At 38.8% G+C, this 144,179-nt stretch overlaps 4 protein-coding genes across 4 annotated transcripts in view; 2 read left to right on the forward strand and 2 right to left on the reverse strand.

Annotated features, from left to right (window-relative positions):
• LOC124414212 (hemolymph lipopolysaccharide-binding protein-like) overlaps positions 1-10,050 on the forward strand; it is an 11,778-nt gene extending 1,728 nt beyond the window's left edge. Inside the window, exons 3-5 of the mRNA XM_046895188.1 lie at positions 6,121-6,169; positions 9,504-9,552; positions 9,624-10,050. Coding sequence (XP_046751144.1) covers positions 6,121-6,169; positions 9,504-9,552; positions 9,624-10,035 — 510 coding nt within the window. The 3' untranslated portion in view covers positions 10,036-10,050. The remainder of the gene's footprint in view (positions 1-6,120; positions 6,170-9,503; positions 9,553-9,623) is intronic.
• Positions 10,051-37,181: 27,131 nt separating this feature from the next.
• LOC124414144 lies at positions 37,182-105,270 on the forward strand. Its single transcript, XM_046895089.1, has 3 exons — positions 37,182-37,268; positions 96,971-97,169; positions 104,893-105,270. The coding sequence occupies exons 2-3, from the start codon at positions 97,077-97,079 to the stop codon at positions 105,259-105,261; spliced, it is 462 nt and encodes a 153-aa protein (XP_046751045.1). The 5' UTR covers positions 37,182-37,268; positions 96,971-97,076; the 3' UTR covers positions 105,262-105,270.
• LOC124414145 (C-type lectin domain family 4 member K-like) lies at positions 87,699-96,105 on the reverse strand. Its single transcript, XM_046895090.1, has 4 exons — positions 96,102-96,105; positions 88,307-88,401; positions 88,003-88,233; positions 87,699-87,911 (listed from the first exon to the last, which is right to left on the reverse strand). The coding sequence occupies exons 2-4, from the start codon at positions 88,392-88,394 to the stop codon at positions 87,769-87,771; spliced, it is 462 nt and encodes a 153-aa protein (XP_046751046.1). The 5' UTR covers positions 88,395-88,401; positions 96,102-96,105; the 3' UTR covers positions 87,699-87,768.
• Positions 90,046-90,979, reverse strand: LOC124414213 (secretory phospholipase A2 receptor-like). The gene is made up of 3 exons (XM_046895189.1): positions 90,880-90,979; positions 90,356-90,586; positions 90,046-90,266 (listed from the first exon to the last, which is right to left on the reverse strand). The coding sequence occupies exons 1-3, from the start codon at positions 90,977-90,979 to the stop codon at positions 90,046-90,048; spliced, it is 552 nt and encodes a 183-aa protein (XP_046751145.1).
• Positions 105,271-144,179: the final 38,909 nt, after the last annotated feature.

A 144,179-nucleotide genomic window follows, 5' to 3' on the forward strand; every position in this document is an offset into this window, starting at 1 on the left:
AACAAATAAAGAATTCCGAGTAATTTCAATTCCCGCGGACCGAGGGGAAAGTTATCGAGCGTGCACTTATCGTACCTAGACCACGTTGCGTGTCAGAGGTTGTTCGCCGTCGGCACGCGTGCCAGGGGTTGTTATTTTCGTGGAAACCCCTCGGGGGATTCCAAGGAATAACGAAACCTGTGTCAGCGGTGGGATACGACGTTGCTTAACGCCTGTTTTATCTTGGCTCTTCCTTACCCACCGAGCAGCAACTTTCGACGCACACGCCTTTCTGACCCCACACGTGCCTTCGTCAGGCTTTTGCCGTTTAATTAATTAGCGCCAGGTATGGATGGAGGGTATTTCGATACCGGGAAGACAGGGTGTAGCTCGATATCTCGCCCCTAAAACTCATCTCTGCTTCGTCTAAGGATGTTAAATCAGCTCCTCTTCGTACAGGCGTTACTTATGCATGTCGGTATGCTGGCGTGCAAAATTTAAACACAAGGGGAAACTACCCTTCGGTGGGTAGAAGTGAGACTATCTTCAAGTCTCGGGTCATTTTAGAAACCAGGGAAAAAATTAGTCGAACGACTGGATGATCAGAGCGAGGTTCAACCCACCCTCTCCTATATACCGTCGTTTTTTTGTTTAAATAAATTTACCAAAAACCTACCGAATCCTCACAATTTGGCCGATATTTTGGAAACATTGAGTTCACGTAGTGTATCGTAAAAGTAAAATATTTTCATACAAAAAAAAAAGAGTAATAATAATAATAATAACGAGTCAAATATTTCCAAATTTTTACGTTTCGTAAGGATTTGATTTTCTACACTTGAAGTTTCGACGGAAAAAAGCAAATAAAAAATTTAGAATTTGGGGTTTTCGAAACTTTTTAAATTCGGAATTTCAACGCCACCCCGGAGCGTGTAAGTTGGATGTACAAAAACCACCCCCAGCTCTCAGGTCTGATACGTGACGTGCGGAAAGTCGTCATTGACGTGCTTTTTCCGGGAACAGTAAAACGGCTGCTGCACCGGCGGTGATTTCTGGCCATTCGTGTCTTCGGAAACTTGGGGGTGGAGGACAAGCACTCGGTCACGGGTCGTCGCCGAGGCGGTGGCCGAGGGCTATTTCACCCTTGTACAGACGTTCGTTCTTTTGCCTCCTCGTCGCCGATCGAGATTAGCCACGTAAATATACTTCGCTTCCTCTTCGGGGTCCGACTTCGACTGTCCCTCTCGACCTTCCGGCCGCCTTTCAAACCCTTAAAGCACAGGCTGGTGGATAATTTATTTGCCGTTCGTCCGCTTGCGGCTGACGATGTGAAAAAATCTGAAAATCCACGAGTCGGGCAGTTTTTGAAAGAAAAAAATAAATAAAAAAAACGAAAAACAATTTCAATAATGACGAAAGAAAAAGAAACAGAAATATTGACACTGAAAAAAATCTGGAACTTATAGAAATTGGCAGCTGAATGAAATAGTTTTTAAAGAAAAAAATCTGAAGTGGAAATGTTTTCTGAAAATGAAAAAAACTCATACAAATATCAAAAATAGTTTTTGGAAATTTTTTTTTACGCCTTAAGAGGGGAAACCAGTTTAGGAGGCCGAAATTTTTTGTGTTTTTTGTGAATTTTTTTAACAGGTAAGGAATAATCAGAATTTGTTTAAACTTGGAGGATATTTTATTCATGTTTCGAAGTACAATTTGTAATTTTTTCATGTCATTTCCCCCGGAAATAGTGGAGCTAAAAGCTACTGTCCATGGACGATCGCAATCCGAGTTTTTTTACTGGTCGGCATTTCTGAAGTCACAATTTTTATCTGTAATCATTACAATTTTTTGTTTGTTGTTAACTACATATTTCTTAAGAATATGAATCTAATTGTGATCAAAAATGTTGAAAATTGCATGTTTTTTAGGTGTCTGAACACAATGTCATGTTTTTTCACCTTTCTTGTAAAAAAAAAATTCACGAAAAATAGAAAAATTTGGCCTCTTTGGAATTTTATTTTCGGAAAACTTTTTGTACCGGAAATTGGAACTAAATCCTGCAGTTTTTGAATCCGTTCCTAGGAAACTAACAATTTTTGTGTGCACTTGCGGTACGCGGCGTTGATTGCGATGACCGAAACATCCAAGCCACGTAGATTGATTCGATCTGCAAACCGGATGTCCGGTCGACTCGGGCCTCGAGGTCAGATTTTTAATTAAGCTGATCAAACCGCGCAGTTCGAAGTTTGATCAGCGGTGCACACATCCGATTTCCGCAGCTGCGGATCGGCTTGAAAGTTACTCGCCAAAGTTCCTCGACTTCCGGAAGTCTCGATCGCCTTCATTCCGGAATAGCGAGTTGCTTGATCATGACCGGAAGAGAAAGAAAACGGAAAAGGTAAAGTAAAAAGTAAAAAATGAAAGAGAAAGTAAGAAAGGTCGAGTTATTCAATTACGCAAGGCTTTCAGCCAGGAAGCTGCAGGTTTCTTTTTCAGCTTCACACCGTCGTTTTTATTTCAATACTTTATATTTATTTCTATAAATTTTCTCTCTTTTCAATTAATTCCCTTCTTTTTATCCACGCGCAAAGAACAGCCTGCGAAATTCAAATCTTTTAATATATATAATCTCGAGTTTCAGGGGGGCGCGTATTTTCAACTCCGAATTTTTCAAACGGACTGCATTTTTGGCGATAGCTTGCTAACGACGGAGGCATTGAAAAGAGAAAAAGTAAAACGCGAATGGCGATGGCGCTCGGTCATTCGCAGCCTCGTTATGCTGTGTTTTTATACACCCGCTCGCGACGATATTTATTCGTATAAAAATAAATGGCTGACGTTCTTTCGCTCCTAAGGGTGAGTGTATATATATCTCGTTTTTAGAGGGGTCAGAGTCTTAAATTTGCCAAAATTTCCTTCTCTCCTTTACCTCGTTTCGTTCCTCGTCAAAAAACGATAAAATCACCTTATCGCCGTGAAAACGTTTTAAAGTTTATCGATAGTTTTCATTTTCTCCCCTATATACTCGTCACTCGGCTGCATTTTGTTATCGAGTTTCGTTTAATTGGGGAGTTGAAATGACGTTGGACAAATGCCAGTGCATATTATTATTATTATTATTGTTGTTATTATTATTATTTTCATCATCGTCATCGTCATCCTTATTATTCACCCGTCCGAGTGACGAGCGGCTGTCAAAAATCAAATGCTGCTTCGTTTGCACAGCGGTCGTCCAACGGGAGAGCGAAATATATTTGGGAAATTGAAGAGCGAATTGACGGAGGGGGGGGGGGGGGGGAGGGGAATAAAGTATCTAAACGAAAATTGACTCGACGTTGGAAAAATTTATCCACGGAAACGACGCCGATTATATTTGTCCGTTGAAAAACGTATGGGAATGAGAGAAAAAGAAATTTGATCATTTTTCTACTTTTACGAAAAGTATATTCGGTCCGAATTTACGTAACGAGTGTAAGTTGAAATTGAATGGAAAGATTTTTTACGTAGGTACACTTTAATTCATTCGTGATGTTTTAAAGAACGTTTAAATAGACTGTAGAAATTAAAAAAGCGTGGGAAAATTGAAGAACGAAAATAAAGATCTGCAGGATTGATGATTCGGAGTGAAAAATGAGGTATAAAAAATGTTTGTTTTTTTTTTCTAACATTCTCTCGTACATTCACGCGTGAAAATCTAATTCTATCGCAGAAAAATTTAGCGCAGGAGGGAAAAAGTTGTGTTTTTAGATATGCAGAGGCGTGTATGGATTTTTTTTTTGTATGAAAAATTGCACCCGCGTGCTAAACATCAGGTTCGTGCTTTTATGACGGACAGTAATTTCAATGGAGGGTTAACGATGCAGTTGCATCACGGAACGTTCTGCGGGATACGGGCTGAAACCACGTTCGCTTCACGATTTTCATCAGGCCAGAGCCAGGCTGTGACGAACTTGTGACGCGGTCGTGCGATTTATTGATTTTCGCAAATTAATTTTGCGGAATACTGCATCACGCTGCTGCTGCTGCTGATGCACACTTGACGAGAGACAGAGAGAGAGAGAGAGAGAGAAAAATATAGAGTGTGAGTGAGTTGAACGGTTTTCACCAGTCGGCACTGATTTCAACTACAAGTTGAACCCTCGTTACGCACCTATTTTCTACAATTTTCCCGATGGTTGTTGATTATTCAAAATTTTCTCACCCATTGTCAGAAAGTGCAATTAAACGAATTACATTTTAACGAAGGAATATCCATAATTTAATCGTTATTTCATTTTATTTCAAAACTGATGGCTAGAAGTTGAAACACTTTTTTTTTACCCAAAACTAATATTTGTAGAAAACAAATTGAAAACTATATCCATGCAGAGAAATGCCATTTATCAGTACATGATAAAAACTGTGAGGAATATGATGAATAGATGAAAATAAAACAAAAAAATTGCCTGTTTCGGTAAGAATTTTGTCGATAAAAAAATATCGACAGAAAAATTTATAAAATAATATTCAAAAGAGCCGTGAAATACGGAATTTTGTACAAACAGGAAATTTTCTGAGTTTGAATTTGTTGCGGATGAAAGGCATGAAGTTTCAGGATCGATGTACTATTTTTAGTCATCAAAGAATGCTATGGAAGTTTTTTAAACGATGTTTTTAGCCTGGTTTTTACCGACTTTTGACTATTGGCTAAATTCTATGAGGATTTAGGATTATTTTTTAGAATTTGTGGGAAAACATTTCTCACTTGACCCGTTCAGTCTACGTAAATGTAAAAATAATAATGGCAGAGAAGAGAGGACAGAAGGCTTGCTTTGAAAGATGCAGGAAAGAAAAGAAAAAAAAAAAAAAAAGAAAAGAGAACGTAAAGAAGCGAAAGAGCGAAAGCCCTGAACCGAGGTTTTCCGAGATTATGAAAATGAAACTTTCATGAATTACGCCAGTCAAAAAAACTGAGCGCGCTCTTCGCTCGTATATCAACGAACGAATACCGGAGGGTCCAGGATTTGAGAAGGGCATCTGAATTATGGCTGCATTAAACTACAAACATATATAGACACTAGGGTGTTTCGAAAAAAGACCCATTTTTTTAAAATTTTTTTATGGTGTTCAAAAATTGATAGTATACTTAAAACCAAAAATTTTGGCGCCAATATGAGTTCTTAATATCAATAGTAAGGTTTACCTCTATCCATTTCTTTATTTTCTATTTAAATAACACGGGTAATTTTTTATTTTTTTATTCTTGAATTTTTATTTCTTTGGAACGGTTCATCGTAACAATAATCTGAAAAAGGGATTTATAGGAAATTTCACGTTCTACAAAAAACGTCTGAAGATCAAAGTTCCTCAGGTGAACCGTTTCAAAGATATCAGCGATCAAAAATAACACTAATAAAAAATTTCAAATATTTTTCAATAAAACTACAAAAAAATATCATATGCCATATTTATATTATTTTTTATGTAAAATCACTTTAATTCTGTTAACCTGAGACTTTAAACTAATATAATAATAATATAAATATGGTTTTTTTTTTTTTTTTAATAAGGTTTACAGACGAATTTTGTTTCTCTGTTTTTTCAACCAGTAACCGAGACCCAGATACAAAAAGAGTTCGCTGCTCAGCGTTAAATTGAAACTCGTTATCGCGTGACTGATCCACATGGACTCTTGTCAGCGTCGAATTTGAACCGTCAGTAGTCGCAGAATCACGATGCGCTTCGTTTCGATCGCGATTCTCTGCTTTTCGTCGGGACTCCAACGGCATCGGACAAACGCGGATAGCGACGGTGAGTAGATTCGGTCAACGATTCGTCACGTTTCCACACGAATCATATTTTCATCGATTTTCATAGCGACGATTTCACACTCGATCGTGGGACTGGAATTAATTTTTCAACCAAGTTGACGGTATTTCCGTATCGCATTCACTTCGTCGGAGACTCTCGTCGTCTCGTTATTGATATCAGTCAATTTTACGGAACGACTTTTTCGTATATGAAATTGAATCGCTCGTCAAGTTGATTCCCATTCGCTGCAGTAATTCGACACGACACTACAACGGATCCGCAATTCACGTGCAATATTGTCGGTGACGGAATTCGATCCGTATAAGAAATTCACCGTCGTTTCATGTGCAGCATTCTTTCCGTTACGTCGCAAGTCGACGGCTAAGAGGACCGACCACACGTAAGCCCATCGTTTTGACTTCAAATTGAAAGTCTCAATTTTGGTCCTATTTCTCCGTACGTTTGCTCTCAAATATTACTCCAGGAATTCTCAGTGCAATCCTTTAATTTTATACAATTTGGCGAAATTCGTTTATTTTGAAATATAAAAAATCGTTCAAAGGAGCCAAATTTGAAATTTTTTAACGATTCTCTTTCTTCTAACGAAACTAAACTAGCAGAATTAATCTATTCCGTGAAATGTTAGATTGCAAAAGCGAAGTACGAACGGGCAGCGCGCGAGTGGAAGAATTTGAATTTCAAAAATGTCAATAAAAAAGGCATTCTTCTCTCGAGGCTCCCTTATATGTTAACCGTTTAGCCGAGCAAACTGCCGTCGTTGGTTTGTCCTTGTAAATACAGAGAGCCGAGGCGGGACGCTAAGCCCGGCCGGCTGCCGTTAGGGGTGGATTCCACCCTCGCTTCTCTTCTTTCCTCCCCTGATCATGCGACCGTCTCTTGGATGTAACGCGTGGCATATTTATATTTTCTGAAAGTTTCATATTAAATTTACGACAGTCCTTTGCTGCTGCATTTTATGATTTCACCCGCCCTCAAAATACATTATACGAAAAATCGCCCTCCTTATGTCTTTTTCATAACGCGTCGACTCGGATGGGAGACTATAGGAACTATAAGTATTAAATAAATATTGCTCAATTTCAACAAAATATATACGACTAAGTTTATATACCTACGTAAAAAAATATATATATATATATATATATTAGGGTGGCGCAAAAAAACCGACTGTTTTTTTTTTTCTGAGTCTCGTGTGACAAAATGTTAGTTTTTGATGTTTTAAGAGCCCACTTCAAAGGATAGCTCGAAAAAAAATTTTTAAGAGGTCGCTCCACATTTTTTAAAACGTCAGAAAACGTCGAAAATCTTTTTTTTTTTCTCGTCACGGTATAATGTTGTAGACAAAAAAAAAAAATAAGTTTCCGAAAGTTTCGGTTCAAATTTTGAATTTTGAAAGGTCGCTGATAATTTTTTTTCAATTTTTTGGTGCATTTCTTTAGATCTTTTCGAGCGACCTTTTAATATTCATATTAAAATTTCATAAATTTTTTTTCATAAATTTAGTAAGAAAGAATCGATAACAATACACCACGACATGAATTAAAAATCAAACATATTACTGAAAATACAATTTTTTTAATTTAATTTGTTGACGATATTTGACATTTTGTAAAAATTTGGAGCGACCTCTTGAAATTTTTTTTTCGAGCTGTCCTTTGGAGTGGGCTCTTAAAACATCAAAAACTAACGTTTTGTCACACGAGACTCAAAAAAAAAAAAATAGTCGCTTTTTTTGCGCCACCCTAATATTTATATATACATGTTAGGGTGGGCAAAAAAAAAAAAAAAAAAAAAAAAAATGACCATATTATTTTCGTTAGTCACCGTGAATATATCGTTCAAGATGACGAGAAATATTCTGTTAAAGTTTGAGCTCCTAATAATAATATTAAGAGGTTCCCGTTTGCGGTTTTTTTTTTCTTAATTTTGGAATTTTATTACTCAACAACGGATTGGTGTATCGTGAAGAAATATACATTTTTTTGTAGGAAATTGAACGATCTGCAAAAAAAGGTCTTTTGAGATTTTTTCGTAAATCTACTGCTTCAAAAGTTGATAAAAGTATAAATTTTGTACAACAATTTACGTTGAAAACTTATTTCTTGTATCAGTAATGGGAAATTTCAGAAAAATTTTGATATTTCGGTAAAAAAGATAACATCAACTTTGAGAAATATTATACTTTTTTTCATTTCTCAACCATTATTTCATAGTGAAAATGAAAAAAAAACGTCAAATTTGGGATAACTAATTTTCAACCTTAAATAACTTTTGAACCAGTAGATTTACGAAAAAATCGCAAGAGACTTTTTTTGTAGATCGTTCAATTTCCTACCAACCGAAGTATCGCTTTTTACGATACGACATTCCGTTGTTGAGTAATAAGAGTAAAAAAAAAAAAATAAAAAAATTTCGCGTGTTATTTAAACGGGAGAAGAAAAATAATTTTTTTGGCCCGCCCTAAAATATATATATATATATATCTTGAATTTCGAAACTTTGAGCCTTCAGGCTTCCGAACATATGAAATTTTTTTGTTGCTTCAAAGTATGATTTCTTTACTTCAAGTTTCGCCGGCAAATAATTCGAAATTAGGCGCTTTTGGAACTTTTCAAAATTGGAATTTCAACCCCGTCCCTTTTTTGCCGATTTGAATAAGATTCGTTTTTGTGACGTTATCACTTTTGACTTTTTATTATCACGCTCCGGGCATCGAAAAAATATGTAACTTGTCACACCTCTCTGTAAGCTTCTGGAGAGAACGGGAAGTCTCTTGCAGGTATTATTATTACGCTTTGAACAATGATATTCGATATAAACATTAATTTTCATCATTTGATTGGGATACGATGATTTCACCCAATGAATTCTCAATCTCTTATCATAAACATCCAAATTAATTTTCACAATTCAAGATACAAAACATTTCCTTTTCGAAATCAAACACTGTCACGCAAAATTCAGAGGGACGGTCGAGTTTATTCTATATTTTAAATATTTATTTCCCGTTGTATTGATCTTTTTTTTTTACTCACACTCTTGCGCTATTCGTTCCGATCAGGTTATCTCCTTTTTTTTTTTTTTTTTTTTTTTTTAATTTCGGTTACAGACGAATTTTGTTTCTCTGTTTTTTTCAACCAGTAACCGAGACCCAGATACAAAAAGAGTTCGCTGCTCAGCGTTAAATTGAAACTCGTTATCGCGTGACTGATCCACATGGACTCTTGTCAGCGTCGAATTTGAACCGTCAGTAGTCGCAGAATCACGATGCGCTTCGTTTCGATCGCGATTCTCTGCTTTTCGTCGGGACTCCAGCAGCATCGGACAAACGCGGATAGCGACGGTGAGTAGATTCGGTCAACGATTCGTCACGTTTCCACACGAATCATATTTTCATCGATTTTCATAGCGACGATTTCACACTCGATCGTGGGACTGGAATTAATTTTTCAACCAAGTTGACGATATTTCCGTATCGCATTCACTTCGTCGGAGACTCTCGTCGTCTCGTTATTGATATCAGTCAATTTTACGGAACGACTTTTTCGTATATGAAATTGAATCGCTCGTCAAGTTGATTCCCATTCGCTGCAGTAATTCGACACGACACTACAACGGATCCGCAATTCGACAGTTCATTAATACTCACGTGTAATATCGTCGGTGATGGAATTCAATCCGCACAAAAAATTCACCGTCGTTACATTCCGCAGCACCCTGCCTGTTGCGTGGCAAGACGGTACCAAGGAGAGACGATTACACGTAAGTCCAACGTTTCGACTTGAAATTGAACGATCCTCCGCATGCTTAGCTCTCAACTAAATTCGACGCAGGTACTTTGCCGATCTTGGTGCAGGTTACAAGTTTCATATCGAGAAAAAGTCTTGGTTCGATGCACGCATCGCGTGCGAAAAAGAAGGCGGCCATCTTGCCGTTATCAACAGTTTCTCCGAGGCCGAAGCCGTGACTCTGGTCTTCTGGGAACTGGATAAGACCAGAGGATTTCCGCACGTTGCCTTCATCGGTTTTCACGATCTTTTCCGGGAGGGCGAGTACCTCACCATCCACGGACAGTCCTTGGAACAAGCTGGCTATCAACTCTGGCAGGAATCGCAGCCCAACGACTTTGATAACACACAAAATTGTGGCGGCATACATAACTCGGGTTTAATAAATGATATTAACTGCGAGGCTGAGTACGAATTCATATGCGAAATTAAGGATCCTGAACACAACATCAGCTGATCAATCAATTTCAAATAATTCGAAAACAATTGCATAATTTTTTCACATTTCTACCTCAACTCTAAGACAGTCCGCTTTGTGATCGAAGTTTCTTATGGAAATAACTTGGAAAAAACTTGTTTCCTTGGTATAATATTTTCTTGCAAGAGTAATAATATTTGAAAAAATCTGTAACCGCGAGGTTTTAGTGGGCCATTAGTACTACTATCTGTAAAAAAATTTACATCACGATACCAGCAAAATCTAGACAAATTGCACTTCCTCTGAATGCAAAAAAGTCAGATTTCGAGGGTTTGCAATTCGTCGAGATTGCGTGAGATGATTATGTTAATTTTTTTGCCAGACGGTAGCACTAATACCGACTAAAACCTGACGGTTACAATTTTTTTTAAACATTATCACTTCTACAATAAAATTTATACTGAGAAAAAAAGTTTTTCCCACGTTATTTCCATAAGAAACTTCGACCACGAAGCGGACTATCTTAGAATTAAGGTAAAAATCTGAAAAAATAAGGTAATTGTTTTCTGATTATTTAAAGTTGATTTGAGGGGTGGGGCGACAAAAATTCGTATTTACAATATTCGTAACGTATAAACAAATTCATTTGCATCAAGTTGAGTATTAGGATAAAATAAATTATGAAAAGATGTCCGGTCGAAAATCCCCCGTGACAAAATATCCCTGAACAGAATTCCCCCTGATAAATAAATAATAATAAAAATATTCGGGCAGGGGAATAATTAATAAAATAGATAAATAGATATTTGTTTAACGTAATTGGATTAATAAACGTATTGGAGGGGGGGATTTTGAGAAAGTATATTACGAATGTTAACCTTATGGAGGAGACAACGTTGCGTGCAAAAATAATGAGTAATAATTTCAACAAAAAAGATTAAAAATAAATAAAAAACGAAATCGTTGGCTGTTATTTTTGTTCCTTGTCTCGTTGTAATCGACGCGCGGCTTCGCCATGCAGAAATGAGTTCCGGATGCGGTTAATCATCTCACCGCACTAATTGTCAGCCTGCAGTCGTGCGCATTGTCGATGCTCGGTATTCAGAACTCGAGTCGGCTAATTGCTACAGTCGTTTTTGAAATCTGCGGGGAAACTCGCGATCACGTGAAAAGCCTGTTTCCCTCATTTTCATTTTCCGTATGAATACCGGTTTCATATTTCTGTTCGTACGACCGGAGGTGGAAAATTCCTCTGCCTTTTTCTTTTTTCTTTCTTTCTTTCTTTCTTTCTTTTTTCTCTCTCTCTCTCTCTCTCTCTCTTTGCACATCCCGCGATATCCGCGAGTCCGTTAAACCTAGTATTGTTCGTAGGAATTATTTTTCAGCGTTGAAAAACCAAGTATTCAATCGTTATTAACTAATCTACGGTGTAATTAGCGATCGGTATGAATTGACGGACAGGCTTTTTATTGGCAACTGATGGGATTCAGAGGATATTTTCAATTATGCCACTGACATTTTCTCTCCCTTTCACCGAATTTGAATATTGATGGACTGTTTTTTTTTTTTTTATATGCATACACACACATATTTATATGTATATTAGGGTGGCGCAAAAAACCGACTGTTTTTGTTTTTTTGAGTCTCGTGTGACAAAATGTTAGTTTTTGATGTTTTAAGAGCCCACTTCAAAGGACAGTTCAAAAAAACAATTTTTAAGAGGCTGCTCCACATTTTTTAAAACGTCAGAAATCGTCAAAAATCGATTTTTTTTTTCTCGTTACGGTATTATTTTATAGACAAAAAAAAAAAACAAGTTTCTGAAAGTTTCAGTTCAAAATTTGAATTTTGAAAGGTCGCTCATAATTTTTTTCAATTTTTTGGTGCATTTCTTTAGATCTTTTCGAGCGACCTTTTAATATTCATATTAAAATTTCATAAATTTTTTTTCTTCAATTTAGTAAGAAAGAATCGATAACAATACACCACGACATGAATTAAAAATCAAACAAAATACTGAAAATATAATTTTTTCAATTTAATTTTTTGACAATTTCTGACATTTGAAAAAATTTGGAGTGACCTCTTAAAATTTTTTTTTTAAGCTGTCCTTTGGAGTGGGCTCTTAAAACATCAAAAACTAACATTTTGTCACACGAGACTCAAAAAAAAAAAAAATAGTTGGTTTTTTTGCGCCACCCTAATATACATATATATATATATATATATATATATTTATATGAATATTTTGCTGAAATTTCAAATCATTTTCCAAAAATTCTCAACCGTTTTGAACGATTTTCGACAACACCTGGAATTTTACTTCTAAAACTTTGTTTGTGACAGGTTGTTGTTGTTGTTATTTGTTGTTGTTTTTTTTTAAACTAAATTGTTCTTTTTTAACTGGTCTAAAACCGCGCTTTCGGCGATGTGGAACACTTTTTTTTTTCTTTATCACACACAGTTCTTTTAAAATATTCCCCAACACAACGTGTTATAGTCACCTGCAGGCGAAACTTGGCGTTAAATTTCATCGTCGTTGACAAGTTGCGCAGACCTTTCAACGGTACGAAGAAGAAAAAAATAAATAAATAAATAAATAAACAAATTGTCGACACTCATTCGAGTAGCGTTAGTTAATATAAATATATGACAAGCTCTTCTGTCTAAGGGGTTTATTAATCAGAGAGAAAGAAAGAAAGAGAGAGAGAGAGAGAGAGAGAAGCTTGGAAGATAGATGAGAAAAAGACGAGCTTTACTGAACGAATAAAGATGGGAATAAAAGTAAAAATAAACGTACATCAAAAAAATACATTAACGCAAAAAAAAAAAAAACAAAAAAAAATATGCACACAGAAAGAAAAGCAAAGAAAAAAAAAAGAAGGGGCCAGAAATCAAGATGATGAAGAAAGTGGAAGTACTCAAGACAAAAGAGACCAGGGTCCCTGCTTCCGGCTATGACTTTATTATGACAATGAGTTGACTCGAGGGGAGATAAGTGCAAGGATACATCATCCCTTAATGGTAGTTACAGGAATATCTGCCTATTATATACGCGACGGGTGGTTCGTTACTGCTTGACCTGACCAGCCTTTTGAATTTTCATTATTTCACCCCCTCGGCTGCGTTTTTGTCCTCTTATTCGAGTATTTTTCCTCGAATTTTTCCTCGCGTATGACTTCGCGATGGAAAGAAGGTTCTTTGTAATAAATTCTCTTGGAGAAAAAACTTTGGAAATTGTCCGAAATTTTTCCTCCATGTTTGAGAGTCCATTTTTTAATCGAATTTTTAAATTTTCGAAAAACTTTGCGTCTTTTCTTTTGGATATCTACGTTCTTTTTCTTATCCTCTTTCCAGCGCAATATTCTCGTATCATGTTCCGAATCCTCGGCAGCTAAAAAAACATCCAGAATACGTATCTAAGCTGAGAAAATTACCTCGAACGAACCGATACCTTCTACGTTACACGACCTGGATCCCTTGCACGCCTCGTCAATATTTACCCCCGAGGAAATGGACGTGGATGTGTACATATATTTACAGGATACAGTCTTCGACACATCTTCATCGATTCGATTTTTTTTTTCTTTCTCTTCTATCTACTTCCATTTCTTCGCCTTTTCATTTTCATGTACACACGTAATACGTTCACTCCTTTTTTTCTTGATTGTTAGTGAGATTCGATTCAACAGAAATTAGTTATACAGAATCGTTTCTATATGAATATTTTTTTTTACAGGAAGGATACTTGAAATTCGCATCAGAAATTATTTTTTACGATTTATTCTACGTGAGAATTTTTCTTTCAAGTTTTTTCAATTTCAAGTATCCTTCCTGTAAAAAAAATATTCATACAGAAACGATTCTGTATAACTAATTTCTGTAAAATCGACCCTCTCCATTTTTCTTCACCTTTTCTCTCTTTCTCGATCACGTGGTAGAAGAAACTCCAAAATCAAAACAATTTTATCCCAATTTTTACCAATTTTCTGCTTTCAAGCTGCACTCACAGTATCACAGGCTCGCCTAGAAAGGTTTTGTATCGTTGCCGTTGCCTCGGTCTCCCATTTTCCCGCATATAAAAGCACAAAGTCCCGCAGTTTGTCGGGATAAACACGTACTCGTTAATTACCCACCCCAATTCCACTTCCCCAACCGTCACGTCGGTCGCTATTAGCACGAGACCGGTTAATTTTTTACATAAGCCCGCGTTATTTAATCGCCTCATTTATCCTTTCGCTTATTTTAGTTTATTTAGTTTAATTCTTGTTCAGTTTTGTAGTTTTTATTTTTTTTATTACATCAATTTCGAAGCGCTATATATATATATATATCAGAGTTTTTTTTATTTTCGTTTTCTTATTGTTCATAAATTTGCGAAACGATTCAGCTTGTATTTTTTTCTTTCGGATGTTTAATCTTTTATTCATCAACTAAACAGCTTTGAAAATATTCGTTTTTTCGCTCGAGACTAAGAAAAACTAAAAGCCTTATTTATTTTTTTTCTCCGGTCTAAGAAACCAACGAACTCGTCAATTGCGTTCTCGTTCTTTCTTTTACATCGTATCGCGGAAAATATCATAGTGGATTTTTTTCTCCCACTCCTTTGTGCGTTGAGGAAAAAAAGAAAAAAAAAAAAAAAAAAAAAAGAGAAGCGAAAGGGAAAGCGAAGAAAAAAAATGAGATGGACGAACCGTATCCACTTTTTTGAAATCCCTTTGAAATCGCATCGAGTATAATGAAGAGACGAACTGTATGAGAGGAAGAGAGAGAAAAAGAGAGAGGAAGTACCCTTTAAGGGGATGTAGAAAAACGTGTGAGGAAGGGAGAAAGCGATATGCGAAGGGACGTGTGAAGAAAAGTAGGAGAAGAATAATAAGGCTGTACATCACTTTACAGGATCTGTCGCAGCAGCAACTTAAACTCAGACTCAGACTCAGGGTTTGGTACGTGACATAACCGCAAACACTGCAAGTAGTATGGCGATGTCACGCACAGAGGCGAGGGAAAGGGAAAAGGGAGAAGAATGGAAAGGGAACGAGGGGTGAAGACCAGCGACGAGTGAATGAGTTTTTGAGGAAACCTTTTCTTTCGATCAATCAAAGATGTTTGAAAGATTCTTAAAATTTTCTCTGCTCGTTTATACCGTCATTTTTATCTATTACTTTTCCCCTTTTTTTTGAGAATTTTCTTTCAACGAATATTGTTGTTTTTTTTCTTTTTTAATCTTTTTTAAAATTTATTTCGACATTGGAGGAGCCTTCGTATGAAAAGTTCTATCGATTTGCTTCACTCAAGAGCGAGAGATAATCGTGATAATTTTTTCTTACAATTCAAAGTTAGAATTTTCAAAGAATTTTTAGGTCAGTCTTGAAACGAATCGTGAATTGAATCCACGCAAAATTCAGAGCTCAAACTATTAACTTTCAAATAGAATACGAAGACAAAAAATGGTCGACTCGTTATGCCAGATTTTCCGCTCTTTCTACTTTTCCTTTTCTCTGTTGTTATATTCTATTCGTTATTCGTTAACATCGTCGTATTTACGTTACCGTTATTACGATTACCGTTATTGTCATTACAGAACGTACGTTGTTCCACGACGCAATATGCATGAAGGCAATATTACGTCGAGTTGACGATATTACGCCGTCGCGCGTCGCCTAGATCCCTTTTGCCTATCTTGTGCCATCCCACGATGCAGCAATAGATGGTGGAATTGAAGGAAAAACTACGCACACAAGTGCAAATTGTGTACCTTTGCGAAGGCAAGAATCTTATTAAGGCTCAATTTATTATTTACGGAAATATAATACGAAAACGGGAGTAGCTGGGACAACGGCGCAAGGCTCAAGTTGGCAATATTCGTCTTCTATTCGCTTATTGTTTCATTTTTTTACCCTTTTTTCAACCGTTACGTCTCGTTTTCTACTTCGGATTGCAGTCAGCCGTGTTTCTATGTTTACGGAAAAACTCGTTTTGCTATTTTCTCTCTCGTCGCTATGCGTGATAGTGCAAAAAATTTATCGTCACTATAGATTTTTATATTAAAGACACCAAAATCCTATAACGCGGAAAGTCTTTAGTAGAATTATAATCGACAATTTTCAAATTATTCGAAAAATGCGTTTTCTGCTCTTTTCACATATTATCGAACATCAATTTCTTCATATTTCACACGCGTGATTTTGGATTGATACGTATTTTTAACATTCGACTTTATGGACCAATTTTCAATAGAATTTCACAGCCGAACGAATATAATTTTCCAATTAACACAGAGTTTAATAGTTCGAAGTTATTGTTATTGGATGATTGAAAAATCGTTAAAAAATGTTGTTTTCTTTTCAATTCAAAACGTGGTGTAACATGAAAATTATTACTTGCATCAATTCATGTTTTCCTCTTAAAAATAATAATCACATTTAGGTATATTAGGTCCTCAAACGGACATCAAAATTTCAGTATTCTAAATAACAGGTAGAAAAGAAAAAAAAAACGGAAGATTCTTAATATTTCTCTTTCTCCTAAACGAGTTGACTCTTTAAACTGTCTGAATACAGAATCTTATTGAATATGTGATAAGATCTGGTTTCCTCTCCGTAAAAAAGTAGAAGGCTTTCCAAATCACTCCCGTATTTCCAGCAATAGCTGCAGGTTGCCAATGCATGATGGGGGTGTAATTCATACGCGGCAAGGCACGACGATGATCCGAAGCCCGGACGAAGCCGACGTCGCGTCGCGTCGTCTGGCTGACGATGAGCATTAGGGCGACAATGGAACGCTAACCACCGGTGCTGCACCAACAACGAGGACAATGAGCCAGAGAGCGAGAATATTCCTCCATTCCCCTTCCTCTTCCCCTATTTTCCATCCCCTTCCACCATCCACCATCAGCATTCAGTCACTCGTGCAACAGAAGCAGCGAACGCCCGGGATGGCTGGTGGTTGGGTGTTTATCTGGCCTACAGCGAAAGCGCGTCTTCTTCATGGGCCATCATACTTATGCTTGAACGAAGCCTAGAAGGAACGGGCGAACGTTCCACTTTCCATTGTTCCCGCGTTCGACTCGACGAGCTTTCTTCTTCTTGAAATAAAGAAACGAGACTTTACCGAGTCCACTGATTTCCCAACACTAGAAAGTGTCAGAAAGTTAAGGAAAATTAAGATTGCGTTGCTGCAGCAATCGGTCAACAAAGCGCCAATCACATTGGACCCGATTGAATCCTGATTGCTAAGCACGGAGCAGATCGTGACTTTTATATTACTTCTCAGCGCCTTTTCTGGTGACTTGTTGAACCATTATTTGCTGATTATTGGCGGACAATTTTTCAGCTGAAAACCCATTTGAGGTACTTGTCCTTACCGCAAGCTTCCATATAGCGTCGACTTGATGCACGTCTTTTCCTTTTCTTCTTCTCTCCATTTTTGGTTCTCATATCGTTGTGTCTCCTTTTGAACCCATAGATTTATCGAGACGTGAAATCGTTTGATATTTGAAAACGATTGGAAAGTCTTTTATTGTCAAGCTCAGGGATGATCTTGTCGAGCAAGGTAGGTACAATGTTGACTGGTAGAGTCTGAAAGAAGAAAAAACGTCACAGGTTTCCAGAGCTGTAAGTCGGTTCGGAATGGAATACCCTGTATCTCGGCATTGGATATATCTTATACATCTCCGAGCCTATATATTCGTCATGGGTTAATTAATTTCCTACGTATCACTGCTGAGATTTCCCAGTGCATGGGTACAGACGAATACCATTCAGCCAGAGGATAGACATCCGGAACGGATTAACCTACCGCGGTGAACATTACGGAGTAATAATTCATCTTCAAAGTTATCATCCCTTTGACGTGACGATTGATGTCCAGTAAACCGAAAAGTCTCGGATAAAAAAGAACAGAAATAACGATGAAGAGAAATCATGGTTTCGAAGATGCAAAGCTTAAAGATCTGGAAGAACTGAAAAGGGACTGGAAAACCATCAACACTAGCTGAAATAGACCCGATCGTGAGCAACTTTGGAGGGACCGAAAGTCACACTGTTTTAGAAGTTGAAAGTACCTTGGAAACAGTTATCGGTAGTGTAATGGATCGCTCGAGGTAGCTAAAAAGCGATGTTTGACAGAGGTTTCTCACCCACCTGACCCAAGCAGCCCAAGTAGCTCGTGACAGCTCGTTCCTTGGGTTATTAAAACGGGTCCCGAGCGGAGAATTAGAGAGGCTGTAACTCAGACAGTCGCTAGGTAGGGAGGGAGGAAGGAGGAAGGAGCCGAGGAGTCGTCGAGGCGATGTCAGAGAGTTGATTTAATTGCTAGGGAGACGATAGCTGCTGCTTCTGCTGGTTCAAGAATATGAACGCGTACAACGCGGAGAAGCAATTGGACAATTGCCTCGACTCGATTCGATCTCTGGGTTCAATTCGGCTCGGCGCTATTCGTGATGCTAAATTATAACGACGACGGGAATCCAGATGCTCGGCTTCTCTGGCGCCGGGAAGATAGCCTGATTGATGCTCGTGTCGTCGAGACGCGTCGCCTAATGGATCGATTCGTTTCTTCAATTTCTAACCGCGCTCTTCGAGCCATTCGGCTTTTGGTAATAACGAACACCCTTACAATACAGTCTTCTTTCGGCATTCGATTCAATCTCAGCATCCGTGATCAGCAGCTTGGATGCTCTACTAGAAATAAATATGGTTTTAGATCTTAGAAGCTGTGATCTCGATTGATAGACGATTGAGTTTATTTCACATTGATAAGATCCTTATTGCAGGATATTCTGGAATCAACTGAGAATCGAGGTCCAATCAGACAACGAAAAGTTCTTGGTACATGTGACAACCATCTCAAAAGATTCTTCCAGGTCGTCACACTGTGAGAATATTTGGAAAGCTGTGAAGTGTGAAGACTGTGAAGGTCCTTGATTCGATAAGTGCTGTCGATATGTCGTACTTGAAGATTACTCGACTTGTCGCGAAGACTTTATTGGTCAAGTTCACACAAGGACCCGGTGACAAGTGATTCGAGTATTACCGCACTGCTGGACCATGAGCCACGATTCGGATGAATCGTTTCTTGGTTGGAGCGGAATTCTTCTTCCGAATCTTTGGATCCGATATTTTCTTTCTACCTTTTCATCCCTGATCAAAGAAAGGGAAATTCATGCCTGTAATTCCGGACGTAGGTTGAAAAATTCTTCTTATCTCTCAGCAGGGTCAATTGTTTGGATAACATACATTGGCTTGCTCGACGGTATATGCTACGATCATTTTTCGACTGGCTTACTTTCCTTCCGTCTTTTGTCATCCGGTTGTTTTGCTTTTATCTCTTATTATTCCAACTTCCTTTTTTCCACCCCATCCCGCACTGCTTTTCTTCCTTCCCCGTTCGATCGTATTAGGCGGATAAATAAATGCGGGTCGTTTATCGGAACCTCTTCTGATACAATATTGCGGCATTTATCTGCACACAAACTCCGCCCTGCCGGATTGGTCTTGTTTATTTTTGGAACCCGGAGCCAAAGAAACGGTAGAAATTCATCCTTCATTAGTATCGCAAAGCGTTCCACTTCTTCTCTTTCTTCTTCTTCTTCTTCTTCTTCTTCTTCTTAGATCACCCTGTGACACGAACCCTGATTCCAGCCTCGTTATCCTTTGTTATTTCTGGCCGCTATTTGAATATGAAGTTCCACAAACGGGGGATGTTTTGATCGAATACCGTACCTGTGGCACTCGATCCTCCCTCGTAACTTCGACGACGATTATACCGGATTATGACCCTTCGATCTGAGCCGAGCACCCTGCGATATAGGTACACCGGCAATAAACGCGCCGGTTAACAATCGATTATTTCACCTCTCGAACGATTCGAATGATGATCCTCTCTTTCGACGACGTGACCCACGTAACTCACGGGTCACAGTACCTTAACTAGATAATAAAACGAACCGCGGTTAATGGACAAACAATCGTTATCATTCACCTCGCAGCTCTGCAAGTCTTCCGCGATTCATCGTGAAATATAAAAGTCTGAAGTCGTCTCGAATCGCTGCTTAATTCGATCTCACCAAAGCTTGATCACGTTGAAAGTCAGATCTTCGTTAATTTGGAAATCACTTGAAATCATTTAAAGCCATTTATTTTGGTAGCTTAAAGTCATCCGAAGAACGTTTTATTCCACATCTAAACTTTGGAAAAATAGTGTTCGTGTTTAGTGAACAGTATTCTTTGAAATTTGGAAAGTAATCAGGATGATGAAAAGCGTGTGGAAAGAAAATTCTCGAACGAACTTAATACCGTCGTAACTTGGCTTCTGAAGTCTGATATCAACAGCTAACTGTACAAAGAAAATCTCTCTCTTCTTCTTCTTCTTCATATTTATTTTTGCAACTAAGAAGAATATTGAAAATAAAAAAGCAGAGCGAGGTACAAGAAGAGAGAGACACCGGCTTATGGAAAGGGGGTGGAAAAAGGATGGATATTGCTTGTGGTTATCCCGCGCTCTGACGAAGGGGTGGCATCAGAAGCTACGTTCCCCCTCTTCCAGGGCCGGAATAACCTCGTGGTTGTAGCTATTAATTTGGCGTAGTTCAAGGATCCGCGTATACTCGACCAAACTCAGGGCTCATGTTGGATTAGATCCATTCCTCGCAGCGTGGAAGCAGCGGCGGCAGCAACTCTTCGGCTGACCACGCGCACTTGAGTGTCCAACAAAGTAGGTATAGTGCCAAGCAACGCTCAAGGGGAACTTTTCTCGTTATTATTTTCCGCTTTCTGCGGCGACGGTTCCAGATTTCCTCTGCGCCGTTTCTCTTCTTCTCGTCCTTATTTTTATTCTTATTTTACCAGGCAGCCAGACCGTGACACAGACTCCTTGATCAGTTCTTCATCCTCCTTCAGCTTGAACGATGTAGAAATTTTTTTTTTTTTTAAGAAAATAGAAACACTTGGAGCAATTGGAGTTCGGGGAGTTTATTGTTGATGGTTTGAAAAACGTTTTAGAATTTTTTTACTGAAATTAATAACAAAATGGAGTATTTCAGTGACTTTCGTTAATCAGTGACACGTTGTTGTACATGGAAAAACATTGGATATCTACTTATTTTCTCGCGTGCTGATTCAGTCGTTTAAGGGAAAAACCACCGCCACTTAGGCTTACCCGAAAAAACAAGGGATGCTACCCTTGAGGGTAGAACATTGCGCAATATTGTCGAATGGTTTTATAAAAAATTTTACGTCCTCAACGACTGGTCGTAAAAGTTTGATTTATAGCCAGTCAACATCAGGGCTGGTTTTTACCCCTTAAAATTCCGAATTGGCAGGAGAGAAAAAAAGCGCACTCAATGTTTGTTGATGGAGTAAAAAATGTCGCGGAATCAATTAAATCGGCGATATACATCTCGGGTGATTTCCTAGTCCTTGGTGATCTCCTCCCTTAAATCGGCGATAACCTTGTGAATAAATCGAGTTTGCTGATAATAATTTTTGTATGAAAATAAGGATCGCAGGAACGAGAAAAAATTCTTTTCTCTGTTTAGCCCGACTTTCTTCGTCGTTAATATTCTCTCCTTTCCACTCGAGGGCCGAATATCCTTTCATTGATTTAATTGATACCCTTGTTCGGAGTAATGTTCTTCTCGGCGCGGCGGGAGGCTCGTCGAGACATATTAAAAACTGGATGGCAGATAGAGAGGGTGGAAAATCGGGGGATGGAACCCGCTGTGAGACACGGGGAATAATATCACTCGAGATGGGATGAAAGGGGCGGCGTCGCGTCGCCTTGCTATGCGGAATGAAGGGAAATATAAGAAGCTTCTTCATTTTCATTAATAAAACATCTTGCAGCTGGATCAGAGGGATGAGAGGAAGATGGAGGAGGAGGAGGAGGAGGATGCCAAGTGGAGAGAGAAAACCGCCCCCGTCCCCTCCCTCTCTCTACCCCTCAAACTCAGCTTCTTCCCGGCCACGGTTTGTGACTATTTCTGAATAACAACGACATGCAAAGCAGCTGATGTAGTATAAACCGCGTGCCTTTTCTTTACTCTCCCTCCTTCGCTTTCCTTTCCTTCACTTGCGAATTCCTCGTGCCCTCTTTTACTCCCCCCCCCCCCGCCTCTTACTTTCACCCGACCCTTCATGAATTTCCTCCTTCTTTTTTTTTTTTTCTTACCTTTCTTTTCTTGCCGCTTTTCATCTTGTTGTTCTCTTACTTTCTAACGTTTTTCTCTATCCATCTTTTTCCGATTCTCCTTCGTTTTTTTTTTTTTTCTTTCTTTTTTTTTCTACTCGCTGCCCTACCTTTGCTAAGCTTCTTGTATAAGAGAAATTCTATGTGAATCCAACCAACGTCCGAACCTCACTATTGTTGATTATATAAAAACAAAATTTTGTGTAACTGTCTGAATTTTAAAACAGTAACCTGATTTTTTTCAAATTTCTTATTCACTCTGGTTAACTATTTGCAAATATTGAGAGTGATTGCGAAGAGAATCGTTTTAAGATTTTTGAAAAATTCTCAAAAACTGCAGTTTTTTTTCCAAACATTTCAAGGCTGGGCTCATGTTGGGCCGATTTTGTTTTCTTTTGTTTTCCCGCACTTTTAATTTTTGCACTCTTCATTTCTCGTTTAAAGAAAATTGAACTCGAACTCTCGATTAACATGTTATAAACAAATCGTAAAAAAAAAAAAAAAATTCCAATCAATAATCTTCAATTATAAAATGCAATAAATTGGTTGTTCAACGTGTAATCGCTAAAATTTAACAAGTTTCATAAACTAACTACAAATTAACATCGAAATCTACATTCAATAGTAGATAAATCGTTTTGCTAGGTGATATAAAAACGATCTAAAATCATTAGTGTTTAATAATTTCAATCTTTCCAAATATCAAAACCTCTTATCAAATCCTCGGTATGCAAACCATCATCAAAGATTTTTGCGAAATTTTTCATCTCCTCCCTAACTTTAGATTTTTACGGTCCGGTCGATTCATCCTTATAAAAACCATCGAGCTGCGAGACTAGGAGAGGCTGAAGGTATCCTAAGGGGGTGGAAGGGAAGGAGGGAGGCATTTTATCGGTGGCGGTATATCATGGGAGAGTAGTATCGAGTCGAGTGGCGCAGGAGGGAAGGGGGGCGGGGCAATGAATCTGTCGATTAATAAATTGTCAGTCGATAAAGTTGAAGCTGCAGGCCAGCGTGGCGTTACGGGGTGTTTCAGGTATCAGGCATCCACCTATATATATATCGTCTTTGTATATATATATATATATAATATATATATGCGGCCTTCGGTACAGATACGGATTTTAGAGGGTACTTGGAGGAGGTGGAGAGGTGTAACCATCCCCTTCACCCACCCCCACGTACCACCCTTCTCTCGTGGATGCAGCTCTCGATCTTGGATCGCACCGACCGGACGATCCGACCGATCCGACCGATCCTCATAAATGTCCCACCCAAGTGTCGATTCTTCGACGACGATGGATACCCGGGTTACCTACGGTTGGAAGAGGCCGAGGGTCTCTCTTTATTTCCACGTTTACAACCGAGGCGGATTATCTCCAGGCGATACTATTCTTGCTTCGGAATTCTTTTGTTTTATAATTCAAAGGGGTTACAGGGGTTGCGAAATTTCAAAAACTCCATGGGTGGAATTTTTTGTTTTGTAGTTTTTTTTTTTTTTTTTCTCTTTCTTGATCCCATTTTCACAAAGTTTCTACTTAATTGGAGTAAAAATAAAAGTCTGGGAGACAGAGGTTTTGGAAATTACTCTAATTTTTTTTTTTCTGAAAATTTTATTTTTTCAGGCTGTGGTCACGATTTTTTTAAAAGTAATGCATCGATTTTATTCAAATTTTTCACACTTTTTAGACCAGATAGCATTTACTGGTGATTGAATAAAGGATTTTTTTTTTTTTTATTTCGATCACAACTTATTTTACAAAATCTTAATTCAATCTTTTTTGAGAATCAGTTTTGAACACTTGTCTAACGTGACTGATTCAAAAGTTTTTGTTTTTTTACGAGAATCCACCTTATTCTATCTGTCTCGCAGCGAAATAAACGACTGCTGACCAGGGTCAACTTTTCGAAAATGGCAGGATCATTTTTAAAAAAATTTCAAATCAATTTAAACTTGTCTCGAGTCTCTCACGTGACGTGAAGCTGAAAACAGTCTAAGAATCAAAGTCAGTCGTCAAGAATTCCGGAAATGGAAATTTCATTTTCGGACATTTGTAGACAACGGGGAGAAAAAGGAAAAAAGGGAAAGAAAAAAAAAGGACGTTTGCGGGATCCCCATAAATCTGCATCGGCATCCCGAATCGGAATGGCGCAACCCTTTCATCGAATGGATTGAATTGATATCGAATAGCTGGAAGCTGTAAGGGGCGGGGGGGGGGGGGGGGGGGGGTGAAAGTCGCGGGCTTCTGCTCCCTCGGGACTCGTCAGCCTCTCTCCCGGTTCTAAGTGTGCGCGGAATTACGAAGGCTTAGCTTAGAAGGGGGCTTTATAAACGATTCCACGCGAAACTAACGCCCCGCGATGAAAGCGATATATACACCCTGTAACCAGCCCCCGAAGTGACTACATCCCGGGAAGTAATCTTCTTATGGAAACAAAGGATTTACGGGATCGTTATCTCGCTGCCCGGGTGGAGTGATCGTCCTGCCCGCGCTGTCCGAGGGATCGCGAGCTTCCTTTTTATCGAACCGAGGAGAAAACGACGTCGAATTTGGGAAACGATCCAAGGCCGACGTCCATCTTTCACTTCTTCCGAAATTCTTTATCCACAAAAGTGGTGAGAACGGTGAATAAAATTTTTTCCAACATCTTAATGACGAATACGCCCTCATCTTGGATACTTTTTTCCACGATATAGCCCATATTTTTTTTTATAACTCCTCGATTTTTTCTCACACTTTTCGAGAAAGTCACCGACGAATTATTTTCATCTTCAGGACCACATTTTTTTTTTTTGAAAACATGAGGAGATTGAGGAACATGTGTAGGTTCTGTGAAAAAATGATCGTCAAAGCGTTTTCAAAATAAAACCTCGAAAAATTCAAACTTTGAAAATTTTGTACGTGCAAAATATCTCGTAGCAATAAATAGTTGAAAAGACTCTGGTGACAATTTTTTTTTTTTTTCACAGGATCTAGTCATGCTTCTGAAATTGCTCGTTTTGCGGTAAAAACGTAGTCCTTTTTGAAAAATGAATTATTTTTTAACTTTTTTTTTTTTGCAAAAAACAAAAATGGCTTTCCATATATTGATGAAATTATCTTTTTGAACCCATTGAAATGTTGATAACAAACGATAACGTTTTAACGCTTTCTTCTGGGTTTAATATTCAGTTTCGAAACTGCGATGAAAATTGACAGTTTTTTTTAAATAAATATAATTTAAGGAAATGCGTGAATTTTTTTTTATTTTTTTTTTACTTCTACTTCACTTTCACCCTTTCTGTTTCCATATTCACCTTCACATACGTCGCGATGCTAATTTCAAAAGGGACTCCATCGTTAAGCTAAATATTGAGAAACAAAAACTTAAAAACCAAAACGTCGTATTTTTTTTTCGTCAATATCTGGCTTGAAAATAAGTCTACGGAACGATTGTCAACAAAAAGAAAAAGAAAAAAGACACGAAAAGAAAAGTTACACGCCCTTTCGGCATCAGCACCGCGCCATCTTCAACTCTTTTATATTCCCATTTTATTTTCGTCTGCGTGACATAAACCTCGGAGATGAACACCGTGCGAAACGTCCAGCATCGGATCGCACAGCGTCGCAAGCTGTCAAGGAAAGTACGAATCGGTTAGTTTTTCACCCTCCCCCTCCCCCTCCCGCGTGTGTGTTCATTTTTTCCCTCGTATAGGGTGGTGTCAGATGTGGGTACTCGAAATGTGAAATAGAGTGCGTCCTCTTTCGTTTTCGTCTACTTCTCCGTGGCTCTTCGTGATTATACTCCCATTCGCAGGTGAAAAAAAAATTCTGAAAAAGTTGAAAACGACGTGGGCGCGGCTTTCACTCGAGGGACAAACTACCACCGACTGCAGGTGTAGCAGGTATTGATCAAGTGAGTGATTTTTCAGACGGCCTGTCAGTCTGGGTCTGCTTCGTGACATGACGCGACGCCCGAGAATCTCCTCATCGATATATATATATATATATATATATATTTACAGGGGAAAAGAAACGCGAACGGTACAAAAAGTGGGAAATAATCTAGGGAATCTAAGGCGAGAAGAAGAAGAAGAAGTAAAAAAAAAATTAAAGAAAATATATCAAGTTGATGGAAGTCGGTGGTGGTGGTGGATTTTTTTTTTGTTTTTTGTTCTTTAGTTTTTCTTTTCTTTTTCTATTTTTTTTTTTTTTCATTCACGTTTCATTCGATTTTACCGCAAAAACTTCATCTCTCGTTCGATTTCGTATTTTTGTCACCGATGTATCAATTCTCTTCCCCTAGACAGTGATCAATTATTCAATATATATATATATATATATATATATATACGTATATGTAGGTATATGTACTATTTTTCACTTCTATAGTTAACTTTACATCCCGTATTAATTTTTTTTTTCCCCATATTATTCAAATGGAATTCTTATAATTTATACGGTAAGATTGAAGTGATTTTTCAACTAAACCACGTTGAACTAGATTGAATTCGAAATTGCGGTGTGGGGAAAAAAAAAAATTCCTTACAAAGGAAGGGAAAATCTGTTGAGAGAAGAAACTCTGAGAAGAAAGAAAAAGAGAGAAAAAATACTAAACTAAACTATAACCAAGAAAATTGATCAATTGATAAAAATCGAAATTATACACAATTTAGTAAGATTGAACGATATTTTGTATGAAATTTCGTCCTTATTGTTAACTTTTCAAATATTACAGGACTAAATCGTAGGTAAGTAGGTTATGTACCTACTAGATACACGTCAGGACCAATGCTTTAGGGTTTGATAATCGACACCGATAATCGAAAACCGAGTTCAAAAACGGCTCCCGAAAGTTCTTTTGTTCTTACCGATGAAAAAAAAAAAACGATATATCGTCAGAATTATTATCGGAAGCGGGAAAATCGGAAGCGGATCGGTCGTTTATGTTACACAGGTTCCTACTATACCGACACAGGTACACGAGGCACGCTTTGTTTCGGACAGTTTGTACTGCTCACACACGTTGGACCCCCCACCCCCGCCACCCCCGCCACCACGAAATCGTGAAAGTAATGCGAAGGGCGAAGGAGAGAAGGTAGATAGCTGGCGTCTTCTCGCGGTTAACCCCCCCCCCCTCCCCCCCCCCCCCTTCCGACCCTCTTCCCTGAGAGTCAAAAGCCAGGGGTTGAGACGTCGTAAGCAGTCGGTTGCTGTTTGCCCCGATTCAGTCGGCTCTCCGACTTCCGCGTTGCTTCACCGCTCGGTAAACAGTCACAGCGTGTAATGCCGCTGTTGCCGTTGCTGTTGCTGGTGTAGCTGGTGTAGCCACAGCGACAGCCACAGCCACGGCCACGGCCACAGCCGCAGTCGACGACAGTCACCGACTCGAACTGGCGCCGCACTTCTACACGAGATCTCTCGCCTCTCTGCACTACCGGCTCTGTAACTTATATACGCTTTAACTCCCAGCATTGCACTCGTCACTCTATATATAACAAAACTGTTGTAACTATGGCTGTGCAAACTTTCTCTGCAAATTTGCAAACGCATATATACGACCGATGGCAGTTTTGTTAAGGATGAGGTTTATTTTGGCTCGTTTTTTTTTTTTACTTTTTTTTTTTTTTTTTGTTGGCCTGTAATTTTTTAGTCAAGCTCTTCGCGTCAAGTCTTTTCGTTCTGGATGTAGGAGAAATGTTCAGGATCGATTTTTCGCTGATCGTAGGAAAAATTTTTTTTTTCGGGCTACACGTGGTCGGTTTTTTTATTTTAGGACTTGCTACGTTCGAAGAAAAATAAATGATGAAAAAAACAGAAACACGAATTTATTTTCATGTAATTGAAAAATTACGATTTCTTTCAATTTGTACGGTGGTGAAAATTCGAAAATGAACAGAATCTTCCGGATTATAGTACCAAACATTTTTTTCTACAAACGATAAAAGTATTTAATATTCTTTTGCAAATTTATCGATATAGTTACCCGCTTGGTGAATTGGATTTGACATACAAAAACTAACCTAAAACCAACCCTTAAGGTATGAGAATTTCAATTTCCAAAACCAAGACTTCATCCATCCTTGTTATATTGAAATCCAAAATAACATAGCTTCGTCAGCACCGACACCGATTCGGAATTTAATGGTGGCCGGTAAAAACCTCCCCTATAAAATTCTCCTAGACAAAAACCTCCCTAAAAAAAAAAAAAAAAACCTCCCGGATAAAATTTCCCAGAACATACCATCCCTGACGAAAACGCGTAACGATACTGCGCAGCCCTAAGGTGGGAGGTGGAGGTCCTATATTGTGGAGGGGAGATTTTTTCAAAAGGGGATTTTGAAAAAGGATATTGCCTATGGTAACCAATTTAACATAGCTACGCCGTCGTCCAGTCTAACCGCGCGGGAGATTTTCTGCAAGGGTTGATTTGTCCAAGGCTGATATTCCCACGCGACACCGCGGCTGCATTGAATGATTGATAAACAGGGTAGAAAGAAGATTTCAAAGGGTGAGGTAAGTCGGAGCTACGGTATCTGGACTTACCGTCGCGTTGTCCGCACGTCGCGTCGATCGGGTTAGCCGAAGGAACCAGAGAGCCACGGGGTTGCGTTAAAAATTCACACCCACCACCAGGCTGCAGGTGGCGAGGTGCTTTCCGTTCCCGGCTAGTCGCTAGTCGGACGTATCGTCAACCCTTGGTAACACTTGTCGGCGCCTACTTACTGCCGTTAAAAATAGAGCCGAGGGTTGCACCTCTCGGTCGCTCGATTTTACACAGCCAGCTTGTCCGTCTTGATGGAAGGCGCGAGAAAGAGAGAAAGAGAGAAAGAGAGAAAGTGACAGGGATGGAAAGGGGTGGGGTGGGGGCTAATCTCGCCTAAGTGACATCGGTTCACTCGGGCTTTCTTACCCAACGGCTACCCCTGTGTGTATAACATGACGTTACTCTATTATACACGTCGATACTATAGAATTTTACGAACACTTTCATTATTCATCCCTTCACCCTCCCCCCTCCGTCCGTCGTCTGTCCTTCCGTCATTATTGTACACCTCGTACACTGCGCGCGATATACTCTAACCACCGTGATGCGGTGGATGTCGCCACACCCGTACAAGTGTACAGGGTACTCTTTTTTTTTTTTTTCATTGTTCTTTCTTTATTTGTTTATGTTTTGATATTTTTAACCCTGCACGTGGGGTGGTTTTTTGTTGAGAACATTTTTTTTTTTTTTCATTCTTATCCCCGAGGGGTTGGTTAGCGAGAAGAAATTATATGCGGCGGCTCGTTTTGTTTGTATTATTTTAGGGGTAATTATTTTTTTTTTTTTTTTGTACTACAGTGTTTATCGGTTATATTTTTCGAAAAGTACAGGGGTGAGAATTTTTTTGTTACTTTATTTTGACCGTAGCCGAGTAGTAGTGATCGAAAAAAAAAAAAAAAATATTGAAGATAGTATTTTTACAAAATATTCAAGTTACGGAATAACATCTTGACGAAGTGACGAAACAACGAATTCGAAAAAATTTTACCTTTAAATTAAACGATGAATCAACAATTACAAATTAATGAGACTTTGATGAACATAATTAAATAAAGTAATTATTGTATAAATGTTACTGATTTTCTTGAATCTGGTGGACTATTAATAATTTTGACGAGTGATAAGAGTGAGTTTTGAAAAATTGAGAGAATATGATTTACACCCTCGGTGAGGTTGACGATTATTTTTTAACAATAAAGTTTAACAATATCGGAGAAAACCTGGGACAGGATCTGCGAAGTAAGTCTTTCCAATTCCCAAAATTCAAAATGTGCAAGTCTGAAGTTTGGCTGAATCGGATTGGCCAAAATTGTGCAATTTTTAGGCAATTTGAGTAAGCAAAATAAAATCCATCCGATTTTGGATAATATTAGTATATTTTTTAGCCAAAATAACATTCAGTCGCGTCTCATTTTCCTCGCTTATCTAAACGCTTTTCCACCCTGTATATTCATTCTCTAACGAACAGGTGAGAACAGCCCTTCCGCGTTTGTGGGTCTGGCGTGTATGCATCGATAAACGGTGTCTGTTCTACCAGAGACGCTGCCACACGGTATGGCCATAAATTCTCATGTACATTATGCATTCACTCGCCACGTGTGTCTAACTTATGTCGATGAGTGACGGATTGCGAGGTGCGAATTATTTCACCTTATAAAACGAATCTACTGGAACCTGAATTATTACTATGAAATATCAGTTTAATATCTCGCCTCGATTTGAAATACAATTTATCACTTGTCTCTGTGAATTTATTTTCACGATAGAATTATCACGTGACGTCATTGTATTTTATTTTTTTTTATTTTTTTTTTTGTGTGTGTGTGTGTTTTTTTTTATCCCACGACAATTCGAGCAGTATTAAACCCCGATTATTTCAAAATCATTTCATGTTTTTTTCTAACATTTTACTCGGTAAAAAACGTAGCCTGAATTTTTTTCAAAATTTTTTACTCAACCGTTTATTTTTTTTTATAAATATTTGAAGTCGATTGCGAATGCCGATTCTTAAACGTCTGAAAAACTTCTCAAAAATCCAGTGAATGACGGGAGAGATCCTCCGTTAAGGAAAACGTGGGCCGAATATTTTTTCTATTTTTTTTTATCACATAATTTGAAATTTGAAATTTTTAATTAAATTTAAATTTAATTAACATTTTTATTATTTGTGGAATTCGCTGTCAAGAATTCTTTTTTATTGTTCTTTAGTATTTTATTTCCTCATTCAATTGTTGTATTTATTTATTACCTCATCAGCCGGTCGAGTAACTAATTTTTGTAATTCGTTTTCAATTCTGTTCATTTCATTATTGTCTTATTTTTATACTACGCCATATTGTCAAACGTTAAATTTCGACATTCTATTGTTTTTCAGGCTATTCAAACGTCGAAAAAATTGTTTTACATTGTTATCTCGGTGTCTGATAATCCTTTGAAAAAGTTTTAAAACCAAATGAGCAAAAAAAAAGAGAAAAAATTACAAAAAAAAGGTGGAGTCGATAAAAAAAACTGTTTACCTCCCTAAATAATAAACGAAACATCATTTAATTATAAATATTGAAACGAGGTAGGAAACAATTGATGATAAATCGATTTGGGGGTAAGAAAATAGGCCGCAGTCAGCAGTATGAAAATCTGCATTATACACAAAAGCTTATAAAGCTTTTTTCGGGGAAAATTCAAATTTCGATCGTGAAAGATGAGGGAAAACTGGCCGAAGGTTGTCCGAGGGGGGAGGATATTTCGGCTTACGGGCATAACCCGGGTATATTTTTCCTGCGTATAATACGCGCTTTATACAAAGGAATAAGCGGCGCCCGAGTGAGGAAACCCGAGAGGGAAAGCGGGACGCCCGCGGAGGGGGATGAATAAAAAATGGGATACATGCCTCGACGTTTCCGACGCGGTACCGAAGAGCCGAGTCGGAGTCGCTTCCGTGTTTTATGGACATCAAGCGTATACAGCTTTCGGCTGTCTTCCCATCCCCCACAAGCTACTTGACGTCGCCGACCGTCGCGGCGCCGAGACAGACGCCTCCTGTGAGCCATTCTCGCCCCTTCGCAGACGCACACACACCCTCGCTCACGTGACTCGTTTATTTCAATTTATAACTTCCCATTTTTCAACCCCCTCATACGCACGATTCTTTTTTTCGCATCTTATTTACCTACTTGTCGTTTCGCGACGAAAGGATCACTCAAGGATCCTGGAGCTTGGAGCCTGGAGCGTGAGATTTTTGGGGTGGGGGTGAAATTAAGAATTTTTAAATAACATCATTTTTTTTTTTTTTTTTTTGCTGAAAAACTTGGAGGGAGGATAGAATTGTTTGAAGAAACGGTGAGTTTTTAGTTTATGGTTTGAAACTTATGGACGATCGAAGTTTCGGAAGATTTTTCACCATTTTGATCTTTCTTTGCTTTGGATTTTCGATATTGTCATGTTAGGAATTCTGGTCATTTTGATTTTTGGTTTTTTTCTGATTCCTTTCACCAACTCGTTGAGTCGCTACTACGCTGTGTAACATATTTTGAATTTCAAAATTTTACTCCATCGAAACTTTATTTTTTAGAATTTCGCTTCGAATTTTTGGAATGTAACATTTCGAATCTTTGAGCCGTTAGGCTTTTCACTATTCGAAACCTTGTTGTTTCGCAAAAGTTTGATTTCTTTACCTCAAACTTCGCGAACCAAAAAATTCGGATTTCGGACACTTTCGGAACATTTCATATAGTGGAGGGTGGGGCAAAGTGGACCCCTTAAGAAAATAATGCCTAAAATTAGAATAAAATGTTTACTTTTCATACAAACAATTATGTTTAATTATTATCTAGCTTTTTCGCGAAAAATTAATCGTAAATTCAAGTTAAGAAAATTATTTCACCTTGACGTATTGAGAGTAAAGCAAAACTTGAAACGTTTCGCGTTATGAACTGTGCAATTATTCAAGTTAATGATTTCCGAATAATTCATACTTAATCATAAGTTAAGGTGATTAATTTTATCCCTTATTATTTAAAATATTTCAGGGGACCCAATTTGCCCCCAAATTTTTTACCCCACCCTTCCCTAGGTAACTCAACACCCTGGCTCAAATCTTGGCAATTGAATCACCCTGTAAATAAAAATATTTTATTTTTGTTCGAGTATTTTTTTTCTCATGTTTCTGTAAAAACTTTGAGGGTATTTTAGCAATGTTTTTTTGCCTACGGCACGAAGTCAGTCGAAAATTCCGATGCTATGTGAGGGAGGAAACGCTGGGTGCGTAACTTGAACCCTCAAAAGTTTTCCCATTATTACAAGCCAAAAGTTTACGTTATGTATCGGTGGAAAATCCGTACCGTATACCTATAACGTTTCGCATTATGCACACGGAGGGAAACAATGAAACAGGGAAAACAGGAACGAAATTTCACCCCCTTAAGCCAGCGCTAATCAGCGCTTTTACCTCGCGAGAAATTTATGGAAAAACTGAACATCATCGTCGGGGTATTTCTCTTATCTTACTTTGGATTTTTAACTCTCAGATTTGTTCTTTCTTTTTTAATATCAATTTCAATTTTGTTTGGATTTTTTAGCAAATCTTTCGTTTTTCATCGATTTTATTATTACATCTTCGATTAATTACTCGTCACATTATGACGATAATATTCGCTGAATAGATATTTAGAATTTTGGATGAATCGTGAATTTTTTTTTTCATTCGTTTTTCTGCGATGCAAATACAATTCGTTTTTGGTAAAATTATTCAAGTCAGTCTAATTCATTGTTCAAGTATTTGAATTCACGTCGCGGATACTAGAAATATAATATTATTAAAATATCCCGTGTCCCGACGAATTGAAAAACGATAATTTCCAAAAATTCGGGACTTCCGAATCCAATTTTTCGTAGCACTTCTCAAGAAGGTGACTCTTGATCTTAAACCCCGAGTGTACGTCGAGTACGCAAAAGTCGATATTTCGCGGGAGCTTAGGGGGTTAGATATTTTCAAGAATCATTAAATTAATACACCCTTTCCCGTGGGACCGTATAAACCTCAGTCCTAACTTTGGTATAAATTTCCTGCAGGTGACAGGATTAATCTCCCAAGGCGCGTGTATATCTGTCTGTCTGTCTGTCTGTCTGTCTGTCTGTCCGTGTGTCGCTTGAACCTCGCTCTTCGCCTCGTTTCCCAAAATATTAAGGTACACATTACAACCTACCCTGAGCGCCTTCAACCCTCCATTTCCCTTGCCGTTATCACACAGTTTTTGTTCTCGAGCCTCTACCAGGTTTTCATAATCGTGCATATATAATATACATACGTTAGGGTAGTGTAAAAAAACTGACTATTTTTTTTTTTGAGTCCCGTGTGACGAAATGTTAGTTTTTGATGTTTTAAGAACCCACTCCAAAGGACAGCTCGGAAAAAAATTTTAAGAGGTAGCTCCAAATTTTTTAAAATGTCAAGATTCGTCAAAAAATTGAATTAAAAATATTATATTTTCAGTATTTGGTTTGATTTTTAATTCATGCCGTGGTGTATTGTTATCGATTCTTTCTTACTGAATTAAAGAAAAAAAATTTATCAAATTTTAATATGAATATTAAAAGGTCGCTCGAAAAGATCTAAAGAAATGCACCAAGAAATTGAAAAAAATTATGAGCGACCTTTCAAAATTCAAATTGTGACCTGAAACTTTCGGAAACTTATTTTTTTTTTTGTCTATAAAATTATACCGTAACGAGAAAAAAAAATTGAAAAAAATCGATTTTTGACGATTTCTGACGTTTTAAAAAATGTAGAGCGACCTCTTGAAAAATTTTTTTTGAACTATCCTTTAAAGTGGGCTCTTAAAACATCAAAAACTAACATTTTGTCACACGAGACTAAAAAAAAAAAAAATATTCGGTGTTTTTGCGCCACCCTAATATACGTATGAAAATTATCTCCCCGAAACACTTTCAAAAGTACAACAACAAAAAAAAGCTTTCAAGTTTTTCTTTAAAAAATTCTTTTCACCTATGGTGTGAAATTATATTTTTCAAAAAATAAAAATTACAAAATAAAATTATCACCTAAATTTCTCGTCGGAAATTTCAAGCGAAAGAAAAAACGATTTTCCGTCCAAGGTTGAAAAATGGTTGGAACGCGGTGAAAGGATTGAAGTAAAAAAAAAAGCGAAAAAAAAAACTTGACACATTTTTCCAACCATCCGTTTTAAGCCTGTTTCATCCCGGTCTTTTTTTTTTTTTTTTTTGTTTTTTTGTCGGCTGTATAATCTTGGGAAGGAGCTTTTTCACTGTCTGAAAATCTTCAAACCGCACCTTGAGCTCGCCGACAAAGCGGGAATTGGTGCTAAACAGTTTTTTCTCCCCTACCCCCCCCCCCCCCCTTCCCCAGAGTAGCGCGAAACAAGACCCTCGCCAATCCAGGGGGGGGGGGGGGGGGCGGAGGAGGAAAAGGGGCTGCAGAGTTTTGGCCCAGGTGACGGATTATTTTTGACAGGGTTTCGTTTTTGCCCCACCCAATTACCGCTCGTCCTTCTCTCTCTCTCTCTCTCTCTCGTTATCTCTCTCTTTATCTCTCTCTTTATCTCTCTCCCTCTCTTTGTCAGGTTGTTTGCCTGTCGCCTGTGTTTATCCTCTCTTTTCGCAGCGTGTCGTCGTCTCTCACCTCTCGGCTCTCCTCTTCATTTTTCTTTTTTGACTAACCCCATTTTTCGGTTTTTCAACTGTCGTGTCGAGTTACACGGAGGTAGGTAGGTATAGCCGAGCTGCTGCTGCGGAGAGTCAGTCGACAAACAAACTGACAAACAAACTCTCTTCTCCTTCTCTGTAGGTAGGTACTCGCGTCACGTACGCGGTGTTCATGAAGCAATTTTTTTTTTTTTCACCCCCACCCCTCTATCGCCACTTTTTTTACCCCCCTTTTTACCTCGTCCCCTTTATCAACTCTCTGCCAACGTTTTCGACTGTCTTCTACTGAATTTATGCTCCGCTGAATCGAGGCAATTTTTTTTTCATTCGCTTATTACGCTTATCCACACCAGTTTTGCAGTTTTTCTCAAAATTTTCCGAGACACGAAAGTATCTTCGAGCGTCAATTAACGTCTCGGATTCTTTAAACTTCTGTGTTTATTAGGCTGTCCCGTATTAAGGGTGTTAACGAATTTTTATCACCCAACCCCCAAATTAACTTCAAATAATTAAAAAACAACCTCTTCCCCTCCCTTGACTATCAAATTTAAAGTAAAGAGAGAAATTTTGACGTAATCTGAATTCGAAGTATACGAAGTTGTGAATCAGTTCTCAAATCATCCGACGAACTAAGTATCGCTTCATTTTTTATATCGAAACGTTTTTTTTTTTTTATCCGCCATCCCTCGGCGGGCGGGTAGTTTTTGACGGATGACTAATTACGGAATTTCGTGAATCAATGACACGTGTCGTTCGCCACGCCACGGACTCGATCACCGTGGAACAAAAACACAAATCGAACTGTGCACCCTCGGACCCCCAAAGTCTTTGCTGTATGTATTTACATATGATAAATAGGCGGACAGGTAGGTTTGCTCAACGTATCGATCAGGACTCGGTAAATGTTGGTTTGGCTAACCGAGTTTGCCAAACGAAAATATCATTCGTCGGAGAGTAGCTGTATAATGTATATAATACGTAAATGCATAGTGTATATATGCATGTATATATATGTATGTATGTATAGTATATACATACGTGTCAGTGACGTGGATCGTATTTTTTTTTTTTTTTTTTCTAGTCTCCGTGGATCGGGGATGTTATATTTTTTTGAATTTTGGTTGATAAGCAGGATTTTGAATTCCGTTCGAAAATTTGAACGGACTTTGGTTCATTTTTGTATATACGGGGTATTCCATGCCAACTTGACCAGTGTTAAATCCCGACCATCTCAAAATCATTTCAGGTTTTTTTTTTTTAACATTCTACTCGGTAAAAAACGCGACTCGAATTTTTCTAAAATTTTTTATTAGACCGTTTATTTTTAATGAATATTTAAAGTCGATCTTATTTCCCTTACAGTTGGGAAATGATGAAAGATTCATTTATAAAGATAAGAAGAAGAAAAAAAATTAGAAAAACTTTCCAACATTTGTATATCAGAATAAAATCTTTACAAGCTTTTCGCGACTAGCATTGTTGTTCGGATTCGAATTGCCATTATTCCAATTTCGGATCAACGTTATCATTATCACGTGATGCGCGTATTTTGCAATAAAATATGCCCGCCTGCGTGCTTCGTCGAGTTTCAATGTTATCAAGTTACTTCCATTCCTCCCGTTTTTGAAGCAGCATTTTCTCCTACGAAAATAATGTATAATTACGAGGCAATAATAATGCTTTCAGTCATGTTCTTGTGCTTTTTTGGATGTTCGTTTTTTTTTTTTCTTACCTCTTCTTCTGTTTTACAGGGCTGTACGGTCGTGTCTTGAAATCGCAGTTCGACGCTCGTCGGTGACGCGAGTGAAAAGTCAACCACGTGTATCGTGTGCTTTGGTGCTTTGACCTGACTTGGAACTACGGAGGATAAAATAATGGTGAGCAAATAACAGTTAATTTTTAATCATTTCACGAATTCAATTTTCAAATGCTGCTTCCGATTTGCGATCATCGTTTCATTTGGTTTTTAATTAAATACGATTTTGTGATGTGAGTCAATTTTTGGAAATTCGAATCAATACAGATCGAAATTTTTTTAAACAGCAATTTCAATCCAGTGAGTGAGTTTTTGCAAGCCAAAAATGAATTTCCTCATGCTGTAATTATAAATTTTTATAAATTATTCTGAGATTCTAAGATTGTACTGAACATTTTTTTTTTTCCTCATTCGATTATCTAGCAGTTGAATTTTGATAAAAAGAAGAGAAAAATTACAACGATAGCAAAAATATAGCCACCAAATAATCGAATTGGAAACTATTTTTAAAATTATCAAAGGTCACAGATTTTTTTTCAAATTATCGTTTGAAAATACCGAGTAGAAATAAACAAACAAAAAACAGTTTTTTCTTTCCTTCGCAATGATCTCGAAAACGTCCGAGTGAAAAATGAAAAACTGAAAGAAGAAATTTTTCTAAATATCTGTTTTTCGGATATTCCGCAGAGGTTAAAAAACGTGAAGATTCGTTGTAATTCGAAAAACTGATTTTCGACCGAAATCAATAATTTTCGTAGATCACCAAAGGTGATGATAACACAAATTTCAGTGTCGCAAAATTTTGTCATCTTTCAGAGGGATGAAACCCTTATAATTCTCTCTTTCTCTCTCTCTTTCTCTCTCTCTCTCAGCCACCTTCTTTTTTCTCTTTCTCTCCGCGCGTATAACTACGTATATACATATATACATTCGTGCAACCTAATCTCACATATTACGCAGACGTGCGTTTTGGCCGGGGGCGGAAGGGCGCGGGGTGCGCAAGAGTAACGGAGCATTGTCTCCTACTTTCGCGTAATGAGATTCCGGACTGAAACCGCACTGATTAAACCGGGCGACGGGGGGTGTCGGAAAAGAGGGTGGGAGGGGGTGAGGCCAGCACCACGCGTCGGTATATTTAACACTTTCTGCACCCTCTCGACGGCCTCGGGGCTACGCTGTAAGTACGACTAACCCAAGCTTCCTCTCTGCAAGGAATTCCGCGGGTGAGAGAGAAAGTCGAGGAGAGGAGCAGAGAAAGAGAGAGAGCGAGAAACGGATGGCGAGAAATCTATACAGAGACTAAATCGATCGAGAACTTACAATTTTCACAACCCCTAACTTTCGTCGGTTTGATCTTTTGTCTCGTGAGAGGTTTTTGTCTCGAGTTTTTTTTTTTTTTTTTTTTTGTCGCGAGATGATTTTTTGTTGCGAGACGATTTTGTCCAGGGTTATTTTATCTTGAGTTGTTTTTTCTCTCGAGATAATTTTGTGTAGGGTTATTTTGTCTCGAGATTTTTTTGATTTTTTTTCTTCTTGTCGCGCGACATAATTGTGGAGTTATTTTTTCTCTCGAGATGTTTTTTTTTTTTTTTTTTTCGCTAGACAATTTTGTGTAGGGTTATTTTATCTCGAGGGCAGCGCAATCTCGTTGCGATTTCACAATCAGGGGATGCAAAGTGGGGGGGGGGGGGGGGGGGGGTGAATGGGGATCGGGAGCCCGCGAACCTGCGAGGCAATATCGCGTTTCGCGAGGCTGTGCATTAGCACCGCGGCACATAGAGCGAGTGGCGAATGCACAAGCGCTACTCGCGGCTTCCCGGGTAGTAAAAGTTAATACTTGGAGTGGCCCCAAAGGGAAAACGCGAGAGAGGGAGAGAGAGAGAGAGAGAGAGAGAGGGTAGATCAGCCACCGAACGAGCCAACCGCATGGCGATCTCTTCATGGCTCGGGAACACGCGACACGATAGACCGAGCGACCTCTTAAAACTTACCTTCCATAACTATAACAATAACAATGATAATAATAAGAATGATGATGATAATAATAAACGACATCGTAGTCGATCCGATCGCGTAGATGAGAGGATTTTTTTTTGTCTTTTTGTTTCTTTTCTTTTCTTAATCATATTATTATTATTTACTTATCATGTTATTATATTCGTTATTTAAACAGAAGTACAGGTCTTTGATTTTCTACAGGGTATATCTGGATGTGCAATTTAATTTTTCTCATTTTGTATACTTTTTTTATTTGAGAATAAGAAGAAAAAGAAGAAGTGGAAAAAAAAATTATCACCTACTGTTTTTGCTTCTTTTTATTCTCTTTTGAGATAAAAAATTATCACTTCAAGCAATGGTGACGACTGTTAATGGCGGCTGTGCGAATGCAAAAATGTAAAAATAATTTCATCACACAAGAATTATTGTTTTTATGAATTTTGAACGATTGATGAAGCTCGTCTAATTCATTGATGTCATATAAAAAAAAAATATTCAAATTTTCAGTGATTTAAATAAAAAATTATCTTTTTTGCACAGCTGCAGGAAATTTTGAGATAAAAAACGATGAAGAATCGCTCCAGATTTTTTAATACGTCAGAAATCGTCAAAAATCGATTTTTTTTTTCTTTAAATTTTTTTTCTCGTTATGTTTTAATTTTATAGACAAAAAAAATAATAAGTTTCCGAAAGCTTCAGCTCAAAATTTGAATTTTGAAAGGTCACTCATAATTTTTTTCAATTTTTTGGTGCATTTCTTTAGATCTTTTCGAACGACCTTTTAATATCCATATTAAAATTTCATAAATTTTTTTTCTTTTATTTAGTTGGAAAGAATCGATAACAATACACCACGACATGAATTAAAAATCAAACAAAATACTGAGAATATAATTTTTTTTTATTTAATTGTTTGACGATCTTTGACATTTTTAAAAATTTAGAGCAACCTCTTAAAATTTTTTTTTCGAGTTGCCCTTTGAAGTGGGCTCTTAAAACATCAAAAACTAACATTTTGTCACGCGAGACCAAAAAAAAAAAAATAGTCTGTTTTTTTGCGCTACCCTAATATATATATATATCAATATATCATCATCACGATACCGTATCGCGTTATTATCCAGGTACTTTTGACTTATTCTTCTTTCTCTTCGTTCTACGTAGGTATATAACGTAACTTGAACCTCCGCTAATGCGTTTTAAATCTGACCCTCGAGACCGAGGGAGAAATTATCGCCTTGCATAGTTTATTTATATATCTATACTTGTGCGGAGATACGATACGATAAAGAAAATGATGAAAATAAAAATAAGAATGAGAATAAAATTTTGAAAGTAAAGGAAGAAAAATTAAAGCGAATAAGAAAAATCTTGGAGAGGCTGTTCAACAGCGTATAATCATTCCCAAGAGATAGAAGATCACAGTCATAACTTTGTTTCGGTCTAATCTTCGCGTTGGAAAATTCCTTTTTGACAGTTTCATTTCCATCTTTACCGTAAAAGAAAAAGGAGAAGAAAAATTTCGCGTCTATCTGTTTCAGACATTTTGTCATGAAATTTTATAGATTTTGGATGTCATAGAAAATCGCTGTTATAAATTATCTAAAAGAAGAGAAACAAAAAATATTCAACTCTGTGCGATTGTTTATTTATCTTTTTTCTTCTTCTTTTTTTCCTCCTTCTACCGAGCATTTTGCGTACTTATAGAGCGTACGGCCTGCGGAGGTTGATAATTTGCATACATTTCGCGTATCTGTGTATAAGGGTAGGTATATTATAAGGTTGCGGCTCCTCGAACCCGAGAAGGAGGAGGACGAGGAGTGGCTGAATAAGGAGGAGTGCTGTGGTCGCTCGAGCTCTGGTTTCTTTCGAAGTTTGCAAAACCGCTTATTTCCACGCTGCAATCTTAATTCGCAATCTAAGCGTCGATAATTCACAACTTTATTATTCCCTGCACCGCGATATCGTTCATACGTACACCTACACACAAATTCTCGACGAATGCATTGTATATATATATATATATATATATGTGTGTGTATATGTATATGGTGTTTGGGTATATTAAGGTCAGTAAATTTTCAACTTCTAACTTATATCCCAAGTTTTCTTGCGTATATATGGATATTTGGATGTATATATATAGATACGTATATTGCAAGAGAGTGAGAGAGAGAGAGAGAGAGAAAATTATTTTACAGAGAAAATAAGTGAAAGATGTAGTAGCAGGTGTATATATGTATTTTTTAAACGTACACAGTTCACAGGATGCTTGGGAATACAGGAGCAGAGGTTGAAGGGAAGACGAGGGACTAAAATGAAAAAAAATATATACGAAGCATTGGAAATTGAAATCAAAACCGAAGTAGGAATAAAATTTGAGACACAAGGTTGACCGAAAAACTGATTCCTCAGAGCTCTGAAAGAAATTATAATTACGAAAAGTGATAAAATAACGTTTATTTCAATATCGGTCATTTAGAACAGAGTAAAAGATGAAGAAGAAGAAGAAGAAGAAAAAAATTATTGTAAATCTGACGTTTTTTAATTTCTTCTATTTCTTGATTTTTGATGTCAGCGAATGTTTTTTTTTTTTGTTTATCGATGTCATCTTTTGACCGTGTTTGGATTGAAAGTTTTTTTTTTTTTTCTTCTTCTTCATTATGAAGGCAGAAAAAAAAGAAGTTCAAACTAACTGAATATTCGAGAATGCGGATAGTTTGACCTAGGAATGAACTTGAAATAAAATTGCGGAATACGAGATACAGTGAATGAGTAATTCGAAACTTTCCGCTCAAATAGGGAGACTAGGGAAATGGCTTAAAAGTTTGAAAAAGTTGAAGATTTTTTTTCTCGATATTTTGAACCGATTTGACAGACTCCATTGTGAATTTTCTTTCGACCCCCTATTATAAAAACCACCCTAACCCACGCTCAGGGTCAAATTCAACGTCGTTCGACGTCGATTAAACTTTTCTAGTCTATTTAAAAAAAAGATTAGGTTAGGTTAGGTTAGGTTAGGTTAGGTTTCGCCCTGTTCTCAAAGGTACGAATAAATGCAACAAAGGATCTTTACATTGAAAAAGTAATTAATTAATTGACACGATCAAAGAAGAGAAGCAGCGTCAAGTTTATTGCGGAATATCACAATTATGCGAAGCAGCAATAGCGAGGGGTGAGATATAGGAGCATAAAAGCAAAGGAGTTGAGAACACACGCGCAGGGTGTTAATTAATATACATTCACATATACGAGTATATGTATATAATCTTTATATATATATATATATAGATATACATATGTAGACTGAATTCACTTTGAAGAAGAAGAAGCACCTCATAACGCTTCGCAGTCCTCGGGCGATCCCTCATCTCTGGTGGAAATCAAATCAAGGGAAGACCTTTACACGTACAATGTAGGTAGGTAGGTACATACGTGCATGCCGGTGCAGTTTCGCTCTCGACGAGTGCCGAGGGATGAAGCTGCATGCTTAGGTACAGGGTGAAGAGGGTTGGCGATGGGGCGAGGGAGACGATATTATATGCACCTGAATCCAATTGTCCTCCAGCGTGCGTCCAGGCTGAGGGCAGGCACCAGCAGCAGTGCTTATACCCGAACCGGGTAACAACTTGGCCCGTTTGATTTTACGAGGCAAAGTTTCAACGGCCACGTCCATAAATGACGAACGCCTAATAGCTGGAGGTAGGTAGGTAGGTAGGTTCGTAGGTATAATAATACTACTCGACATCCCTTCTCGCCTCATCCCCTTCTACCCCGAGTCGCCAGACGAACTTTCAATCCATAACCACGACGCGATCTTCGAACCCAGCTGTTATACATATATCGACAGAATCGAATTAAGGAATTGGTCACAATTTTAAGGCAAGAAAAGAAGAAGAAGAAAGAAAGAAAAAAAAAAAAAAAAGAAAAATACGCTTTTTTTTTTTTCAGACTTCTTTTCTTGAGGACAGTTTTCATTTTTCATTGATCAATATTCGTCAGTTCGATTGATACACGTGTTTCACGTAGTTACAGTAATTTTGTTTCAAATTCAACACAACTTTGAATTATTATTTCACACTTGCTTGTAAAGCTAAATGTTTTTTTTTTTTTTTTTTTTTTTTTTTTTACCGGATGTTGATGTACGTATAATTAATACCGAGAACAATATTTCAGGCAACTTTCTCGGATGTATGTACGTAACTGTTTGAGCGCGATGTGTTGCGTTGATGTTTTATTTTTCGTATTTTGTTGTTGTTGTTGTTTTTTTTTTCGTTTATTTTTAATTTTGTATCAACTTTGTTCCGTAATTCCAGTTTACAAAACATTTATTCATCGATGTTTTGTTTTTTCATTTTACGATCTAGCTTCGTTCAACGACAATGGAAACGAGTTGGGGTTGTTTTAAACCCTATAAAATACCTCTGCAAGGTATAATAACGTGGTGGTACGAATGAATGTATCGGGAAAGTTTGAATCCTCCGAGGTGTAATTGTACAAACTCAACATTTAAAAGCGGACAGTTTCTCTCGCATATTTTTTCTCTCTCTCTCACTATGATGTAAATTATTTTTTCTATTTTTAATCCAAATTGTTGCAAAAACAGGCAGAGAGTTACGACGTCGTGTTAGAACAGACTTTAGTCTAGAATTTATTCTCATCATTAGCAGCTATCGGATTGTTGTATTTACGATACATTTTTGTTTAATCTAATCGTGAATAATTTAGATCGTTGTTCACGATCTTGAAGGCGAATTTTTATCGAAGGAGAGGAAGAAAAGAGATCGAAGCATAAATTTCAGTCTTTCGAAGTTTATTTTCGGCGGGAAAAGCGAGCTGAAAGGACCTACGATAAATCGAATATTCAAAACCATGAGGCAATTTTTTTCAGAAAAACTTTAAATCGAAAACCCTCCTGCAGCTACGCGGTTCTTTATTTTCATGCTTCGTTTGGCATTAATCACCGAAAAACCGTCTGCGGCGGTGAGATTTAGAGAAATAAGGGGATAATAAAGAAACGATGAAAAAGTTGAAGAGGATGAATTGAAACGCAATTGAGTGTGAAAAAAAAAATGTATGCGCCTTTTTATAAAATTCGACTCTCAGTTCAACGCGGGAGGTTTTTTTGTACAATAAATGCAAAAAAAAAAAAAAAAAAAGAAAAAAGAAAAAGAAAAAAAAAACCGTGCAAGTTCTAAAATTGGATGAAAAAATGTGAAATTGAATAAAAAAAAAACTTCACCAAAAACTAACTAAGATAAATTATTTATTTTTTACGTGGAACTTATTTAGGAGGTAAAATCTAGAGGACTGGAAAAATTTTACGTTTCGAAATTGATTCGGGATTGATCGAGCTGATTTTGCCGGAAGTGAGATCAGTTCTCAGTTGAATGTAAGACAGACCAATAAATGCCGTTTTCAAAATTTATTCAATGGGTTCGTTTAAAATTCGATTAGTATTGACTGAGACCAAAAGCAGGAAAATGCGTTGATACGTTTTTGAAAACTGTTTGGAATATTCGCCGATACTTTGACCCGAAAATCTAGAGATTTAATAAAATTTCAACTTTTTATTCTTCGAGGTTATTTTGTGGTAAGAAATGAAATTAAAAAGATGTTTTCTGACGGGATTTCCAGTCCCGTTATATCCTGAAAGTAAGGTCGGTTTCCCACATCAATTTCAACCGTTGCTGTAGCAGCAGCAGCGGCAGCAGCTACGCGGGCGGAAAGAAGTATGAAACCGTTGTAAGTTTTTCCGGTCGTTGGTGCAGCAATGCAGTAGCCTGCAGGAGCGTCTCTCGCTTCCTCTGGAAAAACGAACGTTACCAATGTACTTTAACTGTCAGGGGGATAGGAAGGAAGGAAGGAAGGAAGGAAGGAAGGAAGGAAGGAATGAGCAAAAAGTAGCGAGCGAATGGGCAGCTAGAGCTGGGCGAATAAAGCCGTGCGAGCTTTCTGGAAGCGCCAGATATCGGGAAGAACGCTTCCGTGAAACCGATTTTGGCCAACTTAAGCTGCACCGAGGAATTTACACGCTCTTGTATCGGTTTCTACGTGTGCAGGTTCGAATTCTCCGTCTGCAATCTGTGCGGCTGCCGGTCATTTATTCGACCGAAGATTTTCATATCTGAATTCCTGAAAATAATTCTCTCACGATTTCATTTGGTACTTGATTTTATTCCCGTCCCTTGATTTTTTTTTTTTTTTTTTTTTGAGAAAATTTTTTTGGTTAGGGGATGAAATAACGGGGGGATATAGGTTAGCGATGGAATAATGTTGTAGTTGTTCCATTTGACAAGTGTTTTGGCTGAATTATCATCTCTGGTTACACGTTTATTTGACACCCTAAATGTTATTGTGTAGAAATTTCTGCTCGAATTAACCCTCCCTTTGTGTAAATTGGACGTTTTTTAGTCTTGTGTTTACTCAAATTAGATTCAGGATTATTTGGGCGTCGTCGAATGTCTTGTTTTGTGTGAATGTTGAGTAAAGGATTTCAAATTTAGCGTTAAACTGGATAACCACGTCTTAAAATTAACATCGATCGATCTTAAATTAATATTTTTCCCCCGTAATCGTGCATCAACGAACGCAAAAACGTTTTGAAATAAACACGATAATGACTGACTGTAAAACAGGTTAAAATCAACATTATTCGATGTTGATTGAACATATTATTTCTGCCAAAAAAATATATATATAAATATTAGGGTGGCGCAAAAAACAGACTGTTTTTTTTTTTTGAGTCTTGTATGACAACATGTTAGTTTTTGATGTTTCAAGAGCCCACTTCAAAGGACGGCTTAAAAAAAAAAAATTTTAAGAGGTCGCTCCAAATTGTTTAAATTGTCAAAAGTCATCAAAAAATTAAATTAAAAAAATTATATTTTCAGTATTTTGTTTGATTTTTAATTCATGTCGTGGTGTATTGTTATCGATTCTTTTTTACTTAATTAAAGAAAAAAAATTTATGAAATTTTAATATGAATATTAAAAGGTCGCTCGAAAGATCTCAAGAAATGCACCAGAAAATTGAAAAAAAATTATGAGCGACCTTTCAAAATTCAAATTTTGAACTGAAACTTTCGGAAACTCATTTTTTTTTGTCTATAAAATTATACCGTACCGAGGAAAAAAAAAATCGATTTTTGACGATTTCTGACGTTTTAAAAAATGTGGAGCGACCTCTTAAAAAAATTTTGTTTGAACTGTCCTTTGGAGTAGGCTCTTAAAACATCAAAAACTTAACATTTTGTCACACGAGGCTCAAAAAAAAAAAAAAAATAGTCGGTTTTTTTGCGCCACCCTAATATATATATATATATAATCTTACCGCATTTTGTTAATTTGATAAAATAAAACGGATAAATAAATTCGTAAACGAAATCGAGGGTTGAGGGTTTGGAAAAATATCAGGAGTAAAGGAAAAACGAAAACGAGGCGAAGGTGCAAAAAAAAAAAAAGAAAAAAAAAAAACCAAAAAAACAAAAACAAAAACGAAAGAAAGGAAAATAAATTAAAAAAAGAAAAAAAAAGTGTAAGAGGCGTGGGTGTGGAATTACGCTGTTACTACCCACTCGCCAAACGTTACTCAAGTGCGAACACGCCTGTTGCCCCGGTTTTCCCCGTCACATCTTGTTACGCCCGTTTGTCAGGCAGGCGGGGGACGAAGTCAGCCCTCCACCCCTCTCGGTGGAGGGTGGCTGGTTGTCTGTCGATGTCGCCCACTTTCCCAAAAGCACAACAACCACCCACCCTAACGATGACAGACCGGGCTTCGTCGTTACTTTTATTCTCCTCGGGCCGCCCTCCTCGTTCAATTGATGCTTATGCTCCTGATGCTCTGCGGGGTGGAGGGGGGGGGGGGGGGTGAAGACTTAGGGCGTCGCTTAATGCGGCGTAAAGAGTTTTCCATTTTCTTCCTACTATCCCGCGCTCATCGACCCCGTACCCACAAAAAATTTCTCCGCCTTAAGACAAAGCAAAAATCATCTTTTCAGACACGGAGGAATCGAAAATTTTCACACCATTTTTGAGTTTTGTAAATCTGACTTTAGATTCGTATAAAATTTTTCATTCAAATCTGTTTATTCATTCTCAAGACACGATAATTTTTATTTTATTTTATGATAATTTTGCTTTTGAAAAAAATTTGAAAAGTAGCAAACCGATCAAATCATTGAAAAAAATTGATCGACTTTTATCTGAAAATGATTTCGGGAGATTTTATAGACTTAAAAACGAGGATATATGGTGAAAATTCAACTTTTTGTTTTCGGTGTGATTACAATAATTCGATTTTTTACCCTTGGAAGCAGAGAAACGAGAAGTGAAGCAAAAAACTAGAATTGAATTACAGGTATTTCGTTTCACAATTTATCAACGCTGGGTTTTCTCTTTTTCTCTTATTCTCTGTTATCCTTTTACTTGTAAATATTTTTCGGATACATAGAAAATCCGTCGGGCGGTGAAACGGAGCGGAAATATGCATCGAAAAAAGTGCTTACGTTTTCCCCCTGAAAAGGCTTGTAAGAAAAGAACCGTTCGGAAACTCGCCGACTATAAACAAACGTCGAGAGGCAACTTGACCGGAAACGGTTGCTGCCTACTCTTTGTGGCGGTTCCTGAAGCGACGGTCCGTCGGACTCTGACCGTTTCCGACGGACTTCCACGCTTCCCTTACTTCCGGTGGCCGGAATTAGCCTCCCCTCATCCCTTGTCTCGGTCATCGCATTCGATGCCGATGGTTGCAGGGTAGGAAAATTGAAGAAAACGAAAAAAGACCTCCTCCTCCTCCTCCTCCTCCTCTTCTTCTTCGTCTTCTTCTTTTTCTACTTTGGTTCGGATATTACATTAATGGAATCGAGGAGCGCGACTGCTGCCTTCACTCAGCATCCCGCAATATTGATATTGACGCTGAGCCTTTGACGGAGCCAATCAGTATCTCGATGGTCCACTTCAATCAGCCTCTCGTGCGCATCTATTGACTCGACTAGCGTATCGCGACTTGATTTAAACGTTGACGCTGAGCAACTCTCCAAACGTTCCTCTCAATGCCAACTCTATCTCATCGTCGCCTTGTTAAATCATCGATTCCTATAGTCCAGGGAATACACGTGAGAATGGCTTGCAATATCTATTAATTGACAACGAAAAGGATATTCATACAGCGATTTTATTTTAACATTTTTAATTTGAGAGTGTGAACTGTTTTTATTTATTTAAGGTTCAACGAGTTATAAACGAAATTGAGTATTCGATTATACACTGTTCTTCAACGAAATCCTCCTTCAAAGAAAAATACGATAGAATTTAAGGTATAGAAATGACAAATCTAAATCAGATTTACATTTTATGTCATCACGTATGTGTATAACGTGATATGATTTTTTTTTATTGTTCAAAAATTAGAATTTGTCATTTTTAGGAGATTGTTTTTTTTTTTTTCAAGAAAATGAAAACACTTGGAGTAATTTTAGGTTTAGAGCTTCATTATTCATAGTTTCAAGAATATTGGAGAATTTTTTTTTTTCAATAACGAAATTAATAACAATATCGTTTACTACTTGTATGCGTCATGCCACCATTATGTTGTTAATTTTGAAATGAAAATTTTTGCGAATCTTCCGGAAACTATAAATAATAAAGCCCTTGAACACGAATTGATTTAAGCGTTTTCATTTTCTTCAAAAAAATCTTCTAAATGTGGGAAATCCTAAGTTTTTAACAAAAAAAAAAAATTATATCACGTAATAAATACGTAATAGCATAAAATGAAAAGCTGATCTAGATTCGGCACTTCTATACTTTAATTTCGATCATATTTTTGTTTGAAGAAGGATTTCGTTGCAGAACAGTGAATTATTTATCACTTATTCGATATATAAATATTCATTAAAGTTTTATTGACATTTTTACTTGGCTTTGCGAATGCATGTGCGAATATCGTCGGCTGACGTTGGTGTTCAAAGTTTTGAAAATTATTTTACGTCGCTGAAAAATTTTAACACCGCGTTTTAGTCAACTACAATTTACACCTCATTTTTCATCGACGGTTTTTCTTAGAGAGATGAAATCAGCCGAGGTGTGTATCACGTGATTACTTCGTGAGTCGACTCTTATTTAATACTTGTTTTCAACTTAGAAGGGTGAACTTTGAATCCTTCCTTTTTCTTCTTTTTTCTGTATCAATATCAGCCCATTCATGACTCGTTATGATATTTCCCATATTCACACCATTCGCAGGCAGGGCGTGCAAGAGTAAAGAAAATTTTTAAGCGAATCCTCGATAAAGGAGATGTAAGTCGATTTGTTCCCCTTTCTTATCCTACAGTGTACTGTACCTCAGTCCTTCGAGTCCTTAACTTTTCACGAAGAAAGGACCTCCTCTTTATCCTATAAACGGAGAAAGTAGCCCTGAAGTAAATTTCCCTTTTCCCATGTATACCAGAAGACCATTTCTCTCTTTACATAATCGAAACTCTTTTTCCAAACTTCTGTCGATAGTTAATTGGCGATAAATCGAGGGAAGCGAGCCTTCTTCCGGTAAGACAGAACCATTTCTCGCGAGGCTTGAGCCTGTCGGAAAATGCTTCCAAACTTGTGTTTCAGAATCGCATTTCCATCCCACATCGAATCCCCTTCAAAATGTTTGACGTTATCATACACGGAGTGAGGTATTTGCGAAGCGAAACCCAAGTTTTCTCCCCTCTCCCCCTCCCATCACCGTGAGTTGTGAGTCACAACCAGCTGTTGAAGAAGATCTTTTTGCACGGACGTCGAGCCCTCGACTCCCTTCGGACTTGGGGGTGCGGAACGCGGGAATTGATCGGGCATTTTACCACCTCGGTGGAGCGGCGTAAAACCGCGGACAAACGACGCTCGACGTCGCGACGGTGGCTGAGGGATTTGATCCCAACCAAAAACAGCCGGTCAACCGGACTTGGGTCTGCGGTATCGCGCCCGTTAGCAAACGGCTCTGCTTACCCAATTCCGTTATCGAATTCCTGTGTACAGAGGGGCTGAGATACGGAAGCTTCGTACCCGGTGATCCGAATCAGTTTGGAGTTGAAAACCGGAAACCGGTTGAAGAAATATCATGTCTCGACGACTTTCTTCAGCGTCACTTGGACTCTTTAGATCCTTCGAACTAAGACGGCTGGAATCCAAACCGAGGTGGATCGTCGACGTTGAGTTTTTTCTTCCCACCCGTTAAATGGACAGTGGTTTGGTATTTTCTGACTACACAGGGTGGAGTCGGGCGGAGGCCATAGGGTAGAATAATATCTGGGTGTGTCCGGATGGCGGAGCCCGCAAGGCGGTCTGACCTCCGAATACCCTCGTCAGGGTCGGAACGCCGCGGCGTCCGTAAGCCGTCCGAGGACGAATCGCCTGACCCTGTGATCCCAAATATTAATTACAAACATCCTGCCGATTGGTCGGCTCCTGATTGTGGACGACATGTACGAACTGTTCACCAGAATATCACTCTTGGATGAATTTCCGCTGTCATTCGAACAGAACACCATGCGGGGTCCTTATGCTCGATCTTTCCAATCACTTCAATCCATGGTAGTCAATTTTTTTGAGATACGAATTCGGAAGCCTTCGAAAACTGACGACAATGCCGCACTTACAAGGAAGGTATTGGCGTTTCATTTCTTTTGTAATATGTTGTAGGAGAATAAAAACTAAGCGATAGGTGTATTTTATTTATTTTTTTTTCATCTGCGACTAAAGACTTTAAGGGGATATTCTGGTCTAGAAATTTGTAAAAATCGATTTTTTTTTGTGTATATTTTCAAAGTTTAGACCCTCAAAAATATTACCTTAAACGGATTTTTCAAAATTCGAATTATTTTTGGAGATACAGCGGATTTACAGACGTAACGAAGTTAGAATTGATCGCTCTGAACTGCGAGCTTCTGCTGCTTCAAAAGAAGGCAGTAAAGCTCGGTTAGCGGAAAGAACTTCGCAAGACATTGCTTATGAAAAAGAAGAAGGCCCAATGTATGGATTTGGGATCGCCGATTAATCCAAAGTGAGTATTTAATATTATTATATGAGTTATTCTACTGGAATTGTTTCTCAAACTTCAAACGCGTTATTCTCAAAACTACTTTTTACGAAGTGGTTGTCATGATATCTCAAGTTCTACCTTACCGATTCCTTTGAAATTTGATGAAAATCTTTTTTATATATCTCTCTATCGCTCTTGCCCTGGATTTCGGAAAATTTTAATTTTCAGTATTTTTAAAAAATTCGAAAAGGTCAAAAAAAAGGGGGTAAAAGAAATGTTTTTCTTTATGTCGACGCCATTTTGTGATTTTTTTTTTTTTTCCTTTAGCTAAGGTCAATCCGATAGCAACATCTCTACTAATGAAGAATTTTTTCAATTTGGTTGTTTTACATCACTACAAGGGTTGGAATCATGTCAACCAGGGGGCACCGTTTTTTAGTGAAAATATTTTTCATTTTTTGTTTATTCCTAGTTTGAAAAATGCCTAAAATTAAGACTTCTAGACCAGAATACCCCCTTAAGATCATTTCTTGACACGTTTCATCGATTTAAATGAAACAAACGCTGAAATTTTTCTATTCATTAATCAAATATTTCAGCGTTAGTTTCGTTCAAATACATCAAGTGCATCAAGAAATCACCCCGTTGAGTTCTCGTTTTTTGGGGGACGTTGTGACCCCCTTAAAACGTTTATTGGCATATAAAAAAAATACTTGTAGCTCAGTTTTTCGACCACTATAACATATTACAAAAGACATGGAATCGGAGAGATCTACCTGCGATATCTTCCTTGTTAGACGGTGATTCAACGTCATTCTGGTGTCAGCGGTGGGATACTTTTGGAACAGCAGAGAGACTGGAGATTTTCCAGTTTCTCAGCGTCGATTCACGTCGGGATCGATAGGTGGATAAACATTCACGGTTGTTCGAGATGATATTACTCAACGGCAACGGAGATGATACTCGCTTCTTCTATCATAGTCTGATGCATTATTTATGCGGTGCAGGAACGATGCATGATATAACCTCAAGATGCACCGTCATTTCTCCAGGCTATTCACCACTTTATTCAATCGGACTCTTCTTGTTTATTCTTTTATTATGCATGTCGGCTGAATACGTGTCTTATGTCTACCGATATCCCGGTTATACGAGCATCTCTGGAAACTCTTATATAAACGATGACGTGAACGTGAACGTGAATCTATATAGGTGAAACGACGGACTGTCGCGTCTCACTTTCCGCCATTCCTATCGTTATTCTTCTTCTTATTTTCTATCGTTTTCAATCAATCTCAGCATTTACTTTCCCTTTTTCTTTCTCTATTTCATTTGCTCAACCATATTTTTTTTTTTTTTATTTTTTGTAAAAAATGTGAATGACAATTTATACCACCACCAAAAAGACTATGACTCGTTTCGAATTATCAACACTCGAGTTAGCGAACTAAAATTTGTAAAACAAGAATTTTGAATCACGTGAGTCAACGTTTTTAAAACGAAAAATAAATTTGTTACAAAAATTTGGAAATCAAACCTGTGATCGCAGATCAGAGGAGCTTTGAGTCAACAAATTCTGAGCAGATGCCGAAGTTTCTTCTCGGATTTTCATCGAGAATTGAATTTAACCCTTGAAATGAAAAGTTTCTTGCCACCCTGTATGCGTACCTAGAATTTATAATATCGTAGGAGGGGTGCCTCGCGATATGGATGGTGGGCCAGCTCGGGCCGAATAACTAACTCAATCCCGGGTAGCGTTAACGAGTTTTTCACGAACCCCGTTTCCTCCTCCTCCTCCTCCCCCGCCCCCGCCCCCGCCCCTCCAACTATATTTCACAAGCTCTCTAGGCTGGCGTGTATGAAGTACAAAAGCTATCTTTGATGACGATCGTGATGAAATTTTTTAGTCAGCTTCTAGCCACGCGGCGATATTTAACAGTCAGCGGTGCGGGGAAAATGAATTTACCATTTCAACCAGCCGGTAATTCAGTTCGCTCGATTTTGCGGTAAATTTGATTCAGTAAAAACTGTCAAAATTTTTTCGCACGTCAAGTGAAACTTTTTTTTTTTCTCTCTATTTTAGATCGATCCTTTTTAACTCTTTTGTTTATATTCGACTGAATAATTTTCCAAAACTTCAAAACAAGGAGGTTAATCTATACGGTGATCTTGTCACATTTTTTTTAAATCACGTACTTGCCACACTGGGGTCCATTTGGAACGGAAAATCGTTACCAAAAAAAAAAAAAAATATCAATCGTTTTTACTTTAATTTTTTTCAAAACTTATTACAAGTTTACTTCAAGGGATCGTGTATTATATAGTAGAAAATTAAATTTATGTATGCTAACAAAATGTGACAGTCAAAAAAGATGAAGAGATGACCAATTTTTTACAAAAAAATCATTTTTATTTTTTCATATTAAAGGCTAAAATTTTATTTTATTTCAAGACATCCTTTCTGAGAAATGAGCCACGTGTTTTTGTCAAAATATTTTATTTTATCACTTACTTAAATGATATTTATTCAAGATTGAGAAAAAAAAAAAAAAATTAGGCCTGAAGTTCTTTCAAATGAAAATTGGAAGTTATGAACTCGTTTCGATCATTCTACAATCGAAACTCACTCGATATGTCAGGTGGAAAGTAGCCTGACGAGGATCGCGTGAAGGAGGACGTGCTGCTGATACCTTAATCAGGAATCGACCGTTCTCAAAATGTCTTTCTTCCTTCATTCCACATCCTCAAGGTAATGGATGTGGGCACATTATACGCACAATGTAAATATTCATGATAGGCCAGAAAGTGGCGGAGCTCCATGCGATTATATTTGATATGGATCGTTGGATAAGTGCTACGTTTCGGAATATAGGTCTATCTATTGTGCCATCGTATAAGGGCTGGTCTGCCCAACAAGCCACGGTATCAGGTACGTCGTGGTACGGTGTATTATTATCGGTAGATACTTCTTATTATTCGGGAGTTATTAATCAATTTAAACAACGACGAACATAACGTGCAACCCGAAAAGAAAATACACCAGTCAAACGAGTATCTACAGCCTAATTCAACATACCGAGTGAGACTTTTGAACGTGTCCATTCGCTTTGCGGTCAAGCTGATGGCGATAACAACCTTAAAGGACTTTAATTCCATTCGTGGCACTTTCGATCAAAATTGATCGCAGCTTCTTTAGACAGTCAAAAGAATAGCTATGTGGCATGCCCGTAAACCGCCTGTTTTTTTTTGGCAAGGATAAAGATTTCAGGACGAGCTGAAGGCGAGCCGGAAGGAAGCGAGTACTGAAATTATTCGAGCCAAAAAACGGTTTACGGGTATGCCACATACAATATTTTTTACGGTATGGGAATTGAAAAGCAAAACGAAGAGTGAGGTTATGTCGCCATCTGTTCGACGAAGCTACTTTATTCGGCAGTTTGGGATGCGCACTTCGAACTGCGCGTCAAAACTACGGAATAAAGACTTTATTCCGCAAGTTTGTTCGCTGCCGTATAAAGCGTCACTTTACGGAACGAAAACTACCGCAAAAAGTGGACTTTTCAATGTCCATGCCGTATAAACATAGTTTCAACGATTTGTCTATAAAAATCATACAAAACAACACCCAAGTACGAAATTTTATCAAAATGTCACATAAAATCACTGCGACCTTCTAAACTCACTGGAGGACACACGCACCTTATAAAAATGTAATAGACTTGAGACAAATCAAATGAACTAACTAATCAATTAACTATGTTTGATTTTATTTCAATTTCAGAAAAATCCTTCTCAATCCAGGATGAAACTGGATATCCTGACGTCGTGTATAACCATTTTTAATATCATCGTTGATCGCCGATCCGTTCAACAGTTGGCAAGAATTAATTTTCATCAATTATTTGGAAAACCGCTGGAATGCGGTGAGGTATATATAACTCTAGCGCATGTCTGGTTCTAGATATATATAGAGAAGTTAGAATCGTTTATGAAGGTATGCATGCCGTTGGTAACGCTGGTAAACGCAAAGGGGAGGCATGGGGGTTGCAGCAACGGATAATTTCGTAATTGTTCGAGAGGATTAATACGTCGGGCGTAATTCTGGGCTAGAATCGAAAGGGGGGAGGGGGTAGTCCGAGAGTTTAGTTCGGCTCGCGGATGGTGGAAGGGGTGGTTTAGCAGCGCGGGCCAAAAGCCAGAGGCTATCGATGCCACCCCGCGATTGTCGGTCCGGCGCCGGAAGCCAGTAGCAGCAGCAGCAGCAGGAGAAGCGGCGACGAACCGTGGCGTTTCTCTCTAATCGTATTTCGGCCCGAAATTGTTTGAGGGAGCTTTCGCCCCCTCCCCCCCCCCCTCTTCTGCCCCCTCATCCTTCCTCCCTCGCACTAGCAGCTCTTGCCGTAATTAAGAACCGTCGTTATTGCACGGACTTGCCCGGCTGACCTCAGACTCCCACCACCCCCTTAACCCCAATTGTAGTGTTTATGCGCCCCCTTGAAATCCGCCTGACCGTCCCTTTTCGACGAGCTGGCCAAACAATGGTCGAGTTACCCCCCGACCCTTGGGTGGAAGATGAAACTGTCCAAGAAACGGGGTGGTAATGGTGAATGTCAGAAGCTGGATTGATCAATGGCGCATCGGCTGCCTTCATTATGAACCTGTACTGCAAGCGGCATGGGGGAGAGTCAGAAACCATTGAAATGGATTTCCGCAAAGTTCATTGTGCGAAATATGCTCAGTTCATTCATCATTTTAATCATGATGTAGGGAAGTAAGGTGAGACGACTCGCGTACGCTTGGGTTGAACCAATCAGAAGACGTATCCGAGGTGACGTCATATTGGCTTCGTATTTTGTCCTTTAGTGTTTATGGTATCGTTTTTTCAACTTTTGACTGCATGAACTGACATTTTCAGTAAACAGAATGTTATATATGGAAATGGATGAGTAATCTCAAGTAAACTATTCGAGTGATTTCTGCGACGTCACCTTGGATATACGCAGATTGAGGGGAAATCGATCTTCAGTTCTGAGACACACCTTATTTTCTTTCATCATGACTTTTATGGGGTTTTTATGAGGGGTCAAAACCGCGTTTAGTATGTAATTGGAACGGAAATTCGAGTGGCTGTTCACAGCTGTAAGTGTACACAGTTACTCCAAGCGAAGGTCCAACATTCGAGTCCATTTATTTGCTTGTACGTAGGTACTATCATGATATCCTAAGTATCTGCAACTATAAATAATTCATGTTTCCCGTGTATGATTGATGGGTTCAACCAGTGAAGTTTATACTCATTCACGGGATGAGGATCGGTTCATAGTCACGTTTCAAAATTCATTACCAAATGCTGGCTTATCATCCAAGCAGAGACACTATCTGAATGATGAATTCACTAGGCGGGTGAATCAAAAAAAATTTTCGTAAGTTGACTTTTCGATAACTCGCTACACGCTATGATGTAAGGAAATAAGGTGTGTCAGAATTGAAAACCGATTTTCGATCAGTCTGCGCATATCCAAGATAACGTCACCTTGGATACGTCTTCTGACTGCTTCGACTAAAGCGTCTGTGCATTGTTTGACCTTATTTGATTCCATCACGCCACACAACATCCTGCAGCTCTACTTTTCGGTGTTAAGAAAAAAAAAAAAAAAACACCGGAAAAAGAATTTCGAGGTTGAATCATTCGTCCCACTTACTCCGGATGAATTCAAATCGTACACACGAGACCCTCACCTCGGTACAACTGTATACTCGAGGAGTTGTAAAAGTATCAGAGCACTGCACTGTGGGTACCCGGTGATAATGAAGCATAATGAACAACGAGGCCAGAGGGACATAATCGTTGGGGGTGAGTACGTATTCTCTACGGGACGCGGGTGTGTTTGACAGTTTTATCTAGTTGAAAAGAGGGTGGTTCAGGGGTGGTTCCCGCTTCTGGAACTGTGGAGCGTGGTTGGTTGCCTGCTTCCACTGGTCGAAAGATAGCGGGCGACGGGTTTTCGCCCAGATAGACCAAGTGCAGGAAGTCGAGCTTAAACCGGGAGCTAGTTGGCGGCTGTTCGTGCGGAATTGCCTGCGGAAAGCGTCAGCCTTGGGAACCTTCTCTGACCCAGCAAGGCTCATCCTGCACCATGGGAGACGCGTGGAACCATCCAATGGAAAGGGAGATCTGGGGCGCTATTTGTCTTCATTCACTGGCCCCTTCGTCGAGCGGTCACCCCTCATTATCACCTCCCGTATCCATCCTGATTACACAACGGCACCCTGCACCCTGTACATCCGCTGAGGCAAAATTGACCCGTCACTGGGTTATTAGCTGCGGGAAATTGACGCTCGATTTACGTTTTAACACCCTCGCGCTTCGCTGTTTAAGCCGAATTTTCTTTATGCTTTAATTATTTTCGTCGATCTTTGGAATCGATCGATATTGAACAGCCTTGGATTCGGACGTGAAGAATTACTGTGGATCTACTATCTACTGGAGATGTGGTTGGTGGATTGATGAAAGTTTTCGTTGACGTTGAATAGTGTTGATCGATTGACGTCAGGCTGCACAGTTTTTAATGTTGAAATTGGAATTTAGCCATTTTTAGAAAAAATTGACACATCATATGGCGTGCATCGATTTTTTTTTTTATTGGGTTCAACGATTTTCGCGGAATTTGGTACTTAGGGATTTGCGTGGTCGCTGATTACGAATCCGAACTCGCAATATATAAATTTAAAATGGCGGATCCGATATCTATGGATTCTTTGTTTCACGTAGACATCGTTTAGCTTGTCATAATTTACTTAAAACGAAAAGAATTTTTCAACGCGAAAATGGACTACTCATATCCATTTGAATTAAGAATTCTGTTCTCTGTGACCATCGACATAAATATCTAAATTTAGACTTCTGTATGCAACGAACGGTGATAGGTCAAAACGACTAACATTTTTTATTTTTTACAGTTACTTATCGTTCATCCCAATGTAATTAGTTTTGCATTTTAGTCCACCATATTTTATCAAATAATAATTCTGAAATTTTTAGTGGAGATTTCCTCTAGTCCACTAATATCTCAATTTCCCTGCAAATCGAGTAAATGCTTTCACGCTGGTCCGCCATATTCGATCCATAATTTTGAATTTCTGAATTTTCAACACAGATTCATAATCAGTGACGAAAAAAATCCTTAAAATCGAAATACTTTATGTTTTCCCGTTTAGGGCACAATTTCTAGCCGTTTAAGGGGTTACATTAAAATCGATAGATATATACTCAAAAAAACTGAAACCCCAAAACGTTGTTTCAAAGTTTCGAAATCGTGATTCAAATCAACGAAAACCTCACGAATTGACCACTAAAGATGTCCAAGAATTTGTCACACTTCTAAATCGAATAATTCCTCCGGATTTCAATGCATAGACATATATTCAAAAAAATTGAAACCCTAAAACGTTGTTTCAAAGTTTCAAAATCGTGATTCAAACCAACTAGAACCTCACGAATTGAACACTAAAGATATTCAAGAATTTTTCACACCTCTAAATCGAATAATTCCTCCGGATTTCAATGCACGAATTGGCACACGTGTCGGGTTAAAGTTTGGAAAATTATTCATTAATTAACGACGAGCGTGGTGTAACGGGAGAAGGTCGAGAAGACGGGGCTTCAAAGAGATTTATTCACGCCAATGTCCATCGGGACGTCGTCGTCGTCGTCGTTCTCGCATACGGTTACCGAGAAAGTTCGCACTAATTAGGCGCCTCGTCAACCTGGAAAAGCGCTACGCCTCCGGGTCTCTGAGTTGAGGAAGGATTATTTATGGGGGCCACCTTCGAGCGACCCTTTCGCTTAATTCCCAAGTCGTAAATTTGCTTATTTATTTATGTACTAGCAGCCCGTCGCGACTGCGTCATCATCTAAATTTAATGGGACGAAATGAAAGTTCTATTTGGATAAAAAAATAAAAAATCTTTATCACGGTTAAGAATATTTCAACGAAGACTGATAATATCTAATCTAACCTAAGACGGAACCAGCGTGATCAAGTTTTGTGAATATCATTTAGAAAATGATCTAGAAAATCATCTTGGAAACATTTCTTCATCACTCGAAAATCTATTTCGGTACTATTTAAATGCGAAAATTGCTGGATCCTTAATTTCAATACAACCGCTCGTCCGATTTCTGATGAAGTATGAGCGAAGACTCACAAGTTCCGTGGGGATGAACCATATTACTGTTCAAGTTCAAGTTTCGACCACTTTCGTTTACGAAATGCCAAATTTTTCAAGATTACGCAGATTGATTATTTCCTATTTTTCAATTTAAACGAAACTTTAATCCGTAATCAAGTAGTTCATGACGATAAAACTGAAATTTCGAAAAATGATTCAGGTTTTTTCTTCTTCACTACATTATTGTAACCGGTAAACAAAAGCGCAGCTTTTCCATCCATTCGACTGGCTTATCCCACGCGTATCAAGCCGTAACGTTTGTTCCGCAAGTAGATCGAAACTCACCGCCAGATTTAGGAGGAATCGCAGACGCGTGCGGAGGGTGAAAAATGTTTATATTCGAGGATCTACAGGCGGAGGGGCAAAGTTACACAGGGGTTAGAATGGGCGGAAACTCGATGAGGGTAGGTAGGTAGGTAGGTAGGTATATTGTTATAGAAAGCTCAGCAGCTAACACAAGCAGATATGTATGCAGCAGCGTCTAGAGTGGGTTCCCAGATAGGCGGAGGGGTTGAAAAGGAGAGGGTAGGAAACTTGTGCCGGGTACTTGTTCAATTCCCGTCTTAGAATATGGGTGGGTACCTGCCTCCACCCTCCACCCTCCACCCTTCACCCTCGCTGCAGGTACACCCTTGGTTGACTTGGAAGTTTCGGGCCGGAAACTCGGTCCTCGCCTCCTCGCCTCTACGCCTCCTCGAGAGATTTCCAAGACCCAACCGCCCAGAGGCGTTCGTTCGTAGTTGTCGAGGGGGTTTCGCCCCCCAGCTTTACTCGGTCAAACAAGCCGACCTCTTCCCAGTTTCTTCTCGATTGTTCTGCGGATGTGTTCATCCCGGCGGAGCGCGAAGGGCTGACATAACGTCGACGTTGCTGGCAGGATAAAGGATACCAGGGGGTGGGAAAGAGGAATGGGGGTGGGGGTAGGCACGTGCCGAAGCTGAAAGCGTATTCAATGAAGTTGTTGCTTGTTTCGTACCTATATTACCGTTTAAAATTACCCATGCGTTGCTAACGTCCCCCCCTCCCCCCCCCCGGCCACCCCTCACGCAGACACGCCACATCGCCCTGAAGTCATTAACGCTTTTTCGCTTCGCTCATTCCATCTCTCAGCTTCTATCTTCCTCCCTTGCGCAGACTCGACTCGACTCGAACCAAGAACCCATTTTCGCAAGCCCTCAACGTCCTCTGCAGACGTCGCTGTTATACTCCTCGGAGATCCTCCTCATGGAATTCATGCTATTTTCCTACAGAATTTCTACCCGGTCATTCTGCCAAGCTCTACGATGGGCTACGGGGATGAACTTACGAAGGTACACATTTATAAGCAGCCAACCACCACACGTCGGTCAGAAATGTTTAAACGTTCTTCATCTCCAACCTCGTTTCACCCGCTTTTTGTACCACTTTTGACTAAGAATTTTGCCACGAAACTGTAAGCGAGGAGGGCAAAATAGTTTCGACGAAAAACTATGCAAGACTAAAGTGTTTGGAAACTGATGTTCTAAGTTAATCGATTGCTGGGTTTTGGGAATTCGGCATTGCAAGGAATTACAATTTTTCGCCAAGTCTTACATTCTGTAATTGTTCAAGAAAATCTCAAATTCCATTTTACATGTTTCAAATTTCGACATTCTCTTATTTTAAAAGATTCGATCAAAAAATTTGAGGAATATTGGAATCCCAAGGAGTACAAACAACTCTTGAACAATATTTTATTCTGATTTGGAACGTTAAAATTTGGGAGTTTTCAACTGACAATATGGAAAAAAAAAAAAAAAACATGAAAGAGAAGAAAGAAAAATTTTGGCCGTTTAAACTGTTGATATTGTTTCATGAATCATCGTCAATATGGAAAGATATTTTTTTTTCTACAGGACGATATTGCACTCTCGATTACTTTTATTTTCCATTCTGATTGAAGAGAATAAAAAAACACAGTGAGTGAGGCTGAAGAGGCACGAAAAACCCGCTTTTAAATTGCTTTATAATATAAAACGAGGCTGCAGTCCCGATATTTTCTCGCCGAAGAGAAACGTTCACCCTGGCGTGGATCCAGCGAGAATTTAAGCGAGGGAGAGACTCGCGGTGTAAGGGCTGGGTAGAAAAGCATTTAATTCCTCACCACCGCGATCACGGCTGGGCGAAATGGAACGAGGGAAACAAAGAGTTGGCTGGGCTGCAGGAGGAACAGCGCCGGCGACAGCGGCGAGGGGCTGTGTAAATCGTAATCTAAATTTTTAATAAACAATTAAGCAAGGGTTGTTTCCGAGGGCCAAAGTCGTGGGAAGAACGACGCCGTTTTTGTCGCGATTGCGGGGGTGAAAAAGGGCGCCCTCGGTTCTCCATTTAGCGCCTGACCCTCTCCAGTTAAAACTTGATGTGTATATATAGATATATGTATGTGTGTGTGTAGAAGCACTTACTGTCAGTCGTGATCATTTAGAATCGCAGAAAGAATCGAAAATAAACGGGTAGGTATAAATAGTTAGGGTGGTTTATTGGTACAGAGAAATTTGAAACATCATCTTTTATAGGTTGTCGAACGATTTTGATGATGATTGTTATTTTCAATCATTTTTTTCAAACTCCGCGCTTGAATAATGTGTTGAACAGAGGATATCGGAAAAATATTGCAGTGAACTGTTTTATTGATCAAGTAAATCAATGATGGAAATCTTTGATGTAAAGCACGAACGATAGTTTTGAAAGTACTCGGTTCGAAACAATTTTTTTTTTGTTCTCGAGTGAAATTAGGATTCTCCACCAAACCATCTAGGTATTGTTTAAGGATCGCGTAAAAAGCTCTGTCAGTTTTCCTAACCAAAAGTTGATTGTTTAAGTATTGTAAAACATGAGCAAGGTCAAGGTAAAACGGCAAAAAAAAAAAAAAAAAAAGTTCAAAGCAAATAAGGAACAACGAAAATCTATTCACGAACTCTACGAGAAGTTTAAAAAATCTTTGGAGCGATATTCACCCGGATTGACCAATTAAGGTTAGAAACAAAATCAGCTGGAATGAATTCGGAAAATAAGAGCATTCGCGGCATTAAATTCAACCTCGTCTCTACCGGAAATCCAGCATCGTAATACGATCCCTGAGTACCTCAGGGGCTCGAGGGTGAATGCCTGGTTCCGGCGGGCGGTTGACGCTGCTCGCTACTAAAGGCGGTTGGGCCGTTCGTCTGGCTCGGCGACGAGGGATTCCCCGGGGATCGGAACCGGCGCGGCGTGGCGTTAGCAGCGCTCGGGATCCCCCGGAGGCGTGGAGGGGGAAACGCCGCACGGCTCAGCCGGCTGAGCTGCAACCCCGGTTCTCCGGTCGCCTGCGCCGGGAATCCCGAGCGCCGCCATCCAGTTCTTCCGCACCGCCAATTTCAAATTATTATAAACATCCCGCAAACGACGAGCTCATCCAGCCGAGTCGCGGTCGAGTCCTTGGAGACCCCGATTCCTCTTTCGTTCGTCTTTTGCATCACGAAACTGTGGAGTACCTAGGCACCTCACAATGTATATGTATCGGAGAAAAACCACACTGGTGAAAAAAAATTTTTTTTTGACAAGGTGCTTACTAATTTGGATTATGAAAGAATGTTTATTTTCATTTGATCAGGTCTAGTTTTTGTGGTATATAGTTACTGTCAGTGAAATTGAATGCTTATCGTTTTTCATTTGGGTTGTTTTGTTATTTGTTGTAACTTATTAACTGGTGTTTATGGTAAGTAAAAACGATGAACAAGAAATTTACTGGCAGTAGGTGTAACGCAAAAACTAGATCTGGTCGAATCAAAATAAATATGGTTTTGTATTGAGGGTAAATAGGTATTAAAAAATTAGTAGGCAACTTCCTTGTTACAAAATTTTGTTGAACAGTCTACTGTAACGTTATATATAACCTCATTTTTGTTGACAAGAACTATATTTTTGGAAAAACTAAAAAAATCGTATTACAATCAAACTGTTCGTGTCTAAAATATTCTAATATCAATTCTATTATTCTAAACTTTGTTACTAATATAATCAGTTGAAAGTTTTCATGTTACACTTTTATCCAGACACTTTTTCTTAGTATTTGTAAATATTAAATTCCGTTTAACAAATAGCAATATTAAACTACATGTTAAAAAAAAACACTGTTTCCATGGATTTATGGCAAAGTATGTCGTTGTTTATGTTATTTATGCACGATATATTGTTGAAAAAAAAAACCGTGGGACAGTATTTTCACTATCTCCTTTTTCTTATTTTCACATCGAAGCATAAATATTTTCTTAGCAGGGAAAAATATCGAGCGAATTTACCGGGCAAGCCGAAATAAAGAGGGAAAAAAATTGTTATTAAAGAATGTCTGATAAAAATTGCATCTTATCTTTCATATCCCGAAACTTCAACCGCTGATAATAAATCCACCATACACGTGCTACCGTGTCTCTATTCGAATCCTCGAAACTCTCGATGGTTAATATTTTCCCCACATGTACGACATACATCGTGTACACGTCACAGGTTCTCCAATAATTTTTCCCTCCTCTATTTTATATTATTTTTCGCCTATATTTCGCCAGCGAGCCCGGATCCGAGAATTTTCAGAGGATCCCGACTGCCCGAGAGAATCTGGCCAACGTGTATCATCCGTACATACGTTACATACACACGGAGAGACTTTTGGTATCAAAGTTTGATTTTCGTAAATTTAAGGAAATTCAGTCATTCTTAGAGTAAGAAAAGATCGCAAAATTTTTCTATGAATTATTATGATAATCTTGACTGGTGAAAGATGTTGAAAAATTGAGATAAATAATAGTTTTTCAAATATAATTCTGAAAGTAAAAATAGTTCGAAATGTGTTGAACTTGAATATCCTCATAAAAATATATCGTCAAAAAATTAAATTAAAAAAATTATATTTTCAGTATTTTGTTTCATTTTCAATTCATGTCGTGGAGTATTGTTATCGATTCTTTCTCACTAAATTAAAGAAAAAAAATGTATGAAATTTTAATATGAATATTAAAAGGTCGCTCGAAAAAATCTAAAAAAATGCACCGGAAAATTAAAAAAAATTATAAGCGACCTTTCAAAATTCAAATTTTGAACTGAAACTTTCGGAAATTTATTTTTCTTTTGTCTATAAAATTATACGGTAACGAGAAAAAAAATTAAAAAAAAAAAGTTCGATTTTTGACGATTTCTGACGTTTTAAAAAATGTGGAGCGACCTCTTTAAAAAATTTTTTTAGAGCTGTCCTTCAGAGTGGTCTCTTGAAACATCAAAAACTAACATTTTGTCAAACGAGACTCAAAAAAAAAAAAAAAAAAAAAAATAGTCGGTCTTTTTGCTCCACCCTAATATATATAATAATTTGCAAGTAATGTAATTTATTTAACGTAAGAGTCTGATATTCTTGCGAGTCATTTCAAAAAAGATACTAACTCTGCATTATCACAGTCACTATATCCAACTTTTTGTAACTTTAGCTCGATTATCCTTAAATTTATAAATTTTATTTTAATTATCGATAAGTAATGAAGCAAACGATCGCCTACCTACATATATTAGTATACATATACATATAAGTATTCTTTGCATATGGATTTTCGTATTAAAATTTTGGTACGCCAGTGTAAGCCAGCCAGTCAGTCAGCCAGTCAGCGATGGGTCAATATTTATACAATTAGATAGACGAAACGTTTCTGTGTTTGCACAGGAGTTCGTACATCGTCCATTTATCGACGTTTCAATTCACCCTCTTCCTTCTCTCACGTCTCCGGGTTATACGTACACGTATACACATGTATATACATATATGTATGTACACCGGAACCGAATCCGTTTATCATGTCTGGAACGTATACGGTTGGTTATCACACTCACTTCCTTCTTTCCTAGCAATTTCACAAGGCATGCGGGGAACTGATGAATCAAGGAAACGATATTTTTTTTTTAACTGTTTTTAAGACTAACGTCAGTCTTTGTACTTGATCTGGAAAATATTTGAACGGTAATGTATTTTAAAAGAAAAAAGAGAAAAAAATGGTACCGATTTGAAACGTGAATAAAATACAAAAGTTTGGCCTGATTTTTGATAAATTTATTTTTTTCTCAAAAGTATAAGAACTAATCTTTCATTTCGCGTTTCAAGATCTGGAAAATCTGTAGTCGTTTTTGAGATGTAACGCGATCTTGAACATCAGGTTTTTGAAAAAGTCGCTGAGAGATTGAAAAACGATGTTATTAAAGAATGTTCAAATTAATTTCGATCTTAGATTATGATTTTCAATAAAAATAAATTTTTCAGTAATCAGTCGACGCGTTCGGATTTTATTCAGATTTCAAATCGGTCCCTTTTTTTTTTTTTTTTTTTTTTTTGCCACCGCTCCTACCTGTTTATAAAAAAGTACGCAAGCATTATTTTCATTGATTCGCTTTACTTGAAAATGTTGACATTGATCATCATGTTATCACGTGCGATAATTAGGTGTCCAAAATTAAAAATTGAAATACTTTTTATCGCACAATTTTGAATCTTAATTTAAAATGTAGCTATTGCAACGGAATATTGAAAATTATTTTCTCTCCAATTCTAACGAATTTAGTTTACTTTCGCTCGCGAATTTCTCTCTATTCGGGCACATTTTTTTTCCGCAGGTACTTATTTGCTATTCATTTAGAAATTGCAACTCAACTCGTGTATGCATCAGGGTATCCGCTTTTCTGATGGTCTAACGGGAGATGAATAGAGATGAAAAAAAAAAGAAGCAAGAAGGCAAGAGGGAAAAAATCAATTAATAAATCTACCCGACGACGACGACGACGACGAAGCTCACTCGTTCGGATCCCTGGGGGATTACGAAGCTGAGGTAGGTAGGAGGTCGAGAGCCAAGTAAAGTGCGGGGAAAAACATGACTTTCCACTTGAACTGTGCAAGTCGAGGATTCATGCGCGATCCGTTATAGAAAAGCGCAACGATAATCGGTGGCTTCTGCACCTGACTAACCCACGTGTGTTTCCATTTTTCTTTTCCTTCATCATCTCGTTTTGTTTTTTGTTTTTTGTTTTTTTTTTCAAATTTTCTTCACTTCTCTACTTACGTCTCGGTGTGGAAATTTTTTTTATCCTCCAGGGATTTTCAACGCGTATGATTAATAACGGCAATTCATATTCGCTTCCAGCAATGATACTAATTATCATGTTTTTATGAAATGCATATCATTGACGAAGATGAAACTCATTCCACGATTTAAAATAAACTTCAACAGTTTCGATAAAAAGAAAATATTTGGTCACTTTTTAACTTTTTAAAAGCGTACACAATTTTCTACAAGCATTCTTTTTGAAAAAGAAATATAATAGAAAGTTCGACAAGCTCAGTACTGAGTTCAAGATATATGTTTAATGAAAGTGGAATCGTAAAAATTTAGAAAATTCCATTTATCACAATAAGAATGAAAAAATAATGATTTCTGGAAATTTTTGTTCGTTACAGAGATAAAGAAAGCGAGACAGAGAGTAAAAAAAAAAAAAAAAAAAAAATTAAACAAAATTAAAATATCGCATCTCGCTTTCATCACGCTACGGTAAATGGCTGGATTATTTCCAAGAGAGGCAGAATCTCGGTTGTACAGACCTTGAATGAAAATTTATATTCCCATTTTTGTATAACAGGAGGTAAGCGGGATAGGGTGAAGGGGAGGGCAAAGGGTACAGACGCTTAATTACGTTCTCGGCACGTTCGACGCTAGTCACCAATGAATACCCTCCGAGAATGATCGAGGCCTTATCCCTTATCCCTTATCCCTCGCGGCTATACGAAGTGGAGCAGAGCTGCTCCTGCTGCTGCGATACACTCGAAAACGAATTAAATTAAACTCTCGCACCCTGCGCTCGCACCGAACGCCCTCGTCATTCGACAAACAATCGATAGATTTCCATTCACCTACTTCCCCACCTTACCTTATACCTACCTACCTACCTACCTACCTAACCACCCATCTCCGGAAGTCCCGAGACCGTCGAAATATTCGCGAAAGGAATTTTACCCTCTCGACGATTCTTGTTTATCGTTAGCGAGGGTGGAGGACAACTTTTTTTTTTTCACCCCCATTTACTTGCCCTCCGAATATTCAAATTACTTGTTTTTTTTTTTTTTTTTTTGGTTTTATCTTGAGGAAACTACCCTTTTCGTTAGTAAAAACTAAAGTTTGGAGTGTATAATTTGCATATATGTAGACATAGTTGAGTATAATTCTGTGAACGGAAATTTCAAAGACGATCGGGATGAACTTGAGAAGTTTCAGGGATCATATTTCGACGAAAATCATTTTCAAATTGCAGTTAAGGGGTTTATCCTACTGACGAGCAAAGAAAGCTTTTTTCTTTACCTTTTTTTTCAGAATGATTTTCAACTACGATTTTCGTGAATAAAAAGTAATTAAAATCAATGAAAAAAAAATATTTTTTTTATATGATTCGAGAATGTATTTATTAAACATAACAAAGCCTTTATCAATACTTATAGTTAAAACTTATTAAAAACATTCTTTAAAAAACTCCTTTTTTTTTTTGCTCGTCGGTTGGGTAGATCTCTTGAGTGGTATAGAAATGCGAATTATAAATCGATCTATACGGAATTCATTTTTCTAACGGTGCGAATCTTGCAACTTTTCCGTTTGCGCACCTTGTTGTTATAGACAAATGTGGTAAAATTAAAAACGGAAGTTATTTTATATATTAGAGTGGCGCAAAAAAACCGACTATTTTTATTTTTTTTTTGAGTCCCGTGTGACAAAATGTTAGTTTTTGATGTTTTAAGAGCCCACTCCAAAGGACAGCTCAAAAAAAAAATTTTTAAGAGCTCGCTCCAAATTTTAAAAATTGTCAAAAATCGTCAAAAAATTAAATAAAAAAAAATTATATTTTCAGTATTTCGTTTGATTTTTAATTTATGTCGTGGTGTATTGTTATCGATTCTTTCTTACTAAGTTGAAGAAAAAAAATTTACGAAATTTTAATATGAATATTAAAAGTTCGCTCGAAAAGATCTAAAGAAATGCATTAAAGAATTGAAAAAAACTTATGAGCGACCTTTCAAAATTCAAATTTTAACCTGAAACTTACGGAAACTTATTTTTTTTTTTTGTCTATAAAATTATACCGTAACGAGAAAAAAAATTAAAAAAAAAAAAAAAATCGATTTCTGACGATTTCTCACGTTTTAAAAAATGTGGAGCGACCTCTTAAAATTTTTTATTTTGAACTGTCCTTTGGAGTGGGCTCTTAAAACATCAAAAACTAACATTTTGTCACACGAGACTCAAAAAAAAAACAACAAATAGTCGATTTTTTTGCGCCACCCTAATATATATATATATATATACCTATATCAAGAAGCCTTTCGGAGCGTTTTAGCATGAATTTTTCCAGGATTCTCGGGCGTCGAGAGGGGTGCCAATAAATTGTTACGAACCCGATATCGCGTCGCGAGGATAGGATCAGGTTGACGATTGAACCAGACGTCCTTTATACGTTTATATACCTGTATATATTCTACCTAATACGGTTTCGCTTCCGAGTTCTGTTACTGCTGCTGCTGCTGCTGCTGCTGCTGCGTCGCGACGATTCAAAAGGCGAAGAACGAACGAAGAAACAACAACAACAACAACAGCAACAAAACTACGGGGTTATTGTGTGAGGCGCTCGGTTTTCAAACGTTCCGCTTTCCCGACGCAACTTTTCACTTTTATATATATATATATATATATATACCTATGTCTTGTACTTTACGTTCTCGTTTCTTTTCCTGCTATATAACGGTTTCATCATTTCTTTTCCGATATACGTATAATATGTGTACCCTACACCTATCGTAGAAAATTGCAAACGTGCTCCAACTTGGTTACGATGTTTCATTTCGTTGGTTTTACATTATCTGGGAAACCAAGGGAGACGTAAAAAATTATGGGGGAGGGGTGAGAAAAACTTGGTAAGGGAGGGTGGAGGGGGGGGGGGCGAAATGGGGTATCCTTAAAATTAAAGAAAAAAAAAAAAAAAAAAGTTTTTCAAACGGTTCTTTTAAATAGTCAAAAATTACTTCTACAAACATTATTGAGCGTTATTTTGAATTTTCAATAAATTTGAAAAACAAAAAAAAAAATTTCCCCGACATCGGCGTACAGAAATCAATTCTACAGAGCAAATGTTGTACAGAAATATTTTTTCACTATAAATAATATTTTTCTACAGAAAGGAAATCGAGAGAGATTCGCATTAGAAATAATTTCGCATTAATTTATTATTCTTCAGGAGAAATTTTTTACAGAATATTTTTCTGTTTTCTTTTTCATCGGTTTTCCAAAGTATTTTTTAGAATAATTTTTCTGCGTAGAAAAATATTGCGTAGAGAATATTTCTCCGGTAGAATAATTCGTGCTGGATTATTTCTGATGTAAATATCGAAATTCATTTCTGTAAGAAAAATATTTCTGTAAAACATTTGTATTGTGGAAATTATTTCCGTAGAATCAGGACTCCTCCGGCATATCCTGCGCGGAATAAACGGATGATCCTGACTGCCGGCACACAGCCAAACTGCGGTAAAATATTATAGCTTATAGCGAATCGAATCCACCCAACACTCGAGTTGCAGGCGAGGATGGAAATGGCGAAGAGCCGGTCGTTTCCCATTTCCAGTTTTCGAGATTCGAGTTTCGAGATTCGAGTCTTGAGCACCGTCGTAGAAATGTGGATTTTCATAGCTGCAGTCTAACCTTCTCGAACTTGCACGTCATACCTTCCTTCAAGTATTGTACGTGTCTACTCGTAAAATTTTCATGTATATAAAAACGTGGCAGTGTCAATTTTAGAAGCATCATTTTTTTTTTTTTTTTTTTTTTTTTTTCTTGTTATTTTACATTTTTTCGACACATTTCGAATTTTCTGCAAATTTTTCAAAACCATCTTATTGATCGAGATAATTTAAAAATATGGAAAAATTTCGAAAAATCACGTGTCAAGTATGAAAATTTTCAAGCTTCGAGCCGGAGTGGAGATATTTTTCTTTTTCACTGTTTTCAAGCTTTTTGTGGAAAAAAAAACTTCAAAACAATTAGAAGCGCGAGTCGTTTTATATTTCACACCAGATTGTTGAGAATTCTTTTAGATTTTTCGCAAAACAATTTTTCTTTTCTTCCTTTTGCTGATAAAAAAAAAAAAAAATGCAAATCGTAAAATGATTCCGAAAAATCTGAAAATTTTCAAAAAACTGGCATGACGTATGAAAATGTTTCGGCAATGATATACAGTAAAATGACCTCCGCTTCTATTTTTTGAAAGATGGAAGAAAGAAACAAAAATGATGGAAAATATTTATCATATGAATGTATGGGGCATTCCATGCCAAATACCCGAGTATGGAACATCAGTATTTTTAACCTCGCTGAAAATAAAAATTCAAATGACGTAGTAGCACCTTTAAAACTTTGTCAAATTTATGTTTTTTTCACTCATTTAGTTCGTAGTTATCGAAAAAAATTTATCAAATTTTCCGATCACCTCTAAGGATCGAGGATCCATCCTTTTCCCTCAATTTTTATTGCGATTCGAAGTTTTAAAACATTTTCCTTTTGCAACTACTCAGTTTACTGTTCCTTCAACGAAATTACTACGGAGCACATTTTTTGGCTTTGAATGATCATTTTCCTTCCACTTTTTGCATCGGTTTCAAATTCAGACCGATTTTGTTTTTTTTAATTGTATCAATTTTTACGTCAAAATGAGTAAATTTCATTTCAATTTCCTTCCGGTTAGGTCACTTCCATCTCTATGTAACTAAATAAACATATACGCACAGAGGATCGAGGCGGCGAGTGTTTGTATCCCACTTAAGGGATGAAAACAAAGTGTATCGTAGCTCACTGCAGGTACACGGATAGGAGGAAAGGATCCTCGGGGAAGTTTCTAAGGAGGAAAAGTTTGGTGGTGGGTAGTAGTGAAAAGCGTGTAAATATATAATGTCTCATACACGTATACATATATACATATATATATATATATACAAATACAGAGGCATTTTCATCCTGTATTGCAACTTTGTGCGGATGAGGATAAAGGTTAAAACAAATGAACCACGCCATCCCGAGTCCAGGACTCTCTTCTTCTTCTTCTTCTTCTTCCTTCTCTTTCGTTTTCTCTCCTTCTTCTGTATCACCTTCTTCAACTCGGCTCGCTGTTGGTTTGTAAGTAATAATTAACTTCTGACTTTGCGTTATTGTGTAGACGGGCAACATAACCTGATCCTCGTCGGCTTTTCCAAGCCTTTCGCTTGTATATGGGAAATTCCAAGTGAAATCGAGGAGTCATTTTCTTCATCGTCATCATATATTTGCATTAATTTCTTTTCTGCATTTATTCCACTTCAAAAGTAGCCGAATTTTTTTTAAAAGAATTTTTAGTTTTGACATGTTTTCTTTTTCTGTTTGTTTTTTTTTTTTTTTTTTTTTCCACCCCCGTGAGGACTATTAGGTATTGAGTTTTTATTTTTATTTTGGAAATTAAAACGGAAAAAAATAAAAAATGACAGAAAAAAATGTGAAGCAGCCGCATCCCATTTTCTAATAACGATAGATCTTACTTATTTATGATCCAGAATTCGTGGAAAAAATTGCAGAATTTAAAAAATGGTGTTTTTTTTTTGTTATCCCTTTTTTACACAAAAAAAAAAAACGATCTGAAGAAAAAATTAGGCTTTTTTTGAAGTGGAATCAATAGGAAAAAAAATTTACGCACGGATCTGATGACCTGAGGAAAATGACTCCTGGATTTCACTTGGAATTCCCCATATACATATATATATATATAATATATTTATGTATATAACATCGGGGAGAATTCCTTATCAGCTTGTTTAATGACTTGTGGTAAAAATATAATTAATCTTCCTTTGCTGCCGCGTTTCTCTCTCTCTCTCTCTCTCTCTCTCTCTCTCTCTCTCGCCTTTCGCCAGCCTAGAAGCTTTTTTCCATCTCATGCGATGCCTTCCTCATCTCTTTGGAAATATTTGCCGACTCGAAATTAAACTCAGTACTTAATCCGTGCCTTGGTAGCCAGCTTCTAGACTTCGTATTTTGAATTTGTCAAATAACAACTTTACTCGCCCCGAGGCCTTTCCTCTCATCTTTGTTCTCTTTAGACATGCTATCGCTGGTAGAAATTACTGATTTTAACGACGAAAAATTCTCTTTCCGTTTCACATTCTTCGTTTGAAGGAATTATTCTTATTATATATATATATATATATTTATTTATTTTTATACCTTATTAAGGTTAATTGGCTTACTTACGATTAGAGAGTTTGATACTCAGATTAATGATGTTATGTTTGTGAAATTTTAAACAGTTTTCAAGCTTTCAAACGACTGAATAAATTGATAATTTAAAAACTGTATAACAATCATAGTATCTGTAATATAATCTGTTCGTTAAACAAATGAATAAACAACTCAACAACCTAGTCATCAAATAAACAATTTGTTATGCAAACATGTTTAAACAATTGTTTCAATAACTAAATTTTTTAACAACTAGTCCTGAACTAGCGATTTTTTCGCACAAGTTCTGATTTTTATCAGTATTTAGAGTAAAAAATCGGAATATTTTTTTTAGAGTCTTTCGCAAATCTGCAAATCCAAATGTTAGTTTTTTTTTTTTGTATTTAGCATCTTTAATGCGCCAAATTTAAATTTCGCTAATTCAACTAGATTCGTGATCAGGGACCCGAAAAAATCTTACGTTACAATTTTTTATTGGAATCCATTCATCCCTTTTCACGATATCATCATTTTCATTTTATTATTCGAAATTTTGTTGGCTGAATAATTAAAAAAAGCGCTCAACTGATCAAAACCAAAATCTGATAAGTTCAAAGTTTGGAAAAACCGCGTTGATCGAAACCAAAATCATTGAAATCCGATAACTCGGTCTCGAAATATCGTCGAACAAAAAAATGGTCGGAGGTGATTCTCTAGATCTCGAAACGTCGAAATCTAGTGATTCCAAGAGCTGTTAGATTACAAATGGCTTCCTTTTTTCCCCCCTAAAAACAGAGAAACGGGTGGGTTAAAAAAATAGCATACAAATTAAAAGTACAAAAATTCATACTCTTCTCGTTCCCACTACTTTTTTCCTTTCTTTTATTATTGTTTTGTTTCATTTCTCTCTTTCTCTCTTTCCGACGTTTCGCATTCGGGCAGCATTAATAGCAACGTTAGCGTTGAGGGTGCGTCGAGGGTGAGGGTGGTGAATCGTTAAAAAAGTTAAAAATTCGTGCGGCTTTAAACCTTCTTCCGCTCCTCGAATAGCTTGCACATGCAAGTGAGTAGTTAAACACACACACACACACACTTATACATACCTTGCAATATGTGTACCTATAATATATATGCATTTCGACCTACGTACCTACAATCCTTGACCTTTCGGATTTGCCCCGGAATTTTTTATTGATTCCATTAATTTGAAGAAAAAATATTTTTTTTAGAATTTTATAACACGGTTCCAATTTTTTTACAATTTTTCAAAACGATTTTTCCTCTCAAAAAAATTTCGACATATCATCTATTAGATATAAAAATTATTAAGCCTAGAACCGAAGTGGGGAGATTTTTCCTTTTCATTGTTTTCAAACTTTTGCTGGTAAGAAAAAACGTTAAAAAATCAAAAGTGGAAGTCGTTTTACTACGGATGATTGCTGAAACATTTTCATACGTCGTAACGGATTTTTGAAATGTTTTCAGATTTCTCAGAACCATTTTAAGACTTGCAATTTTTTTTTATCAGCAAAATGAAGAGGGAAAAAAAATGTCTTGTGACCTAAAAAAAAACCTAATATATATAGATATCTATATATAATGTATGTACCCTAGCCACCCCGTGACTAATATTTTAAAAATCCTGGAAATATAGTTTCGAGTTATCCTTTTTTATCCGTCCCTCGTCCCTTTGACTTTGCGTTGTTGTTGTTTTTTTTTTTTTTTTTTCTTTTTTTCTCAAACTCCTAGCTTTTGCTTTTCCCACGTGCAGCAGCATCGCGCATCTGTATTATACATGCATATAGAGGGTCCGTACTCGCGTCGTCTCGTCGCAAGCTCGCATGCAAAGTTTTCAACGATATAAATTATTTTCCCAGAGGTCCGCAACATGCGGCTGCCCTCCGGGTCGTTGAAAACTCGCTAATCCCTCAGCTTCGCGTCGTCGTCTAGTTTTCTCCTAGTCTTACTTGGTCCTGGGAATAGATATATATATATATATATATCTATTCCTATATATATATATAGGGAAAGTCAGCTGCAGGTTTCAGTTCCAAAAAGCCCCGCGGCTTTTTCCTCGTAAATTCGATACGAAAAGAATTGAAAGAAGAAAAACTGATTTGATATAAAATAAATAATGAAATATCGTCAAAATCGTTAATTTATTCTTTTTCCACAAGTTCAAGTTCTATTTAACTCGAATAGATACCTGATTTTTTTTTTTTTCTTTTTGTCCTGAATATCTGTGTCTTGAGATTTGATCAATCAATGGACATGCAAGAATGATCCATTTTCCGGTATTTTGTTGTTTTATTAATCTATTTTTTTCCTATTCAAAATTTTATTCCAATAAAGATATCTGACTTGCCTTATCCGATAATATTTTCAAGTCGTTTTAATTACGAAAGAAACCAGACAGTATTTGCATCTATCCAGAAAATTAGGAAGGAGAGAAAATAGTTTGTAGAAATAGAAGTGAATATTTGTTTTAAAAATTTGAGGAAAAAAATTGACGTGGCATTACTTTTTTTTTTTTTTTTTTAATTTTACATGTCAATTGTGCGCAATATTCTAAATAATTTCTTCTTTTCCTTGAAACATATTCCTTAAGCTTTTACGTTCTCACTTCTGTTACGATTTGTATAATTATAGATCGTGTAACTATAATTAATCACTCGGTGGTTCAATCAATTATAAATGAAAATGAACTCATTTCGTTCCCATTTTACTTTTTTTCTCTTCCATACTTACTCGCGTTTCTCGTTTCTTCGAGTTTTCAATTTAAATTATATGTTACGTGAGAATCTATATGTTGACACATAAGAACCAATCGGTCGTAGTAATTAATTAGACGATACAATTATTGATTATGAAGGTAATCAATCACATCGTCAATCAAATTCAGTATAATTATTCCCACAGTCTTGCCTCAATTCTTTTTTTCTCTCTTCGTTTTCTGGTTAAGAACGTTAAAAAAATTATATTCGTTTTATCATATATTATTGCTGAAACATTTTCATACGTCATACCGGATTTTTGAAAATTTTATAGATTTTTCTAAATCATTTTACAATTTGCAATCGTTTTTTTATCAGCAAAATGAAGAGGAAAAAAAAAATATCTTGCGAAAATTGTGAAAAAATTCTCAACAATCTGATGTGAAATATGAATTTGTAGAAAATTGCAACTGTATCGAAAGAATGTAAAAATAAAAAAAAACTACCCTGTGCTTTTCACAAATCAAGGATTGTACGTAGGTCGAATTGAGCTGGACTGCCCCATATATATATGGTCCGCAAACCGACTATTTTTTTTTTTTTTTTTCAAGTTTTGTGTGACAAAATGTTAGTTTTAAATATTTTAAGAGCCCACTCCAAAGGACAGCTCAAAAAAAAAATTTTAAGAGCTCGTTCCAAATTTTTTAAAATATCAAAAATCGTCAAAAAATTATATTCTCAGTATTTTGTTTGATTTTTAATTTATCTCGTGGTGTATTGTTATCGATTCTTTCTTACTAAATTAAAGAATAAAAATTTATGAAATTTTTCATATGAATATTAAAAGGTCGCTCGAAAAGATCTAAAGAAATACACCAAAAAATTGAAAAAAAATTACGAGCGACCTTTCAAAATTCAAATTTTGAACTGAAGCTTTCGGAAACTTATTTTTTTTTTTTTTGTCTATAAAATTATACCGTAACGAGAGAAAAAAAATTAAAAAAAAAAAAATCGATTATTGACGATTTCTGACGTTTTAAAAAATGTCGAGCGACCTCTTAAAATTTTTTTTTTTAACTGTCCTTTGGAGTGCGCTCTTAAAACATCAAAAACTAACATTTTGTTACACGAGACTCAAAAAAAAAAAAAAAAGAATAGTCGGTTTTCTTGCGCCACCCTAATGTATAACCTATACGTAGGTCGATGCCTAGATCGTTCCAGCATCGCGGAGGAAACGACGAAGGGCAGTCAGATCCGAGCCTGGAGCAGCTGCAGCTGCCGCTGCGCCAAGATGCAAATTATTATTAATGAATTAACGCGCCTCTCGACAGATGCGGCAGGTTGCTCGCGTGTTTGACCGTAATATGTACAGCGGCTGCATCGTCACGTGTCGGCGAAACCTAGTCACCGTCATCTTGTGGTTTTTAAACTAATTAAAAATTAAGCCGAGCCTCGGATTTCCCTTTTTTACAACGAGAGATTCTCTCGAAACAGGTCTGAAGTCTCAGTTGCAATCGTGCGAACGGTATGCACTTTGGTTGATTAGATAATTGAATAGAAAATTTTGGAAATATTTAAAAAAATAATTGATGCTTATTTTTTTCTTTTTTATCTCTTCTATTCAATTTTCATTAACAACGATATAACGGGTTCGATTCCGCTAATGAACGTTTAATTGAAGAATGAAAAATTACTTTTCAATTATTTTTCGACGTACTATCTGACGAATCTAACGGAATTTCTTATTCAAATAACTAATTGTACAGTATTTTCTGCTAAGGGATGTTGATTTTCAAAAGGGCATGCGTTATACTGTCATTACGAATTGCGATTTCTTTTTCTTTTTTTCTTTTCATTTAATTTTTGCAATAAACAATTAACGTCCAATCCATTCTTATGCTGTTTTGAAAACTTGCTTAATTGAATGCATATTCAAGAAAAAACAGAATTGCAATAAATAAATGAAAAAAGAGATCGAATCGACATCAAGCTAGTCACTAAAAACACAGAAATTCAAAGGAATGTATAAAGTCTTAACTATGTGGAGAAAAAAGGGTGAATTACGAAATAAAAAACGAGAAAATATGAGAAAAAAAAAAAAAATAAAATAAAATAACAAACAATCGGCAGACCGAGCAAATGGCGATAGTTTTGGATAGTTTCAAGTAGAATCTTCATTCTCCAAGTGTCACTTATTTTGTTTTTTACTTCCTCCGCGGATACCCGAGTTCCAGCTTCCTAGGATCGGTTGAATTCCATTCGGTAAATTCTTCTCTACCCTGTTGCTCATGGGGTGAAAAACAAATATATATACGTACGTCTGTTGTAGACGAGGGGTTGCATTTATAGACGGTCTCGAGATGCAGCTGAGAAACTGGAGGAAATGCGGTACAATTAGAACTGCAGCTGCAGCTTGCAGGAAGTGACGTCAGGCAGCCTCTTCGCGCCCCCCCCCCCCCCCCCCCCCGGGAGAGTTGTCGTCGGCAGAAACCTGCATCCCCAACGAATTTCTCCCTCTCATTCTTCTCTCTTCCTCTCTCTCTTTCTCTCTTCTCTATTCCTCGTTCCTCGTTCGCAATTTACCTTCTCTTCGCAAGCTGCAATTTACACAGCAACCCAGAGTCACGATTATGCTGCAATAAGTATTTCGCACGTCAAATCGTTCAAATTTATCACTCTTGATTGTTTTCAGTTTGGATCGCGGTGACGGGAAATCCATCGGTAAATAGTTATAAAATTTTTGGAATCATTTTTTCTTTCTTCTTTTTTTTAGACTTTAATAATGGCTTTTAAGTTCGCAATTTTTCGAATTCCTTAGACTTTGATTCTGTCCACCAAATTAATTCACTTTTGCGACAAAGTGAGAAATATTATTTATTTCTTATTTTTCAACTTTATCGCGATAATCAAATTTCTGGCGTTGAATTGGTTTTTCGAATAATTATCTAAATAACTTTCAATTTTAATCATAATCAAAAGTTTCATTTCCAAATATTGTTTTTATCTCTTTTTTCATTTTCTTTGTTTTAAGTTGAAATCGGTGGGAATAAAATGAGAAGAAAAAAAAAACCGACAAAGCTTAAAAGGGAAAAGAAACGATGGAAAACCTTGTTTTAAATTATAAAATCCTCTCATAATCTCCTACAATTACAGGGTTCGGGGATTTAAACTCACGGTTCGATTCTCCACGATTCGATTATATAAGCAGTCGAAACGGACGAGCGTAGTAATTATCATTTGATTATTATTTAACACAGGTCTGCGTGAGAGACGGAGAGCGAGAGAATGAAAGAGAGAGAGAGAGAGAGAATTCGGTAGAGGGGATCGTTGATGAGCGTGAACTATTCATATTTCACCATTAATAGATAATAATAGTTAATTACTGTCCGCGTGACGTGCATCGAACACGTCGCTATACGTATACAGTATTTTTTTATTTATTTTGATAATCTTTTTATTTCTTTATATACGTCAATTTTCGTCTTTTTGTTTTTCCCATTTGTTTCGCCATCGCATTTACCGTTCAATTATTTGTTATAGCTGCATTATATAGATGTATGTAAGCATAACTCTAATTTTTCTTAATTATTTCGTTGTGCGAAGGTGAAACAATTTAAATTTGCGATCAGCAGAAAATATTAAGGAGATTCGAAATTCTTTCTTAGATGTAAAATATTTCAGGCTTTGTTTTTCATTTCTGCGGTAGAGAAAATTTGGAGAAAAGTGTCTTTTTTTTTCCCCTCTCTTTGGAGATAAATTTTATTTTCGTAAAAACGAAGAAGATGACGATGGAGAGAAAGAGAAAAAAAAGAAAAAAAAAAAAAAAATTTCCAAATACATCTTACCTTTCACGCTACAGAATTGCTCAAGGGTGTAAAATAAATGTACGAATTTTATTTTATTACACAAGGTATAGCAATTGAGGATTAAGTGTGATTAAAAAACAGTATAAAACAGAAGGAGTGTAATAAAAATGAAAATAAATATTTAAGGATTTAAGATACAGCGAGAAAATAGAAAGAAGACGAAAGAGTGTTTGGCACATAGGTGCGTAGGTATATATATATATATGTACATCAGTATGTATATATAGTATCACATAGTTATTCAGGGAGATAAAAGCGAGGAGTTATCAAGACTGTCACTCTGCGCCTCTCGAAATTCGACCGGGAGGTTAAAAAAGTCGTTTCATTTATTTTTCATTTTATTTTTTAATTAACTCTTTCTCTCGGAGAATTCCAAGATTTAAAATTTTAGATTACAGATTTAAGATTTCATCCCAGATCCCTTAGCAGCTCTTGTTTCTCCTCCTCCTCCTCCTCCTCCTCCTCTTTCTTTCTCTTATTCTCTTTATTCTATTCTCTGTACCTGATTTACTCTCGCGATTCTTCTCTCTCTCTCTCTCTCTCTCTTTTTCTCACCCTTATTTTCTTTTGGCGATAATTAAAACGGTTCGCATTTCTTTACCCCGTACTTATATAATCCTTATTCACGATCACCTTATCCTTGTTTTCTCTTTTCTCCCCAAGAATTTATTTTATTTCTCCATTTTTTTTTTTTTTTTTTTTCTTTTTTATTTGTCAAACATAGATCAATCCTCCTCGTTCCTCTTCAAGGATCTCGGAGTTGATCAAACTTCGCTGTTTATAATTTCTTCAAATTAAATTATTATCGTTTTGAAAAAAAAAAAATTCAAAATCGATCTTTTTGCTTATTGTGTCTTTTTTAATTTACATTCTAAACAGTAAGACGATAACGATCTCTTCTCTTAACAATTTTCACCCCGCTTACCTCAATTTTCAAATCACCGATAGACACACGTCGTGTATCGTCACATTATTGTATGCACAGATGAAAAAAGGACATACCTACATAGCTCTTTGAAACGGTGGCGGGAAATTTGAATAATCCGAGGGTGCGCGGTACAGGGAACATATGGGGAGTGAAGGGGGTCGACGACGATATAATACGAACATTATTGAAATTTATTCACCATCCAACCCCGTCGGACCTCGAGGCCGGACCGACACAGTTTGTTTCCGAATGGGCCGCAATCAGGCAGCTTTTCCCTTTCCGTTTTGTCCCCACCTCGAATAGAGTTTCGACTCGAAAATTCTCGAGCGGATGAAAATTTCACCCTTTGTCAGTGGCGATGAACGTCAACGTTTTATCACTCCATCGTTTTTCCTCCGCCTCTTCGGATACACGCAGACGATCCTGACTGACGAGAAAAAGAATCTTGAAAGAAGAAATTGAGGAGAAAAATAAGAGAAATTATCACGAAATGCAAAACGGTGTGAGAACGGCTGTATTAAAAAAACGAACAAAATGAAAAAGAAAACAAAAAAAAACCGAAATAGAAAATGACGGAAAGAGGGGATGAAGGTGCGAGAATCTTTTAAATTATTCCCACGTATAAGGCAGCTTTTCCGAACGTCATTCGTCAGGATCACCTCGTCCTCAACGTGTCGACTCACTTTTCCTCTGTGTAATAAGAAAGACGCGGTTTCGTCTGTTTATCAAATAAATCTCTTTCTGATCCGTTCGTATATATATATATATATATATATAGAACTGAAGGAAAAGAAGAATCTCAAGTTGGAAAAATATTGGACTCATCACGGCTGTTGCGTGGCATTAAAATTATTTAAATCCGCGTGGATAAATTTTTTTTTTCTTTTTGTTTTTTTTTTTTTTTTTACGTTCATAAAAAACGTGCAATTTTTTTTCGTCTGTCCGTCTGTCTGTGCCAGCTGTTATCGCTTTCGCCCCCCCCCCGAAGAACTCGGGGAGCACATGTGAAATATATGATTAACGCTTATATTATGGCGCGAACGAGGTTATTAGACACGTGCGTATAGTTGTACCGGAGAGCAATTTGGTCCCGCGGGGAATTTGAAAAAGGTTTGTCTGCGAGGGAGGTTCAATTTTCCCTCGGATGTCTTCTGTCATCCAGGGAATTGAGTTGGCGAAGATCCTGTATCAATTACATTGATATAGAGACGACGTCGGCTCCTGCGGTATGGGAAATGGGACTGAATGGGATGGGATGGAATGGAATGGAATGGGATGGAATGGGATGGGATGGGGATGGGGATGGGGATGGGACAGCTCGAGTTTACGACTCGAAGAGGTTATCCCGCGTATCAAGCTCTTACCTTCCAATTAAATACAAATTAACCAAACCAGTATTACTCCTAGTCTCTCCGAATACATGCATATCTGTCTCTCTTGTCTCTCCCTCCCTCCCTTCCTCCCTCAATCTCTCTATCACACGGCGAGATCCAACTCAACGAACCCTGGGATATTAACGCCTGGTTTCCAGAGTAACAATTTTGACGGTGCGCAAGTAATTATTATTATACGGGCGACCACGTTGTTGTAAATGCAAATTTGTCTGCTATCTATAAATATGGATCGTTGCACGATGCTCGACCCGAATATAACTAAATCTCGAATTTCGTCTGAATGACTGTGTAATAAATTCTTTCAAGTATTTCATCCCCCCCCCCCCCCCTCCCCCACGATTCCGGTTATTCGCTCGTCGAATTGTTTGTTGAATTTTCTTTAGTTTTTCCCTCAGAAACAAGGAAATAAAGATAATTTCGAAAATACGAGAAATGAGGTAGTAAGAAAATGTTGAACAGCTTGAAAACGGTAGGAACAAAAAATTTTACCACTATGGCTCTGAGCTTAAAAATTTTCATATCTGACGCATGATTTTTCAGTATTTTTTTCAAATCTTATAAGCTGTGTCGATCAATGAGATATAAAGTTTTGAAAAATTGTAGAAAATTCTAACCGTGTTGAAAGAATCTAAAAGAAAAGAAAAAAAAAAAAAAAACTAGTTCTTTTCAAATTGAAAAGAATCATACAAAAAATTGCGGACTAAATTCCAGAGGTCAAGGCTTGAACGTAAGTGAAAATCAGCTGGACTGTCCCACATATATCTATACGTATATATCACATGACTCGTTTAGTTTCCAAATTTCCGCAGCTTCTGTAATCAAGGAAGACAATGGACGCCTTATATATACATACATACATATCGATTCCCTCGGAGTTTCCAGAACTGTCTAAATAGTAGCATTTGTAGTAATAATAATAATAATAATAATAATAATAACAACAACAGTAATAATAACGGTGACAATAATCGTGATAATGATGATGACAATGACGATAATAACAACAGGGATAATTATTTAGCACCCGGTGCTGCGCGGAGAATCGTTCAGTGTCCTAATGGGGTGCAGCGACACGCCAGGATCCCCAGGACTCGTATCAGATCCTGTCGCCCAAGTACACACGGAAATCCTGATTATTAATCTCTCCGGGGTGCCGCCGGCAGTTCCTCTTCTCTTCTCCCCATTTCGCGTGGCGTATAAACAAGGGGGAGGGGGGGGAGGGCGGGGGAGGGGGGGGTGAAAATTACGATTGGTTCGTATCAACCTACGGCTCAGAAGCCTGTGGCATAAACAAGCTTCGCGTCGATCCACGAATATTCACTACGATAAACTAATGTCAGTGAATTTTTATTCATTCAAAATTCTAAGGTGTTGAGTATTGTTTTAATCGAGCTTTCAGTGGAATTTCGATAATGTTGAGTTTTTGATTTTTAAAACGCCTAGAAAAGATGCGATCGAAAATTTCTCCCAACAAAAATTTAGATCACGGTAAGTATTTGTCCTGAGAGAAGAGAAACAAGAAAAAATAAAAAAAATTTCAATCTCGTGCGATGAAAGTCTATGAGCAAGAAATTTTTGGAAAAAAAATTTAAATTTCTAGCCTATCGCTTTCAAAAATTGATATATTTTTTCAGCATACATACTACGATAATATAAATTTTTTTGGAAGGAATTTTTGATAACATCTTATTTAGCAGTTTTAAAAACAAAAAACTCGATATCACCGAAGTCATCCCTTAAACGTGAGAGCTATAATGGAGTGGTATATTCAAATGTAACGGAGGAAAAGTGGAGGAAAATTTCTGTTGTACTCTTCTCGTCCTCATTTCTATCGAGAAAATCCAATCATATTGGCTGATGGAAAGTCTGGGAATGGAGGGGGTCAAAATTTGGATCCACTATGGCGAAATTTAATCCTCTTAAGTCTTGGAGGAGCTTCGGTCTCCTTATTTATCACATGGCGTTTCATCGGACCGAGTTTCGAGACCAAACTGTTCTTACCTGCTTTGATGAGCTTTCGCACAGCAGCACGAGACCCACAAAATGATTCAGACACCCCTGGCTTGAGTGAAAACGACGTTCTCGAATAGACACTGACTTCGGTTTACACAGAGTAAATCGTCTCACGATTTTTATTTTTTTGAAGACTCATTCCTCGGTGAAAATAATTAAAATAGTGAAAAATTTTTGGAAAATATTCGAGAATCTTGGGTGAATTTCAAAAAGCGTGGAACATTGGGGAAAATCTTCGGAAGTCGTAGTTTTTTTTTTTGCATAGAATATTACAAGTTTGCACGAAATATTAGAAAAATCTATAATTTTTTGTGTAAAATTTTTACCGAGAAAATGGATTTTGTTTTTTTTTTTCTACGTAGAAACGCATCGAATTTTGTAAAGAACTACTAGTTTCTAGAAATAATTATGAAAATTCACGATCTTCTATGAAAGATAGTTACAAGTTCGGATCTAGACAAGATCGATTTTTTTTCTCGTAATATTTCTAGAATTTCGTTGAAAGGTACAAATTTTTGTGAATTCTGTGAAATTTTTAAGTCTACATTCGAAGACTGATCTTCTAATTTTTTTAGTACGATTCAGACGGATTTGGAGAATTTGTTGGATATTTTTCAACTCAACTTGTTTAATGTTTTACGCAAAAACCAACATTTTTTGTTTTTTTAATCAATGAGTTTCACGGTATTCTAAATCATACTTTAACGATTTCAATATTTCATGTAAGAAAAACGATCGTTTAAATGCGAGCTATTTTAAAATTATTTAAAAAAATATGAGCTAAAAATTCTACGCCAGAACTACGAATGTGTACGAATTTATTTACGCAATCATAGAACGAAATTCGACAAAAATTATTGCAAATAAACAAACAAGAAAGGAAGAAAAATGTGAATATCAGGTTAAAAATGAGTCCATAGTAATTTGAAGGTAGATCGAAATCGTAGATCTTCGCACACGTCGTCACATGCGCAATGAGATACCGGAAGATAAAATTTTTTCCTGTCTGTAAATTTAACGAGGGTTTAAAGTCGAGTTGCCAAGGGAAAGAGGGTCAGCATTTAAGGAGACTCGAAGGCGTTACAAAGCTTCATACGAGTACTTTTTTCGCCTTGGTTTAACTTCCTCGTATAGTTTCTGTAATTTTCTGAAGAGCGTTTCAGGCTTCTTCATCCCCTGTGGGTGTGGTAACGAGTCACGGTTGAGCAAGTGGAGTCGTTGCCGTCACTCAGTCAGCAGTCTGAGGTGTGCATTTGTGCATGCAAAGGGTACGTTCACGTTCACACCCTGCGAAACACTTGAGGATGAAAAGTGTAATCGTCGCTCAAAGGGTGAAGCAGGTGTCGTTAAAAAAAAAAAAAAAAAAAAAAAAAAAAGAAAGAAAAATAGAAGACGAAGAAGACGAAGAGGATATCAAACGAGAAGAATTATCAGAGAATAAATAAATCCCGATCATTTTTAATCATAGAAAAAGTACTCAGACTTTCGTCGTCAGTATCCTAATTTTCTTCTACTCGCCAACTACTTTCGGCCTCTGTTGGCCTCTCTTATTCCCTTTCATTTCGGAAGGATAACGCGTTTTGGATGAAGTTCTCCCCGAAGGGATCTGAGCGCCTTGACACTTATTGCTCGGCGGCACGACCCGCCATCCAACGCGATATTGCCAGGCCAGAAACGAAACCCCTATTTCGTCCTGCTTCGGAGAGGAGCGAGCAGGTCCTTCGAACGATGATCCGATCCCCAGAATTGGCAAAACTAGATCAATTGACCCCGTCTGGGATCATCGGCGAACTTGATCAAGCCGACTTTTCTTTATGCTTTATCTTCCGCGGTGTGTGTCGGGCATGTGTGCTGCAGTATCGAATTCGTTCGTGATTGGTCGTGAAATTTATCGAAACCGTATCGGCGATGAGAAAAAGGGCTGAGTAGTTTATGAAGGGAAACACAATCGTCCATGGACGACGATCCATTCCATTACTATATCGATAGAGATATTTTCTTCGAGGGTATAAAAAATTACACGTGTGTAGTCTAGGGTGTTTCAAAAAAAGACGAATTTTTTTTTTTTTCTCTTACGGTGTGCAAAAATTTATAGTATACCTAAAACCAAAAATTTCGGCGTCAGTATGAGCTCTTAATATCAATAATAAGGTTTGCCTCTATCCATTTCTTTATTTTCTATTTAAATAACACGGGAAATTTTTTTTTTTTTATTTTTGAATTTTTATTACTTTGGAATGGTTCATCGTAACAACAATCTGAAAAGAGAGATTTGTAGGAAATTTCACGTTCTACAAAAAACGTCTGAGGATCAAAGTTCCTCAGATCAACCGTTTCAAAGATATCAGCGATCAGAAATAACACTAATAAAAAAATTTCAAATATTTTCCAATAAAACTACAAAAAAATATCATATGCCATATTTATATTATTTTTTATGTAAAATTACTTTAATTCTGTTAACCTGAGACTGTAAACTAATATAATAATAATACAAATATTGTATATGATATTTTTTTGTAGTTTTATTGGAAAATATTTGACATTTTTGATTAGTGTTATTTTTGATCGCTGATATCTTTGAAACAGTTGATCTGAGGAAGTTTGATCTTCAGACGTTTTTTGTAGAACGTGAAATTTCCTACAAATCTCTTTTTTCAGATTGTTGTTACGATGAACCGTTCCAAAGTAATGAAAATTCAAAAATAAAAAAAAAAAATTTCCCGTGTTATTTAAATAGAAAATAAAGAAATGGATAGAGGCAAACCTCACTATTGATATTAAGAGCTCATATTGGCGCTAAAATTTTTGGTTTTAGGTATACTATCAATTTTTGGACGCCGTAAGAAAAAAAACAAAATTTTACTGGGTTCGATTCCCTTCAGTCATGAAGCTGGAAGCTACTTGTTGTTTGTGTCTTTAGCTATTTTCTATCTCTTCCTCTCTTTCACTTAAGGCAGCCTAATCTTGCACTCGCTATTTTTCTGACCGCATTTATGTTATCGCATTATGATGTCCCACGACGGCTTTTCGCTTGTATAACTAATGAGCAATCAGTGTCGGGGTCACATTTAATCAAGCATCGATGAACGCATGTTAAAGTCTCTGACAATTGAAATCAGCTCAGTTGCTCAACTTGGGGAGGACACTAGTGACAATGAAATCATCGACGAGTAAACAAGTTTTCAACAATTCTGAAAGTTGATAGTCCGACTCGACTCAGCCAGTTGAAACGTATTTTTTATCGCCAACAGTTTGAAAGAACGTAGAAAAAGTACGTTGCCATTTAGAAAATAATAACAAGATGGTGACTGAATTAGTTAAAAAGTTGCCTTGTAAACCGTTCGACCAACCGAGAAAGTTTCAAGATGAAAAACAACCGAGAGAAAACTGGGCTCCGCTTCTTCTTCTTCTTCTTCTTCTTCTTCTTTGCGAGCTTCTCTTATAGCTGACACTGACTTCGAGACACTTGCTACACACAGAGGGGATACAAGGAGAGAATTAACGATAATTATACAAGAGAAAACTTTCCAAAGAGAGATAGTGAGAGAGAAATAGAGAGAGAGAGGGATAGTGGAATATACAACTCAAACACTGCTATTCCGAAACGCGAATATGCTGGCTTTCCTACTCTCGCCACCATCTTGCAGGGCCTTCCATGCACACACGAGGTGGTAAAAGCCGAGAACCCAAACATCGTGGAGGCAACGAGCCGCGTGGGCAACTTCGAGGCGTTGTTACACACCTTCGTGAGGCTATTCAAACCCGCAAATAGTTTACCCAAAACCACCTCCTCAGCTCTTCGTTGCAAGAGTCTTATGGGGATAAAGACGTATTCAAGTGTCACACGCGAATCTTGAGCTGTTGTGTTGTTGTTCCGTTGAATTGTTTCCACTTCGTGTAGATTAGCCACTCTCTTTCCCTCTTCTCTCTCTCTCTCTCTCTCTTTGCCTCCCTTTGCAGCACTTGAACCGTCACACCTAGTGGCTGAAATCCCGAATTGAGAATGAGAGGATGCAGGACACTTGGTAGTCTGAATATACTGATTCTGACCTTTATTGGATTGCTTGAATTCAGGAACCTATGTATAGTCGATTACAATTGGTAGGATGGTTATACTCATTTTGCACGCATTATACACACTGATACTGTAGTTTCACACTCTTTTTTCACAGACGAATGCTTTTCGGTCGAAACAGTTCTGACTTGATAATCCTCCGTTGCAGCCTTTGATGGCAACGCAGTTCTGCGAGTTTGATGGCTCGAACGGAGCCCATGGAAGGTAATGCAAAATGTCATCTGTAGAAAGGGATGGAAAAAAAGGTTGCGTTAGGTTCGTGAATCCAACTTCACAAAAAAAGGGGCAGGAAATTCTAAACGCGAAACTTACCGCAATCGACTCTCGACCAATCCGGCGATGATGATGTTCTGGATATGCCAACCCAAAGTTGAACACCTTGACTCTTCTTTGATGCCAGAAATCGAATCTTTTTACGAGTGTCTATGAATGCCAAGCTGCCTCCTTCTTCGGCGCACACTTGCTTTGCTTCCAGCCAAGTTTTTGGGTCCTCGTGAATTTTGTAGGCCACTTTTTTATCCGTGTACTCGGTGTAATCAGTAGCTGAAAAAAATTAGGGACGGTTTGAAACAACTTCAGAGTGTAGAAACTGATTGAGAAAAAGGGAAATAAGTACCCTCTGCAAGGCAACAGAAAATCGCGAAAACTGTGACGAGGCACGTGGTGATTTCTAGCAACGATAGTGACTTGAATAAAGAAGCCATTTTCGAACTTATGTTGACACGAGTCAGCTTCAAACTGACACAGATTTCGCTTCTGACTTACTTCACTTTGGCGGTTAGATGATCTTACGTAACGTTCGATCCGGTTCTTACTGGATTGGAGTCTCTTGATAATAAGCGCGATTCTTTGACCCCGTAGGAAAATCAGAATCGTTAAACATTCACGCGCCATGATGAGATTCGACCATAATCGTTGTTTGTCTTATATTGTCTGTTACAGCTATTTGCTCGTATCAGCAAACTGGAATAACGCGCAAATTTCTACGCCATTTTACTTATTCTTTAAAAGAACAAGACCACTTGGTGACACAAATATGGTAAAAACGTCACACCATTGAATTTTTAGATCTGTTTTTTTTTCTTCAGGATTATACTACGAGAAAAAAAAAAGGATTAGTCGATGATATTTTGAACTTGATAAGCGATTTTGCAGGATTTTTTACGCGAGGTAAACAAAGCCGAGATCTAAGTCACTGTGGAACCAGCCAGCCGTGTTGGGAAGTTTGAGGCGTTGTTACCCATCTCCATGGCGGTATTCAAACCCGCAAATAGTTTACTACCACCCACCTCTTCAGCCATTGATCCACAAGAGTTTCACGGATGAAGACGTATTCAAGTGTTCAAGTGTCACACGGAGATGTTGAGAGCTGTGTTCTTGTTCAAACCATCAAGTTTGTACACTGGAATTGGTCTCACCATGTGGGGAATAGAACCGTTCTGTTGTGGCTTCCTGCTACACCGGAACTAGGACATCGTTTAAAAATTGTGTGACTCTATTTACGCACGATTTTTCTGGCGGTGATAACTGAATTATTGTCTCTGACTAAATGGTGAAATGTTTTCTACTAATTGTTTACTAGCACTTGGAAAATGATTGTTATTCTACGCACTTTCAAACTCTTTTTATACTTTGTTGAGAGTATGTTCTGTTTCATTCTTGACTTGGATGGATTCTGTTGGTGTAGAACAAGATTCTCTGACATGAGGTTCTCGTTCGATTGCTTAGAATTTGAGAAATCTAAATCTTTTACCTACTCTGCTTCCTTTTGATGCGATTAGCTGTTTAGACATCTTGCTTCTTGGCATCTACAGTGGGGTTTTGAGAAATTGTTTTCAAGAGAAAGAAGGATAACTAACCAGCGTCAAATAGGGCGCTAAAATAGTTATATACTAAAGTAGATTTGCTAGCTTGAAGGTAATTAATTTGGTTAACTCACAATATAGATTAAACACAATGACAAGATTTATTCAATTTTGATTAAATCAAAATTACAATGATTGCTCAAACAGACACCACTCCAAAAGAGGCTTAATTAACGCTGCACGTGCACGCCAGTTTAAACAATTTTGTCAAAATTTGACAAAACAAATAGTTAAAACCATAAAAAGCATTGCAAAGATTCTTCGACCATTGGCCTGTGATATTGCGACGATATCACTCGTTCTCTAATGTGGTCCTTCCGGTACGCACGTACACGTAAGTCTGTTTTGGTTCAGATTATTGTTAATATTATTATATTGTAATATATAAAACCTAGGGTGAATCAAACATTTTTTTTCAATGACCTGTCCAACAACCCGACTACAATGGTTTGATTGTTCACAGTCTCATTGCAGACGCAGTTTAATCTAACTATTCCGGATCTGTTTTGAATCTCCTGTCGATGTCTAACTTATCACTTTCAATATGCTTTTCACATACGAACGGCTTACGGTGTAAACATCCGTAGTGTGCCAACCCCCGGTTGATTCCCATATCTAATCCCGTAGTGGCAACGCAATTACTGTTTGGAAAAATGGGTAACAATCTTATCGGTGCCCATGGGAGATGCGTCAGTTCTTGACCTGGTGACTCTGGAAAGCATGATCAAGTCTTTACTCATCAGAATATTGGTACATCTCATAGAAATTACAAGACTAGGAATCGTCCTTGCGGAACTTACCATGGCCAACACTGTACCAAGGCGATCCAGATCCAGCTCTGTGTATTCCTGTCCACACCCACCAGTGCCCAACTCTTATTTCGTATATGAAATTAAGTTTATCAAGGGTATCGATCATAGCAAGATGACCACCTTCGAGGTCACACATCGATCTGGCTTCATACCAATTCATTGATTCAGTGTGAAATTTGTATAAGGTACTTCCGTCGCCGAAGGGGATGTAGCCAGTATCTGGAAGTGAGGTTTACGTTCAATCTCACATGCGTTGGAGGCCCATTCGACGCCAATTGCGAAGTGATTTATCACGAGGACTTGGATATTTATGATTTGACTCCTACTACTTTTACCCAATGGAATCACCAAGCTGCACTCTTGAATAATCTCTCTTTTCATCACCATATTTCACACGCAATGCTTCAATAAACAATATTGTCTCATATCCATTCAATAATATGTCAAAGCATCGACTGGTGCTACAGATACCTACGGTTGCCAAAAACTATTAATTTGTAGCTATTACTTACTCGATGATTCGACATTCGTCAGGCTGCAGGTGACCATCAAAAAGACGAATAAATACTCGGCATGTTGAAGTAGAGACAGAGATTTGAAAGTAGAAGCCATCTCTGAAGGATTCAGCACGAGTTTCTGGAATGGAACTGATTGTACGTTGAATCCTCCTGCTTTTATATTATCTACTGCTATCGCTAGTATAAATTGTTTGGTTATGTTAACATTGTAGTGGTATTTCATTCACAACGTAATTACATGGATAAATCTTCGACTGGTATTCCAGAGGGGATAAAAAGCAGTATCGACATCGTTGGGTTTAACACTGCATAACAGTTTTGGTGATATTCGTCGTTTAATAATGTTTGCGAAATATTTCTCTAATCTCGGGATGGGTTTTCCTTGTTTATGTTTTTACGATCCGTGACCCTGCGATAGACTGAGAATAAATATAATTTGGTCGAGATAACGTCTTGTTGAAAATTTCATCATGTTTGTGGGATTTCCGTAATTACATCATGCATACTCATACATTGGAAATGGCTAATTTTGAGATTCATGCGATTCACAGTGAGGTTGACCATCGAAAATTTGTCAGGTGAGCATTGTGCAGCAGCCGAGAGTGAAAACGAACAACATTCAGACGACGAATTCGAAATGAAGCCACTGTGTTCACACTTGATAAGAATTATTCAACAATTAATATTCAATTCATTCGAAGTTCTAATAAGAAGGAAAGAATAGAATGACGCCAAAATCTCATGAACAAGGAGATTTTTTTCAGAGTTTCAAACATCCACCCGGATGGTATGTTCGTATCGAATTCCTGCGGTTTTTGCGACAATTTAGAAATGAGTCATTCCAAGGATGTAAACTAGTGGCTGCGAGAGCTCGCCTCTCGTACTCTGAGAGCTAGGTAATCAACGTGAAAGCACGTTGCTCTGTGCTAGAGAAAGAGAAATACAGAGAAAGACTCGCAAGAAGGTGTGCCAAGGGAATGGTTAAATTAAATTTTTTTATTTTTTAATTTCAGTGCATGCATATCAGAATTGCAAATTTCTCGAACTTCATGTTTTCGGTACTTCAGAAACCTCGAACAAAATCGTTTGGAGCACCAGTAACCATATGTTCGAACAAAGTCTCATCGTCAATTTAGCAGCTGCAAAGACATTTCATTGTGACTCAAAATACACAGCTATGAAAAGCAAACTCGTCGATCAATCATCTCATCTCGTTGTAGATCAGACCCATGGAGAAGCATCGCGATGATCGCTCCAGCGATTCCATGATCAAGGTGAATCCACGCCCAGCATAGAGTGGAGGTGGAAGTTGATAATTAGGAGCAATATTACCGGGTAAATTGGCGGAAACACGAACTTATCTATTAATGACAGGCACCTGGTGCATGGCGTCGTCTTTCTACCTGGTTGCCTGACGAACGTTTCCTTTTACAGTCAGGATCGCGTCGTTGCCGGTATAACGTGCGAGCAAACGAGGGTGGCGACCCACCCCTGGATACACAGCAACTTGAGACGTATCCTAATTAGAAACGTCATTAATACACCCGGGATACGGCCCTCCGCTTGTTCTGTCATCGGCAGCACGTCGAACGCCCTTTGCCTGCCAAATGTCGGGGATAATTGTCCCAATTACTTCCCCTTACTCCTGCTCTTGTGCTACACCCACGAGAAACTTCGGCTTCTATAACTGCTCCTATAATGTGATGTAACCTATGCTGAGTTTAACCGTCGCGTCGCGTCGCGTTGCGTTGCGTTGCGTTGCGTCGTTCGTCAGATACGTTCGTCAAAAGGGCCTCATTGTACTTGAAGGGTATACACTCGGCGGAAAGGCAACGTCAGGCAGGTTGGAGTCAACTGAATTCGTTCCAGTTTGTTCCAAGGTTTTTGCTGTCAACTTCCAGTCTTCTCTGCGAATTCCTGAGGTCATCGGGTGAACTGTTGCATTCACTTGAGCTCACTCGTGAGTTGACTGATTTCAATCTTGGAAGTCAATCGAAACCACTTCGAATCTGGTCAGACTAGTTCCCGCTCGAAGGTCTTCGTTGTCACCTTCCAGTCTTCTCTGCGAATTCCTTCAGACTTAAATCTTGGAAGTCAATTGAAACCACTTTGAATCTGGTCAGACTAGTTGGAATTGGAGTCGAGTCCGTTCGAGGGTCTTCGTTGTCATCTTCCAGTCTTCTCTACGAATTCCTTCAGACTTAAATCTTGGAAGTTAGTCGAAACACTTCGAATCTGGTCAGACTAGTTGGAATTGGAGTCAAGTCCGTTCGAGGGTCTTCATTGTCATCTTTCAGTCTTCTCTGCGCATTTCTAGAATGATCTTCCGAGTTGTTGCGTTCGTTTGAGTTCACTCTCAAGTCATCCGACTTTAATGTTGAAAATCATCAGAATTCACTGTAACTCAGACGTGCTTGCTCGACTCCTGATATCTGTCACATCTCGATCCATCCTTTCCGCGTTCGTTTCTCCACCCTTTCCGATGTGCCGTGTAGTCTATTTCGATCTCGTCACTGAGTAACGGGCTTGGTGAGATCGTTGTCTTGGCGAAACCGTCGCTGCAAGTTACGCGCCATTAATTTAAAATCCCCGAGTAAGTCGCTTCTGTCCTAGACAGTGACTAATGACTCGTAACCACTGCCACACGTTGCTGCTACTGCTGCTGCTGCTGCTGCTAGTCTTGCTGCGCTTAACCCCGAGAACCAAGTAGAAAGAGAAAGAGAGGAAGAGAAGCCCGTTGGGGGTGGAAAGGGTAGGGGGTGCTGCTCTCCGATTCATAAACTCTAACTTTTCTTGCCTCTTCCTCGTCGGCCCACGCCCCGTCGACGTTGCCGTCGAGCTGTACTACTTGAGTGACTGATTATTACCGCGCGGTGCGAGCGTCGGCTTAGACTCGGGGCTGGTATTTCAGTATAAAAGTTTCCAAACGTTTTAAGATGCTAATTATTCGACGCGCGCCCGCTCCGGAGTGATGGACGGAATAATTAGTGCCCCACCACCTCCCGCCCGCCACTCACCCCGCCGATCTACCCTGACTTTGCTCAACCAATTAAACAGGCAATTACATCGTCCCATCGGGGATTAACCATCCCCTGAATCCCCAAACCCAAGCGAACTCTTCAAACTGTTCAAAAATGCACGCTCGCGTTATTGGGACCTGGGATCGTTTTTTCGATGTTTTGGAAAAACGGATGTCGTTTTTGGCGGACATCGTTTTTTTTACCTGGGCATGTGGGTACCCGATCGATACGTCATATTGCGACTAAGGGTGATCAGTAATCGGGAATTCAAAATAAATGAACGGTTTTCAATAAATTTCAAAAAAATCTAGAGTTTAAAGGGATTATTATAATTATAATTTTTCTTGCATCCGTTTCTTCTATCGATCGCGATTGGCTGAAACTACGTAATTATCACACACGTAAGTATCACACGTAAGGGTGCCGGAGGAGGTGGTAAAAATATGATGGGGATATATTGAAAATGAGAATTGAAGGGTGGCTGTGCACACACCCCGTGTGTATACGGAAGAATAAATCACTGTTTACTTTACTGTAAACTGTGTGCAATCGTTCAGCACACCCCTTTTCAGTCCCGATCTGTAACCCCTGCGGCAATATAAGCCGCTCTGTTTACCCGGGAACTTTTGAAAATGTAATCCGGATCGGTTAAACGAAACGTCGATCGCGTTCAATCATGCCACGGAAATTTATACCCTACACTTCTAATCGGTCGCAAATTTGTTTCACCTTGAAAACACTACGGTGGCAGGGAGGGAGGGTGAGAAAATCAGGATAAATCGAAGTGGTGGATGAGAAAATTGAATCAAGTTTAACGCAACAAGGTGAGGGGATGATTTGGTTAATTTTGGAGATGGAGAGAATAAAAAATATTCTGACATCGCAGAATAATTCTTTTATCAACGATAAATCAGACTCAGATTATTACAATTATTCTTGTTTTTATTGAATGTATGGAGTCTCTTTTTAACGAGAAAGAAAAAAATTCTTTCCGTTTCGTTTTATATTTTGTTTTACTTATCAACTAATCATACAATATTAATAAAAAACAAAAATCCTTAGGGAATGAGGATTGTTTATTGTTCAATGTACCTAGTTCCTTTCGTGCAGCAGCATAAACGTGATTGGATAACGAATTATTTTCATCCTTTCTCGAAGCGTACATTCTCAGTTTAATATCGTGGACGTTGAAAATCGGCGCTAATTTTCAATCGCGATCAATTTGTACGTACGAGTATATTTAAAAGCATCAGGCGTGAAAAGTGAAGAGCTGTTTCTGCTTAAGGCGAGAAGAGAAGAGCAGACGTGTATCTGTGTAACTGCATTTCGTTTAGCGGAAATTGCGCTCTTTCAATTCATGCATCGTGCCTTCAGCCCCATACAAAGAACGACGCGATTTTGCATGGATAAAGCGTATCGACGTATTTATTTTATACACAAGGTATAATTTCAAATTATTGCATATAAATCTTAGCTTGAAACAAATTTTTTATGCAAAATGTAGTCTCAATTTTTTAGCTACATATTTGCATAGAATTTTGCTTTTAATATTTTGGAATTTGATAGTATACTGAAAATGAAATTGGTTGGAATTAATTTTTTCCTCTGTTTTTTTTTTATTTTTATAATTTTAAATCTTTATTGGGAATAAAAAAAAAACGTCATTATCTCTGACTTATCATAAATCAAATTCTGACGGATTCTCATCTCCGCTTTAGTTTTCAGCGGAATTAGAAATAAGAATATGATTTCTAAACATGCAAACGAACTTTGAACAAGTTTATACTTTCCTTACTCATGGTTGAGGCCAAATATAGTCAACTTAATATTAAATAAAAACAATTATGCAAGATATTCATTCGCGGCTACTGTTTCAATTGAATTGAATGGAATAATGAAACGAGAAACTCTCTCTTTCGCAAATTCTCCGGAATCTCCTCCCCTCATTCCTCTTTTCTTTCTCTCTCATTTGTCCCCGCCTTTTTTCCTATTCTTTATCTCTTTCCCCATGAAGCTCGCGATACTATTCGCTAGGAAGGGTGGTTTGGGGGCTGGAAGGCACGCCGGCGCTCGTTTCCGGTAGGAAACTGTTCCGGGGGTGGTCCGAAGTCGGGTGGAAGGTAATTAAATGTAAAGTTGTAGGCAGCGGCCGCATGCAACGGTTGGAAAGTGCAGCTAGCCGGCTGTAATGGGAACAGAGCTGCAGGCGAACTATACGCAATTGCAAAACGTTGAAATATTTAGGTGGTGAGACTCTGGAACAGACCATATTCACCCCCAAGCATAATACTGCACGCCTGAATTTGCCCTGGCAAAAACAACCCCGCACACTCGGTTGCAAATTGATTTTTAAAACGGTTATTGTTATGCTCGGTGTGTCGTTTTACCGCGTCACGCCTAGAATAAGGGCTGCTTAATTACAGACATTTTTCTTACCATACCTTACTTCGGACCGGAAACCGTTTTGCAAGCGGTTGTGGAATGGAAATTGATCGATTTTTAGTCGGCGGAAACGAAAGAAAATTCGTTGTGATAACTGTTCGGTGTATTCCATGTGACTGGCGATCCTTACTTTTTTGAATAGTTTGTTCTGCTGTGGAGAATAGTGAGAAGAATTTTATTTGCCTACTTGACTGTACTTAAGTATAACCTATTGATTGTAATTAAGAAAGATTGAAAAACTAATAATTTGGTAATACAACTTATAATTTTTTTTTTCTTGCAACTAGATTATGACATTCTGGAACTGGTTAGTTCAATTGATTATTTTTAATCTATAAATTGTTATAATGATTTTTTTAAATTTGACTATTTGAGTAGTTTGAAAAATAGGAGTAACTGTATTCATAGTTTTCCATATAGTTTCACTATTGAAATAGTAAAATCTTTCAAATTGTGTCAAGTTTCAAGGATCAGAGAAGAAATGAAATAATCGGGGCAGATATAAATTTCCATTCAATTAAAATTCTACACCAACTAGAATCCGGTTCTGTAATCAGTTTTATTTGTAATTTATATGCTTGTACGTTTCAATATCGTATGAATCGTTTGGAAAATTTTTTCAGTCGGACATCCACGCAGGAATATATCATCGAATCTGAAGGAAAAGAAGCTGGAAGTAAGAGGGATTCCCGATTTCCCCCCAGAGCAGACAATTTCTCGGCAGAGTGAATGAGCATACAACTCCAATTCAACCGAGACACGACGAGCTTGGGGGACGAATTTTCAGCCCCCCCCGCAGAAAGTGGAAATACTGGCTTCAAGGTGTGTGAGAATACCCATATTTTTCAAGCATCCTATTCAAGCGGTATTTTATTTCACTCCCAGTCATACTGACGGTAAAAAAATCGTAGACGGAGAACGGATGGAGGTAAAAAGTGGAAAAAAAAAGTGAGAATAGTTGAAAAAATCGGGATACTCAGGGCTGAGTGGGGTTGCATGGATTTCGAAGGCGAAAAAAAGGTGTTTTTTTTTTTTTTTTTTTTTTCTTGTAGTAAAAAAATTATTTTATTCGAACTTTTCATTTTGAGATTGATTTTCGGTGACCTCTTAGAAAAAAGTACCCTCGCGGTGGTGACGATAACTTGAGATAGATTTGTTTGAAATCAAAAATAAAATATCTTCTATTAGTTTGAAAAAAAATTCAAATTTCAACTTCTTACAGAGTTGAATGCGAAAAAAGTGCGATTTTCGGTAACATCAACATATCATTTGTTGCCTTGTAAAATAAGTTGTGATCGACGAAAAAAAATCCTTTGTACAATCACAAGTGAATTCTGTCTAGAAGAAATTTGCCAAAATTTCATTAAGATCGGTGATTTTGTTTTTGAGAAATCGTGTTCATTAACTTAAAAAACACAGTTTTGAGAAAAGAAGTGACAGGACTTTCCAAAGGCTCTTTCTCCTACACTTTTACTCCAATTGACTTGAAACTTGGGTAAAATATTCCTGACACGTTATACATTAGATAAGTAAAATAAAATCGAAATTTCCGAAAATTTTGGTCCTTATCAATCTTTCCCTAGGATCGAAATTTTTTTTATAAAGGCCCGAAAAGAGGGGTTGAAATTGTATTATTCCATCATCACGTTTATTTTCCATTTTGCACAAAAAAAAAAAAAAAAAAAAAAAAAAAATTGTTATTACCCAAGTGGTTTGGTATAAAAAAAAATTCATTTGGAAAAACGACAAAATTTAGCCCCTTTTATCGAATCTTAATCGTAAAATATCGATCCCAGGAAAAAAATTTATAAGAAGCAAAATTTTCGAAAATATAATTCCAAATAACTTAGAAAATCTTTACTCGCAATTTTTTCCGGATTAGCCCCTCTTTTGGTCTATTTTGACTGGTCTATTGACACACATGTGTCTACATAACACCCGAATTGTCCGGTTAATTCGACGAGGCGTCGAGTCGAGCAGCCGACGCGACGCGAGCTCTTGAATATTCAAGAAAGGGGTGACGGGTTTCGGTGCATCCATGCGGTCCTTGGGGTGTTTTGGGGGGGGGGGGGGGGGGGGGGGGGAGCTGGGGTCGCGGTTCGCCGGATTTCCTCCCGACGATCAGGCAAGCAGACGCAGAGACGCAGAAACCCGGGGGCGACGTCCGCTTTGATCCGCGAAAATGGATTAACGGAGTAACAGGCAGCGATAGTTCTATTGTCAGGCTTAGGGGCGGCTGTATTCACCCCCGCACACGCGGGGATGATTCAGTTATGGAATCTTCTGCCCTTGGTGAGAGCTGAGCGAGATACCTGACAAACACCGATTTAATCCCGTGTCTCGCAGACACGCGTTTCATCCCGGAACTTGGAGTTGCCTACGCTGGCGCTGACTTGAAAACTTATCAAGGGTTGATCGATTCGTTGATTATAATTCGAGACAGGAAACAGGGAGGGAAGAGGGGGGGGGGGGAATATTTTGGAAACGGGAAAAAGATTGTTAATGGTTTTAAAAATCTAATCGATCCGACTGTTTCCATTTTATTTCATCTCCTATTTTACTAATTTTGATTTAATTTTTTATGCATCTACGGAAATTGTGATGAAACAGGACTCTTGTATCAAAAAGTTATCCGATGGGTAATGAATTCGAAAGAAAATGCGGTAATTGTTACATAGTAAAATAAAGTTTTTGTGTTTTACTTATACATGAATTATTTCAAGGTAATTTTAGAAGCTCGTTGTATTTCATGAATATTAATTTTCTCTCTCTTTCTTTTTCTCTCTTGCTCTTTCCTTCTTAGCTTTATCTTCCTCTTTGGTCTCGCAGTCTCTGATTTTGTTGTAATTGCAGTCGACTGCAAGTTTTCATCACAATACTTAAGCGAATCGTGGCGTTTAATAATATCCCGTAATGATCGCGTTTTACGTGTATAATTATAAGATTAGCACTGCTTTTATTCATTTCCTCTTCAATTCCATACTCAAGCTAAGCCTCACAGTCTCTCTTTTTATTCACCTTACCGTTGAATGAATAAACACGGATTTTCGCGTAGGCGTCTGCCTACTCACCGGAAACGTTGTAATAAGTTTTTGTGTTTGCTGCCTCGAGCGAGTGTTTTTCTTATTTTTCTTTCTCTTTAATTTCTTCTTCTTCTTCTTCTTCTTCTTCTTCTTCTTTTCTAAGGAGATCGTTTTTGCCACGCTTATGTACACAATTATGAAGAGTATTTCGGCAAACGAGGCCGTTAGTATAATCAAAGAGAAATACGTTAATACCTGCCGTAACGCTGTGATGTACATGGTGTGTCGTTTTGAATAAAATTAAAAAGGTGATTATTGTGGCGGTTTTAATACACTTGAAGGTAAAGGAAATCCGGTCTCATAAAGCAAGTGATTACATCATTTTTCTTAAACAGTCGACGATATTTCTCACCCGAGATGTATTTTTTATTCTTTGGTTAAAGTCAAAATTGAATCCAGTCACAGATTTCTTTAGTACTTTTAACGAAATGCTTTATTTCTTTACTAACAACCATAATTCTCGGCATTTTTATTATTGACGGAAGATAAGTAAAGTGAAAAAAAATCAAAGCCTTCCTTAAAATTGTCGCGAAATTTTTTATCCGATATAAAATTCTGTAACGAGACGATTTCGTGGGAATTTTTTTTAAAGTTCAGATATCTAAGGATTAAGGTTATTTCTCGGCGAATTTCTTGTACTTTGATTATCATCTTCCCTGATGGTTTTTGGCTCGTTTGGAAACGGGACACCCGGTAAGTGTGTATAGAAATGAAATTTCTTGTATATCACACCCGAGGCTATGAAACCGCAAAATTTTCTCCTCCCTTTTTCAGCGAAAGCAATTGAGTGAAATGGGCGAAGCTAATTAGTCAGTTTTAATTAAAATTTACGCGTATAAGCCTCGCCTGACGATATTTAATTGTTACAAAACGCGCAATTCGGTCTCAGTGACGCGACGACGACGAGGAAGACGTTCTCGTTCCTCGTTCCGTCAGACGCATTTCGAGTCGAATTAAATTTCCTTCCTCATTCGTGTAATAATATCCAAACAAAAAAAATATATATTTATACACTCGACATGAATTCAATATTTTTTGAACAAAATTTCAATCACGAATTGCTGCAGGCGTCTGTTATTCAATCTGAAATATTTTTTAAAAAATTTGAAATTCGATGTTTTCTTTTCTTTAACAACATTTTTTTACTTGGATTAAAGTTGGGATATAGAAAGTTAATTTCTCGAGTCCATAACGAATCGAAAGATCGATTCACAGAGTGTGAAAAAATTGAGAGAAACTCGATAACCCAAAAAACCGGAAAAAAATTTATGGATCATTGGAAGAAAAACAAGAATTTAAGAAATTAGAATAATCTATTCAAACGGAAATAAATTCATTCAGATGGTTACATTCGTATCTTCGTGTATAATAATTATGATCATCGCTATTCAAAACGACATTATAATACAGGGATGAAAAACAAAGAGACTCCCTTCTTTTATTTTCCTTGCATGCGAATGTCGTCGCGGTGAACTGAATGAGCGAGTCCTTCCTCCTTCCTCGCGTATATAAAACATGTACCTACATCACCCCTTTGTGCGTAAATACACACACATACACACATACGCACACAGGTCGGTGAATAAAAATACGGTTTGCTCAGCGAAACGTGACGTGTAACATCGGTGCGGATAATTTGTACGAAATAAAAGTTGAGAGGGTAACTCATGCGGCCGCGACGGTTAAGGGATGGCGGAATCGTGGAGAGTGGCCGTCGGCCCTGCGGGGTTACGAGGTTGAAATGGCGGGCATTCGGGGAAGGACGTTAAGGACGGGGAATATAAATCAGGGGCGCAGAAAAATGGGGGGAGGGAGAGGAATGAAAGACAGAATCTAGAAATGCGAAGGGTGAGAAAATGGGAGATATTTCAACCCCCGTGGAATATGAAGAAACGGAAGGATGGTTGAGAAGATAAATTTTTAAACAAAGGTTGGATTGGGTTATAGATAAGATATTTTGATTTGGACAATATATAGATAAGATATCAATCCCTAACGAGATAAGATTGATAAGATTGTTGCGAGAAGAGGATAAAACAAAAACGTGAATATTGATGAAAATTAATATGTACAGAGGATTAGAAACATTTACAAAAATTAATTATATTGTAGTGAATCAGTGAATTATTCTACTAAAATAAATGCAGAAATATAAGAAAAGCAATAAAGAATCTGAATTGAAATATTGAAAATATCGTACAGAAAAAACGAAAAAAAAAAAAAAAAAAAAAAAAAAATAGACCAGATATCATCGATTCAGATTAGATATTAATTTATACACAAGAGAAAATAATTGAAATTTTGATATTAAGTAAAGAAAAACTATTGATTCGGAAAGAAAATACATGTAAAGAGCTGACAAAAATTTACAAAGCAAACAAAAGGGAAGGGAAAATTCAATTCTACCGCAATTTGGTGTGTCGAGAAGTTTTGCGGAGGGGATGGGGGAGGGGGTTGAGACCAGAGGAAGTGTATAAAATAGCGGCGAGCCACTGCAGTTCGACAAAACCACGACACTGCGCAAAGTATACATGACAGAGAGTGAGTTTTATACCACACAGGGAGAATTGCGGTGCGATAGAAGCGCTGGCCGAGAGGGAGAGAATCGTTCCGGGGTTATAATGTTGTTACTTATTGCCCTGCTGCACGGAATTAATTAAAATGCATATAAAATGAGCCAGCGCGGTCGACTGCAGGCTCGGTTTATTCTGACCCCAATTTTTCTTGCCGTTGCAGTTTCGGGTGATTTGGATGGTCAAAAAATGCCTGGCTTTTTATTGATTTTAACAGGCGATAGTCGTGCATTTAGTGTTTATTGATATATTGAAAAATTGCAAGAATCTATTTGAAAATAAAATCAAAGGTTGAAAATAACGGATATTTAAACTAAAGCTTGGATATCGAAGCTTTGTTTTAGGTCGTTTAGAGATTGATAGAAAATCTAGTAGATTTGCTAGATTTTAATGATCTGCAAGGGTTAAAATTATGTTCAGAAGATAGATTTTTAACGTTGCCATATTTTTTAATCAATATCTGCGCAACGTTGCGAAATTGAATATTCAATGATATCGTATGATTATAAGAAAATAAAATAAAAAATTATCTCAGAAAATTATATGACCTATTAAAAGTAGGCTGAATAAAATTAGAATATCGTGGAGTGAAATCTAAAAAAATTTCTAAAATTTTTGAAAAGATTTCAAACTGAGCATCGATATCTGAGTTTTTATTTATAAATCGAATATATTCTATTTTTGACTTTTCGAAGAGATCTTCGTACAGCTTGTAAATATGATCCATAATTTCGGAATTTCTCAATCTACGATCATTCCGTAAAAAAATTAATGACATTCATCGATATGCGTTTGATGATTTTTTGACGATTTTGAATCAAGAAGAATTTCACTCGGTTACAAAATTTTTTTTTTCACCTATTTTTCAGAGCTTCGATTAATCATTTTCCTGGGCTAAAACCTTTCGGCAATAATAATTAGCTATCCGCTTCAAGATCTGGATAGAATTTTCCATTTCGATGTACTTCATTAGTATACCTACCATAAAATCTGTAGAATAAAAGCGGAAAATAATTCTTCCGATTATACAAAATTCCCCGAATACTCAACCCTTAAGGAAGAATTTCGGGCTTCTATAACACGCCGGCAGTTCATCCATTCATTGGGACTGCAAAACGAGAGAGAGAGAGAGGGAGAAAGAGAAGGGAGGATGCAAAGTGCACTCAGCACTCCAGACTCATGCATAATTATATATTTACAGTACAGAGGCCCGCTTCTGCTGCTGCTGCTGCTGCTGCTGCTGCTGCTGCTGCACATATGTTGCCGGTTTAATTAAATATTTGCATTCACCATACATACATAGAGACGCGTTCCCATGACGTAGGATGGTTTGTAGGTACATAGAACGATGAACGAGGGACGGGCGAGTCACGCTTGAGTCGCTGGACCAAATCAAAGCAAACTGACCCAAAGGAAGACGAGGACGAATGGCTACGAAAATCTCTGCCACACGAATTATTCAATCATTTTATACTGCGAGAGGATCTAACCACTGAAGTCAGGAATTAGAGGAAACGATTACGACGCGATTTCTTCTTTCCTTAAAATTTTCAACTTTTTTCTATTCGTGGGCAGAAATTCTTTCCATCTTCGTTTCACTCCCAAAAAATCTGCCATGGAAAAATAAGGGATCATTTTCGATATCCGATGATAATTAAATTTTTTTCTTAGAAAATTTGTTATAGAATGTGCACAATTCTTTGCACAATTGTTAAGAATTTATTAATTTTCTCGTACTATCGATGAGTTGATTTTTTTTTCTTTTTTCAACAATTCGGACAAAATTTCTCAAAGAATTCTAATATTCGCGAAATTTTCCCGAGTTTCGTGGAAACGCGAATTCCGAATCAATTTGCAGTCGTGTATCGTCCAACCCCTTGAAACGATGGTGCGATAATTTGTGGCGACGCGTCGGTCGCTCGTCAGGCGTCGCGGTTAATTGCTCCTGATGCAACATAAATTAGCGAACGCACCCCGCCACCCCACCACCCTCGGGTGACGAGAAGGGGGTGAGAAAGAGGGAGCGCAGGGTGAACAACGTGGCGCGATTGAAGTGGTTTCGCGGTGTTCAAGGTGTTCAAGGTGTACTCGCTTCATCGAATCACTCGAGTCGTCGTCGCTCAGCCTGCGGAGCACATTCGGTGATAATTAACCCCCGGTTTACACACGTCGTTGTCTGTGACCACGAGCACTCGACCTGACCTGACCTCCTTCCCACCTCGAGGAGAAATACCGCCGCCATTTCCCAAGCTTATCTGCAATTCGCGAATTCGCAGAACTATTGCAGCGCGTTGTATCACGGAATTTGGATCGGTTTTGTGCTTTTTTTACTTTTTGTAGCTAGCTGATTATAGGCGGAAGTGGTTTGTGATATTCTGGATTTTGAACGTTGTGATTATTGATACAGTGAATTTGTAATGATCTTTTTCATAAAGTCTCTGAAAACTTTAAAGAATTTTCTTCAAATTGAAACAATATCGAATGCATTGTATATCAAAAATATTGCTTCCACTTACGATTGTCATTCATTCATTTTCCAAATAAAGAAAAAGAAGAAGAAAAAAAAAAAACATTAGAAGAACGACAATCCAAATTACAACCATGAAGCATGAATTTTCACTAGGGTTAAATAAATACTTTCAAGATTTGAAAAACAGATGCAAAATTTTCTTATTAAAATAACAATAAATCAGAAACAAAAATTGATCCAAAATATGTAAAACATTTTATTACACAGCGAGAATTTTCAGAACTCAAAAATCGCGTTGCTCTGAATATTCGTAAAAATTTTCACCCCGTAATTGAACGAACGTATCGAATTTTCAATCAAATAAATGGATCCTCATCCCTTTTTCACTTTCGTAATTGATTCGGTTTCTTTTTACCCAGATTTTGCTGCCATCGTTTGCAACGAGTTCCGCAGTGTGTTTTCGGAATTTGCAAAACGACGAGGGCGAATCGAATACATCGTCGAAGAGCCCCGCAGGGAGGGACGTCGTCGCCGTCGTCGTCAGGGGGTTAAAGCGACGTTGGAAACGCTCTCGCTTTAATCACCCCAGATTGAGATACTCCTCTTCTCTCCTGTTCTCTCCTCTCTTCTCCTCTCTTCTTCGCATTTCTCTCTTCTTCTCTTCCCGACGAGTTTTACCCCCCGTTAGGGATTTGGGACCCATCGCCTTTTCCTATTCTCCTATAGAATTAACCATCTTCCATCTCGTGTCATACACCATGTCACCTTTGCTCAGGTGTTTGGCCTGATTCATGCAAAATTGGCTTCGCGAAAGCAGAAATCAGGTTATTCATTACAAGAAAAATCTCAAAATTGTTGAAATAAGAGAGAAATTAATACGGAATGAAAATTGGACCAAATAAAATGCTAAATAAGTTGACTGACATAAAAAATTAATTAAATTTTGAAGAATTTAGTAAATCCTGATCTAGAATTTATTCAAATTTCAACTAAAATCACTGTCGAAAGTTACTGTAACTTGTACGTAAAAATACTGTACGGGTATAAATTATTTTTGGATTAGAAGCTGCAGTTTGAAAAACTTCGAAATGATAATTATTGCATTGGAATCGACTTTGATTTTGAGAAGTAGAGATTTGGAATAATCGTGACCGCAAGAAATTGATTTTCCAAAAATTTCACCGACATCGTATATACTTTTCAAATATGAAGGCTGGGAAGTCAGGTTTTTTCTGAAAATTCAACGCTGTCAGTGATTTTCCATTTCTTTGTTTTATTTTATTGTTGAAAATTAACTTAGAGATTTAATACCTATAATCCTAATAACATTCGGAATTTTCCATATCCAATTCCTGGGTAATTGAGGATTTTGTAAAAATGTTAAGTATAATTAAAATCGTATTAATCACGTGACTTCGAAATTCTCGAGCATCGATTTTTGATCGCAGCAGGCTTACATCTCGCATCCTGTTTCTCCTCTCCGGTATTTTTGGTCAGGTTTTTCCCCAGCTGGCTCCCGGGCTTTCGTTTCACCTCTTATACATTTCACTCTTCGCTGTATTTTCGCTCTTTAGGGCTTTTTAGGGGGTTGGCTTTTAGCGGGCTGTCCGAGAGCGTCAGTGTCTCTAAACTGGAGGAGGTAGAAGAGCCGGAGATCCTCGTCCACTCTCTCGCTCCTCGGAGTGCCTCTCGGCGTCCCTCGTCATGCAACGACGCCCATCACCCTCAGGATACGCCGTTTACATCCTCCTCCACCCCGGGACACATAATCGTGCCCGGCAGAAAATTCGTCCAGAGTCCGAAGCTCGAAGCGATCCTTTCCTCCCGATCAAACATGATCGTAAATCACTGCCGCGGACGTTTTCAATTATCATCGCGATAGTGTGACATGTGAGAAAAACCGCGACGAATAGAAATTACAAAAGTGAAAAATATTTTCGCTGGTCTTCTCCTCGCATCCAAATCAACATTTTTCCAAATAATTTATGACGTTCGTGAAATTTTCATTCTCTTCCAATATTTTCAACAACCTTTCATGCCTTGAATTGATCATTTCCATTGGATAAAATTTTCCATTTCGATGTACTCAATTAGTAACCACCATTAAATGCCGGGAATTAAATCGGACAATAATTCTTTCGATCATACAAAATTCCCCGAATTCTCAGCCAGAAATTCCATCATACCGACCGGCGCACGCCATACTTTTAAAACTTTCATCCTCTGGTCGTCATTCGTTATTCACCACAATAGGGATCCTGCAGAGGATGGAGTAAAGATCCTGACCGTATCTCTTGTCTTGATGGTAGCGGGGGGTCAGCCATTGTTCACTCTTCTTGTCACGAGATTAATTCACTCTGTATATTTTCATTCCCCCATTCTTTCGGTTCCGTTTTCCACACCCTCCCCCTCCCTCTGTCTTTCTCTCTCCTTCGCTTTATTCTTCCCTCACAACGAAGTTACGAGCGAAGGTAGAAAAAAAAAAAGCACGAATGAGGAGGAAGGGGAGGGGGGATATTTGCGATCATCCTAGCCGTAGATATCAAGCTGGCGTTAAGGGGAGTTTCCTACATCCGGCACCCGCCGAAACGACCTTATAGTAGTTCCGGTCCCCCCATAAACGGGGTGGCTGTTCCCCCTTTCTTCCCTGCCTGGGTAGCGTCAAAGCTTCTCTTAAACAACGCGTTTCTGCTGGACCGAAAGGCGAGCCCCATTCACCCGGCCGAGTGTCTATTGCCGTTTAACGTCCTCTTTCGCTGTATCCCACCGGCAGGCAACCTCTTCAAGGATATATTTATGGTCCGTGAGAAAGAGAGGCGAGAGGGCCAAACGTCCCTCGCATGCTTCGCTACATCTACACGATCTTTAAAGAAGAAAAAAAGGAGGAGGAGAAGAAGGTTACGAGAAAGGGTAACAATATGGGAATAAGAAAATATATGAACAAGCGGAAGTAGGGAAGGAGACAAATTTCTTCCCGGGGTGCATACAATTCTGACATTCAAAATACACGTCTCGGATCCGTTCGTCATTGTTATTAACACCCACGTTACCCCCCATTGAGATTCGAGTGTCATACTCGAGCGTGAGACAAGTTATGAAGTTTAACCTCACTAAGGCTTGTCATGTGTTTTAAGGAACGATGAGCTTTCTCGTGTTACTAACTGTCAAAAAGTATAAATGATGAGTTTTCTTTGGTCAAACAATCGGCGTTGATTATTGATCGGGAAGTAAGTGGAGATTTCAGAATATACGGAAAATTATTTGAAACACTGTGAAGTGAACGAAGTGGTCTGTTCGGTTCTTAAATTCCATGCATTGAATTTATAGTCGAAGCCTTTTGAAATCCCTTGAATGATAATGTTTTTCGAGAACTTTTGGAGCGTGTACTATATAAGAGTCATTCAAAGTTACTTGAAGCCCTTTAGTTGTGTCGGGATTTGATCTCGAAGTTGAATGAACCATGTGAAAAGGATATTGAGGCTTGAAACGACGTTCGGACATCGGTATAAAACTCGACTCAAGGAGTTCAATAAGGGTCGAACAGAAGCGGGGGTTGAAGAAATTTAAGTTTGGACGAGTAGACGTGTTGGTACTAAAAGCAAGTAAAAAAAGAGACGGTTGGTAAAAGTAAAAGTACGGATGGATACAAGCTTCGTGGTAACCCGAGTCGGGCAATAAACCCACCCTTCCTCCTTCTCCTCTTCTTCTTCTTCTTCTTCTTCTTCTTCTTCTTCTTCTTCTTCTTCTTCTTCTTCTTATACCTACTGCTTCCCCATTTTCCGCGGCTTGCCGCCATCGCCGAAAGATCGTAATCTGTTTTTAGTCCGTTTCAATCACGTTATATATACCCTTAGAGCCACTTCCTCCTACTCCTTCTTCAGGACTACTTCCGCCACTCGCGAACGACTCCTTATTCTCCCCGCGGTGATGCTAATTTTAAAAAATTCATCGCCAAATGCGAAATCAATATTGACTAAAGCCAGCTTCTCCCTCTCCCTCTCCCTCTCCCTCTCTCCCTCCTCAGCTTCCTTCTTCTTCTCTCTCCTCTCACCCTCTCACCCTCTATTCGCCCCACGTTAATGCTAGAGTTCAAACAGTACGGACTCCTTCATTCGACCCACTCATGACGGTTTCTCTGTTCTTACCTATGACCTCTTCTTCTCACCATCCATCCACCCACGTCTGCTTCACTTTTACTTACTATTCACACGTGAATTTTCAGTTATTCTAAGCCTGTCCGAATGATTTTCCATAATTAATTACTGCGCTAAAAATCGACCACGAGTCTTCGAAAAATCTTTGGCCATGATCGTGAGATCACATTTAGTGGGTTCTACCGTAGCTTGATTCTTGATTAATCGCGATGCTGAGTGATGTTAGAATCATTACAAATTACTTGGCATGTTTTTAAGCCACTTTGTAACGGTTTATATCTCCTAAAAATAAAACCAAAATAAGAACTGTAGAACGGATTTGACTAGCGGTGTGTCACGTGATGGGTATCAACCAATGATGGGTATCTTCTCAAAGACGAATATCGGCTCGTTAATCCAGGAACGTCTCCGTTCCGCTCTCTCGTCACTCACCTCTCGTTGGAACAACATCTTTTGAGTGTTCGTCTACCAGTTTCCACGTTCTTTTACTTTTATTATGACTATGAAAGTAATCTACCCGAATTTATCAGATAAATAACATTTATTCAACGAAGTTCAAGTAAAACTACGAATCAAGAAGAATTTTACATTTAAAATAATAAAATTTCATCAAGATTAAATTGGAAATCCATGATACAACGGGCGTTTAGCCATTAAGAACCTTCGACAGAACTGAGCTTCAAAATATAAAAGATCAGTAATCGACACGCTGGTGAAAATAGAAGAACATTTAAAACACAACAAATTAATTGATAAATTTTGTGATTGAGAGTAAAGATAATTGAAAACTATATACAAATTGATAATTTGAGAAACGAGAGATAATCGATAAAAATTCCCTTAGTTGGATAAAGACATTTTTACATTTACATTTTATACACGAGAAAACGATTTACACATGCACAATTTTATATTTACATACGTTTTATTATATACAATTTGTGTTGAATGAATGAATGAGCGAGCGGATGGATGAATGAGTTTATAACGTCACAAATTAAATTGACTAGATGATCGTAAACCCAAATGAATGAAAATTTATCATTTTTCAATTTCATGACATAATACTTGTATGTTATATATATATATATATTTTTTTTTTCACCTTGAATTTGATTCATAAATTCAAATCAATATTACAACTTGAAACAGAGTCAAATAAATTCGAGTCACTCGATTAGAGTTTAAGTGACTGAATACATCACTTCCACCGAATATAAATAGCTTTACATAATACTTTGAAGTTGAACCTTGTATTTGAATCATTGATTATTCGTCGTGCTTCTGAAAATAACGAGTACAGTGTCTTTGAAATCGTTTATTCCTTACGAAATCCCGCTTCTCCAGGACATCGACAAATGTTTTTCCATCTCCACTCTCCCCTCTTCCATTCTTTCGCGTCTGTAAATCAAAATGAATTTCGGTATTATCTTCCGCGTGGATGAAAATCAAAAATTTTCAAATTCCAGTGTGAATTTATGCTCTTCAGCTTCCACGACCAAACCATGCATGTACACATTCCACCTGCGAAAAAACCGTCTGACTCGAAGGTGCCACAAGGGCGAGTAAAAAAGAGTTGGAGAAAAAACAAAAAAAACAAAAAAAAAGAAAATGATTAGGAGACAAAGAAGAGATCAGGGAAAGAGGATCGGTGAGCCAGGGAGAAAAAAGAGATACGGGAACAATTGAATCAAGCGTAGATTTGCCGGAACTGTCCTTCACTCGGATTTATCTTTGCTGTCAGTCTGCAGAGTTCGAGGTCCTGTCCACTTAGCTCCCTCCCCCCAACCCTTCGCTATCCTTCTTTTCTCACCTTTCCGTTTTTCTCTTTCTCTCTCTCTCCTTTTTCTTCTGATTGGTCTCTGTTCCCGCACCTTGTACTATATATATATATACTTCGACGTCCAAGGGTGGGGGGTGGAACGGGGTCTGAAGGGGGTCGTGGCGGTTTGGTCTTCTCCACATTTATCAAACCTTTATTTAACACCCGGAAAAACGACCTCTATTTCATCCGACAATAGCTCGGCGAGTTCGTTCGGCCCGCCATGCGCCAGCTATTCGCGACGCCGAGACGTCGACGGACGCTCTTTTCCGCCGGGAGCACCGTCCGGGCTAGATAGAATTCTATGAGAACCGAGATAAGGTTGTCTCAATGCGAGAAATGAGGCAAGATGTAATAAAAGAAAAGGAGCTCAGTTCAGCCGAGAAGAACCCGCGGACGGAGGGAAAGAAGGAAATTCTGACACCTTTTCACCTCACGTGCCTCGCACAGGTGTAATCATTTCGGATGATCCCAGATTGGAAACGCCTCGTTATACAGAATTCCTGATCTTTCTTTCTTCTTTTTCGTTTTTTTTTGTTGTTGTTATTATTACTCTCGTTCGTCGGGATTTTTTACGTTTTTTTCGAAGATACGGAAACTTGCAACTTGTCAATTAGCTTCGATACTTGAAGACTATACGGTGTTCGGAGAAGAGAAAGTAACGGTGTTCAAAAAGTTAGGTACATGAGGTTGGTTCATCTTTGTCTGATTCGAATGAACTCACACGATCTTAATTAAATGACTTACAATTAGCCGTTACTTTAATTGATGTGACTTGAAATGGAAACACTGTAACGAAAACTCAGAAGAACTAGCCTAATTCGTTGATCATCAATCTTCAATTTCTTCTGTTTCTCAATTTTTCCACATACCAACACATTTTCGAGCTAAGAGTACACCCTATAAATCATGATTCGAGTAATTTCGCGCGTCTTACAATAAGACCAGTTCGAAGTAGTTTCATGTAACTTGAAGGCAATCTTCCAAGAAGTATTCATCTGGATCCAAAACCGACTAACCCTTCAGTAAGTAGCCGAAGAATTCCTCGAATTTCTGAATCCCTTCGGGCAGTGACTACCCGGCGTACCTACGAAGTTCGGGAGGCGAAGAAGATGGACGAAGATGGACGAAGGGGGTTGGAAGTCGGGGAAAAGTGAGAGGCTTGCCGTTCCAATTTCCCTTCACTAAATTTCGCATTCCCTTCGCATTCCAAGCATTGACCTTCCCTTCACTCTCAGACCGCAGGATTGGGCGGTGAGGCGGCGTTGGAGCCTCCTGCACCGATACAAACAACCCAGGACCTGGTCCCGAGTCCTGGTCCTTCAGGGTCCAGTAATTGGAAGCTTAGTAAGTCCGGCTGGCCGGGCAGCGCGACGTTCGCTTCTCTTCTCTTCTCTTCTCTCTTGGCACCTTCCTCGGGACCTAATAATTTCAGCTAAGCTCCGGGTGATAAATAGGCCTCTGAGTTCCATGTCCGGAGGGAATTCTAGTCGCGTACCAAGCAGTCAGACGCGATACACTGCCTCTGTATTTTACACGCAGTTTGTACGATTGGACGACCAGAGAAAATATACATTCGAATAAGAATGTTTGCCGATTAGAAAAACTGTTTGTTCGAAAGAAATGAATGTATTGTTTTTATTGGATTATTTAATCACTATAGTACCTAGAATAACGTGTCTTTAAAATCATGGGTTCAAAAACGAATCGACGTGGAAAGTGCCGGAAATAAAGTATAAACATAAACTTTGCGGCCCATGCGTCGAAACCTGAAGCCCTTAACGATATTAGACAAGTAAAAACGGTTCTTCCTCACACATTTAAAATACAAGACAAAGTAAAGATCAAATTCAATACGTTTGATATTATTTTTAATCACATTTCCAATAGTTTTGTGATAACTTTTCATAAAATTTTGTTCTTCTTGTTCTGGAACACATTATTTACACATGTGAGTATCTTTTATACTGAACATAATTCTCGCCTGGAGTGATTTTGAAATTGAAAATAAATCTATAGAAAACTAAACAAAAATAGTCGCTCTTCTTTAAAATACAGGAAATTTTGTGCAGGACGTTGAATCGAGTTTCATGCCCCACGTTTCGTTCAAGAGTAGGGACGTGAAAAACTGTCAACCAATTTTCACCCTTTTATATCCTCGAATCGACAACGTGGTTCCATTATGCGTTGGACCGAGTATAATTGAGCCGTTCCAGATTGTAAAACTGGCATTAAACTGAGGTTTTATTGTCGGTTTCCAGATACCCACTCGTCATTCGCTGCTCATGCTGATATCCATTATCCACTTTTCATCATTTCCGAAAACATTACGTTGGATATTTAGCAACCTATAATCTCCGCGAGATAACTTTGATCTTTACTTCGAATACGATTTAAAATTCATTAAAAACTAGGTGATAGTAAAATTTTCAACGGTCTGTTGAATTCTCAATTCAAATTTAATTAGGATTAGAATTACAGTATTCACTTCGAGATGCTAGCAACAATTACAATTCCCATCGTTTTTTCATGAGGAAATTTAGTTACTTTTAGTGATTAGAGTTGAATTAAAATTTAATTAAAATTTCTACCTAATTTCGCTGAACATTGAGTTTTCAATTGAAAATAAATCTTCAGTTTTGCTCAAAGAATTCATTCGCCAATTCAAATTAAAGATCGAATCCTTACCAATCAAGACTTCAATTACAGACTTTAAAAATTCCTCAGGAATCACCAAATAATTGAACCAAAACTTTGACATCTCGATGAATTAATTTTTGCAAACTGTAAACGAGTAAAGCCTTGTTCTCGTTCGTTCATTACGACTATAATAATGCATAACCCGGGGTTATTAACGAGTGTTATCACGAGGCGTGTGCCGAGTTACCGGATTTCACTGCAACTGCAGATCAAGCCGCATAATACACGGGAACGCAAACGCAAACACGAAGAGCTAGGGGGGCAAATACGAGCAGCCTCGTGGGGTGGAGAGGAAGGGGGGGGGGGAGGGATCATGCATCGGGCAAGCTGCGTCTAATTCTGATTTAGATTCACCGCGTAGTAGCTGCGGATAGGCCATGCAGAGGTGGCCGTGTTCCCGGCGGTCCAGGAGCAGCGCGTGTCCTGCAAACCGGGTCCCGCATCCCGTTCAGGAAGCGGCCATAATTTAGCCTCAGTCCGGGTTAATCGTTGTAATTCCTTGATTTAATACCGAGTCACCGCGAATATCCCCACGTCCGCCTCACCGCCGGCTGAATAATCGTTACTTTTCAGATCACGCTCATGCCCAATGGATGCCCGGCTTGTCTACGACCTGTTCCATCCCCTCCCATCCCTTTTCCAACAGCCCTCCGATCATCGGGGAAAACGGCAATGACGAATCGCGCAAATAATCACGCCTTGTGGAAAAAAGTTTTCACTTGTCGTTTGGAAATTTTAGCGAAATATTTTTTTTGGTATCGATTGGGATTGGGAGTTTGGATATTGATTGAATTGTGATTCGCAAATTTTCGACCAGGAAATGTTTTTTATTTCTTTATTGTGACATTGAATCTGGATTTTTAGTTACTACACTTTTTACTTGGTCAATTTATTGGTGCACTCATATCAGAGTGCGAATGATTGTTATCAAGTTACTAAATTTTCTGGTTACGCGTGGAAAAACTCATTTTCATTCTGTGCGCAGAACTGTTTATTTTTTTTCTGATAAAAAAAAAGGCAACAGTTGAGAGAGAGAAATTTTATTTACACAATTATTTTTCTGCATACTATGAATGCTGGGAACGTTGAATTTGCTTAGAAATAATGAAAAATTGACAGGAAATAAATGTAACATTCTTAGGCAAGTCGCTGCAGTTCTTGGCGAATATTTTTTGTTAAATTTAGAACTGCAAATTTCACTGGCACTCAAAATTAAAAAAAATCACGTAATATGGATGTACAAACCTTGAGAGAAGTCTTGCGGTGACTTCAAAATCAAAAAAACTGACGTCGATAATCAGAATCGCGAAGGAGATTGCATTAATTAATCGATCCGAAGTCAATTAAAATCAAATTTCCAGTATTCAATTTATAAGTAGTTATAATTGTATTTGCAGCGTAATGTGAAAAATTTTCGAGCACGTAATATGCCTACAAATAAGTAAGGAGAAGAAAAACAAGTTCAAGTGGGCAGAAAATAACAGAAAACATTTATTTTCTCTTGACGTAAGAAAAAAAAAAAAGAGGAAATGGAATATGGAGTAAAAATGGAGTAACAAAAGAGTCAGTCGAGCGTGTTTCTGCACAACCAGCTGCCCGAACCACGTTATGCGAATTATTATTCCGTTGGTCCACCATCGCAAATTTTTCCTCGAATCGAGCAGCCAGAGGGCAGGAAAACTTTCCTTCAACTTCGCGTTAAGCGGGATTCGCGAATCGCGGAAACTCTCAACCGAGCAGCAGAGTCTATTTGAAATTTTTCCGCTCTCCCTCTCTAAGCTGCACTCTCTCTCGGAATTCCTGCTTTTGCTATTGCTGTTGTTGTTACTCGTCGTCATCCCATCGAGCTTTGATTCGATTATTTATGAAAAGCACTGCGCCGTTAGCATAACTTCACGGAGATTTCCAGATTTTGGTGAAACGCTTTTCCACTCATGCATGGCTTCATACGTATAATCGAGTGCTCAACGAATGTCGACGATTAACGAATAACGAAAATTAAAATGAAAATGAAAATTTGCCCTATAAATTATTCGCGAAAAATTGTATGAGAAAAAGTTTTCCACATTAATTAATTTACGGTAAAATTGACTCTCCTGATTTCATCTGAATTACCGATTTTATACGAATTTTTACCTCGAATTTTTCTTATCTTTCGTTGACTATTTTCCAATTTTTCCTTGACGAATTTTCCAGTAAAGAGAAACAAGGTTTTTCCACTCATGAAATAAAAAAATTATCGTAATACCGCAGAAAAAATTCTCTTACTTCGTTGACAAAGGGGAGATAATCGTGTTGCATGGAAAAAATCTACTGAAGAAATTTAATTTGCGGAAAATATTTCACTCTGGGAATATAATTTGCGAATGGATTCATATAGAATGAGTTGCAGCGGCGAGTGAGGTTAAAGAAAGGCTGAAGGGAGGGGAGAAAAGCTATGAATCTTTATTCTATTAGCCTTTATCTCTCGTTCGCTACTCCAGGAGAGTTAACAGTCCTGGTTCCGGTGCAAGAGACTTCGGGAACAACATCGAGGTCGGCGAGACACTCGAGGAATGAGGATAAAATATTCATTATTCCTTCGGTTAATCCGATTGCTGATCAGTTGAGGAAAAACGTTGGGGTCGCTGGGTTAGGCGGTGTGTGCCTAACTTTTATCTCAGGAATTCGTAGCCACCGTTTCGAATCGGCAGCCAAGTCAAAGTGCCTCGCAAATACATCGATGCTGTTTCCTTTCTTTTTTTTTTTTTTTTTTTTTTTACAATTGGAATGGAAGAATCGGGTCTAATCTTCGAAATGGTAGATTATACAATCGTTACTTGCGTTTTTACATACTTTGGCGAATAACAGCAAATACTTTTCATACGGGAGTGAAATATTTTTGATTCCACTTTTTTACAACTCGAACAAAATTTGAAAACCAATTTTTTGACCGGGAGTTCAGACGATTTTTCAGTCTTATGACGATAGTTGTGAAATGTTTTGAACTATTGTTGTGAGATATTATTGGTTAGTTTCACGTCTGGTGATCTCACGATGGTGTAAATGTCCGTGTTCAATTCCTCCAGTTGGGCCCGATTCAAAGCAATAGGGTCCTGCATCTCGATTCTGGAACCAAAATCGTCCAGACTCAAGAGATCGCAGGACAAAATCTTGACCATACTTCTAATATTTTTGAATCTAATACTCCTACGTTTCTTCAGATTCTGCGGGAGGCGGGCTCTTCACCTTACGATATTGCAGTATCGCTGATCACCAATTCGAACAAAAAATACGACAAAGTGTAAAAGTGTATTTATACGAGTACGTGCATGACAACAATTGCAAGGAGATATCTCGCAGTAACATAAAGTTTAATTGTCAGACAAGAAAATATTTATTCATGATGTACATGACATGATAAAAATACTGAATAAAGGAGAAAAAAAATGCCTATGACATATAAACTTTCACGTAATGCTTACCGGAAATATATTGTTCATGGATATATTGAGCTGAAGATTTTTTAGCCAAAACAAGCCTGGGGCTTACCCGTTTAGATTTGTAGCGGAAATTTCGACGACGTTGAAACGTGCTGCAATTACCTATTGAGGGTACGATTCCGACGTGATTTTGCGAGAGGAATCGATTAGTCGCAGTCCCGATACGCTGCGAGCAACACCTGCAAAGTTACAGCCGAAAAACTGCAGATTTTCATCGTCATTTCTCTGCTGCTGGTCCTAGGCTATTTTTCATGTGTTTTCTGAGTTCCTGGGCGTCGGATTAGTCTAAAAAGCGTCATACGGATCGATTCCCAGACAAAAGATTTTTCGGCCAAAAAAAATCCAAGGCTAACCCCTTTGCATTTTTGGCGAAAATTTCGATGACTTTGAAAAGTGCTGCAATTAATTTTTCAGGGTACTATTCCGACGTGATTTTGCGAGAGGAATCGATTAATCGCAGTCCCGATACGCTGCGAGCAACACCTGCAAAGTTACAGCCGAAAAACTGCAGATTTTCATCGTCATTTCTCTGCTGCTGGTCCTAGGCTATTTTTCATGTGTTTTCTGAGTTCCTGGGCGTCGAATTAGTCTAAAAAGCGTCATACGGATCGATTCCCAGACAAAAGATTTTTCGGCCAAAAAAAATCCAAGGCTAACCCCTTCGCATTTTTGGCGAAAATTTCGACGACTTTGAAAAGTGCTGCAATTGATTTTTCAGGGTACTATTCCGACGTGATTTTGCGAGAGGAATCGATTAATCGCAGTCCCGATACGCTGCGAGCAACACCTGCAAAGTTACAGCCGAAAAACTGCAGATTTTCATCGTCATTTCTCTGCTGCTGGTCCTAGGCTATTTTTCATGTGTTTTCTGAGTTCCTGGGCGTCGAATTAGTCTCAAAAGCGTCATACGGATCGATTCCCAGACAAAAGATTTTTCGGCCAAAAAAAATCCAAGGCTAACCCCTTTGCATTTTTGGCGAAAATTTCGACGACTTTGAAAAGTGCTGCAATTAATTTTTCAGGGTACTATTCCGACGTGATTTTGCGAGAGGAATCGATTAATCGCAGTCCCGATACGCTGCGAGCAACACCTGCAAAGTTACAGCCGAAAAACTGCAGATTTTCATCGTCATTTCTCTGCTGCTGGTCCTAGGCTATTTTTCATGTGTTTTCTGAGTTCCTGGGCGTCGAATTAGTCTAAGAAGCGTCATACGGATCGATTCCCAGACAAAAGATTTTTCGGCCAAAAAAAATCCAAGGCTAACCCCTTTGCATTTTTGGCGAAAATTTCGACGACTTTGAAAAGTGCTGCAATTGATTTTTCAGGGTACTATTCCGACGTGATTTTGCGAGAGGAATCGATTAATCGCAGTCCCGATACGCTGCGAGCAACACCTGCAAAGTTACAGCCGAAAAACTGCAGATTTTCATCGTCATTTCTCTGCTGCTGGTCCTAGGCTATTTTTCATGTGTTTTCTGAGTTCCTGGGCGTCGAATTAGTCTAAAAAGCGTCATACGGATCGATTCCCAGACAAAAGATTTTTCGGCCAAAAAAAATCCAAGGCTAACCCCTTTGCATTTTTGGCGAAAATTTCGACGACTTTGAAAAGTGCTGCAATTAATTTTTCAGGGTACTATTCCGACGTGATTTTGCGAGAGGAATCGATTAATCGCAGTCCCGATACGCTGCGAGCAACACCTGCAAAGTTACAGCCGAAAAACTGCAGATTTTCATCGTCATTTCTCTGCTGCTGGTCCTAGGCTATTTTTCATGTGTTTTCTGAGTTCCTGGGCGTCGAATTAGTCTAAAAAGCGTCATACGGATCGATTCCCAGACAAAAGATTTTTCGGCCAAAAAAAATCCAAGGCTAACCCCTTTGCATTTTTGGCGAAAATTTCGACGACTTTGAAAAGTGCTGCAATTAATTTTTCAGGGTACTATTCCGACGTGATTTTGCGAGAGGAATCGATTAATCGCAGTCCCGATACGCTGCGAGCAACACCTGCAAAGTTACAGCCGAAAAACTGCAGATTTTCATCGTCATTTCTCTGCTGCTGGTCCTAGGCTATTTTTCATGTGTTTTCTGAGTTCCTGGGCGTCGAATTAGTCTAAAAAGCGTCATACGGATCGATTCCCAGACAAAAGATTTTTCGGCCAAAAAAAATCCAAGGCTAACCCCTTTGCATTTTTGGCGAAAATTTCGACGACTTTGAAAAGTGCTGCAATTAATTTTTCAGGGTACTATTCCGACGTGATTTTGCGAGAGGAATCGATTAATCGCAGTCCCGATACGCTGCGAGCAACACCTGCAAAGTTACAGCCGAAAAACTGCAGATTTTCATCGTCATTTCTCTGCTGCTGGTCCTAGGCTATTTTTCATGTGTTTTCTGAGTTCCTGGGCGTCGAATTAGTCTAAAAAGCGTCATACGGATCGATTCCCAGACAAAAGATTTTTCGGCCAAAAAAAATCCAAGGCTAACCCCTTTGCATTTTTGGCGAAAATTTCGACGACTTTGAAAAGTGCTGCAATTAATTTTTCAGGGTACTATTCCGACGTGATTTTGCGAGAGGAATCGATTAATCGCAGTCCCGATACGCTGCGAGCAACACCTGCAAAGTTACAGCCGAAAAACTGCAGATTTTCATCGTCATTACTCTGCTGCTGGTCCTAGGCTATTTTTCATGTGTTTTCTGAGTTCCTGGGCGTCGAATTAGTCTAAAAAGCGTCATACGGATCGATTCCCAGACAAAAGATTTTTCGGCCAAAAAAAATCCAAGGCTAACCCCTTTGCATTTTTGGCGAAAATTTCGACGACTTTGAAAAGTGCTGCAATTAATTTTTCAGGGTACTATTCCGACGTGATTTTGCGAGAGGAATCGATTAATCGCAGTCCCGATACGCTGCGAGCAACACCTGCAAAGTTACAGCCGAAAAACTGCAGATTTTCATCGTCATTTCTCTGCTGCTGGTCCTAGGCTATTTTTCATGTGTTTTCTGAGTTCCTGGGCGTCGAATTAGTCTAAAAAGCGTCATACGGATCGATTCCCAGACAAAAGATTTTTCGGCCAAAAAAAATCCAAGGCTAACCCCTTTGCATTTTTGGCGAAAATTTCGACGACTTTGAAAAGTGCTGCAATTAATTTTTCAGGGTACTATTCCGACGTGATTTTGCGAGAGGAATCGATTAATCGCAGTCCCGATACGCTGCGAGCAACACCTGCAAAGTTACAGCCGAAAAACTGCAGATTTTCATCGTCATTTCTCTGCTGCTGGTCCTAGGCTATTTTTCATGTGTTTTCTGAGTTCCTGGGCGTCGAATTAGTCTAAAAAGCGTCATACGGATCGATTCCCAGACAAAAGATTTTTCGGCCAAAAAAAATCCAAGGCTAACCCCTTTGCATTTTTGGCGAAAATTTCGACGACTTTGAAAAGTGCTGCAATTAATTTTTCAGGGTACTATTCCGACGTGATTTTGCGAGAGGAATCGATTAATCGCAGTCCCGATACGCTGCGAGCAACACCTGCAAAGTTACAGCCGAAAAACTGCAGATTTTCATCGTCATTTCTCTGCTGCTGGTCCTAGGCTATTTTTCATGTGTTTTCTGAGTTCCTGGGCGTCGAATTAGTCTAAAAAGCGTCATACGGATCGATTCCCAGACAAAAGATTTTTCGGCCAAAAAAAATCCAAGGCTAACCCCTTTGCATTTTTGGCGAAAATTTCGACGACTTTGAAAAGTGCTGCAATTAATTTTTCAGGGTACTATTCCGACGTGATTTTGCGAGAGGAATCGATTAATCGCAGTCCCGATACGCTGCGAGCAACACCTGCAAAGTTACAGCCGAAAAACTGCAGATTTTCATCGTCATTTCTCTGCTGCTGGTCCTAGGCTATTTTTCATGTGTTTTCTGAGTTCCTGGGCGTCGAATTAGTCTAAAAAGCGTCATACGGATCGATTCCCAGACAAAAGATTTTTCGGCCAAAAAAAATCCAAGGCTAACCCCTTTGCATTTTTGGCGAAAATTTCGACGACTTTGAAAAGTGCTGCAATTAATTTTTCAGGGTACTATTCCGACGTGATTTTGCGAGAGGAATCGATTAATCGCAGTCCCGATACGCTGCGAGCAACACCTGCAAAGTTACAGCCGAAAAACTGCAGATTTTCATCGTCATTTCTCTGCTGCTGGTCCTAGGCTATTTTTCATGTGTTTTCTGAGTTCCTGGGCGTCGAATTAGTCTAAAAAGCGTCATACGGATCGATTCCCAGACAAAAGATTTTTCGGCCAAAAAAAATCCAAGGCTAACCCCTTTGCATTTTTGGCGAAAATTTCGACGACTTTGAAAAGTGCTGCAATTAATTTTTCAGGGTACTATTCCGACGTGATTTTGCGAGAGGAATCGATTAATCGCAGTCCCGATACGCTGCGAGCAACACCTGCAAAGTTACAGCCGAAAAACTGCAGATTTTCATCGTCATTTCTCTGCTGCTGGTCCTAGGCTATTTTTCATGTGTTTTCTGAGTTCCTGGGCGTCGAATTAGTCTGAAAAGCGTCATACGGATCGATTTCCAGACAAAAGATTTTTCGGCCAAAAAAAATCCAAGGCTAACCCCTTTGCATTTTTGGCGGAAATTTCGACGACTTTGAAAAGTGCTGCAATTAATTTTTCAGGGTACTATTCCGACGTGATTTTGCGAGAGGAATCGATTAATCGCAGTCCCGATACGCTGCGAGCAACACCTGCAAAGTTACAGCCGAAAAACTGCAGATTTTCATCGTCATTTCTCTGCTGCTGGTCCTAGGCTATTTTTCATGTGTTTTCTGAGTTCCTGGGCGTCGAATTGGTCTAAAAAGCGTCATACGGATCGATTTCCAGACAAAAGATTTTTCGGCCAAAAAAAATCCAAGGCTAACCCCTTTGCATTTTTGGCGAAAATTTCGACGACTTTGAAAAGTGCTGCAATTAATTCTTCAGGGTACTATTCCGACGTGATTTTGCGAGAGGAATCGATTAATCGCAGTCCCGATACGCTGCGAGCAACACCTGCAAAGTTACAGCCGAAAAACTGCAGATTTTCATCGTCATTTCTCTGCTGCTGGTCCTAGGCTATTTTTCATGTGTTTTCTGAGTTCCTGGGCGTCGAATTAGTCTAAAAAGCGTCATACGGATCGATTCCCAGACAAAAGATTTTTCGGCCAAAAAAAATCCAAGGCTAACCCCTTTGCATTTTTGGCGAAAATTTCGACGACTTTGAAAAGTGCTGCAATTAATTTTTCAGGGTACTATTCCGACGTGATTTTGCGAGAGGAATCGATTAATCGCAGTCCCGATACGCTGCGAGCAACACCTGCAGAGTTACAGCCGAAAAACTGCAGATTTTCATCGTCATTTCTCTGCTGCTGGTCCTAGGCTATTTTTCATGTGTTTTCTGAGTTCCTGGGCGTCGAATTAGTCTAAAAAGCGTCATACGGATCGATTCCCAGACAAAAGATTTTTCGGCCAAAAAAAATCCAAGGCTAACCCCTTTGCATTTTTGGCGAAAATTTCGACGACTTTGAAAAGTGCTGCAATTAATTTTTCAGGGTACTATTCCGACGTGATTTTGCGAGAGGAATCGATTAATCGCAGTCCCGATACGCTGCGAGCAACACCTGCAAAGTTACAGCCGAAAAACTGCAGATTTTCATCGTCATTTCTCTGCTGCTGGTCCTAGGCTATTTTTCATGTGTTTTCTGAGTTCCTGGGCGTCGAATTAGTCTAAAAAGCGTCATACGGATCGATTCCCAGACAAAAGATTTTTCGGCCAAAAAAAATCCAAGGCTAACCCCTTTGCATTTTTGGCGAAAATTTCGACGACTTTGAAAAGTGCTGCAATTAATTTTTCAGGGTACTATTCCGACGTGATTTTGCGAGAGGAATCGATTAATCGCAGTCCCGATACGCTGCGAGCAACACCTGCAAAGTTACAGCCGAAAAACTGATGATTTTCATCGTCATTTCTCTGCTGCTGGTCCTAGGCTATTTTTCATGTGTTTTCTGAGTTCCTGGGCGTCGAATTAGTCTAAAAAGCGTCATACGGATCGATTCCCAGACAAAAGATTTTTCGGCCAAAAAAAATCCAAGGCTAACCCCTTTGCATTTTCGGCGAAAATTTCGACGACTTTGAAAAGTGCTGCAATTAATTTTTCAGGGTACTATTCCGACGTGATTTTGCGAGAGGAATCGATTAATCGCAGTCCCGATACGCTGCGAGCAACACCTGCAAAGTTACAGCCGAAAAACTGCAGATTTTCATCGTCATTTCTCTGCTGCTGGTCCTAGGCTATTTTTCATGTGTTTTCTGAGTTCCTGGGCGTCGAATTAGTCTAAAAAGCGTCATACGGATCGATTCCCAGACAAAAGATTTTTCGGCCAAAAAAATTCCAAGGCTAACCCCTTTGCATTTTTGGCGAAAATTTCGACGACTTTGAAAAGTGCTGCAATTAATTTTTCAGGGTACTATTCCGACGTGATTTTGCGAGAGGAATCGATTAATCGCAGTCCCGATACGCTGCGAGCAACACCTGCAAAGTTACAGCCGAAAAACTGCAGATTTTCATCGTCATTTCTCTGCTGCTGGTCCTAGGCTATTTTTCATGTGTTTTCTGAGTTCCTGGGCGTCGAATTAGTCTAAAAAGCGTCATACGGATCGATTCCTAGACAAAAGATTTTTCGGCCAAAAATAATCCAAGGCTAACCCCTTTGCATTTTTGGCGAAAATTTCGACGACTTTGAAAAGTGCTGCAATTAATTTTTCAGGGTACTATTCCGACGTGATTTTGCGAGAGGAATCGATTAATCGCAGTCCCGATACGCTGCGAGCAACACCTGCAAAGTTACAGCCGAAAAACTGCAGATTTTCATCGTCATTTCTCTGCTGCTGGTCCTAGGCTATTTTTCATGTGTTTTCTGAGTTCCTGGGCGTCGAATTAGTCTAAAGAGCGTCATACGGATCGATTCCCAGACAAAAGATTTTTCGGCCAAAAAAAATCCAAGGCTAACCCCTTTGCATTTTCGGCGAAAATTTCGACGACTTTGAAAAGTGCTGCAATTAATTTTTCAGGGTACTATTCCGACGTGATTTTGCGAGAGGAATCGATTAATCGCAGTCCCGATACGCTGCGAGCAACACCTGCAAAGTTACAGCCGAAAAACTGCAGATTTTCATCGTCATTTCTCTGCTGCTGGTCCTAGGCTATTTTTCATGTGTTTTCTGAGTTCCTGGGCGTCGAATTAGTCTAAAAAGCGTCATACGGATCGATTCCCAGACAAAAGATTTTTCGGCCAAAAAAATTCCAAGGCTAACCCCTTTGCATTTTTGGCGAAAATTTCGACGACTTTGAAAAGTGCTGCAATTAATTTTTCAGGGTACTATTCCGACGTGATTTTGCGAGAGGAATCGATTAATCGCAGTCCCGATACGCTGCGAGCAACACCTGCAAAGTTACAGCCGAAAAACTGCAGATTTTCATCGTCATTTCTCTGCTGCTGGTCCTAGGCTATTTTTCATGTGTTTTCTGAGTTCCTGGGCGTCGAATTAGTCTAAAAAGCGTCATACGGATCGATTCCCAGACAAAAGATTTTTCGGCCAAAAAAAATCCAAGGCTAACCCCTTTGCATTTTTGCCGAAAATTTCGACGACTTTGAAAAGTGCTGCAATTAATTTTTCAGGGTACTATTCCGACGTGATTTTGCGAGAGGAATCGATTAATCGCAGTCCCGATACGCTGCGAGCAACACCTGCAAAGTTACAGCCGAAAAACTGCAGATTTTCATCGTCATTTCTCTGCTGCTGGTCCTAGGCTATTTTTCATGTGTTTTCTGAGTTCCTGGGCGTCGAATTAGTCTAAAAAGCGTCATACGGATCGATTCCCAGACAAAAGATTTTTCGGCCAAAAAAAATCCAAGGCTAACCCCTTTGCATTTTTGGCGAAAATTTCGACGACTTTGAAAAGTGCTGCAATTAATTTTTCAGGGTACTATTCCGACGTGATTTTGCGAGAGGAATCGATTAATCGCAGTCCCGATACGCTGCGAGCAACACCTGCAAAGTTACAGCCGAAAAACTGCAGATTTTCATCGTCATTTCTCTGCTGCTGGTCCTAGGCTATTTTTCATGTGTTTTCTGAGTTCCTGGGCGTCGAATTAGTCTAAAAAGCGTCATACGGATTGATTCCTAGACAAAAGATTTTTCGGCCAAAAAAAATCCAAGGCTAACCCCTTTGCATTTTTGGCGAAAATTTCGACGACTTTGAAAAGTGCTGCAATTAATTTTTCAGGGTACTATTCCGACGTGATTTCGCGAGAGGAATCGATTAATCGCAGTCCCGATACGCTGCGAGCAACACCTGCAAAGTTACAGCCGAAAAACTGCAGATTTTCATCGTCATTTCTCTGCTGCTGGTCCTAGGCTATTTTTCATGTGTTTTCTGAGTTCCTGGGCGTCGAATTAGTCTAAAAAGCGTCATACGGATCGATTCCCAGACAAAAGATTTTTCGGCCAAAGAAAATCCAAGGCTAACCCCTTTGCATTTTTGGCGAAAATTTCGACGACTTTGAAAAGTGCTGCAATTAATTTTTCAGGGTACTATTCCGACGTGATTTTGCGAGAGGAATCGATTAATCGCAGTCCCGATACGCTGCGAGCAACACCTGCAAAGTTACAGCCGAAAAACTGCAGATTTTCATCGTCATTTCTCTGCTGCTGGTCCTAGGCTATTTTTCATGTGTTTTCTGAGTTCCTGGGCGTCGAATTAGTCTAAAAAGCGTCATACGGATCGATTCCCAGACAAAAGATTTTTCGGCCAAAAAAAATCCAAGGCTAACCCCTTTGCATTTTTGGCGAAAATTTCGACGACTTTGAAAAGTGCTGCAATTAATTTTTCAGGGTACTATTCCGACGTGATTTTGCGAGAGGAATCGATTAATCGCAGTCCCGATACGCTGCGAGCAACACCTGCAAAGTTACAGCCGAAAAACTGCAGATTTTCATCGTCATTTCTCTGCTGCTGGTCCTAGGCTATTTTTCATGTGTTTTCTGAGTTCCTGGGCGTCGAATTAGTCTAAAAAGCGTCATACGGATCGATTCCCAGACAAAAGATTTTTCGGCCAAAAAAAATCCAAGGCTAACCCCTTTGCATTTTTGGCGAAAATTTCGACGACTTTGAAAAGTGCTGCAATTAATTTTTCAGGGTACTATTCCGACGTGATTTTGCGAGAGGAATCGATTAATCGCAGTCCCGATACGCTGCGAGCAACACCTGCAAAGTTACAGCCGAAAAACTGCAGATTTTCATCGTCATTTCTCTGCTGCTGGTCCTAGGCTATTTTTCATGTGTTTTCTGAGTTCCTGGGCGTCGAATTAGTCTAAAAAGCGTCATACGGATCGATTCCCAGACAAAAGATTTTTCGGCCAAAAAAAATCCAAGGCTAACCCCTTTGCATTTTTGGCGAAAATTTCGACGACTTTGAAAAGTGCTGCAATTAATTTTTCAGGGTACTATTCCGACGTGATTTTGCGAGAGGAATCGATTAATCGCAGTCCCGATACGCTGCGAGCAACACCTGCAAAGTTACAGCCGAAAAACTGCAGATTTTCATCGTCATTACTCTGCTGCTGGTCCTAGGCTATTTTTCATGTGTTTTCTGAGTTCCTGGGCGTCGAATTAGTCTAAAAAGCGTCATACGGATCGATTCCCAGACAAAAGATTTTTCGGCCAAAAAAAATCCAAGGCTAACCCCTTTGCATTTTTGGCGAAAATTTCGACGACTTTGAAAAGTGCTGCAATTTTTTTTCAGGGTACTATTCCGACGTGATTTTGCGAGAGGAATCGATTAATCGCAGTCCCGATACGCTGCGAGCAACACCTGCAAAGTTACAGCCGAAAAACTGCAGATTTTCATCGTCATTTCTCTGCTGCTGGTCCTAGGCTATTTTTCATGTGTTTTCTGAGTTCCTGGGCGTCGAATTAGTCTAAAAAGCGTCATACGGATCGATTCCCAGACAAAAGATTTTTCGGCTAAAAAAAATCCAAGGCTAACCCCTTTGCATTTTTGGCGAAAATTTCGACGACTTTGAAAAGTGCTGCAATTAATTTTTCAGGGTACTATTCCGACGTGATTTTGCGAGAGGAATCGATTAATCGCAGTCCCGATACGCTGCGAGAGACACCTGCAAAGTTACAGCCGAAAAACTGCAGATTTTCATCGTCATTTCTCTGCTGCTGGTCCTAGGCTATTTTTCATGTGTTTTCTGAGTTCCTGGGCGTCGAATTAGTCTAAAAAGCGTCATACGGATCGATTCCCAGACAAAAGATTTTTCGGCCAAAAAAAATCCAAGGCTAACCCCTTTGCATTTTTGGCGAAAATTTCAACGACTTTGAAAAGTGCTGCAATTAATTTTTCAGGGTACTATTCCGACGTGATTTTGCGAGAGGAATCGATTAATCGCAGTCCCGATACGCTGCGAGCAACACCTGCAAAGTTACAGCCGAAAAACTGCAGATTTTCATCGTCATTTCTCTGCTGCTGGTCCTAGGCTATTTTTCATGTGTTTTCTGAGTTCCTGGGCGTCGAATTAGTCTAAAAAGCGTCATACGGATCGATTCCCAGACAAAAGATTTTTCGCCAAAAAAAAATCCAAGGCTAACCCCTTTGCATTTTTGGCGGAAATTTCGACGACTTTGAAAAGTGCTGCAATTAATTTTTCAGGGTACTATTCCGACGTGATTTTGCGAGAGGAATCGATTAATCGCAGTCCCGATACGCTGCGAGCAACACCTGCAAAGTTACAGCCGAAAAACTGCAGATTTTCATCGTCATTTCTCTGCTGCTGGTCCTAGGCTATTTTTCATGTGTTTTCTGAGTTCCTGGGCGTCGAATTAGTCTAAAAAGCGTCATACGGATCGATTCCCAGACAAAAGATTTTTCGGCCAAAAAAAATCCAAGGCTAACCCCTTTGCATTTGTGGCGAAAATTTCGACGACTTTGAAAAGTGCTGCAATTAATTTTTCAGGGTACTATTCCGACGTGATTTTGCGAGAGGAATCGATTAATCGCAGTCCCGATACGCTGCGAGCAACACCTGCAAAGTTACAGCCGAAAAACTGCAGATTTTCATCGTCATTTCTCTGCTGCTGGTCCTAGGCTATTTTTCATGTGTTTTCTGAGTTCCTGGGCGTCGAATTAGTCTAAAAAGCGTCATACGGATCGATTCCCAGACAAAAGATTTTTCGGCCAAAAAAAATCCAAGGCTTACCCCTTTGCATTTTTGGCGAAAATTTCGACGACTTTGAAAAGTGCTGCAATTAATTTTTCAGGGTACTATTCCGACGTGATTTTGCGAGAGGAATCGATTAATCGCAGTCCCGATACGCTGCGAGCAACACCTGCGAAGTTACAGCCGAAAAACTGCAGATTTTCATCGTCATTTCTCTGCTGCTGGTCCTAGGCTATTTTTCATGTGTTTTCTGAGTTCCTGGGCGTCGAATAAGTCTAAAAAGCGTCATACGGATCGATTCCCAGACAAAAGATTTTTCGGCCAAAAAAAATCCAAGGCTAACCCCTTTGCATTTTTGGCGAAAATTTCGACGACTTTGAAAAGTGCTGCAATTGATTCTTCAGGGTACTATTCCGACGTGATTTTGCGAGAGGAATCGATTAATCGCAGTCCCGATACGCTGCGAGCAACACCTGCAAAGTTACAGCCGAAAAACTGCAGATTTTCATCGTCATTTCTCTGCTGCTGGTCCTAGGCTATTTTTCATGTGTTTTCTGAGTTCCTGGGCGTCGAATTAGTCTAAAAAGCGTCATACGGATCGATTCCCAGACAAAAGATTTTTCGGCCAAAAAAAATCCAAGGCTAACCCCTTTGCATTTTTGGCGAAAATTTCGACGACTTTGAAAAGTGCTGCAATTAATTTTTCAGGGTACTATTCCGACGTGATTTTGCGAGAGGAATCGATTAATCGCAGTCCCGATACGCTGCGAGCAACACCTGCAAAGTTACAGCCGAAAAACTGCAGATTTTCATCGTCATTTCTCTGCTGCTGGTCCTAGGCTATTTTTCATGTGTTTTCTGAGTTCCTGGGCGTCGAATTAGTCTCAAAAGCGTCATACGGATCGATTCCCAGACAAAAGATTTTTCGGCCAGAAAAAATCCAAGGCTAACCCCTTTGCATTTTTGGCGAAAATTTCGACGACTTTGAAAAGTGCTGCAATTAATTCTTCAGGGTACTATTCCGACGTGATTTTGCGAGAGGAATCGATTAATCGCAGTCCCGATACGCTGCGAGCAACACCTGCAAAGTTACAGCCGAAAAACTGCAGATTTTCATCGTCATTTCTCTGCTGCTGGTCCTAGGCTATTTTTCATGTGTTTTCTGAGTTCCTGGGCGTCGAATTAGTCTAAAAAGCGTCATACGGATCGATTCCCAGACAAAAGATTTTTCGGCCAAAAAAAATCCAAGGCTAACCCCTTTGCATTTTTGGCGAAAATTTCGACGACTTTGAAAAGTGCTGCAATTAATTTTTCAGGGTACTATTCCGATGTGATTTTGCGAGAGGAATCGATTAATCGCAGTCCCGATACGCTGCGAGCAACACCTGCAAAGTTACAGCCGAAAAACTGCAGATTTTCATCGTCATTTCTCTGCTGCTGGTCCTAGGCTATTTTTCATGTGTTTTCTGAGTTCCTGGGCGTCGAATTAGTCTAAAAAGCGTCATACGGATCGATTCCCAGACAAAAGATTTTTCGGCCAAAAAAAATCCAAGGCTAACCCCTTCGCATTTTTGGCGAAAATTTCGACGACTTTGAAAAGTGCTGCAATTAATTTTTCAGGGTACTATTCCGATGTGATTTTGCGAGAGGAATCGATTAATCGCAGTCCCGATACGCTGCGAGCAACACCTGCAAAGTTACAGCCGAAAAACTGCAGATTTTCATCGTCATTTCTCTGCTGCTGGTCCTAGGCTATTTTTCATGTGTTTTCTGAGTTCCTGGGCGTCGAATTAGTCTAAAAAGCGTCATACGGATCGATTCCCAGACAAAAGATTTTTCGGCCAAAAAAAATCCAAAGCTAACCCCTTTGCATTTTTGGCGAAAATTTCGACGACTTTGAAAAGTGCTGCAATTAATTTTTCAGGGTACTATTCCGACGTGATTTTGCGAGAGGAATCGATTAATCGCAGTCCCGATACGCTGCGAGCAACACCTGCAAAGTTACAGCCGAAAAACTGCAGATTTTCATCGTCATTTCTCTGCTGCTGGTCCTAGGCTATTTTTCATGTGTTTTCTGAGTTCCTGGGCGTCGAATTAGTCTAAAAAGCGGCATACGGATCGATTCCCAGACAAAAGATTTTTCGGCCAAAAAAAATCCAAGGCTAACCCCTTTGCATTTTTGGCGAAAATTTCGACGACTTTGAAAAGTGCTGCAATTAATTTTTCAGGGTACTATTCCGACGTGATTTTGCGAGAGGAATCGATTAATCGCAGTCCCGATACGCTGCGAGCAACACCTGCAAAGTTACAGCCGAAAAACTGCAGATTTTCATCGTCATTTCTCTGCTGCTGGTCCTAGGCTATTTTTCATGTGTTTTCTGAGTTCCTGGGCGTCGAATTAGTCTAAAGAGCGTCATACGGATCGATTCCCAGACAAAAGATTTTTCGGCCAAAAAAAATCCAAGGCTAACCCCTTTGCATTTTTGGCGAAAATTTCGACGACTTTGAAAAGTGCTGCAATTAATTCTTCAGGGTACTATTCCGACGTGATTTTGCGAGAGGAATCGATTAATCGCAGTCCCGATACGCTGCGAGCAACACCTGCAAAGTTACAGCCGAAAAACTGCAGATTTTCATCGTTATTTCTCTGCTGCTGGTCCTAGGCTATTTTTCATGTGTTTTCTGAGTTCCTGGGCGTCGAATTAGTCTAAAAAGCGTCATACGGATCGATTCCCAGACAAAAGATTTTTCGGCCAAAAAAAATCCAAGGCTAACCCCTTTGCATTTGTGGCGAAAATTTCGACGACTTTGAAAAGTGCTGCAATTAATTTTTCAGGGTACTATTCCGACGTGATTTTGCGAGAGGAATCGATTAATCGCAGTCCCGATACGCTGCGAGCAACACCTGCAAAGTTACAGCCGAAAAACTGCAGATTTTCATCGTCATTTCTCTGCTGCTGGTCCTAGGCTATTTTTCATGTGTTTTCTGAGTTCCTGGGCGTCGAATTAGTCTAAAAAGCGTCATACGGATCGATTCCCAGACAAAAGATTTTTCGGCCAAAAAAAATCCAAGGCTAACCCCTTTGCATTTTTGGCGAAAATTTCGACGACTTTGAAAAGTGCTGCAATTAATTTTTCAGGGTACTATTCCGACGTGATTTTGCGAGAGGAATCGATTAATCGCAGTCCCGATACGCTGCGAGCAACACCTGCAAAGTTACAGCCGAAAAACTGCAGATTTTCATCGTCATTTCTCTGCTGCTGGTCCTAGGCTATTTTTCATGTGTTTTCTGAGTTCCTGGGCGTCGAATTAGTCTAAAAAGCGTCATACGGATCGATTCCCAGACAAAAGATTTCTCGGCCAAAAAAAATCCAAGGCTAACCCCTTTGCATTTTTGGCGAAAATTTCGACGACTTTGAAAAGTGCTGCAATTAATTTTTCAGGGTACTATTCCGACGTGATTTTGCGAGAGGAATCGATTAATCGCAGTCCCGATACGCTGCGAGCAACACCTGCAAAGTTACAGCCCAAAAACTGCAGATTTTCATCGTCATTTCTCTGCTGCTGGTCCTAGGCTATTTTTCATGTGTTTTCTGAGTTCCTGGGCGTCGAATTAGTCTAAAAAGCGTCATACGGATCGATTCCCAGACAAAAGATTTTTCGGCCAAAAAAAATCCAAGGCTAACCCCTTTGCATTTTTGGCGGAAATTTCGACGACTTTGAAAAGTGCTGCAATTAATTCTTCAGGGTACTATTCCGACGTGATTTTGCGAGAGGAATCGATTAATCGCAGTCCCGATACGCTGCGAGCAACACCTGCAAAGTTACAGCCGAAAAACTGCAGATTTTCATCGTCATTTCTCTGCTGCTGGTCCTAGGCTATTTTTCATGTGTTTTCTGAGTTCCTGGGCGTCAAATTAGTCTAAAAAGCGTCATACGGATCGATTCCCAGACAAAAGATTTTTCGGCCAAAAAAAATCCAAGGCTAACCCCTTTGCATTTTTGGCGAAAATTTCGACGACTTTGAAAAGTGCTGCAATTAATTTTTCAGGGTACTATTCCGACGTGATTTTGCGAGAGGAATCGATTAATCGCAGTCCCGATACGCTGCGAGCAACACCTGCAAAGTTACAGCCGAAAAACTGCAGATTTTCATCGTCATTTCTCTGCTGCTGGTCCTAGGCTATTTTTCATGTGTTTTCTGAGTTCCTGGGCGTCGAATTAGTCTGAAAAGCGTCATACGGATCGATTTCCAGACAAAAGATTTTTCGGCCAAAAAAAATCCAAGGCTAACCCCTTTGCATTTTTGGCGAAAATTTCGACGACTTTGAAAAGTGCTGCAATTAATTTTTCAGGGTACTATTCCGACGTGATTTTGCGAGAGGAATCGATTAATCGCAGTCCCGATACGCTGCGAGCAACACCTGCAAAGTTACAGCCCAAAAACTGCAGATTTTCATCGTCATTTCTCTGCTGCTGGTCCTAGGCTATTTTTCATGTGTTTTCTGAGTTCCTGGGCGTCGAATTAGTCTGAAAAGCGTCATACGGATCGATTCCCAGACAAAAGATTTTTCGGCCAAAAAAAATCCAAGGCTAACCCCTTTGCATTTTTGGCGGAAATTTCGACGACTTTGAAAAGTGCTGCAATTAATTTTTCAGGGTACTATTCCGACGTGATTTTGCGAGAGGAATCGATTAATCGCAGTCCCGATACGCTGCGAGCAACACCTGCAAAGTTACAGCCGAAAAACTGCAGATTTTCATCGTCATTTCTCTGCTGCTGGTCCTAGGCTATTTTTCATGTGTTTTCTGAGTTCCTGGGCGTCGAATTAGTCTTAAAAGCGTCATACGGATCGATTCCCAGACAAAAGATTTTTCGGCCAAAAAAAATCCAAGGCTAACCCCTTTGCATTTTTGGCGAAAATTTCGACGACTTTGAAAAGTGCTGCAATTAATTTTTCAGGGTACTATTCCGACGTGATTTTGCGAGAGGAATCGATTAATCGCAGTCCCGATACGCTGCGAGCAACACCTGCAAAGTTACAGCCAAAAAACTGCAGATTTTCATCGTCATTTCTCTGCTGCTGGTCCTAGGCTATTTTCCATGTGTTTTCTGAGTTCCTGGGCGTCGAATTAGTCTAAAAAGCGTCATACGGATCGATTCCCAGACAAAAGATTTTTCGGCCAAAAAAAATCCAAGGCTAACCCCTTTGCATTTTTGGCGAAAATTTCGACGACTTTGAAAAGTGCTGCAATTAATTTTTCAGGGTACTATTCCGACGTAATTTGCGAGAGGAATCGATTAATCGCAGTCCCGATACGCTGCGAGCAACACCTGCAAAGTTACAGCCGAAAAACTGCAGATTTTCATCGTCATTTCTCTGCTGCTGGTCCTAGGCTATTTTTCATGTGTTTTCTGAGTTCCTGGGCGTCGAATTAATCTAAAAAGCGTCATACGGATCGATTCCCAGACAAAAGATTTTTCGGCCAAAAAAAATCCAAGGCTAACCCCTTTGCATTTTTGGCGAAAATTTCGACGACTTTGAAAAGTGCTGCAATTAATTTTTCAGGGATCTATTCCGACGTGATTTTGCGAGAGGAATCGATTAATCGCAGTCCCGATACGCTGCGAGCAACACCTGCAAAGTTACAGCCGAAAAACTGCAGATTTTCATCGTCATTTCTCTGCTGCTGGTCCTAGGCTATTTTTCATGTGTTTTCTGAGTTCCTGGGCGTCGAATTAGTCTAAAAAGCGTCATACGGATCGATTCCCAGACAAAAGATTTTTCGGCCAAAAAAAATCCAAGGCTAACCCCTTTGCATTTTTGGCGGAAATTTCGACGACTTTGAAAAGTGCTGCAATTAATTTTTCAGGGTACTATTCCGACGTGATTTTGCGAGAGGAATCGATTAATCGCAGTCCCGATACGCTGCGAGCAACACCTGCAAAGTTACAGCCGAAAAACTGCAGATTTTCATCGTCATTTCTCTGCTGCTGGTCCTAGGCTATTTTTCATGTGTTTTCTGAGTTCCTGGGCGTCGAATTAGTCTAAAAAGCGTCATACGGATCGATTCCCAGACAAAAGATTTTTCGGCCAAAAAAAATCCAAGGCTAACCCCTTTGCATTTTTGGCGAAAATTTCGACGACTTTGAAAAGTGCTGCAATTAATTCTTCAGGGTACTATTCCGACGTGATTTTGCGAGAGGAATCGATTAATCGCAGTCCCGATACGCTGCGAGCAACACCTGCAAAGTTACAGCCGAAAAACTGCAGATTTTCATCGTCATTTCTCTGCTGCTGGTCCTAGGCTATTTTTCATGTGTTTTCTGAGTTCCTGGGCGTCAAATTAGTCTAAAAAGCGTCATACGGATCGATTCCCAGACAAAAGATTTTTCGGCCAAAAAAAATCCAAGGCTAACCCCTTTGCATTTTTGGCGAAAATTTCGACGACTTTGAAAAGTGCTGCAATTAATTTTTCAGGGTACTATTCCGACGTGATTTTGCGAGAGGAATCGATTAATCGCAGTCCCGATACGCTGCGAGCAACACCTGCAAAGTTACAGCCGAAAAACTGCAGATTTTCATCGTCATTTCTCTGCTGCTGGTCCTAGGCTATTTTTCATGTGTTTTCTGAGTTCCTGGGCGTCGAATTAGTCTGAAAAGCGTCATACGGATCGATTTCCAGACAAAAGATTTTTCGGCCAAAAAAAATCCAAGGCTAACCCCTTTGCATTTTTGGCGAAAATTTCGACGACTTTGAAAAGTGCTGCAATTAATTTTTCAGGGTACTATTCCGACGTGATTTTGCGAGAGGAATCGATTAATCGCAGTCCCGATACGCTGCGAGCAACACCTGCAAAGTTACAGCCGAAAAACTGCAGATTTTCATCGTCATTTCTCTGCTGCTGGTCCTAGGCTATTTTTCATGTGTTTTCTGAGTTCCTGGGCGTCGAATTAGTCTAAGAAGCGTCATACGGATCGATTTCCAGACAAAAGATTTTTCGGCCAAAAAAAATCCAAGGCTAACCCCTTTGCATTTTTGGCGAAAATTTCGACGACTTTGAAAAGTGCTGCAATTAATTCTTCAGGGTACTATTCCGACGTGATTTTGCGAGAGGAATCGATTAATCGCAGTCCCGATACGCTGCGAGCAACACCTGCAAAGTTACAGCCGAAAAACTGCAGATTTTCATCGTCATTTCTCTGCTGCTGGTCCTAGGCTATTTTTCATGTGTTTTCTGAGTTCCTGGGCGTCAAATTAGTCTAAAAAGCGTCATACGGATCGATTCCCAGACAAAAGATTTTTCGGCCAAAAAAAATCCAAGGCTAACCCCTTTGCATTTTTGGCGAAAATTTCGACGACTTTGAAAAGTGCTGCAATTAATTTTTCAGGGTACTATTCCGACGTGATTTTGCGAGAGGAATCGATTAATCGCAGTCCCGATACGCTGCGAGCAACACCTGCAAAGTTACAGCCGAAAAACTGCAGATTTTCATCGTCATTTCTCTGCTGCTGGTCCTAGGCTATTTTTCATGTGTTTTCTGAGTTCCTGGGCGTCGAATTAGTCTAAAAAGCGTCATACGGATCGATTCCCAGACAAAAGATTTTTCGGCCAAAAAAAATCCAAGTCTAACCCCTTTGCATTTTTGGCGAAAATTTCGACGACTTTGAAAAGTGCTGCAATTAATTTTTCAGGGTACTATTCCGACGTGATTTTGCGAGAGGAATCGATTAATCGCAGTCCCGATACGCTGCGAGCAACACCTGCAAAGTTACAGCCGAAAAACTGCAGATTTTCATCGTCATTTCTCTGCTGCTGGTCCTAGGCTATTTTTCATGTGTTTTCTGAGTTCCTGGGAGTCGAATTAGTCTCAAAAGCGTCATACGGATCGATTCCCAGACAAAAGATTTTTCGGCCAAAAAAAATCCAAGGCTAACCCCTTTGCATTTTTGGCGAAAATTTCGACGACTTTGAAAAGTGCTGCAATTAATTCTTCAGGGTACTATTCCGACGTGATTTTGCGAGAGGAATCGATTAATCGCAGTCCCGATACGCTGCGAGCAACACCTGCAAAGTTACAGCCGAAAAACTGCAGATTTTCATCGTCATTTCTCTGCTGCTGGTCCTAGGCTATTTTTCATGTGTTTTCTGAGTTCCTGGGCGTCGAATTAGTCTAAAAAGCGTCATACGGATCGATTCCCAGACAAAAGATTTTTCGGCCAAAAAAAATCCAAGGCTAACCCCTTTGCATTTTTGGCGAAAATTTCGACGACTTTGAAAAGTGCTGCAATTAATTTTTCAGGGTACTATTCCGACGTGATTTTGCGAGAGGAATCGATTAATCGCAGTCCCGATACGCTGCGAGCAACACCTGCAAAGTTACAGCCGAAAAACTGCAGATTTTCATCGTCATTTCTCTGCTGCTGGTCCTAGGCTATTTTTCATGTGTTTTCTGAGTTCCTGGGCGTCGAATTAGTCTAAAAAGCGTCATACGGATCGATTCCCAGACAAAAGATTTTTCGGCCAAAAAAAATCCAAGGCTAACCCCTTTGCATTTTTGCCGAAAATTTCGACGACTTTGAAAAGTGCTGCAATTAATTTTTCAGGGTACTATTCCGACGTGATTTTGCGAGAGGAATCGATTAATCGCAGTCCCGATACGCTGCGAGCAACACCTGCAAAGTTACAGCCGAAAAACTGCAGATTTTCATCGTCATTTCTCTGCTGCTGGTCCTAGGCTATTTTTCATGTGTTTTCTGAGTTCCTGGGAGTCGAATTAGTCTCAAAAGCGTCATACGGATCGATTCCCAGACAAAAGATTTTTCGGCCAAAAAAAATCCAAGGCTAACCCCTTTGCATTTTTGGCGAAAATTTCGACGACTTTGAAAAGTGCTGCAATTCATTCTTCAGGGTACTATTCCGACGTGATTTTGCGAGAGGAATCGATTAATCGCAGTCCCGATACGCTGCGAGCAACACCTGCAAAGTTACAGCCGAAAAACTGCAGATTTTCATCGTCATTTCTCTGCTGCTGGTCCTAGGCTATTTTTCATGTGTTTTCTGAGTTCCTGGGCGTCGAATTAGTCTAAAAAGCGTCATACGGATCGATTCCCAGACAAAAGATTTTTCGGCCAAAAAAAATCCAAGGCTAACCCCTTTGCATTTTTGCCGAAAATTTCGACGACTTTGAAAAGTGCTGCAATTAATTTTTCAGGGTACTATTCCGACGTGATTTTGCGAGAGGAATCGATTAATCGCAGTCCCGATACGCTGCGAGCAACACCTGCAAAGTTACAGCCGAAAAACTGCAGATTTTCATCGTCATTTCTCTGCTGCTGGTCCTAGGCTATTTTTCATGTGTTTTCTGAGTTCCTGGGCGTCGAATTAGTCTAAAAAGCGTCATACGGATCGATTCCCAGACAAAAGATTTTTCGGCCAAAAAAAATCCAAGGCTAACCCCTTTGCATTTTTGGCGAAAATTTCGACGACTTTGAAAAGTGCTGCAATTAATTTTTCAGGGTACTATTCCGACGTGATTTTGCGAGAGGAATCGATTAATCGCAGTCCCGATACGCTGCGAGCAACACCTGCAAAGTTACAGCCGAAAAACTGCAGATTTTCATCGTCATTTCTCTGCTGCTGGTCCTAGGCTATTTTTCATGTGTTTTCTGAGTTCCTGGGCGTCGAATTAGTCTAAAAAGCGTCATACGGATCGATTCCCAGACAAAAGATTTTTCGGCCAAAAAAAATCCAAGGCTAACCCCTTTGCATTTTTGGCGAAAATTTCGACGACCTTGAAAAGTGCTGCAATTAATTTTTCAGGGTACTATTCCGACGTGATTTTGCGAGAGGAATCGATTAATCGCAGTCCCGATACGCTGCGAGCAACACCTGCAAAGTTACAGCCGAAAAACTGCAGATTTTCATCGTCATTTCTCTGCTGCTGGTCCTCGGCTATTTTTCATGTGTTTTCTGAGTTCCTGGGCGTCGAATTAGTCTAAAAAGCGTCATACGGATCGATTCCCAGACAAAAGATTTTTCGGCCAAAAAAAATCCAAGGCTAACCCCTTTGCATTTTTGGCGAAAATTTCGACGACTTTGAAAAGTGCTGCAATTAATTTTTCAGGGTACTATTCCGACGTGATTTTGCGAGAGGAATCGATTAATCGCAGTCCCGATACGCTGCGAGCAACACCTGCAAAGTTACAGCCGAAAAACTGCAGATTTTCATCGTCATTTCTCTGCTGCTGGTCCTAGGCTATTTTTCATGTGTTTTCTGAGCTCCTGGGCGTCGAATTAGTCTAAAAAGCGTCATACGGATCGATTCCCAGACAAAAGATTTTTCGGCCAAAAAAAATCCAAGGCTAACCCCTTTGCATTTTTGGCGAAAATTTCGACGACTTTGAAAAGTGCTGCAATTAATTTTTCAGGGTACTATTCCGACGTGATTTTGCGAGAGGAATCGATTAATCGCAGTCCCGATACGCTGCGAGCAACACCTGCAAAGTTACAGCCGAAAAACTGCAGATTTTCATCGTCATTTCTCTGCTGCTGGTCCTAGGCTATTTTTCATGTGTTTTCTGAGTTCCTGGGCGTCGAATTAGTCTAAAAAGCGTCATACGGATCGATTCCCAGACAAAAGATTTTTCGGCCAAAAAAAATCCAAGGCTAACCCCTTTGCATTTTTGGCGAAAATTTCGACGACTTTGAAAAGTGCTGCAATTAATTTTTCAGGGTACTATTCCGACGTGATTTTGCGAGAGGAATCGATTAATCGCAGTCCCGATACGCTGCGAGCAACACCTGCAAAGTTACAGCCGAAAAACTGCAGATTTTCATCGTCATTTCTCTGCTGCTGGTCCTAGGCTATTTTTCATGTGTTTTCTGAGTTCCTGGGCGTCGAATTAGTCTAAAAAGCGTCATACGGATCGATTCCCAGACAAAAGATTTTTCGGCCAAAAAAAATCCAAGGCTAACCCCTTTGCATTTTTGGCGAAAATTTCGACGACTTTGAAAAGTGCTGCAATTAATTTTTCAGGGTACTATTCCGACGTGATTTTGCGAGAGGAATCGATTAATCGCAGTCCCGATACGCTGCGAGCAACACCTGCAAAGTTACAGCCGAAAAACTGCAGATTTTCATCGTCATTTCTCTGCTGCTGGTCCTAGGCTATTTTTCATGTGTTTTCTGAGTTCCTGGGCGTCGAATTAGTCTAAAAAGCGTCATACGGATCGATTCCCAGACAAAAGATTTTTCGGCCAAAAAAAATCCAAGGCTAACCCCTTTGCATTTTTGGCGAAAATTTCGACGACTTTGAAAAGTGCTGCAATTAATTTTTCAGGGTACTATTCCGACGTGATTTTGCGAGAGGAATCGATTAATCGCAGTCCCGATACGCTGCGAGCAACACCTGCAAAGTTACAGCCGAAAAACTGCAGATTTTCATCGTCATTTCTCTGCTGCTGGTCCTAGGCTATTTTTCATGTGTTTTCTGAGTTCCTGGGCGTCGAATTAGTCTAAAAAGCGTCATACGGATCGATTCCCAGACAAAAGATTTTTCGGCCAAACCCCTTCGCGTTTTTGGCGAAAATTTCGACGACTTTGAAAAGTGCTGCAATTAATTTTTCAGGGTACTATTCCGACGTGATTTTGCGAGAGGAATCGATTAATCGCAGTCCCGATACGCTGCGAGCAACACCTGCAAAGTTACAGCCGAAAAACTGCAGATTTTCATCGTCATTTCTCTGCTGCTGGTCCTAGGCTATTTTTCATGTGTTTTCTGAGTTCCTGGGCGTCGAATTAGTCTGAAAAGCGTCATACGGATCGATTCCCAGACAAAAGATTTTTCGGCCAAAAAAAATCCAAGGCTAACCCCTTTGCATTTTTGGCGGAAATTTCGACGACTTTGAAAAGTGCTGCAATTAATTTTTCAGGGTACTATTCCGACGTGATTTTGCGAGAGGAATCGATTAATCGCAGTCCCGATACGCTGCGAGCAACACCTGCAAAGTTACAGCCGAAAAACTGCAGATTTTCATCGTCATTTCTCTGCTGCTGGTCCTAGGCTATTTTTCATGTGTTTTCTGAGTTCCTGGGCGTCGAATTAGTCTAAAAAGCGTCATACGGATCGATTCCCAGACAAAAGATTTTTCGGCCAAAAAAAATCCAAGGCTAACCCCTTTGCATTTTTGGCGAAAATTTCGACGACTTTGAAAAGTGCTGCAATTAATTTTTCAGGGTACTATTCCGACGTGATTTTGCGAGAGGAATCGATTAATCGCAGTCCCGATACGCTGCGAGCAACACCTGCAAAGTTACAGCCGAAAAACTGCAGATTTTCATCGTCATTTCTCTGCTGCTGGTCCTAGGCTATTTTTCATGTGTTTTCTGAGTTCCTGGGCGTCGAATTAGTCTAAAAAGCGTCATACGGATCGATTCCCAGACAAAAGATTTTTCGGCCAAAAAAAATCCAAGGCTAACCCCTTTGCATTTTTGGCGAAAATTTCGACGACTTTGAAAAGTGCTGCAATTAATTTTTCAGGGTACTATTCCGACGTGATTTTGCGAGAGGAATCGATTAATCGCAGTCCCGATACGCTGCGAGCAACACCTGCAAAGTTACAGCCGAAAAACTGCAGATTTTCATCGTCATTTCTCTGCTGCTGGTCCTAGGCTATTTTTCATGTGTTTTCTGAGTTCCTGGGCGTCGAATTAGTCTAAAAAGCGTCATACGGATCGATTCCCAGACAAAAGATTTTTCGGCCAAAAAAAATCCAAGGCTAACCCCTTTGCATTTTTGGCGAAAATTTCGACGACTTTGAAAAGTGCTGCAATTAATTTTTCAGGGTACTATTCCGACGTGATTTTGCGAGAGGAATCGATTAATCGCAGTCCCGATACGCTGCGAGCAACACCTGCAAAGTTACAGCCGAAAAACTGCAGATTTTCATCGTCATTTCTCTGCTGCTGGTCCTAGGCTATTTTTCATGTGTTTTCTGAGTTCCTGGGCGTCGAATTAGTCTAAAAAGCGTCATACGGATCGATTCCCAGACAAAAGATTTTTCGGCCAAAAAAAATCCAAGGCTAACCCCTTTGCATTTTTGGCGAAAATTTCGACGACCTTGAAAAGTGCTGCAATTAATTTTTCAGGGTACTATTCCGACGTGATTTTGCGAGAGGAATCGATTAATCGCAGTCCCGATACGCTGCGAGCAACACCTGCAAAGTTACAGCCGAAAAACTGCAGATTTTCATCGTCATTTCTCTGCTGCTGGTCCTCGGCTATTTTTCATGTGTTTTCTGAGTTCCTGGGCGTCGAATTAGTCTAAAAAGCGTCATACGGATCGATTCCCAGACAAAAGATTTTTCGGCCAAAAAAAATCCAAGGCTAACCCCTTTGCATTTTTGGCGAAAATTTCGACGACTTTGAAAAGTGCTGCAATTAATTTTTCAGGGTAATATTCCGACGTGATTTTGCGAGAGGAATCGATTAATCGCAGTCCCGATACGCTGCGAGCAACACCTGCAAAGTTACAGCCGAAAAACTGCAGATTTTCATCGTCATTTCTCTGCTGCTGGTCCTAGGCTATTTTTCATGTGTTTTCTGAGTTCCTGGGCGTCGAATTAGTCTAAAAAGCGTCATACGGATCGATTCCCAGACAAAAGATTTTTCGGCCAAAAAAAATCCAAGGCTAACCCCTTTGCATTTTTGGCGAAAATTTCGACGACTTTGAAAAGTGCTGCAATTAATTTTTCAGGGTACTATTCCGACGTGATTTTGCGAGAGGAATCGATTAATCGCAGTCCCGATACGCTGCGAGCAACACCTGCAAAGTTACAGCCGAAAAACTGCAGATTTTCATCGTCATTTCTCTGCTGCTGGTCCTAGGCTATTTTTCATGTGTTTTCTGAGTTCCTGGGCGTCGAATTAGTCTAAAAAGCGTCATACGGATCGATTCCCAGACAAAAGATTTTTCGGCCAAAAAAAATCCAAGGCTAACCCCTTTGCATTTTTGGCGAAAATTTCGACGACTTTGAAAAGTGCTGCAATTAATTTTTCAGGGTACTATTCCGACGTGATTTTGCGAGAGGAATCGATTAATCGCAGTCCCGATACGCTGCGAGCAACACCTGCAAAGTTACAGCCGAAAAACTGCAGATTTTCATCGTCATTTCTCTGCTGCTGGTCCTAGGCTATTTTTCATGTGTTTTCTGAGTTCCTGGGCGTCGAATTAGTCTCAAAAGCGTCATACGGATCGATTCCCAGACAAAAGATTTTTCGGCCAAAAAAAATCCAAGGCTAACCCCTTTGCATTTTTGGCGAAAATTTCGACGACTTTGAAAAGTGCTGCAATTAATTTTGCAGGGTACTATTCCGACGTGATTTTGCGAGAGGAATCGATTAATCGCAGTCCCGATACGCTGCGAGCAACACCTGCAAAGTTACAGCCGAAAAACTGCAGATTTTCATCGTCATTTCTCTGCTGCTGGTCCTAGGCTATTTTTCATGTGTTTTCTGAGTTCCTGGGCGTCGAATTAGTCTAAAAAGCGTCATACGGATCGATTCCCAGACAAAAGATTTTTCGGCCAAACCCCTTCGCGTTTTTGGCGAAAATTTCGACGACTTTGAAAAGTGCTGCAATTAATTTTTCAGGGTACTATTCCGACGTGATTTTGCGAGAGGAATCGATTAATCGCAGTCCCGATACGCTGCGAGCAACACCTGCAAAGTTACAGCCGAAAAACTGCAGATTTTCATCGTCATTTCTCTGCTGCTGGTCCTAGGCTATTTTTCATGTGTTTTCTGAGTTCCTGGGCGTCGAATTAGTCTAAAAAGCGTCATACGGATCGATTCCCAGACAAAAGATTTTTCGGCCAAAAAAAATCTAAGGCTAACCCCTTTGCATTTTTGGCGAAAATTTCGACGACTTTGAAAAGTGCTGCAATTAATTCTTCAGGGTACTATTCCGACGTGATTTTGCGAGAGGAATCGATTAATCGCAGTCCCGATACGCTGCGAGCAACACCTGCAAAGTTACAGCCGAAAAACTGCAGATTTTCATCGTCATTTCTCTGCTGCTGGTCCTAGGCTATTTTTCATGTGTTTTCTGAGTTCCTGGGCGTCGAATTAGTCTAAAAAGCGTCATACGGATCGATTCCCAGACAAAAGATTTTTCGGCCAAAAAAAATCCAAGGCTAACCCCTTTGCATTTTTGGCGAAAATTTCGACGACTTTGAAAAGTGCTGCAATTAATTTTGCAGGGTACTATTCCGACGTGATTTTGCGAGAGGAATCGATTAATCGCAGTCCCGATACGCTGCGAGCAACACCTCCAAAGTTACAGCCGAAAAACTGCAGATTTTCATCGTCATTTCTCTGCTGCTGGTCCTAGGCTATTTTTCATGTGTTTTCTGAGTTACTGGGGGTCGATGTACTCTAGAAATGGTCATACGAATCGATTCGGAGACGAGAAATTTTCGGCCCCGAAAATGAGCAAAAAGTAAGTCTTACCCCTCCGGATTTTTGGCGAAAATCACGACGACTCCACGATCCCGCATAGTCCGAAGACATTACAATCAGCGAATGAAAAGATGCAGATGGAAAATGGACGAATGTTTTCTGTTTTTTAGTATTTTTTCAGGTCAAAGTTTCCACATGTTTCATTCTTAGTTTCTGAACCATAGATGGTTCGTGTAGATCGAATATTTTCCTGTAAATCAATTTTGCGAAGTTTGGCGAACTGTACATTTAAAAAAAATGAACTTTCCTCAGCTTTCATCAAGGACATTTATCAATCTCCAGGAGTACAGAAAGTTTCACATGTATACAATCTTATTTCTACAAATTTATTCGAGTTAATGTACCCTAACTGTTCAGAGTTCTCCTATTAGAATCTTGTTTCTGTCCTGCACCTTCATTATCAGCACTCGCAAATGTCACTCCTTCCAATCACTACTTAATCTTGATCGGAAAACATTTTTCTGTATCCTTAGTAGTCTATGATACTCATCCAGAGCGCAGAATTACTTAAGTAGCCCCAGCTTTTATAAATTCACAGAATCCCTCCAAAGCAACAATAATTCAAGTTCAAATTCCGGTCTGCAATTCTGAATCTTGATTTTCTTAAGAATAATCAAATCACATGTAATATCTTCTGTAAGTCTCCAAGACTTTTTTTTTGTACCATTCATCTTTGCTCTTGGAATTTTATATTCAATTCCAGCTCCCCCGTGTTCCATTCGAAATCCTACGCACCAAACTATTCGTTCATTTTTGCGTGAGTTG

This window comes from Diprion similis, chromosome 13 (genome assembly GCF_021155765.1).
Source record: "Diprion similis isolate iyDipSimi1 chromosome 13, iyDipSimi1.1, whole genome shotgun sequence".
NCBI lineage: Eukaryota > Metazoa > Arthropoda > Insecta > Hymenoptera > Diprionidae > Diprion > Diprion similis.

Excerpts from the sequence above, each read along its gene's own strand:
- LOC124414213 (XM_046895189.1), bottom strand. The coding sequence starts at position 90,979 with ATGGCTTCTACTTTCAAATCTCTGTCTCTACTTCAACATGCCGAGTAT. Across the intron at positions 90,587-90,879 it reads GACGAATGTCGAATCATCGA|ATACTGGCTACATCCCCTTC; the intron begins GTAAGTAATAGC and ends CCTCACTTCCAG. Across the intron at positions 90,267-90,355 it reads TTGGTACAGTGTTGGCCATG|AGTCACCAGGTCAAGAACTG; the intron begins GTAAGTTCCGCA and ends CATGCTTTCCAG.
- LOC124414145 (XM_046895090.1), bottom strand. The coding sequence starts at position 88,394 with ATGGCTTCTTTATTCAAGTCACTATCGTTGCTAGAAATCACCACGTGC. Across the intron at positions 88,234-88,306 it reads TTTCTGTTGCCTTGCAGAGG|CTACTGATTACACCGAGTAC; the intron begins GTACTTATTTCC and ends AATTTTTTTCAG. Across the intron at positions 87,912-88,002 it reads TTGGTCGAGAGTCGATTGCG|ATGACATTTTGCATTACCTT; the intron begins GTAAGTTTCGCG and ends CCCTTTCTACAG.
- LOC124414144 (XM_046895089.1), top strand. The coding sequence starts at position 97,077 with ATGAGCATACAACTCCAATTCAACCGAGACACGACGAGCTTGGGGGAC. Across the intron at positions 97,170-104,892 it reads GTGGAAATACTGGCTTCAAG|ATTTTGCTGCCATCGTTTGC; the intron begins GTGTGTGAGAAT and ends CTTTTTACCCAG.